Source organism: Coregonus clupeaformis, unplaced genomic scaffold (assembly GCF_020615455.1).
Source record: "Coregonus clupeaformis isolate EN_2021a unplaced genomic scaffold, ASM2061545v1 scaf0286, whole genome shotgun sequence".
Classification (NCBI taxonomy): Eukaryota; Metazoa; Chordata; class Actinopteri; order Salmoniformes; family Salmonidae; genus Coregonus; species Coregonus clupeaformis.
Window position 1 is genome coordinate 150,107 of NW_025533741.1, and position 144,179 is coordinate 294,285.

Genomic DNA, 144,179 nt, shown 5'->3' on the forward strand with positions numbered 1-144,179 from the left:
TTATAGTGCGTGAACGAGCATGATTACGCTGGAAACAGAATGCATGGGAGTCAAAGCCCAAATCACACGGGGAGCCTTTTTGATAGTGCGTGAACGAGCATGATTACGCTGGAAACAGAATGCATGGGAGTCAAAGCCCAAATCACACGGGGAGCGTTTTTTATAGTGCGTGAACGAGCATGATTACGCTGGAAACAGAATGCATGGGAGTCAAAGCCCAAATCACACGGGGAGCCTTTTTATAGTGCGTGAACGAGCATGATTACGCTGGAAACAGAATGCATGGGAGTCAAAGCCCAAATCACACGGGGAGCCTTTTTATAGTGCGTGAACGAGCATGATTACGCTGGAAACAGAATGCATGGGAGTCAAAGCCCAAATCACACGGGGAGCCTTTTTTATAGTGCGTGAACGAGCATGATTACGCTGGAAACAGAATGCATGGGAGTCAAAGCCCAAATCACACGGGGAGCGTTTTTATAGTGCGTGAACGAGCATGATTACGCTGGAAACAGAATGCATGGGAGTCAAAGCCCAAATCACACGGGAGCCTTTTTTATAGTGCGTGAACGAGCATGATTACGCTGGAAACAGAATGCATGGGAGTCAAAGCCCAAATCACACGGGGAGCCTTTTTTATAGTGCGTGAACGAGCATGATTACGCTGGAAACAGAATGCATGGGAGTCAATGCCCAAATCACACGGGGAGCGTTTTTATAGTGCGTGAACGAGCATGATTACGCTGGAAACAGAATGCATGGGAGTCAATGCCCAAATCACACGGGGGAGCCTTTTTTATAGTGCGTGAACGAGCATGATTACGCTGGAAACAGAATGCATGGGAGTCAAAGCCCAAATCACACGGGGAGCGTTTTTATAGTGCGTGAACGAGCATGATTACGCTGGAAACAGAATGCATGGGAGTCAAAGCCCAAATCACACGGGGAGCCTTTTTATAGTGCGTGAACGAGCATGATTACGCTGGAAACAGAATGCATGGGAGTCAAAGCCCAAATCACACGGGGAGCGTTTTTTATAGTGCGTGAACGAGCATGATTACGCTGGAAACAGAATGCATGGGAGTCAATGCCCAAATCACACGGGGAGCCTTTTTATAGTGCGTGAACGAGCATGATTACGCTGGAAACAGAATGCATGGGAGTCAAAGCCCAAATCACACGGGGAGCGTTTTTTATAGTGCGTGAACGAGCATGATTACGCTGGAAACAGAATGCATGGGAGTCAAAGCCCAAATCACACGGGGAGCCTTTTTATAGTGCGTGAACGAGCATGATTACGCTGGAAACAGAATGCATGGGAGTCAAAGCCCAAATCACACGGGGAGCGTTTTTTATAGTGCGTGAACGAGCATGATTACGCTGGAAACAGAATGCATGGGAGTCAATGCCCAAATCACACGGGGAGCGTTTTTTATAGTGCGTGAACGAGCATGATTACGCTGGAAACAGAATGCATGGGAGTCAAAGCCCAAATCACACGGGGAGCGTTTTTTATAGTGCGTGAACGAGCATGATTACGCTGGAAACAGAATGCATGGGAGTCAAAGCCCAAATCACACGGGGAGCCTTTTTTATAGTGCGTGAACGAGCATGATTACGCTGGAAACAGAATGCATGGGAGTCAATGCCCAAATCACACGGGGAGCGTTTTTTATAGTGCGTGAACGAGCATGATTACGCTGGAAACAGAATGCATGGGAGTCAAAGCCCAAATCACACGGGGAGCCTTTTTATAGTGCGTGAACGAGCATGATTACGCTGGAAACAGAATGCATGGGAGTCAAAGCCCAAATCACACGGGGAGCGTTTTTATTGTGCGTGAACGAGCATGATTACGCTGGAAACAGAATGCATGGGAGTCAAAGCCCAAATCACACGGGGAGCCTTTTTTTAGTGCGTGAACGAGCATGCTTACGCTGGAAACAGAATGCATGGGAGTCAATGCCCAAATCACACGGGGAGCGTTTTTATAGTGCGTGAACGAGCATGATTACGCTGGAAACAGAATGCATGGGAGTCAATGCCCAAATCACACGGGGAGCGTTTTTATAGTGCGTGAACGAGCATGATTACGCTGGAAACAGAATGCATGGGAGTCAATGCCCAAATCACACGGGGAGCCTTTTTATAGTGCGTGAACGAGCATGATTACTCTGGAAACAGAATGCATGGGAGTCAATGCCCAAATCACACGGGGAGCCTTTTTTATAGTGCGTGAACGAGCATGATTACGCTGGAAACAGAATGCATGGGAGTCAAAGCCCAAATCACACGGGGAGCGTTTTTATAGTGCGTGAACGAGCATGATTACGCTGGAAACAGAATGCATGGGAGTCAAAGCCCAAATCACACGGGGAGCCTTTTTATAGTGCGTGAACGAGCATGCTTACGCTGGAAACAGAATGCATGGGAGTCAATGCCCAAATCACACGGGGAGCCTTTTTATAGTGCGTGAACGAGCATGATTACGCTGGAAACAGAATGCATGGGAGTCAATGCCCAAATCACACAGGGAGCCTTTTTATAGTGCGTGAACGAGCATGATTACGCTGGAAACAGAATGCATGGGAGTCAAAGCCCAAATCACACGGGGAGCCTTTTTATAGTGCGTGAACGAGCATGATTACGCTGGAAACAGAATGCATGGGAGTCAATGAGAGGAAACAGACAGGCTGTGAGCGTCAATGGCATCACGTATATAGAAAACCAAATTAGAATGATATTTTTCTCGCGGCGCAATACTGATGAAATGAGCTGAGAAATTCTGTGAAAATAGACTGTTTGTGCATTGTTACCGAGTCTGGAGTCGGGGCGTGCAGTTAGCATGCTGGAGGCAGCTCTGCAGAGGGCTCACTAGCTAGCTCAGCCACAAAAACCTTAAATTAAGGCCAATTCATTTTTACAATATAGCCAGCTGGCCTATCTATGGGGAAATCACTCAGTTCTGCCTTCAGGACAAGACTGATGACAATAAAGTTAAGTTAAAAAGTGTCTATTTAGTGTAAATAAATTGAACTGCAAGACAACATTATGAATAGACTAGCACCAAAACAATGCAACACTATTCTATTTAGAAACTGGAATAATATATCAGATTGTCAATGACATTTTCTTGACCTTATCACTGCTGTTGCTTACAGACGACTTGATTGTACAGTTCAAACAAAGTGGTTCAAATGAATCAAATCTGGTGTAGCGATTGAGTGGGCTGTTGGTAGAAAGGGAATTCAAGGAATTGTTACGATTTTCCCTACTTTGCTAAGCAAATTTGTATGGTAAAAATGTACATATATTTTGAGCTGTAGGCTTTGGGTTAGGGTTAGGGCTAGGGTTAGGGCTAGGGCTAGGGTTTATCTGACAAATAGGCTATGGTTTATCTGACAAATAGGCTATGGTTTATCTGACAAATAGGCTATGGTTTATCTGACAAATAGGCTATGGTTTACCTGACAAATAGGCTATGGTTTATCTGACAAATAGGCTATGGTTTATCTGACAAATAGGCTATGGTTAGGGTTAGGGTGAGCTGTAGGCTTTGGGCTAGGGTTAGGGCTATGGTTAATAGGCTATGGTTTATTATGGCTAGGGGTTAGGGCTAGGGTTTATTATGGCTAGGGGTTAGGGCTAGGGTTTATTATGGCTAGGGGTTAGGGCTGTGTGGTTTTCAGTTACTCCTGTTTATTTAGATCCTGGACATGTAGCCTGGGCTGGAAAACTTGAATGAGGAATGAGGAAAGGGTTAGGGAAAGAGGAAAGGGTTAGGGTTAGAATGAGGAAACTCCGATTTCAAAACAGAATACAACTCTTTATAATGGCTTTTCCTGATTAAGCTGGCATCCGCTACGCTGTCTATGTGAATCAATGCTTACTGCTGTCGCACGTGGTTGACCGAGTCCCCATATTATTTATGTTTAAGACTCAGCTCTCTGGCTTACCTGCCCTGACTGGGATCAGTTCCCTGCTCCATCGTGACCACGGCCCCTCCTCAACTGCCTCCTCCATGGTGACCACGGCCCCTCCTCAACTGCCTCCTCCATGGTGACCACGGGCCCCTCCTCAACTGCCTCCTCCATCGTGACCACGGGCCCCTCCTCAACTGCCTCCTCCAAGGTGACCACGGCCCCTCCTCAACTGCCTCCTCCATGGTGACCACGGGCCCCTCCTCAACTGCCTCCTCCATCGTGACCACGGGCCCCTCCTCAACTGCCTCCTCCATGGTGACCACGGCCCCTCCTCAACTGCCTCCTCCATGGTGACCACGGGCCCCTCCTCAACTGCCTCCTCCATGGTGACCACGGGCCCCTCCTCAACTGCCTCCTCCATGGTGACCACGGGCCCCTCCTCAACTGCCTCCTCCATGGTGACCACAGGCCCCTCCTCAACTGCCTCCTCCATGGTGACCACAGGCCCCTCCTCAACTGCCTCCTCCATAGTGACCACGGGCCCCTCCTCAACTGCCTCCTCCATGGTGACCACGTTCACCTGGTTGGCTGGCTCACAAGCCGATACTGAAAACCATGCATACTATTAAGTAATACACTTTTGTGGTGGAAACAAATGTCATATTTCATATACCAAAAAATGACAAAAGAACAAATGACATATACAACAGTATTTGCTATGGTTCAAATCATTTGGTTGCAAATGTGACTGAGGACATGTAGAGACTTGTTAGGCTACTAATTTTCAATAACCACGTATGACCACAAAACACCAACATTTTCAGTTTGAGGTTGAGCACGATGGTACTTCCTTTCTTTTTCATAAAAATTATTCACTCATGCGTTACTTATTCATCATTGGTTATAAATTAAGTAAAGTATATTTGTGTTAATCTGCATCCATCCCTTATGGGACTTTATTGGGGTATTCCTTTATAGAGTGGTATTCCTTTATTGGGGTATTCCTTTATTGGGGTATTCCTTTATAGAGGGGTATTCCTTTATTGGGGTATTCCTTTATTGGGGTATTCCTTTATTGGGGTATTCCTTTATAGAGGGGTATTCCTTTATTGGGGTATTCCTTTATTGGGGTATTCCTTTATAGAGGGGTATTCCTTTATTGGGGTATTCCTTTACTGGGGTATTCCTTTATAGAGGGGTATTCCTTTATTGGGGTATTCCTTTATTGGGGTATTCCTTTATAGAGGGGTATTCCTTTATTGGGGTATTCCTTTATTGGGGTATTCCTTTATTGGGGTATTCCTTTATAGAGGGGTATTCCTTTATAGAGTGGTATTCCTTTAATGAGTGGTATTCCTTTATAGAGTGGTATTCCTTTATAGAGGGGTATTCCTTTATAGAGTGGTATTCCTTTATTGGGGTATTCCTTTATAGAGTGGTATTCCTTTATTGGGGTATTCCTTTATAGAGGGGTATTCCTTTATTGGGGTATTCCTTTATTGGGGTATTCCTTTATAGAGGGGTATTCCTTTATTGGGGTATTCCTTTATTGGGGTATTCCTTTATAGAGGGGTATTCCTTTATTGGGGTATTCCTTTATTGGGGTATTCCTTTATTGGGGTATTCCTTTATAGAGGGGTATTCCTTTATTGGGGTATTCCTTTATTGGGGTATTCCTTTATTGGGGTATTCCTTTATTGGGGTATTCCTTTATAGAGGGGTATTCCTTTATAGAGTGGTATTGCTTTATTGGGGTATTCCTTTATAGAGTGGTATTCCTTTATTGGGGTATTCCTTTATTGGGGTATTCCTTTATAGAGGGGTATTCCTTTATTTGGGTATTCCTTTATAGAGTGGTATTCCTTTATTGGGGTATTCCTTTATAGAGTGGTATTCCTTTATTGGGGTATTCCTTTATTGGGGTATTCCTTTATTGGGGTATTCCTTTATAGAGGGGTATTCCTTTATAGAGTGGTATTCCTTTATATAGTGGTATTCCTTTATTGGGGTATTCCTTTATTGGGTTATTCCTTTATAGAGTGGTATTCCTTTATTGGGGTATTCCTTTATTGGGGTATTCCTTTATAGAGGGGTATTCCTTTATTGGGGTATTCCTTTATTGGGGTATTCCTTTATTGGGGTATTCCTTTATAGAGGGGTATTCCTTTATTGGGGTATTCCTTTATTGGGGTATTCCTTTATTGGGGTATTCCTTTATTGGGGTATTCCTTTATAGAGTGGTATTCCTTTAATGAGTGGTATTCCTTTATAGAGTGGTATTCCTTTATAGAGGGGTATTCCTTTATAGAGTGGTATTCCTTTATTGGGGTATTCCTTTATAGAGTGGTATTCCTTTATTGGGGTATTCCTTTATAGAGGGGTATTCCTTTATTGGGGTATTCCTTTATTGGGGTATTCCTTTATAGAGTGGTATTCCTTTATTGGGGTATTCCTTTATTGGGGTATTCCATTATAGAGGGGTATTCCTTTATAGAGGGGTATTCCTTTATAGAGTGGTATTCCTTTATAGAGTGGTATTCCTTTATTGGGGTATTCCTTTATTGGGGTATTCCTTTATTGGGGTATTCCTTTATTGGGGTATTCCTTTATTGGGGTATTCCTTTATAGAGGGGTATTCCTTTATAGAGTGGTATTCCTTTAATGAGTGGTATTCCTTTATAGAGTGGTATTCCTTTATAGAGGGGTATTCCTTTATAGAGTGGTATTCCTTTATTGGGGTATTCCTTTATAGAGTGGTATTCCTTTATTGGGGTATTCCTTTATAGAGGGGTATTCCTTTATTGGGGTATTCCTTTATTGGGGTATTCCTTTATAGAGGGGTATTCCTTTATTGGGGTATTCCTTTATTGGGGTATTCCTTTATAGAGGGGTATTCCTTTATTGGGGTATTCCTTTATTGGGGTATTCCTTTATTGGGGTATTCCTTTATAGAGGGGTATTCCTTTATTGGGGTATTCCTTTATTGGGGTATTCCTTTATTGGGGTATTCCTTTATTGGGGTATTCCTTTATAGAGGGGTATTCCTTTATAGAGTGGTATTGCTTTATTGGGGTATTCCTTTATAGAGTGGTATTCCTTTATTGGGGTATTCCTTTATTGGGGTATTCCTTTATAGAGGGGTATTCCTTTATTTGGGTATTCCTTTATAGAGTGGTATTCCTTTATTGGGGTATTCCTTTATAGAGTGGTATTCCTTTATTGGGGTATTCCTTTATTGGGGTATTCCTTTATAGAGGGGTATTCCTTTATAGAGTGGTATTCCTTTATAGAGTGGTATTCCTTTATTGGGGTATTCCTTTATTGGGGTATTCCTTTATAGAGTGGTATTCCTTTATTGGGGTATTCCTTTATTGGGGTATTCCTTTATAGAGGGGTATTCCTTTATTGGGGTATTCCTTTATTGGGGTATTCCTTTATTGGGATATTCCTTTATAGAGGGGTATTCCTTTATTGGGGTATTCCTTTATTGGGGTATTCCTTTATTGGGGTATTCCTTTATTGGGGTATTCCTTTATAGAGGGGTATTCCTTTATAGAGTGGTATTGCTTTATTGGGGTATTCCTTTATAGAGTGGTATTCCTTTATTGGGGTATTCCTTTATTGGGGTATTCCTTTATAGAGGGGTATTCCTTTATTTGGGTATTCCTTTATAGAGTGGTATTCCTTTATTGGGGTATTCCTTTATAGAGTGGTATTCCTTTATTGGGGTATTCCTTTATTGGGGTATTCCTTTATTGGGGTATTCCTTTATAGAGTGGTATTCCTTTATAGAGTGGTATTCCTTTATAGAGTGGTATTCCTTTATTGGGGTATTCCTTTATTGGGGTATTACTTTATAGAGTGGTATTCCTTTATTGGGGTATTCCTTTATTGGGGTATTCCTTTATAGAGGGGTATTCCTTTATTGGGGTATTCCTTTATTGGGGTATTCCTTTATAGAGTGGTATTCCTTTATAGAGTGGTATTCCTTTATAGAGGGGTATTCCTTTATAGAGTGGTATTCCTTTATTGGGGTATTCCTTTATAGAGTGGTATTCCTTTATAGAGTGGTATTCCTTTATAGAGGGGTATTCCTTTATTGGGGTATTCCTTTATTGGGGTATTCCTTTATTGGGGTATTCCTTTATAGAGGGGTATTCCTTTATTGGGGTATTCCTTTATTGGGGTATTCCTTTATTGGGGTATTTCTTTATAGAGGGGTATTCCTTTATTGGGATATTCCTTTATTGGGGTATTCCTTTATTGGGGTATTGCTTTATTGGGGTATTCCTTTATAGAGTGGTATTCCTTTATTGGGGTATTCCTTTATTGGGGTATTCCTTTATAGAGGGGTATTCCTTTATAGAGTGGTATTCCTTTATAGAGTGGTATTCCTTTATTGGGGTATTCCTTTATTGGGGTATTACTTTATAGAGTGGTATTCCTTTATTGGGGTATTCCTTTATTGGGGTATTCCTTTATAGAGGGGTATTCCTTTATTGGGGTATTCCTTTATTGGGGTATTCCTTTATAGAGTGGTATTCCTTTATAGAGTGGTATTCCTTTATAGAGGGGTATTCCTTTATAGAGTGGTATTCCTTTATTGGGGTATTCCTTTATAGAGTGGTATTCCTTTATAGAGTGGTATTCCTTTATAGAGGGGTATTCCTTTATTGGGGTATTCCTTTATTGGGGTATTCCTTTATTGGGGTATTCCTTTATAGAGGGGTATTCCTTTATTGGGGTATTCCTTTATTGGGGTATTCCTTTATTGGGGTATTTCTTTATAGAGGGGTATTCCTTTATTGGGATATTCCTTTATTGGGGTATTCCTTTATTGGGGTATTGCTTTATTGGGGTATTCCTTTATAGAGTGGTATTCCTTTATTGGGGTATTCCTTTATTGGGGTATTCCTTTATAGAGGGGTATTCCTTTATTGGACTATTCCTTTATAGAGTGGTATTCCTTTATTGGGGTATTCCTTTATAGAGTGGTATTCCTTTATTGGGGTATTCCTTTATTGGGGTATTCCTTTATTGGGGTATTCCTTTATAGAGGGGTATTCCTTTATAGAGTGGTATTCCTTTATAGAGTGGTATTCCTTTATAGAGTGGTATTCCTTTATTGGGGTATTCCTTTATTGGGGTATTCCTTTATAGAGTGGTATTCCTTTATTGGGGTATTCCTTTATTGGGGTATTCCTTTATAGAGGGGTATTCCTTTATAGAGTGGTATTCCTTTATTGGGGTATTCCTTTATTGGGGTATTCCTTTATAGAGTGGTATTCCTTTATAGAGTGGTATTCCTTTATAGAGTGGTATTCCTTTATAGAGGGGTATTCCTTTATAGAGTGGTATTCCTTTATAGAGTGGTATTCCTTTATTGGGGTATTCCTTTATTGGGGTATTACTTTATAGAGTGGTATTCCTTTATTGGGGTATTCCTTTATTGGGGTATTCCTTTATAGAGGGGTATTCCTTTATTGGGGTATTCCTTTATTGGGGTATTCCTTTATAGAGTGGTATTCCTTTATAGAGTGGTATTCCTTTATAGAGGGGTATTCCTTTATAGAGTGGTATTCCTTTATTGGGGTATTCCTTTATAGAGTGGTATTCCTTTATAGAGTGGTATTCCTTTATAGAGGGGTATTCCTTTATTGGGGTATTCCTTTATTGGGGGTATTCCTTTATTGGGGTATTCCTTTATAGAGGGGTATTCCTTTATTGGGGTATTCCTTTATTGGGGTATTCCTTTATTGGGGTATTTCTTTATAGAGGGGTATTCCTTTATTGGGATATTCCTTTATTGGGGTATTCCTTTATTGGGGTATTGCTTTATTGGGGTATTCCTTTATAGAGTGGTATTCCTTTATTGGGGTATTCCTTTATTGGGGTATTCCTTTATAGAGGGGTATTCCTTTATTGGACTATTCCTTTATAGAGTGGTATTCCTTTATTGGGGTATTCCTTTATAGAGTGGTATTCCTTTATTGGGGTATTCCTTTATTGGGGTATTCCTTTATTGGGGTATTCCTTTATAGAGGGGTATTCCTTTATAGAGTGGTATTCCTTTATAGAGTGGTATTCCTTTATAGAGTGGTATTCCTTTATTGGGGTATTCCTTTATTGGGGTATTCCTTTATAGAGTGGTATTCCTTTATTGGGTTATTCCTTTATTGGGGTATTCCTTTATAGAGGGGTATTCCTTTATAGAGTGGTATTCCTTTATTGGGGTATTCCTTTATTGGGGTATTCCTTTATAGAGTGGTATTCCTTTATAGAGTGGTATTCCTTTATAGAGTGGTATTCCTTTATAGAGGGGTATTCCTTTATAGAGTGGTATTCCTTTATTGGGGTATTCCTTTATAGAGTGGTATTCCTTTATAGAGTGGTATTCCTTTATAGAGTGGTATTCCTTTATTGGGGTATTCCTTTATTGGGGTATTCCTTTATAGAGTGGTATTCCTTTATTGGGGTATTCCTTTATTGGGGTATTCCTTTATAGAGTGGTATTCCTTTATTGGGGTATTCCTTTATTGGGGTATTCCTTTATTGGGGTATTCCTTTATAGAGTGGTATTCCTTTATTGGGGTATTCCTTTATAGAGTGGTATTCCTTTATTGGGGTATTCCTTTATTGGGGTATTCCTTTATAGAGTGGTATTCCTTTATAGAGTGGTATTCCTTTATAGAGGGGTATTCCTTTATAGAGTGGTATTCTTTTATTGGGGTATTCCTTTATAGAGTGGTATTCCTTTATAGAGTGGTATTCCTTTATATAGTGGTATTCCTTTATTGGGGTATTCCTTTATTGGGATATTCCTTTATAGAGTGGTATTCCTTTATTGGGGTATTCCTTTATTGGGGTATTCCTTTATAGAGTGGTATTCCTTTATTGGGGTATTCCTTTATTGGGGTATTCCTTTATAGAGTGGTATTCCTTTATTGGGGTATTCCTTTATAGAGTGGTATTCCTTTATTGGGGTATTCCTTTATTGGGGTATTCCTTTATTGGGGTATTCCTTTATTGGGGTATTCCTTTATAGGGGTATTCCTTTATAGAGTGGTATTCCTTTATTGGGGTATTCCTTTATTGGGGTATTCCTTTATTGGGGTATTCCTTTATAGAGTGGTATTCCTTTATTGGGGTATTCCTTTTTTGGGGTATTCCTTTATTGGGGTATTCCTTTATAGAGTCATATGATGCAATATGACACTATGTTGCATATACACTGAGTGTACAAAACATTAAGAAGACCTTCCTAATATTGAGTTGCAACAGCCTCCATTCGTCATGGACTCAACAAGGTGTCAAAAGCGTTTCACATGGATGTTGGCCCATGTTGACTCCAATGCTTATCACTGTTGTGTCAAGTTGGCTGGATGTCCTCTGGGTGGTGGACCATTCTTGATACACACGGGAAACTGTTGAACATGAAAAACCCAGCAGCGTTGCAGTTCTTGATACACTCAAACCGATGCTCCTGGCACCTACTACCATAACCCATTCAAAGGCACTTAAACAATTTGTCTTGCCCATTCACCCTCTGAATGGCACACATACTCAATCCATGTCTCAAGGCTTAATAATCCTTATTTTAAATGTATTTAACTAGGCAAGTCAGTTAAGAACAAATTCTTATTTACATTGACGGCCTACACCGGCCAAAACCCAGACGACGCTGGGCCAATTGTGCGCCGCCCTATGGGACTCCCAATCACGGCCGGTTGTCATACAGCCTGGAATCGAACCAGGGGGTCTGTAGTGACGCCTCAAGCACTGAGATGTAGTGCCTTAGACCACTGCAGCACTCGGGAGTCCGCTGCGCCACTTATTTAACAAGTGAAATACAAACACACACATTACATTCACAAATGTACACCTATAACAAATAACATACACACTATACACACATACACCTATAACACATAACATACACGCTATACACACATACACACATACACCTATAACACATAACATACACGCTATACACATGTACACCTATAACACATAACATACACGCTATACACATGTACACCTATAACACATAACATACACGCTATACACACATACACCTATAACACATAACATACACGCTATACCCATGTACACCTATAACACATAACATACACGCTATACACACATACACCTATAACACATAACATACACGCTATACACATGTACACCTATAACACATAACATACACGCTATACACACATACACCTATAACACATAACATACACGCTATACACACATACACCTATAACACATAACATACACGCTATACCCATGTACACCTATAACACATAACATACACGCTATACACACATACACCTATAACACATAACATACACGCTATACACATGTACACCTATAACACATAACATACACGCTATACACATGTACACCTATAACACATAACATACACGCTATACACACATACACCTATAACACATAACATACACGCTATACACACATACACCTATAACACATAACATACACGCTATACACACATACACCTATAACACATAACATACACGCTATACACATGTACACCTATAACACATAACATACACGCTATACCCATGTACACCTATAACACATAACATACACGCTATACACACATACACCTATAACACATAACATACACGCTATACACACATACACCTATAACACATAACATACACGCTATACCATGTACACCTATAACACATAACATACACGCTATACCCATGTACACCTATAACACATAACATACACGCTATACACACATACACCTATAACACATAACATACACGCTATACACACATACACCTATAACACATAACATACACGCTATACACATATACACCTATAACACATAACATACACGCTATACACACATACACCTATAACACATAACATACACGCTATACACATGTACACCTATAACACATAACATACACGCTATACACACATACACCTATAACACATAACATACACGCTATACCCATGTACACCTATAACACATAACATACACGCTATACACACATACACCTATAACACATAACATACACGCTATACCCATGTACACCTATAACACATAACATACACGCTATACACATGTACACCTATAACACATAACATACACGCTATACACACATACACCTATAATACATAACATACACGCTATACACACATACACCTATAACACATAACATACACGCTATACCCATGTACACCTATAACACATAACATACACGCTATACACATGTACACCTATAACACATAACATACACGCTATACACACATACACCTATAATACATAACATACACGCTATACACACATACACCTATAACACATAACATACACGCTATACCCATGTACACCTATAACACATAACATACACGCTATACACATGTACACCTATAACACATAACATACACGCTATACACACGTACACCTATAACACATAACATACACGCTATACACACATACACCTATAACACATAACATACACGCTATACACACATACACCTATAACACATAACATACACGCTATACACACATACACATATAACACATAACATACACGCTATACACATGTACACCTATAACACATAACATACACGCTATACCCATGTACACCTATAACACATAACATACACGCTATACACACATACACCTATAACACATAACATACACGCTATACACATATACACCTATAACACATAACATACACGCTATACACACATACACCTATAACACATAACATACACGCTATACTCATGTACACCTATAACACATAACATACACGCTATACACACATACACCTATAACACATAACATACACGCTATACACATATACACCTATAACACATAACATACACGCTATACACACATACACCTATAACACATAACATACACGCTATACACATGTACACCTATAACACATAACATACACGCTATACACACGTACACCTATAACACATAACATACACGCTATACACATGTACACCTATAACACATAACATACACGCTATACCCATGTACACCTATAACACATAACATACACGCTATACCCATGTACACCTATAACACATAACATCACGCTATACACATGTACACCTATAACACATAACATACACGCTATACACATGTACACCTATAACACATAACATACACGCTATACACACATACACCTATAACACATAACATACACGCTATACACACATACACCTATAACACATAACATACACGCTATACACACATACACCTATAACACATAACATACACGCTATACACACATACACCTATAACACATAACATACACGCTATACACATGTACACCTATAACACATAACATATACGCTATACACATGTACACCTATAACACATAACATACACGCTATACACACATACACACATACACCTATAACACATAACATACACGCTATACACACATACACCTATAACACATAACATACACGCTATACACATGTACACCTATAACACATAACATACACGCTATACACACATACACACATACACCTATAACACATAACATACACGCTATACACATGTACACCTATAACACATAACATACACACTATACACACATACACCTATAACACATAACATACACGCTATACACACATACACCTATAACACATAACATACACGCTATACACATGTACACCTATAACACATAACATACACACTATACACACATACACCTATAACACATAACATACACGCTATACACACATACACCTATAACACATAACATACACACTATACACACATACACCTATAACACATAACATACACGCTATACACACATACACCTATAACACATAACATACACGCTATACACACATACACCTATAACACATAACATACACGCTATACCCATGTACACCTATAACACATAACATACACGCTATACACACATACACCTATAACACATAACATACACGCTATACACACATACACCTATAACACATAACATACACGCTATACCCATGTACACCTATAACACATAACATACACGCTATACCCATGTACACCTATAACACATAACATACACGCTATACCCATGTACACCTATAACACATAACATACACGCTATACACACATACACACATAACACATAACATACACGCTATACACATGTACACCTATAACACATAACATACACGCTATACCCATGTACACCTATAACACATAACATACACGCTATACCCATGTACACCTATAACACATAACATACACGCTATACACACATACACATATAACACATAACATACACGCTATACACATGTACACCTATAACACATAACATACACGCTATACCCATGTACACCTATAACACATAACATACACGCTATACCCATGTACACCTATAACACATAACATACACGCTATACCCATGTACACCTATAACACACACACACGCCTGGATGGTGTATTGTAGTAGAGTAGTGGCCTGAGGACACTTCATGTATTGTGAAATGTATTCATGGAAAGAGCAGGTGTTCATAATGTTTTGTACACTCAGTGTATATCACTCAAGTATACTTACAGTAGAGTACCTTCTCAGACACCAATCTAAGGGCAGTGTGGTCCACCGTCTCCTCCTCTGACTGGTCCCTAGAGGTGGTGGGGACCTGGGCTTTAAACCCCCCGTCCACCGTCTCCTCCTCTGACTGGTCCCTAGAGGTGGTGGGGACCTGGGCTTTAAACCCCCCGTCCACCGTCTCCTCCTCTGACTGGTCCCTAGAGGTGGTGAGGATCTGGGCTTTATCCCCCCCGTCCACCGTCTCCTCCTCTGACTGGTCCCTAGAGGTGGTGGGGACCTGGGCTTTAAACCCCCCGTCCACCATCTCCTCCTCTGACTGGTCCCTAGAGGTGGTGAGGACCTGGGCTTTAAACCCCCCGTCCACCATCTCCTCCTCTGACTGGTCCCTAGAGGTGGTGAGGATCTGGGCTTTATCCCCCCCGTCCACCGTCTCCTCCTCTGACTGGTCCCTAGAGGTGGTGGGGACCTGGGCTTTATCCCCCCCGTCCACCGTCTCCTCCTCTGACTGGTCCCTAGAGGTGGTGGGGACCTGGGCTTTAAACCCCCCGTCCACCGTCTCCTCCTCTGACTGGTCCCTAGAGGTGGTGGGGACCTGGGCTTTAAACCCCCGTCCACCGTCTCCTCCTCTGACTGGTCCCTAGAGGTGGTGAGGATCTGGGCTTTATCCCCCCCGTCCACCGTCTCCTCCTCTGACTGGTCCCTAGAGGTGGTGGGGACCTGGGCTTTAATCCCCCCCGTCCACCATCTCCTCCTCTGACTGGTCCCTAGAGGTGGTGGGGACCTGGGCTTTAAACCCCCCGTCCACCATCTCCTCCTCTGACTGGTCCCTAGAGGTGGTGGGGACCTGGGCTTTAAACCCCCCGTCCACCGTCTCCTCCTCTGACTGGTCCCTAGAGGTGGTGGGGACCTGGGCTTTAAACCCCCCGTCCACCGTCTCCTCCTCTGACTGGTCCCTAGATGTGTTGAAGCTCCTTCAAGTTGGATGGGTTCCGCTGGTGTACAGCAATCTTTAAGTCTTACCACATATTATCAATTGGATTGAGGTCTGGGCTTTGACTAAGCCATTCCAAGATATTTAAATGTTTCCCCTTAAACCACTCGAGTGTTGCTTTAGCAGTATTCTTAGGGTCATGGTCCTGCTGGAAGGTGAACCTCCGTCCCAGTCTCAAATCTCTGGAAAACTGAAACGGATTTCCCTCAAGAATTTCACTGTATTTAGCGCCATCCATCATTCCTTCAATTCTGACCAGTTTCCCAGTCCCTGCCGATGAAAAACATCCCCACAGCATGATGCTGCCACCACCATGCTTCACTGTGGGGATGGTGTTCTCGGGGTGATGAGAGGTGTTGGGTTTGCGCCAGACATAGCGTTTTCCTTGATGGCCAAAAAGCTCAATTTTAGTCTCATCTGACCAGAGTACCTTCTTCCATATGGGAGTCTCCCACATGGTTTTTGGCTAACACCAAACGTGTTTGCTTATTTTTTTCTTTAAGCAATGGCTTTTTTCTGGCCACTCTTCTGTAAAGCCCAGCTCTGTGGAGTGTACGGCTTAAAGTGGTCCTATGGACAGATACTCCAATCTCCGCTGTGGAGCTTTGCAGCTCCTTCAGGGTTATCTTTGGTCTCTTTGTTGCCTCTGATTAATGCCCTCCTTGCCTGGTCCGTGAGTTTTGGTGGGCGGCCCTCTCTTGGCAGGTTTGTTGTGGTGCCATATTCCTACCATTTTTTAATAATGGATTTAATGGTGCTCCGTGGGATGTTCAAAGTTTCAAAAAAAATAATTATACCCCAACCCTGATCTGTACTTCTCCACAACTTTGTCCCGGACCTGTTTGGAGAGCTCTTTGGTCTTCATGGTGCCACTTGCTTGGTGGTGCCCCTTGCTTAGTGGTGTTGCAGACTCTGGGGCCTTTCAGAACAGGTGTATATATACTGAGATCATGTAACAGATCATGTGACACTTAGATTGCACACAGGTGGACTTTATGTAACTAATTACGTGACTTCTGAAGGTAATTGGTTGCACCAGATCTTATTTAGGGGCTTCATAGCAAAGGGGGTGAATACATTCTGCACGCACCACTTTTCCTTTATTTATTTTGTAGAATTTTTTTTAACAAGTAATTTTTTTCATTTCACTTCACCAATGTGGACTATTTTGTTTATGTCCATTACATGAAATCCAAATAAAAATCCATTTAAATTACAGGTTGTAATGCAACAAAATAGGAAAAACGCCAAGGGGGATGAATACTTTTGCAAGGCACTGTAGAAAGTGTTTGCAGAAGGGAGAAGCCGAGATACAAGAAGTGGAAAATATCATATTATGTGTTGTAAAAGTGAAGAAAATGTGACATGTTGTAATTGCATTGGGAATCATGAAGCCACGTCTTCTGAATGACGTGGCCCAAGTCAGGGCTGTCCAGAGCATTTCATATGCAGAAGCTGTTTAAAGGGTTGATGGTTTGAATGTTGCACCAGAAGAGTCCATGGTGGTGGATAGGCCTTCACTGCAGGCTGCAGGGGTTGTCTTACACCAAGAGGATCCTGACATTTTAAAGGTAAAAAATGGCCTTTATCGTTATGGTGATAAATGACACTGCCAAGGTGGAGAGAAGGTCCAGGAAGATATAAATCATTGTGATTGCGGCGGAGCGGTTCCTGGGGCTGAAAGATTTCTCAGCAAAGGAGTTACATGGAATATTATCACAAGCCGTACGACCCCCTCAGGTCCTAGAGCCTGAGAAGGGAGATATGGAGAACTAAAAGAAGGAAGAAGTGGGAGTTTTGTTTGTTTTGGCAATGTACAATTTTTATTAGGGTGGATTGTTAGAATCACTGTTAAGTATGGAATTATTCTTATTTATTTTTTGGTTTCAAATCGTCCAGTTGGTGGCGCCAATACAACTTTTGGATGTAGTCCGCCATAAAACCCACAGAAGAAGAAGAAGCAGCTTCGGTTAGGGTTTGCGAGCGAGTGACACATGCCGTCTGGGCTAAGTTGGCAAATGTCAGGTAGGCTAACCTTTGTCGTCTTTCAGTGACGAACGAACATGTTCTTCATGTAACGTTAGCTAATTAGGTAGCAGCACATGTGTTTGTTTATGATGACACGTCATACATGGTTGTGTTTGGTCAACATGAGTTAGTAATTCTGATCTGAATGTGTTACTGCCGGACCAGTTCAGCACAACGGGGGTCATTGTGACGTAAACAATGATTTTTGGTACTATAATATTTTTATTTAATTTTTTTTTGTCTTGACGTCTCAGATGGGAATCAACCCTGTCAGTAGTAGACGTGTGTTTCGCTTGTTCCTAGCTAGCTAGGAGCCTTGACACTAGTGCATGAAGAGTGATTAGCACTTTTGTGTGACTGGTGAGGTGACCATTTTATAACTGACCAGTAGATACATATTTCGTTTCTTAAAATTTGCCACCACACTAATCGTCAATCCAAAAAACTCTGGTTGAGATGATGGATGAGAAGTAATTGGATCTTCATTGATCATCAGTCAGGCAGATGGCAGCCATGTTTGGTCTGGTGAAAGTGTTGGGTACTTGGCAGCAGAGGAATCTGTCTGGACTGGGCAGTTGGTTATGAATCTCCTCTTTTCAGATTACACCATTAGACCTTAACCTCGCCAAGACTGATCATGAAGAGAAGTCGACATCCAAGCAGCAGCGAAGACTCTGACAATGGAAGTAAGCACCCTCTTCAACTAGAATAACCCTACCCCATTCATAGACGTGGACTGCTTTAGCCCAATGATGATAGGATCGTCTGACTGGGGGAGTTTGGTTATTAAGAGGCAGAGACCATCTGAACATTACATGCATCTCTTGCATATCAGCGATATATATATTAAAAGGTTAAATTACTATACACCTTTTTATAAGGTAGAATTTTCCCACAAGACCATATCTCCATGTTACGTTGCTTTACAAAGACAGACAGAAGACATAGGTGGCCACCTGTGCTAATTAGCTATCTAGCATGCTCTGAACACCTGTGCTAATTAGCTATCTAGCATGCTCCGAACACCTGTGCTAATTAGCTGTCTAGCATGCTCCGAACACCTGTGCTAATTAGCTGTCTAGCATGCTCCGAACACCTGTGCTAATTAGCTGTCTAGCATGCTCCGAACACCTGTGCTAATTAGCTATCTAGCATGCTCCGAACACCTGTGCTAATTAGCTATCTAGCATGCTCCGAACACCTGTGCTAATTAGCTGTCTAGCATGCTCCGAACACCTGTGCTAATTAGCTATCTAGCATGCTCCGAACACCTGTGCTAATTAGCTATCTAGCATGCTCCGAACACCTGTGCTAATTAGCTGTATAGCATGCTCCGAACACCTGTGCTAATTAGCTATCTAGCATGCTCCGAACACCTGTGCTAATTAGCTGTATAGCATGCTCCGAACACCTGTGTGTAAAAGCATAACTGGGCAGGAAGCGTAGTTTAACTGGAGGCACATGCAGCTTGTGGATCTGTGCATTAACTGCTACAGTAAGTGTATATTTTATTCAGCTGATATGAAGATAGAACACGTTTTTAACCCTACATATGGAGAAGGGTTTTGGAGCGCTAAATTAACCCTAACCCTTACTACTCTGACTAGACTGACTAGATTTCTCTGAAAAATATTGTTGAACCAGTGATTTCTCCAAGATCATGTCGAGAGCTGTCCAGTTAGCTCCAATTCAGACTTGAAAACGAGTCATTCCGTTGGCCTGTTGTTGATTCTCTGCTGTACTTGGTGTTCAGGAAGGCGCAGGAGACTGACCAGAGAGACATGGAGAGCAAGTAGGAGCAAAAAGACAGAGGGTCTCCAGACCAGGCAGAGGGAACTTAGTGCCAGACAGCGTTACTGGACATTTAAAGATGTCTTGGCAGGTCAGGCAGGGAAGATGGAAGAAACTGAACACCATTAGTTGTTCCGTACATTTCACAGGACATAAAGGACTATATATATTCTAGTGGCTTACAGGACCATAGATGGGCCAAGACGCTAGTGGCCTAGAAAGATGTCTGACCAGGTTACAGTCAGATACCCATCAAGTTACAGCAGTTTGATGGAAATGATTTGGTCTAAATGTTGATTTAAGATGAGCTCCAAGGAGAATTGAGATGGCTGAAGTCTGATTTTATAAATTTCTCGGTCTTCTCGAAGGTAACTCCACTTCTTGGTCGCAACATCCTCAACTCAGGAGAGCCAATGGGTTGAAGCCCACAGAGGTATGTCACCCTACTAACCTAACCCCTTTGTCTGCCTATTGCTGTAGGCTTCTGAAGGAAGTGTGTCCCAGATATTTAGTGAATGATCTGTCTTCGTCCCTGTGTTGTGCAGGTATTTAGTGAATGATCGGTCTTCGTCCCTGTGTTGTGCAGGTGTTCAGGACAGACTTCATCACGGCCATGAAGCTCCATGACACATACCATCTGAACCCAGAGGATTACTACGTCCTGGCTGACCCCTGGAGACAGGAGTGGGAGAAGGGAGTCCAGGTCCCTGTCAGCCCTCACACCATCCCCCAGCCTGTAGCCCGGTAGGACATGTAGCATGTAGGACATGTAGCCTAAACACAATCCCTCAGCCTGTAGCCCGGTAGGACATGTAGCCTAAACACCATCCCCCAGCATGTAGCCCGGTAGGACATGTAGCCTAAACACCATCCCCCAGCATGTAGCCCGGTAGGACATGTAGCATGTAGGACATGTAGCCTAAACACAATCCCTCAGCCTGTAGCCCGGTAGGACATGTAGCCTAAACACCATCCCCCAGCATGTAGCCCGGTAGGACATGTAGCCTAAACACCATCCCCCAGCATGTAGCCCGGTAGGACATGTAGCATGTAGGACATGTAGCCTAAACACAATCCCTCAGCCTGTAGCCCGGTAGGACATGTAGCATGTAGCCTAAATACCATCCTCCAGCCCGGTAGGACATGTAGCCTAAACACCGTCCTCCAGCCTGTAGCCTGGTAGGACATGTAGCCTAAACACCATCCTCCAGCCTGTAGCCTGGTAGGACATGTAGCCTAAACACCGTCCTCCAGCATGTAGCCCGGTAGGACATGTAGCATGTAGCCTAAACACCGTCCTCCAGCCTGTAGCCTGGTAGGACATGTAGCCTAAACACCATCCTCCAGCCTGTAGCCTGGTAGGACATGTAGCCTAAACACCATCCTCCAGCCTGTAGCCCGGTAGGACATGTAGCCTAAACACCGTCCCCCAGCACCCGTAGCTACCCCGCTCCAGCCTGTAGCCTGGTGGACATGTAGCCTAAACACCGTCCTCCAGCCTGTAGCCCGGTAGGACATGTAGCCTAAACACCGCTCCTCCAGCCTGTAGCCCGGTAGGACATGTAGCCTAAATACCATCCTCCAGCCCGAAATACCATCCTAGCCCGGTAGGACATGTAGCCTAAACACCGTCCCCCAGCCTGTAGCCCGGTAGGACATGTAGCCTAAACACCGTCCTCCAGCCTGTAGCCCGGTAGGACATGTAGCCTAAACACCGTCCTCCAGCCTGTAGCCTGGTAGGACATGTAGCCTAAACACCGTCCCCAGCCTGTAGCCCGGTAGGACATGTAGCCTAAACACCGTCCTCCAGCCTGTAGCCCGGTAGGACATGTAGCCTAAACACCGTCCTCCAGCCTGTAGCCCGGTAGGACATGTAGCCTAAACACCGTCCTCCAGCCTGTAGCCCGGTAGGACATGTAGCCTAAACACCGTCCTCCAGCCTGTAGCCCGGTAGGACATGTAGCCTAAACACCGTCCTCCAGCCTGTAGCCCGGTAGGACATGTAGCATGTAGGACATGTAGCCTAAACACAATCCCTCAGCCTGTAGCCCGGTAGGACATGTAGCCTAAACACCATCCCCCAGCCTGTAGCCCGGTAGGACATGTAGCATGTAGGACATGTAGCCTAAACACAATCCCTCAGCCTGTAGCCCGGTAGGACATGTAGCCTAAACACAATCCCTCAGCCTGTAGCCCGGTAGGACATGTAGCCTAAACACCATCCCCCAGCCTGTAGCCCGGTAGGACATGTAGCCTAAACACCATCCCCCAGCATGTAGCCCGGTAGGACATGTAGCCTAAACACCATCCCCCAGCATGTAGCCCGGTAGGACATGTAGCATGTAGCCTAAATACCATCCTCCAGCCCGGTAGGACATGTAGCCTAAACACCGTCCCCCAGCCTGTAGCCCGGTAGGACATGTAGCCTAAACACCGTCCTCCAGCCTGTAGCCCGGTAGGACATGTAGCCTAAACACCGTCCTCCAGCCTGTAGCCCGGTAGGACATGTAGCCTAAACACCGTCCTCCAGTCTGTAGCCCGGTAGGACATGTAGCCTAAACACCGTCTTCCAGCCTGTAGCCCGGTAGGACATGTAGCCTAAACACCGTCCTCCAGCCTGTAGCCCGGTAGGACATGTAGCCTAAACACCGTCCCCCAGCCTGTAGCCCGGTAGGACATGTAGCCTAAACACCGTCCTCCAGCCTGTAGCCCGGTAGGACATGTAGCCTAAACACCGTCCTCCAGCCTGTAGCCTGGTAGGACATGTAGCCTAAACACCATCCTCCAGCCTGTAGCCTGGTAGGACATGTAGCCTAAACACCGTCCTCCAGCCTGTAGCCCGGTAGGACATGTAGCCTAAACACCGTCCCCCAGCCTGTAGCCCGGTAGGACATGTAGCCTAAACACCGTCCTCCAGCCTGTAGCCCGGTAGGACATGTAGCCTAAACACCGTCCTCCAGCCTGTAGCCTGGTAGGACATGTAGCCTAAACACCATCCTCCAGCCTGTAGCCTGGTAGGACATGTAGCCTAAACACCGTCCTCCAGCCTGTAGCCCGGTAGGACATGTAGCCTAAACACCGTCCTCCAGCCTGTAGCCTGGTAGGACATGTAGCCTAAACACCGTCCTCCAGCCTGTAGCCTGGTAGGACATGTAGCCTAAACACCGTCCTCCAGCCTGTAGCCTGGTAGGACATGTAGCCTAAACACCATCCCTCACCATGTAGCCTGGTAGGACATGTAGCCTAAACACCGTCCTCCAGCCTGTAGCCTGGTAGGACATGTAGCCTAAACACCGTCCTCCAGCCTGTAGCCTGGTAGGACATGTAGCCTAAACACCGTCCCCCAGCCTGTAGCCTGGTAGGACATGTAGCCTAAACACCGTCCTCCAGCCTGTAGCCTGGTAGGACATGTAGCCTAAACACCGTCCTCCAGCCTGTAGCCTGGTAGGACATGTAGCCTAAACACCATCCCTCAGCCTGTAGCCTGGTAGGACATGTAGCCTAAACACCGTCCTCCAGCCTGTAGCCTGGTAGGACATGTAGCCTAAACACCGTCCTCCAGCCTGTAGCCTGGTAGGACATGTAGCCTAAACACCGTCCTCCAGCCTGTAGCCTGGTAGGACATGTAGCCTAAACACCGTCCTCCAGCCTGTAGCCTGGTAGGACATGTAGCCTAAACACCGTCCTCCAGCCTGTAGCCCGGTAGGACATGTAGCCTAAACACCATCCCCCAGCCTGTAGCCCGGTAGGACATGTAGCATGTAGGACATGTAGCCTAAACACAATCCCTCAGCCTGTAGCCTGGTAGGACATGTAGCCTAAACACCGTCCTCCAGCCTGTAGCCCGGTAGGACATGTAGCCTAAACACCATCCCCCAGCATGTAGCCCGGTAGGACATGTAGCATGTAGCCTAAATACCATCCCTCACCATGTAGCCCAGTAGGACATGCATGTAGCCCGGTAGGACATGCATGTAGCCCGGTAGGACATGCATGTAGCCCGGTAGGACATGCATGTAGCCCGGTAGGACATGCATGTAGCCCGGTAGGACATGCATGTAGCCCGGTAGGACATGCATGTAGCCCGGTAGGACATGCATGTAGCCCGGTAGGACATGCATGTAGCCCGGTAGGACATGCATGTAGCCCGGTAGGACATGCATGTAGCCCGGTAGGACATGCATATAGTCCGGTAGGACATGCATGTAGCCCGGTAGGACATGTAGCCTAAACACTATCCCCCAGCCTGTAGCCTAGCCCATAGGCCTGTAGCCATCCCCCAGCCTGTAGCCTAGCCCATAGGCCTGTAGCCATCCCCCAGCCTGTAGCCTAGCCCATAGGCCTGTAGCCATCCCCCAGCCTGTAGCCTAGCCCATAGGCCTGTAGCCATCCCCCAGCCTGTAGCCTAGCCCATAGGCCTGTAGCCATCCCCCAGCCTGTAGCCTAGCCCATAGGCCTGTAGCCATCCCCCAGCCTGTAGCCTAGCCCATAGGCCTGTAGCCATCCCCCAGCCTGTAGCCTAGCCCATAGGCCTGTAGCCATCCCCCAGCCTGTAGCCTAGCCCATAGGCCTGTAGCCATCCCCCAGCCTGTAGCCTAGCCCATAGGGCCTGTAGCCATCCCCCAGCCTGTAGCCTAGCCCATAGGCCTGTAGCCATCCCCCAGCCTGTAGCCTAGCCCATGGGCCTGTAGCCATCCCCCAGCCTGTAGCCTAGCCCATAGGCCTGTAGCCATCCCCCAGCCTGTAGCCTAGCCCATGGGCCTGTAGCCATCCCCCAGCCTGTAGCCTCCAGCCCATAGGGCCTGTAGCCATCCCCCAGCCTGTAGCCTAGCCCATAGGCCTGTAGCCATCCCCCAGCCTGTAGCCTAGCCCATAGGCCTGTAGCCATCCCCCAGCCTGTAGCCTAGCCCATAGGCCTGTAGCCATCCCCCAGCCTGTAGCCTAGCCCATAGGCCTGTAGCCATCCCCCAGCCTGTAGCCTAGCCCATAGGCCTGTAGCCATCCCCCAGCCTGTAGCCTAGCCCATAGGCCTGTAGCCATCCCCCAGCCTGTAGCCTAGCCCATAGGCCTGTAGCCATCCCCCAGCCTGTAGCCTAGCCCATAGGCCAATATGTTTTAAGGTTTGTATCACAACTAAAGTGGCCATAAAATTCTTTAAATTAAGCACATTAATCCGCTTTACAATGGGTGTAGAGCCTAACTGGCATATATAAGCAGCGCGTGAGTTTCAAGTTTGGGGAAGATAATTTTCACCATAAAAATGCACCTTTATAATAAAAGCATATTACATGCATAATTGCATTTGTGGTCACTTTTGAGAATGGTGTTTTCCACTAATGGAACATTCCCGCTAATAGCCTACTGCCATGTGCACATTGCTGATCTTATAATGTGAAGAAATAGCCTAATAGTTTATCAACATTTTAAGCTAAACGTTCTGATCTGTTGCGTCAGCCACATTGCATATAAACGTTTTTTTTATGCTAGTGGTTGTATTAATTTGCGAAATATCGCATCCCACAACTGTCCCAAACTATGTTTGTAATATTTATTTCTCGCACAGAATAGAATAGGTCGACTTTTGTACTATGGGGGACAGTAGATTGACATAGGCTAGTGGTTTTACTGTTCGTTAGGCCGACTCATCTTGTTGGCTGACTGTGATGATGAGTTTCTCAGGTATCAAAGAATCAAGGATGCAATAATTTACTTAGACATTCTGTGGAGATTTCATACCAAGTATTTATTGAATCACGAGCTCGTGGGTTCATCTAACGGACATGGCTTTGCCCTTCGTCAGTTGAACTAAATAGACAAAGAAGACCCTCTATCTTATATAGCCGTTGGTTCATCACTTTTTACCCCAAGTCACTATCCTAAACATCCCTCATGCTATCCTAAACATCCCTCATGCTATCCTAAACATCCCTCATGCTATCCTAAACATCCCTCATGCTATCCTAAACATCCCTCATGCTATCCTAAACATCCCTCATGCTATCCTAAACATCACTCATGCTATCCTAAACATCCCTCATGCTATCCTAAACATCCCTCATGCTATCCTAAACATCCCTCATGCTATCCTAAACATCCCTCATGCTATCCTAAACATCACTCATGCTATCCTAAACATCCCTCATGCTATCCTAAACATCCCTCATGCTATCCTAAACATCCCTCATGCTATCCTAAACATCCCTCATGCTATCCTAAACATCCCTCATGCTATCCTAAACATCCCTCATGCTATCCTAAACATCCCTCATGCTATCCTAAACATCCCTCATGCTATCCTAAACATCCCTCATGCTATCCTAAACATCACTCATGCTATCCTAAACATCACTAATCTACCTTGACATAATGGAATGTAGTCTTCATGGCCCCAAACCACTCATCTCTTAACTCTTCCTCTGTACTCACAACACTATGACATCATTATACCATAAAAACATATCACTGACAAAAAGTAAATCTGGACAGTTCTTTCAATATCTTCAATATTCACCTCGAAATTGGATAAGGACGCGCGCAGTTGCGTCCCCAATGTGTCTGTCTTCACTTGTAGCCTGTGAGAAAGACCGATCACGTGATGGAGAGCCGTGTGAGTGAGGGATGCTTCTGATTGCGCAGCACACTCAGGGAGAAGGGCACAACGGCCACTGGCTGCAAAAGGCATGGATTATTTTAGGGTGCGTTACGGCCACAAAGGGGACGCCGCCGTGAATTTCGAGGCGTTATCAAGCGCTTGTCAAATTGTGAATGAGAGACTGATGTAGTGTGTACAGCCTGCACAAAAAACTAAGCAGAGCTCATGCCTTTCAAGTGACTTTTTTCAAATCATCATTAGAGTCGCATCATGCAGCCTTACAATGTATTAAAAATCAAAATATATAGCCCAACGTTTGTATCACTAAATAACTCTAAATTAAGCATATAGGAACACCTATTTATTTGTTAACTGCTCAACACAGAATACGTGGTCTGTCGTACGGTAATTTGGTAAAAAGCCTATTTGACATTTGCACAGTACATTGTTTTCACAATTGTACAAGTCTGCTGTTAATGCAGAGGATTTTCCCAAGGTTGCTGTTGATGCATATCCCACTGTAGTTATTGGGGTCAAATTTGTCTCCACTTTTGTGGATTGGGGTGATCAGTCCTTGGTTCCAAATATTGGGGAAGATGCCAGAGCTAAGGATGATGTTAAAGAGTTTAAGTATAGCTAATTGAAATTTGTGGTCTGTATATTTTACCATTTCATTGAGGATACCATCAACACCACAGGCCTTTTGGGGTTGGAGGGTTTGTATTTTGTGCTGTAGTTCATTCAATGTAATTGGAGAATCCAGTGGGTTCTGGTAGTCTTTAATAGTTGATTCTAAGATTTGCATTTGATCATGTATGTTTTTGCTGTTTGTTCTTTGTTATAGGGCCAAAAATATTGGAGAAGTGGTTTACCCATAAATCTCTGTTTTGGATAGATAGCTCTTTGTGTTCTTTCTTTAGTGTTTTCCAATTTTCATTGAGCTGAGTTCTGATGTGCTGTATTGTTTTAGTGATTCACCGTAGTGAAGGCATAGGCTCAGGTTTTCTGGGTCTCTGTTTTTGGTTGGATAAGTTTCTTCATTTCTTTCTTAGGTTTTTGCATTCTTCAAACCATTTGTCATTGTTTTAATTTTGTTAGGTTGTCTGCTTGAAATTTGTACTGTTTAGGATTTCTACTGCCAAGTTTACACCTTCACTATTAGTGACATTTTTTGTCCAGAAAGTTGTCTAAAATGGATTTCATTTGTTGTTGGCTATTTGTTTTTTTGGTAGGGTTCTACACTACTTTCCTTCCGTCAATAGCATTTCTTAATATTATATAGTTCCTTTGGCTTTGATGCCTCATGATTTCAGTACTGCTCTGTTCAAGTAGTGTGATTCTGCTGTGATCTGATAGGGGTGTCATTGGGCTGACTGTGAACGCTCTGAGAGACTCTGGGTTGAGGTCAGTGATAAAGTAGTCTACAGTACCACTGCCAAGGGATGAGCTATAGGTGTACCACCCATAGGAGTCCCCTCGAAGCCTACCATTGACTATGTACAGACCCAGCGTGCTGCAGGAGTTGTGACCTGTTTTTGTTGGTTGTTTTGTCATAGTTGTCTGGGAGGGCATATTTGGGAGGGAATGCTGTCACCTCCAGGTAGGTGTTTGTCCCTCTGTGTGCTGAGAGTGTCAGGTTCTTGTCCAGTTCCGGCATTTAGGTCGCCACAGACTAGTACATGTCCCTGGGTCTGGAAATGGTTGATCTCCCCCTCTAGGACGGAGAAGCTGTCTTCGTTAAAGTATGGGGATTCTATTGGGGGGGGGGATATAGGTAGCACACAGGAGGATTTTTTTTTTTTCTTCCTCTGAGATAATTTCCTGTGGAATTTCTAGCCAAATGTTCCTGTTTTGATTAATTAATTTAATAGAGTGGGTTAGGTCTGCTCTATACCAAATTAGCATACCCCCTGAGTCCCTTCCCTGTTTCACACCTGGTAGTTTGGTGGATGGGACTACCAGCTCTCTGTAACCTAGAGGGCAACCAGTGGGTCCGTCTCCTCTACACCATGTTTCTTGTTTTAGGTTTTATTTATTCGCACCAAAGAAAAGAAGTGAAAGACAAAACGGTACAGATAACAACTGGTATAAACGGTGTGCAGGTGAGGTTGGAAACCCAAAAGGGCTGATATGAAAACCACACCTCAAATAGAAGTACAAAGTTTGTTCAATCAAACAAAGCATATTAATTAGGAATTGTACATGATATACCTAGTATACAAGAAAAACCATGTTGGATTATGTGTGTGTGAGTGTTAGTTCATGGAGGTGATTATTGGGTAGTTTGGTTCATCAGGCTGACCCCCAGTCTTCATGGATGAGATTACTGAGTAGTTTGGTTCATCAGGCTGACCCCCAGTCTTCATGGAGGAGATTACTGAGTAGTTTGGTTCATCAGGCTGACCCCCAGTCTCCATGGAGGAGATTACTGAGTAGTTTGGTTCATCAGGCTGACCCCCAGTCTATATGGAGGAGATTACTGAGTAGTTTGGTTCATCAGGCTGACCCCCAGTCTTCATGGAGGAGATTACTGAGTAGTTTGGTTCATCAGGCTGACCCCCAGTCTTCATGGAGGAGATTACTGAGTAGTTTGGTTCATCAGGCTGACCCCCAGTCTATATGGAGGAGATTACTGAGTAGTTTGGTTCATCAGGCTGACCCCCAGTCTCCATGGAGGAGATTACTGAGTAGTTTGGTTCATCAGGCTGACCCCCAGTCTTCATGGAGGAGATTACTGAGTAGTTTGGTTCATCAGGCTGACCCCCAGTCTTCATCAGGCTGATCCCCCAGTCTTCATGGAGGAGATTACTGAGTAGTTTGGTTCATCAGGCTGACCCCCAGTCTTCATGGAGGAGATTACTGAGTAGTTTGGTTCATCAGGCTGACCCCCAGTCTTCATGGAGGAGATTACTGAGTAGTTTGGTTCATCAGGCTGACCCCCAGTCTTCATGGAGGAGATTACTGAGTAGTTTGGTTCATCAGGCTGACCCCCAGTCTTCATGGATGAGATTACTGAGTAGTTTGGTTCATCAGGCTGACCCCCAGTCTTCATGGAGGAGATTACTGAGTAGTTTGGTTCATCAGGCTGACCCCCAGTCTCCATGGAGGAGATTACTGAGTAGTTTGGTTCATCAGGCTGACCCCCAGTCTCCATGGAGGAGATTACTGAGTAGTTTGGTTCATCAGGCTGACCCCCAGTCTTCATGGAGGAGATTACTGAGTAGTTTGGTTCATCAGGCTGACCCCCAGTCTTCATGGAGGAGATTACTGAGTAGTTTGGTTCATCAGGCTGACCCCAGTCTTCATGGAGGAGATTACTGAGTAGTTTGGTTCATCAGGCTGACCCCCAGTCTTCATGGAGGAGATTACTGAGTAGTTTGGTTCATCAGGCTGACCCCCAGTCTTCATGGAGGAGATTACTGAGTAGTTTGGTTCATCAGGCTGACCCCCAGTCTTCATCAGGCTGATCCCCCAGTCTTCATGGAGGAGATTACTGAGTAGTTTGGTTCATCAGGCTGACCCCCAGTCTTCATGGAGGAGATTACTGAGTAGTTTGGTTCATCAGGCTGACCCCCAGTCTTCATGGAGGAGATTACTGAGTAGTTTGGTTCATCAGGCTGACCCCCAGTCTTCATGGAGGAGATTACTGAGTAGTTTGGTTCATCAGGCTGACCCCCAGTCTTCATGGATGAGATTACTGAGTAGTTTGGTTCATCAGGCTGACCCCCAGTCTTCATGGAGGAGATTACTGAGTAGTTTGGTTCATCAGGCTGACCCCCAGTCTCCATGGAGGAGATTACTGAGTAGTTTGGTTCATCAGGCTGACCCCCCCAGTCTCCATGGAGGAGATTACTGAGTAGTTTGGTTTATCAGGCTGACCCCCAGTCTATATGGAGGAGATTACTGAGTAGTTTGGTTCATCAGGCTGACCCCCAGTCTTCATGGAGGAGATTACTGAGTAGTTTGGTTCATCAGGCTGACCCCCAGTCTTCATGGAGGAGATTACTGAGTAGTTTGGTTCATCAGGCTGACCCCCAGTCTTCATCAGGCTGACCCCCAGTCTTCATCAGGCTGACCCCCAGTCTTCATCAGGCTGACCCCCAGTCTTCATCAGGCTGACCCCCAGTCTTCATCAGGCTGACCCCCAGTCTTCATCAGGCTGACCCCCAGTCTTCATCAGGCTGACCCCCAGTCTTCATCAGGCTGACCCCCAGTCTTTGGTTCATCAGGCTGACCCCCCAGTCTTCATCAGGCTGACCCCCAGTCTTTGGTTCATCAGGCTGACCCCCCAGTCTTCATCAGGCTGACCCCCAGTCTTTGGTTCATCAGGCTGACCCCCCAGCCTTCATCAGGCTGACCCCCAGTCTTTGGTTCATCAGGCTGACCCCCAGTCTTCATCAGGCTGACCCCCAGTCTTTGGTTCATCAGGCTGACCCCCCAGTCTTCATCAGGCTGACCCCCAGTCTTTGGTTCATCAGGCTGACCCCCCAGTCTTCATCAGGCTGACCCCCAGTCTTTGGTTCATCAGGCTGACCCCCCAGTCTTCATGGAGGAGATTACTGAGTAGTTTGGTTCATCAGGCTGACCCCCAGTCTTCATGGAGGAGATTACTGAGTAGTTTGGTTCATCAGGCTGACCCCCCAGTCTCCATGGAGGAGATTACTGAGTAGTTTGGTTCATCAGGCTGACCCCCCAGTCTCCATGGAGGAGATTACTGAGTAGTTTGGTTTATCAGGCTGACCCCCAGTCTATATGGAGGAGATTACTGAGTAGTTTGGTTCATCAGGCTGACCCCCAGTCTTCATGGAGGAGATTACTGAGTAGTTTGGTTCATCAGGCTGACCCCCAGTCTTCATGGAGGAGATTACTGAGTAGTTTGGTTCATCAGGCTGACCCCCAGTCTTCATCAGGCTGACCCCCAGTCTTCATCAGGCTGACCCCCAGTCTTCATCAGGCTGACCCCCAGTCTTCATCAGGCTGACCCCCAGTCTTCATCAGGCTGACCCCAGTCTTCATCAGGCTGACCCCCAGTCTTCATCAGGCTGACCCCCAGTCTTCATCAGGCTGACCCCAGTCTTTGGTTCATCAGGCTGACCCCCCAGTCTTCATCAGGCTGACCCCCAGTCTTTGGTTCATCAGGCTGACCCCCAGTCTTCATCAGGCTGACCCCCAGTCTTTGGTTCATCAGGCTGACCCCCAGTCTTCATCAGGCTGACCCCCAGTCTTTGGTTCATCAGGCTGACCCCCAGTCTTCATCAGGCTGACCCCCAGTCTTTGGTTCATCAGGCTGACCCCCCAGTCTTCATCAGGCTGACCCCCAGTCTTTGGTTAATCAGGCTGACCCCCCAGTCTTCATGGAGGAGATTACTGAGTAGTTTGGTTCATCAGGCTGACCCCCCCAGTCTCCATGGAGGAGATTACTGAGTAGTTTGGTTTATCAGGCTGACCCCCAGTCTATATGGAGGAGATTACTGAGTAGTTTGTTTCATCAGGCTGACCCCCAGTCTTCATGGAGGAGATTACTGAGTAGTTTGGTTCATCAGGCTGACCCCCAGTCTTCATGGAGGAGATTACTGAGTAGTTTGGTTCATCAGGCTGACCCCCAGTCTTCATCAGGCTGACCCCCAGTCTTCATCAGGCTGACCCCCAGTCTTCATCAGGCTGTTCCCCAGTCTTTGGTTCATCAGGCTGACCCCCAGTCTTCATCAGGCTGACCCCCAGTCTTTGGTTCATCAGGCTGACCCCCAGTCTTCATCAGGCTGACCCCCAGTCTTTGGTTCATCAGGCTGACCCCCAGTCTTCATCAGGCTGACCCCCAGTCTTTGGTTCATCAGGCTGACCCCCCAGTCTTCATCAGGCTGACCCCCAGTCTTTGGTTCATCAGGCTGACCCCCCAGTCTTCATCAGGCTGACCCCCAGTCTTTGTTTCATCAGGCTGACCCCCAGTCTCCATGGAGGAGATTACTGAGTAGTTTGGTTTATCAGGCTGACCCCCAGTCTCCATGGAGGAGATTACTGAGTAGTTTGGTTCATCAGGCTGACCCCCAGTCTTCATGGAGGAGATTACTGAGTAGTTTGGTTCATCAGGCTGACCCCCAGTCTTCATGGAGGAGATTACTGAGTAGTTTGGTTCATCAGGCTGACCCCCAGTCTTCATGGAGGAGATTACTGAGTAGTTTGGTTCATCAGGCTGACCCCCCCAGTCTCCATGGAGGAGATTACTGAGTAGTTTGGTTCATCAGGCTGACCCCCAGTCTATATGGAGGAGATTACTGAGTAGTTTGGTTCATCAGGCTGACCCCCAGTCTTCATCAGGCTGACCCCCAGTCTTTGGTTCATCAGGCTGACCCCCCAGTCTTCATCAGGCTGACCCCCAGTCTTTGGTTCATCAGGCTGACCCCCAGTCTTCATCAGGCTGACCCCCAGTCTTTGGTTCATCAGGCTGACCCCCAGTCTTCATCAGGCTGACCCCCAGTCTTTGGTTCATCAGGCTGACCCCCCAGTCTTCATGGAGGAGATTACTGAGTAGTTTGGTTCATCAGGCTGACCCCCCAGTCTCCATGGAGGAGATTACTGAGTAGTTTGGTTTATCAGGCTGACCCCCAGTCTATATGGAGGAGATTACTGAGTAGTTTGGTTCATCAGGCTGACCCCAGTCTTCATGGAGGAGATTACTGAGTAGTTTGGTTCATCAGGCTGACCCCCAGTCTTCATGGAGGAGATTACTGAGTAGTTTGGTTCATCAGGCTGACCCCCAGTCTTCATCAGGCTGACCCCAGTCTTCATCAGGCTGACCCCCCAGTCTTCATCAGGCTGTTCCCCAGTCTTTGGTTCATCAGGCTGACCCCCAGTCTTCATCAGGCTGACCCCCAGTCTTTGGTTCATCAGGCTGACCCCCCAGTCTTCATCAGGCTGACCCCCAGTCTTTGGTTCATCAGGCTGACCTTCCAGTCTTCATCAGGCTGACCCCCAGTCTTTGGTTCATCAGGCTGACCCCCCAGTCTTCATCAGGCTGACCCCCAGTCTTTGGTTCATCAGGCTGACCCCCAGTCTTCATCAGGCTGACCCCCAGTCTTTGGTTCATCAGGCTGACCCCCAGTCTTCATCAGGCTGACCCCCAGTCTTTGGTTCATCAGGCTGACCCCCCAGTCTTCATCAGGCTGACCCCCAGTCTTTGGTTCATCAGGCTGACCCCCCAGTCTTCATCAGGCTGACCCCCAGTCTTTGGTTCATCAGGCTGACCCCCAGTCTCCATGGAGGAGATTACTGAGTAGTTTGGTTTATCAGGCTGACCCCCAGTCTCCATGGAGGAGATTACTGAGTAGTTTGGTTCATCAGGCTGACCCCCAGTCTTCATGGAGGAGATTACTGAGTAGTTTGGTTCATCAGGCTGACCCCCAGTCTTCATGGAGGAGATTACTGAGTAGTTTGGTTCATCAGGCTGACCCCCAGTCTTCATGGAGGAGATTACTGAGTAGTTTGGTTCATCAGGCTGACCCCCCAGTCTCCATGGAGGAGATTACTGAGTAGTTTGGTTCATCAGGCTGACCCCCAGTCTATATGGAGGAGATTACTGAGTAGTTTGGTTCATCAGGCTGACCCCCAGTCTTCATCAGGCTGACCCCCAGTCTTTGGTTCATCAGGCTGACCCCCCCCAGTCTTCATGGAGGAGATTACTGAGTAGTTTGGTTCATCAGGCTGACCCCCAGTCTTCATGGAGGAGATTACTGAGTAGTTTGGTTCATCAGGCTGACCCCCAGTCTTCATCAGGCTGACCCCCAGTCTCCATGGAGGAGATTACTGAGTAGTTTGGTTCATCAGGCTGACCCCCAGTCTTCATGGAGGAGATTACTGAGTAGTTTGGTTCATCAGGCTGACCCCCAGTCTTCATGGAGGAGATTACTGAGTAGTTTGGTTCATCAGGCTGACCCCCAGTCTTCATCAGGCTGACCCCCAGTCTCCATGGAGGAGATTACTGAGTAGTTTGGTTCATCAGGCTGACCCCCAGTCTTCATCAGGCTGACCCCCCAGTCTTCATGGAGGAGATTACTGAGTAGTTTGGTTCATCAGGCTGACCCCCAGTCTTCATGGAGGAGATTACTGAGTAGTTTGGTTCATCAGGCTGACCCCCCAGTCTTCATCAGGCTGACCCCCAGTCTTCATCAGGCTGACCCCCAGTCTTCATCAGGCTGACCCCAGTCTTCATCAGGCTGACCCCCAGTCTTCATCAGGCTGACCCCCAGTCTTCATCAGGCTGACCCCCAGTCTTCATCAGGCTGACCCCCAGTCTTCATCAGGCTGACCCCCAGTCTTCATCAGGCTGACCCCCAGTCTTCATCAGGCTGACCCCCAGTCTTCATCAGGCTGACCCCCAGTCTTCATCAGGCTGACCCCCAGTCTTTGGTTCATCAGGCTGACCCCCCGGTCTTCATCAGGCTGACCCCCAGTCTTTGGTTCATCAGGCTGACCCCCCAGTCTTCATCAGGCTGACCCCCAGTCTTTGGTTCATCAGGCTGACCCCCCAGTCTTCATCAGGCTGACCCCCAGTCTTTGGTTCATCAGGCTGACCCCCCAGTCTTCATCAGGCTGACCCCCAGTCTTTGGTTCATCAGGCTGACCCCCAGTCTTCATCAGGCTGACCCCCAGTCTTTGGTTCATCAGGCTGACCCCCCAGTCTTCATGGAGGAGATTACTGAGTAGTTTGGTTCATCAGGCTGACCCCCCCAGTCTCCATGGAGGAGATTACTGAGTAGTTTGGTTTATCAGGCTGACCCCCAGTCTATATGGAGGAGATTACTGAGTAGTTTGGTTCATCAGGCTGACCCCCAGTCTTCATTTAGGAGATTACTGAGTAGTTTGGTTCATCAGGCTGACCCCCAGTCTTCATGGAGGAGATTACTGAGTAGTTTGGTTCATCAGGCTGACCCCCAGTCTTCATCAGGCTGACCCCCAGTCTTCATCAGGCTGACCCCCAGTCTTCATCAGGCTGTTCCCCCAGTCTTTGGTTCATCAGGCTGACCCCCCAGTCTTCATCAGGCTGACCCCCAGTCTTTGGTTCATCAGGCTGACCCCCCAGTCTTCATCAGGCTGACCCCCAGTCTTTGGTTCATCAGGCTGACCTTCCAGTCTTCATCAGGCTGACCCCCAGTCTTTGGTTCATCAGGCTGACCCCCCAGTCTTCATCAGGCTGACCCCCAGTCTTTGGTTCATCAGGCTGACCCCCCAGTCTTCATCAGGCTGACCCCCAGTCTTTGGTTCATCAGGCTGACCCCCAGTCTTCATCAGGCTGACCCCCAGTCTTTGGTTCATCAGGCTGACCCCCCAGTCTTCATCAGGCTGACCCCAGTCTTTGGTTCATCAGGCTGACCCCCCAGTCTTCATCAGGCTGACCCCCAGTCTTTGGTTCATCAGGCTGACCCCCAGTCTTCATCAGGCTGACCCCCAGTCTTTGGTTCATCAGGCTGACCCCCAGTCTTCATCAGGCTGACCCCCAGTCTTTGGTTCATCAGGCTGACCCCCAGTCTTTGGTTCATCAGGCTGACCCCCCAGTCTTCATCAGGCTGACCCCCAGTCTTTGGTTCATCAGGCTGACCCCCAGTCTTCATCAGGCTGACCCCCAGTCTTTGGTTCATCAGGCTGACCCCCCAGTCTTCATCAGGCTGACCCCCAGTCTTTGGTTCATCAGGCTGACCCCCAGTCTTTGGTTCATCAGGCTGACCCCCAGTCTTTGGTTCATCAGGCTGACCCCCAGTCTTTGGTTCATCAGGCTGACCCCCAGTCTTTGGTTCATCAGGCTGTTCCCCCAGTCTTTGGTTCATCAGGCTGACCCCCAGTCTTTGGTTCATCAGGCTGACCCCCCAGTCTTCATCAGGCTGACCCCCAGTCTTTGGTTCATCAGGCTGACCCCCAGTCTTTGGTTCATCAGGCTGACCCCCCAGTCTTCATCAGGCTGACCCCCAGTCTTTGGTTCATCAGGCTGACCCCCCAGTCTTCATCAGGCTGACCCCCAGTCTTTGGTTCATCAGGCTGACCCCCCAGTCTTCATCAGGCTGACCCCCCAGTCTTCATCAGGCTGTTCCCCCAGTCTTTGGTTCATCAGGCTGACCCCCAGTCTTTGGTTCATCAGGCTGACCCCCCAGTCTTCATCAGGCTGACCCCCCAGTCTTCATCAGGCTGACCCCCCAGTCTTCATCAGGCTGTTCCCCCAGTCTTTGGTTCATCAGGCTGACCCCCAGTCTTTGGTTCATCAGGCTGACCCCCAGTCTTTGGTTCATCAGGCTGACCCCCCAGTCTTCATCAGGCTGACCCCCAGTCTTTGGTTCATCAGGCTGACCCCCCAGTCTTCATCAGGCTGACCCCCCAGTCTTCATCAGGCTGTTCCCCCAGTCTTTGGTTCATCAGGCTGACCCCCAGTCTTTGGTTCATCAGGCTGACCCCCCAGTCTTCGCTTGAAGTTATTGAGGGATGCCTCCCGAGTGGCGCAGTGGTCTAAGGCACTGCATCGCTGTGCCACTAGAGATCCTGGTTCGAATCCAGGCTCCATCTAGCCGGCCGCGACTGGGAGACCCATGGGGCGGCGCACAATTGGCCCAGCGTCGTCTAGGGTAGGGGAGGGAATGGCCGGCAGGGATGTAGCTCAGTTGGTAGAGCAACGGCAGGGTTGTGGGTTCGATTCCCACGGGGGGGTATGAAAAAAATAAAATTAATGTATGCACTCACTAACTGTAAGTCGCTCCGGATAAGAGCGTCTGCTAAATGACTAAAATGTAAATGTATATACAGTTGAAGTCGGAAGTTTACATACACTTAGGTTGGAGTCATTAAAACTTGTTTTTCAACCACTCCACAAATTTATTGTTAACAAACTATAGTTTTGGCAAGTTGGTTAGGACATCTACTTTGTGCATGACACAAGTAATCTTTCCAACAATTGTTTACAGACAGATTATTTCGCTTATAATTCACTGTATCACAATTCCAGTGGGTCAGAAGTTTACATACACTAAGTCGACTGTGCCTTTAAACAGCTTGGAAAATTCCAGAAAATGATGTCATGCCTTTAGAAGCTTCTGATAGGCTAATTGACATCATTTGAGTCAATTGGAGGTGTACCTGTGGATGTATTTCAAGGCCTACCTTCAAACTCAGTACCTCTTTGCTTGACATCATGGGAAAATCAAAAGAAATCAGCCAAGACCTCAGAATAAAATTGTAGACCTTCACATGTCTGGTTCATCCTTGGGAGCAATTTCCAAACGCCTGAAGGTCCCATGTTCATCTGTACAAACAATAGTACGCAAGTATAAACACCATGGGACCACGCAACCGTCATACCGCTCAGGAAGGAGACACGTTCTGTCTCCTAGAGATGAACTTACTTTGGTGCAAATCAATCCCAGAAAAACAGCAAAGGACCTTGTGCGGAGGAAACAGGTACAAAATTATCTATATCCACAGTAAAATGAGTCCTATATCGACATAACCTGAAAGGCCGCTCAGCAAGGAAGAAGCCACTGCTCCAAAACCACCATAAAAAAGCCAGACTACGGTTTCCCATCTCCACAGAGGAACTCTGGAGCTCTGTCAGAGTGACCATTGGGTTGTTGGTCACCTCCCTGACCAAGGCCCTTCTCCCCCGATTGCTCAGTTTGGCGGGCGGCCAGCTCTAGGAAGAGTCTTTGGTGGTTCCAAACTTCTTCCATTTAAGAATGATGGAGGCCACTGTGTTCTTGGGGACCTTCAACGCTGCCGACATTTTTTGGTACCCTTCCCCAGATCTGTGCCTCGACACAATCCTGTCTCTGAGCTCTACGGACAATTCCTTCGACAATTCCTTCGACATCATGGCTTGGTTTTGCTCTGACATGCACTGTCAACTGTGGGACCTTTTCTATAGACAGGTGTGTGTGCCTTTCCAAATCATGCCCAATCAACTGAATTTACCACAGGTGCACCCAAGCTCTGCTCACGGCCCAGGCATATGGGTTAGGGTTAGGGTTAGGGCTCTGCTCACGGCCCAGGCATATGGGTTAGGGTTAGGGTTAGGGCTCTGCTCACGGCCCAGGGTTAGGGTTAGGGTTAGGGCTCTGCTCATGGCCCAGGGTTAGGGTTAGGGTTAGGGTTAGGGGCTCTGCTCACGGCCCAGGGTTAGGGTTAGGGGTTAGGTTAGGGCTCTGCTCACGGCCCAGGCATATGGGTTAGGGTTAGGGTTAGGGCTCTGCTCACGGCCCAGGGTTAGGGTTAGGGTTAGGGCTCTGCTCACGGCCCAGGGTTAGGGTTAGGGTTAGGGTTAGGGCTCTGCTCACGGCCCAGGGTTAGGGTTAGGGTTAGGGCTCTGCTCACGGCCCAGGCATATGGGTTAGGGTTAGGGTTAGGGCTCTGCTCACGGCCCAGGGTTAGGGTTAGGGTTAGGGCTCTGCTCACGGCCCAGGCATATGGGTTAGGGTTAGGGTTAGGGTTAGGGCTCTGCTCACGGCCCAGGGTTAGGGTTAGGGCTCTGCTCACGGCCCAGGCATATGGGTTAGGGTTAGGGTTAGGGCTCTGCTCACGGCCCAGGGTTAGGGTTAGGGTTAGGGTTAGGGCTCTGCTCACGGCCCAGGCATATGTGCGGCTGTCATGTTGAGGTCCTTGCTGCAAGTTCTCTGGATGGGTGAAGAGATGGTTATAAATCTTTAGTCTACATTACTGTATGTCAGAGGTCAGCATTTCAGGTACTTTTTCTTCCATCTGCCTCCTCTCTCTATTCTAGCTGGGTGTCTCTCTCTGTCTCTGTCTCTGTCTCTGTCTCTCTCTCTGTCTCTCTCTCTGTCTCTCTCTCTGTCTCTCTCTGTCTCTCTCTCTGTGTGAGGTACAAATCACATTATTATGGAAGCACCTCCTCAAAGAGTATGAATCAGGCTGTTTGAGAAGGTTTGAATCCTAAGCAACCTGCCTACACATAGTTTGAAGTACAGTAGACCAATATAGCTACTGTAGTAGGTCAAAGCTGTGTGCTGGAAAACCTTGGTAGAGCATGGGTGGAATAGGTATTGTGGCGCTCATGTGGATTTCCTTTAATTTTTCGGCATCAGACCATTGCCTACTTCTCACTTAAAACAGATTGTTTCTAATATCTAATAGGGCTGTGACGATAAATCTGAGTGTTTTGTTTCCTTGTCACAATACCAACGAGTATCGCGATACTGGTGTCCTCCCAGGCCTAATATCTAACTCTCTGCTCCTTAGGGTGGTGGCTGAGAAGGGAACGGAGGTGATGTTCTCCAAGCCCAAGAAGTGGATCCGTTCGTGGTGTTCAGGGGCGCTGGGGTACGTGGACATCCAGACCCTGGCTGAGGGGACGTGTGGATACGACCTCAACGACACTGACGTGGCCTGGCTGGAGCTCATCAACCACCAGTTCTCTCAGATGGGTCAGTAGATTCACCCCCTCAACTACCGCTGTACAGCGCACTGTGTAGTGTTGACTGTGTCATGGTTAAGCACTGTGTCGTGTTGACTGTGTCATGGTTCGGCACTGTGGAGTGTTGACTGTGTCATGGTTAAGCACTGTGTCGTGTTGACTGTGTCATGGTTAAGCACTGTGTCGTGTTGACTGTGTCATGGTTCGGCACTGTGGAGTGTTGACTGTGTCATGGTTCGGCACTGTGTCGTGTTGACTGTGTCATGGTTCGGCACTGTGTCGTGTTGACTGTGTCATGGTTAAGCACTGTGTCGTGTTGACTGTGTCATGGTTCGGCACTGTGTAGTGTTGACTGTGTCATGGTTCGGCACTGTGGAGTGTTGACTGTGTCATGGTTCGGCACTGTGTAGTGTTTACTGTGTCATGGTTCAGCACTGTGTAGTTGTTACGGATACAGGTATCCTGTGTTTTTGTGTGTTTCTCTCCTTCTGCCCTAATCACAGGTGTCCTGTATGTTCCTGATTGGTGGTCGTTGAGGTGTCTGCTGATTGGACCAATCAGTGAACATTCGTGTGAATTGCACCACCTGTTACTCGTTTGTTCAATCACACATCCCATTTTATAAAAACCAGACTTGTGTTTGTTGCAAGAGAGAGAGACTTTTTTCCATATGTGAGTATGGACACGGTGGTGTCCTGTGTGTTGTGTACTCACTAAGTTGTTGGTTACCCTATTGGTAACTTTGTTAGAATATATTTCTTTACCTGAGTGTGGATACTGTTGTATCCTGTGTACTTATTTAATTGCTGATTACCCTGTTTAGTAGCTTTGTGTGTTTTTGGGAAAAGGGGAGTTTAAGCTAGTTGCCCTTGGGCGTACATTACCCGTAGGAAGAAATCTGTCTATAAACACTAGTTAGACCTGAGCGGACCACCCACTGTATTTTTGTATGACTAGCAGTAGCCTAGCGGTTCTTCAGGCAGGCTAGATCAGTTTAGGGGTTTTACACTATTGTTTCATTTCTTGGGTCCTGCTCAGCCCTTTTTCCCCAAACCTTTACCGTGTGTTTAGCAATAAACCATTTATGTTTGACGGTAGTTCATGGTTGTTGTGTCATTTTGGTTCTCACTGTTCCAGGTCACACTTATAATTTGCATAATTTATGTTACGGGTCTCATGTCCATCCACCCTAGACGTTTAGAGCCACGGGGTTCGTAACATAAAGTGGGGGCTCGTCCGGGATATATCCCATGCTACTCGTGCAAATTAGTAAGTGTCTGGTTCAGTGTTGAGCTTGGCAGCTGTACTACCTGTTTTTTTTTGTGTGTGCAGTAGTTGACGGCTCGTGTTGCTAGTAGGATGGCTACTTTTGAGTTAGGGGCATTTTTGGAAAACCCTACGTGGGGTTTTTGAGAATTGTCGTGAGAGTGGATCTACAGGCTTTGGCTGACCACTTTTCTTTACCCATACCGAGGGGTTTAGTGAAAGCAGAAGTTAGGGAAGTAGTGTTAGAAATATTGTTGAGCGGCGAGTGCTTGTGTTACCGCCGCCTGAGTCTGCTGCTCCTGTAGGGGATATGGTTGCTGTTTCTGTAAGCCCATCAGTGTCTGAGGACGAGGCTAAGGCTCCAGCCACATTGCCCCGTTATGACCCACTCTCCCCACTGACTGACAGTGATGCCAGGATGGATGTCCGCTCGACACGGCTCCAAATGGAGGCGGAAGAGCGGGCACACATCAGGCAAGACAAGCTGGAGATGCGTAAAATGGAACTAGAGGCAGAACAGGAGACGCGTAAGATAGGACAGGAGACGCGTAAGCTAGAGGCAGAACAGAGACGCGTAAGCTAGAGGCAGAACAGGAGACGCGTAAGCTAGAGGCAGAACTGGAGACGCGTAGGCTTGATCAAGAACTGGAGACGCGTAAGATGGAACTGGAGATGCGTAAAATGGAACTAGAGGCAGAAACAGCGAGGTTAGTCTCTGCTCATACTATGCCTGCTAGTGAGCCAGCCTCACCAGCGGTGTCGTCTGCTACGTTTGATATTAGTAGACAGATCACCTTGGTACCTGTGTTTAGGGAGTCAGAGGTTGATTCCTATTTCAGTGTGTTTGAGCGTATAGCGGTAGCATTGAAATGGCCCGACGAGGTATGGTGCCTATTACTTCAGTGTAAGCTAACAGGTAAAGCCCAAGAGGTTCTGGCAGCGCTACCTCTTGAAGACAGTTTGAATTATGAAGTGGTCAAAGCTACTGTTCTTCGTGCCTATGAGCTTGTTCCTGAGGCATATCGACAGAGATTTAGGTCTCATAAAAAGTCTCCTACTCAGACTTATGTGGAGTTTGCTAGAGACAAAGGAAATCTGTTTGACAAATGGCACAGTGCTAGTAAGGTAACTGATTTTAACTCTCTACGGGAGTTAATCTTGTTAGAAGAGTTTAAAAATTGCTTACCGGAACGCATTGTGGTTTATCTGAACGAACAGAAAGTATCCTCACTGTCGGAAGCGTCTGTATTGGCAGACGAGTTTGTGTTGACGCATAAGAGCGTGTTTTCGGCTCGTACGGAGAGCCGGGCTGCGGAGTTGCTAACTTTTAATCCTAGTCGACCAGCAGTACATCCAGCACGCCCAAAAGATGTGCGTCACTGTTTCTATTGTCATAAGGTGGGACATATAGTTAATGATTGCTTTCTGCTAAAACGCAAACCGGGGATGCCTCAGCACGCCAGGCCGCCAACGGGTGTTGGGCTGATTCAGTACGGTTGTAAGGGGCCGGAATCAAGACAGAAGCCTCATAGTGAATGTGGTTTGAAAGTCCCTGTCCCAGATCACAGTTATGAACCGTTCATTTTTGAGGGGTTTGTTTCTATATCAGATGATGAAGCGTCTCAGCGTCCAGTTAGAATCCTCAGAGATACTGGTGCGGCGCAGTCGTTCATACTAGCTGATGTGTTGCCCTTGTCTAATAATACATATTGTGGTTCCAGTGTGTTAGTACAAGGAATTGAAATGGGTTTCGTCCCAGTGCCATTGCACTTTGTGAACGTACACTCTGAGTTAGTCAGTGGATTGTTCAGAGTTGGCGTACGTCCTATGTTGCCAGTAAAAGGGGTGACATTTATAATGGGCAACGATATTGCCGGAGGAAAGGTAATACCCATATTGGAGGTATTGGATAAAAGTGACCAGTCTCTCTCCGAGGAGCTGGCACAGGGTTATCCAGATGTGTTCCCCGCTTGTGCTGTCACACGTGCTCAAGCACGACAAGTGGGTGAAGTGGTAGATTTGTCAGACACGATTCTATTCAGAGAGTGTGACCCAGAGGATAGTTCGGGTGCTACCTCTGGTAAACTGGTGCAGTCTGACCAACAGCCCAGAGAAAGGAAGAAGGATGTGGAACTTGTTGCTGAGGCAATACAGTTACCAGTTACTCGTGAGCAGCTGATCGCTAACCAACAGGTTGACATTAGCCTGGCTAAATGTTTTTCTAGTGTTGTCTCAGAGGACGAGCTAAAGAAGAAAAACATGGCATACTTCATTGATGGTAATCTCCTCATGCGTAAATGGACATCCCATGTTGACGCTGGCGGAGATTGGAATGCTGTTTACCAAATAGTGATTCCTACAGCCTTTCGGCAAAATGTTTTATCCCTCGCTCATGATCACCAGTGGTCCGGACATCTGGGAGCTCATGGTTGTTGTGTCATTTTTGGTTCTCACTGTTCCAGGTCACACTTATAATTTGCATAATTTATGTTACGGGTCTCATGTCCATCCACCCTAGACGTTTAGAGCCACGGGGTTCGTAACAGTAGTGTTGACTGTGTCATGGTTCAGCACTGTGTAGTGTTGACTGTGTCATGGTTCAGCACTGTGTAGTGTTGACTGTGTCATGGTTCAGCACTGTGTAGTGTTGACTGTGTCATGGTTCGGCACTGTGTAGTGTTGACTGTGTCATGGTTCGGCACTGTAGTGTTGACTGTGTCATGGTTCGGCACTGTGTAGTGTTGACTGTGTCATGGTTCGGCACTGTGTCGTGTTGACTGTGTCATGGTTCGGCACTGTGTCGTGTTGACTGTGTCATGGTTCGGCACTGTGTCGTGTTGACTGTGTCATGGTTCGGCACTGTGTAGTGTTGACTGTGTCATGGTTCGGCACTGTGTAGTGTTGACTGTGTCATGGTTCAGCACTGTGGAGTGTTGACTGTGTCATGGTTCAGCACTGTGGAGTGTTGACTGTGTCATGGTTCAGCACTGTGGAGTGTTGACTGTGTCATGGTTCAGCACTGTGGAGTGTTGACTGTGTCATGGTTCAGCACTGTGGAGTGTTGACTGTGTCATGGTTCGGCACTGTGTCATGGTTCGGCACTGTGTCATGGTTCGGCACTGTGTCGTGGTTCGGCACTGTGTAGTGTTGACTGTGTCATGGTTCGGCACTGTGTCGTGTTGACTGTGTCATGGTTCGGCACTGTGGAGTGTTGACTGTGTCATGGTTAAGCACTGTGTAGTGTTGACTGTGTCATGGTTAAGCACTGTGTCGTGTTGACTGTGTCATGGTTCAGCACTGTGTCGTGTTGACTGTGTCATGGTTCAGCACTGTGTCGTGTTGACTGTGTCATGGTTCGGCACTGTGTAGTGTTGACTGTGTCATGGTTCAGCACTGTGGAGTGTTGACTGTGTCATGGTTCAGCACTGTGGAGTGTTGACTGTGTCATGGTTCAGCACTGTGGAGTGTTGACTGTGTCATGGTTCAGCACTGTGGAGTGTTGACTGTGTCATGGTTCAGCACTGTGTCATGGTTCGGCACTGTGTCGTGGTTCGGCACTGTGTAGTGTTGACTGTGTCATGGTTCGGCACTGTGTCGTGTTGACTGTGTCATGGTTCGGCACTGTGGAGTGTTGACTGTGTCATGGTTCGGCACTGTGTCGTGTTGACTGTGTCATGGTTCAGCACTGTGTCGTGTTGACTGTGTCATGGTTCAGCACTGTGTCGTGTTGACTGTGTCATGGTTCAGCACTGTGTCGTGTTGACTGTGTCATGGTTCGGCACTGGAGTGTTGACTGTGTCATGGTTCGGCACTGTGGAGTGTTGACTGTGTCATGGTTCGGCACTGTGGAGTGTTGACTGTGTCATGGTTCGGCACTGTGTCGTGTTGACTGTGTCATGGTTAAGCACTGTGTTGTGTTGACTGTGTCATGGTTCAGCACTGTGTAGTGTTGACTGTGTCATGGTTCGGCACTGTGTAGTGTTGACTGTGTCATGGTTCGGCACTGTGTAGTGTTGACTGTGTCATGGTTCAGCACTGTGTCGTGTTGACTGTGTCATGGTTCAGCACTGTGTCGTGTTGACTGTGTCATGGTTCAGCACTGTGTCGTGTTGACTGTGTCATGGTTCAGCACTGTGTCGTGTTGACTGTGTCATGGTTCAGCACTGTGTCGTGTTGACTGTGTCATGGTTCGGCACTGTGTAGTGTTGACTGTGTCATGGTTCGGCACTGTGTCGTGTTGACGGTCTGTTCTCCAGGCATGGTGCTGCTGGACGAGGTGACCATAGAGAGAGGGTTGGGCTCAGACTGTCCTATAATCGATAGATAGTACTATGATACTATAATAGTGCGACATTTTGGCAACAGCATTTGTTCTACTTAACTAGTCAGATGACCTCATCTCTGCGTGCAGTTTTAAGGTCGTTTCTGGAACCATTGCAAACTAGCGTTAGCGCAATGACTGGAAGTCTACAGGAACGACTAGCATGTCACACTATCCCTTTAATGTTATCTGTTCCCCAGGCATAGCTGTGCTGGATGAGACGACTATGGAGAGAGGGTTAAGGGTTAGTCTAGACTGTACTATAATATATATAATAGACCACCATGGAGAGAGGGTTAGGGGTTAGTCTAGACTGTACTATAATATATATAATAGACCACCATGGAGAGAGGGTTAGGGGTTAGTCTAGACTGTACTATAATATATATAATAGACCATCATGGAGAGAGGGTTAGGGGTTAGTCTAGACTGGACTATAATAGACCACCATAGAGAGAGGGTTAGGGGTTAGTCTAGACTGTACTATAATATATATAATAGACCATAATGGAGAGAGGGTTAGGGGTTAGTCTAGACTGGACTATAATATATATAATAGACCATCATGGAGAGAGGGTTAGGGGTTAGTCTAGACTGGACTATAATATATATAATAGACCACCATGGAGAGAGGGTTAGGGGTTAGTCTAGACTGTACTATAATAGACCACCATGGAGAGAGGGTTAGGGGTTAGTCTAGACTGGACTATAATAGACCACCATGGAGAGAGGGTTAGGGGTTAGTCTAGACTGTACTATAATATATATAATAGACCATCATGGAGAGAGGGTTAGGGGTTAGTCTAGACTGTACTATAATATATATAATAGACCACCATGGAGAGAGGGTTAGGGGTTAGTCTAGACTGTACTATAATAGACCACCATGGAGAGAGGGTTAGGGGTTAGTCTAGACTGGACTATAATAGACCACCATGGAGAGAGGGTTAGGGGTTAGTCTAGACTGTACTATAATATATATAATAGACCATCATGGAGAGAGGGTTAGGGGTTAGTCTAGACTGGACTATAATAGACCATCATGGAGAGAGGGTTAGGGGTTAGTCTAGACTGGACTATAATAGACCATCATGGAGAGAGGGTTAGGGGTTAGTCTAGACTGGACTATAATATATATAATAGACCACCATGGAGAGAGGGTTAGGGGTTAGTCTAGACTGTACTATAATAGACCACCATGGAGAGAGGGTTAGGGGGTTAGTCTAGACTGGACTATAATATATATAATAGACCACCATGGAGAGAGGGTTAGGGGTTAGTCTAGACTGTACTATAATATATATAATAGACCATCATGGAGAGAGGGTTAGGGTTTAGTCTAGACTGTACTATAATATATATAATAGACCACCATGGAGAGAGGGTTAGGGGTTAGTCTAGACTGGACTATAATATATAATAGACCACCATGGAGAGAGGGTTAGGGGTTAGTCTAGACTGTACTATGATATATATAATAGACCATCATGGAGAGAGGGTTAGGGGTTAGTCTAGACTGTAGTATAATAGACCATCATGGAGAGAGGGTTAGGGGTTAGTCTAGACTGTACTATAATAGACCACCATGGAGAGAGGGTTAGGGGTTAGTCTAGACTGTACTATAATATATATATAATAGACCATCATGGAGAGAGGGTTAGGGGTTAGTCTAGACTGGACTATAATATATATAATAGACCATCATGGAGAGAGGGTTAGGGGTTAGTCTAGACTGTACTATAATATATATAATAGACCATCATGGAGAGAGGGTTAGGGGTTAGTCTAGACTGGACTATAATAGACCATCATGGAGAGAGGGTTAGGGGTTAGTCTAGACTGGACTATAATAGACCACCATGGAGAGAGGGTTAGGGGTTAGTCTAGACTGGACTATAATATATATAATAGACCATCATGGAGAGAGGGTTAGGGGTTAGTCTAGACTGTACTATAATATATATAATAGACCACCATGGAGAGAGGGTTAGGGGTTAGTCTAGACTGGACTATAATAGACCATCATGGAGAGAGGGTTAGGGGTTAGTCTAGACTGTACTATAATATATATAATAGACCACCATGGAGAGAGGGTTAGGGGTTAGTCTAGACTGGACTATAATAGACCACCATGGAGAGAGGGTTAGGGGTTAGTCTAGACTGGACTATAATATATATAAGACCATCATGGAGAGAGGGTTAGGGGTTAGTCTAGACTGTACTATAATATATATATAATAGACCACCATGGAGAGAGGGTTAGGGGTTAGTCTAGACTGTACTATAATAGACCATCATGGAGAGAGGGTTAGGGGTTAGTCTAGACTGTACTATAATAGACCACCATGGAGAGAGGGTTAGGGGTTAGTCTAGACTGTACTATAATAGACCATCATGGAGAGAGGGTTAGGGGTTAGTCTAGACTGTACTATAATATATATAATAGACCATCATGGAGAGAGGGTTAGGGGTTAGTCTAGACTGTACTATAATATATATATAATAGACCACCATGGAGAGAGGGTTAGGGGTTAGTCTAGACTGGACTATAATATATATAATAGACCATCATGGAGAGAGGGTTAGGGGTTAGTCTAGACTGTACTATAATATATATAATAGACCACCATGGAGAGAGGGTTAGGGGTTAGTCTAGACTGGACTATAATATATATAATAGACCATCATGGAGAGAGGGTTAGGGGTTAGTCTAGACTGTACTATAATATATATAATAGACCACCATGGAGAGAGGGTTAGGGGTTAGTCTAGACTGGACTATAATATATATATATAATAGACCATCATGGAGAGAGGGTTAGGGGTTAGTCTAGACTGTACTATAATATATATAATAGACCACCATGGAGAGAGGGTTAGGGGTTAGTCTAGACTGGACTATAATATATATAATAGACCACCATGGAGAGAGGGTTAGGGGTTAGTCTAGACTGTACTATAATAGACCATCATGGAGAGAGGGTTAGGGGTTAGTCTAGACTGGACTATAATAGACCACCATGGAGAGAGGGTTAGGGGTTAGTCTAGACTGGACTATAATATATATAATAGACCACTATGGAGAGAGGGTTAGGGGTTAGTCTAGACTGTACTATAATATATATAATAGACCATCATGGAGAGAGGGTTAGGGGTTAGTCTAGACTGTACTATAATATATATAATAGACCACCATGGAGAGAGGGTTAGGGGTTAGTCTAGACTTTACTATAATAGACCACCATGGAGAGAGGGTTAGGGGTTAGTCTAGACTGGACTATAATATATATATAATAGACCACCATGGAGAGAGGGTTAGGGGTTAGTCTAAACTGGACTATAATATATATAATAGACCATCATGGAGAGTGGGTTAGGGGTTAGTCTAGACTGTACTATAATATATATAATAGACCACCATGGAGAGAGGGTTAGGGGTTAGTCTAGACTGTACTATAATAGACCATCATGGAGAGAGGGTTAGGGTTAGTCTAGACTGTACTATAATAGACCATCATGGAGAGAGGGTTAGGGGGTTAGTCTAGACTGGACTATAATATATATAATAGACCACCATGGAGAGAGGGTTAGGGGTTAGTCTAGACTGTACTATAATATATATAATAGACCATCATGGAGAGAGGGTTAGGGGTTAGTCTAGACTGTACTATAATAGACCACCATGGAGAGAGGGTTAGGGGTTAGTCTAGACTGGACTATAATATATATAATAGACCACCATGGAGAGAGGGTTAGGGGTTAGTCTAGACTGTACTATATATATATAATAGACCACCATGGAGAGAGGGTTAGGGGTTAGTCTAGACTGGACTATAATAGACCATCATGGAGAGAGGGTTAGGGGTTAGTCTAGACTGTACTATAATATATATAATAGACCACCATGAGAGAGAGGGTTAGGGGTTAGTCTAGACTGTACTATAATATATATAATAGACCACCATGGAGAGAGGGTTAGGGGTTAGTCTAGACTGTACTATAATATATATAATAGACCACCATGGAGAGAGGGTTAGGGGTTAGTCTAGACTGTACTATAATAGACCATCATGGAGAGAGGGTTAGGGGTTAGTCTAGACTGTACTATAATATATATAATAGACCATCATGGAGAGAGGGTTAGGGGTTAGTCTAGACTGTACTATAATAGACCACCATGGAGAGAGGGTTAGGGGTTAGTCTAGACTGGACTATAATAGACCACCATGGAGAGAGGGTTAGGGGTTAGTCTAGACTATACTATAATATATATATAATATACCACCATGGAGAGAGGGTTAGGGGTTAGTCTAGACTGGACTATAATAGACCATCATGGAGAGAGGGTTAGGGGTTAGTCTAGACTGTACTATAATATATATATAATAGACCACCATGGAGAGAGGGTTAGGGGTTAGTCTAGACTGGACTATAATAGACCATCATGGAGAGAGGGTTAGGGGTTAGTCTAGACTGGACTATAATATATATAATAGACCATCATGGAGAGAGGGTTAGGGGTTAGTCTAGACTGTACTATAATATATATAATAGACCACCATGGAGAGAGGGTTAGGGGTTAGTCTAGACTGGACTATAATATATATAATAGACCACCATGGAGAGAGGGTTAGGGGTTAGTCTAGACTGTACTATAATAGACCACCATGGAGAGAGGGTTATGGGTTAGTCTAGACTGTACTATAATATATATAATAGACCACCATGGAGAGAGGGTTAGGGGTTAGTCTAGACTGGACTATAATATATATAATAGACCACCATGGAGAGAGGGTTAGGGGTTAGTCTAGACTGGACTATAATATATATAATAGACCACCATGGAGAGAGGTTAGGGGTTAGTCTAGACTGTACTATAATAGACCACCATGGAGAGAGGGTTAGGGGTTAGTCTAGACTGGACTATAATAGACCACCATGGAGAGAGGGTTAGGGGTTAGTCTAGACTGTACTATAATATATATAATAGACCATCATGGAGAGAGGGTTAGGGGTTAGTCTAGACTGTACTATAATAGACCACCATGGAGAGAGGGTTAGGGGTTAGTCTAGACTGTACTATAATAGACCACCATGGAGAGAGGGTTAGGGGTTAGTCTAGACTGTACTATAATATATATAATAGACCATCATGGAGAGAGGGTTAGGGGTTAGTCTAGACTGGACTATAATAGACCATCATGGAGAGAGGGTTAGGGGTTAGTCTAGACTGGACTATAATAGACCACAATGGAGAGAGGGTTAGGGGTTAGTCTAGACTGTACTATAATATATATAATAGACCACCATGGAGAGAGGGTTAGGGGTTAGTCTAGACTGTACTATAATAGACCATCATGGAGAGAGGGTTAGGGGTTAGTCTAGACTGGACTATAATATATATATAATAGACCACCATGGAGAGAGGGTTAGGGGTTAGTCTAAACTGGACTATAATATATATAATAGACCATCATGGAGAGTGGGTTAGGGGTTAGTCTAGACTGTACTATAATATATATAATAGACCACCATGGAGAGAGGGTTAGGGGTTAGTCTAGACTGTACTATAATAGACCATCATGGAGAGAGGGTTAGGGGTTAGTCTAGACTGTACTATAATAGACCATCATGGAGAGAGGGTTAGGGGTTAGTCTAGACTGGACTATAATATATATAATAGACCACCATGGAGAGAGGGTTAGGGGTTAGTCTAGACTGGACTATAATATATATAATAGACCACCATGGAGAGAGGGTTAGGGGTTAGTCTAGACTGTACTATAATATATATAATAGACCATCATGGAGAGAGGGTTAGGGGTTAGTCTAGACTGTACTATAATAGACCACCATGGAGAGAGGGTTAGGGGTTAGTCTAGACTGGACTATAATATATATAATAGACCACCATGGAGAGAGGGTTAGGGGTTAGTCTAGACTGTACTATAATATATATAAAAGACCACCATGGAGAGAGGGTTAGGGGTTAGTCTAGACTGGACTATAATAGACCATCATGGAGAGAGGGTTAGGGGTTAGTCTAGACTGTACTATAATATATATAATAGACCACCATGGAGAGAGGGTTAGGGGTTAGTCTAGACTGTACTATAATATATATAATAGACCACCATGGAGAGAGGGTTAGGGGTTAGTCTAGACTGTACTATAATATATAATAGACCACCATGGAGAGAGGGTTAGGGGTTAGTCTAGACTGTACTATAATAGACCATCATGGAGAGAGGGTTAGGGGTTAGTCTAGACTGTACTATAATATATATAATAGACCATCATGGAGAGAGGGTTAGGGGTTAGTCTAGACTGTACTATAATAGACCACCATGGAGAGAGGGTTAGGGGTTAGTCTAGACTGGACTATAATAGACCACCATGGAGAGAGGGTTAGGGGTTAGTCTAGACTGTACTATAATATATATAATAGACCACCATGGAGAGAGGGTTAGGGGTTAGTCTAGACTGGACTATAATAGACCATCATGGAGAGAGGGTTAGGGGGTTAGTCTAGACTGTACTATAATATATATATAATAGACCACCATGGAGAGAGGGTTAGAGGGTTAGTCTAGACTGGACTATAATAGACCATCATGGAGAGAGGGTTAGGGGTTAGTCTAGACTGGACTATAATATATATAATAGACCATCATGGAGAGAGGGTTAGGGGGTTAGTCTAGACTGTACTATAATATATATAATAGACCACCATGGAGAGAGGGTTAGGGGTTAGTCTAGACTGGACTATAATATATATAATAGACCACCATGGAGAGAGGGTTAGGGGTTAGTCTAGACTGTACTATAATAGACCACCATGGAGAGAGGGTTATGGGTTAGTCTAGACTGTACTATAATATATATAATAGACCACCATGGAGAGAGGGTTAGGGGTTAGTCTAGACTGGACTATAATATATATAATAGACCACCATGGAGAGAGGGTTAGGGGTTAGTCTAGACTGGACTATAATATATATAATAGACCACCATGGAGAGAGGGTTAGTCTAGACTGTACTATAATAGACCACCATGGAGAGAGGGTTAGGGGTTAGTCTAGACTGGACTATAATAGACCACCATGGAGAGAGGGTTAGGGGTTAGTCTAGACTGTACTATAATATATATAATAGACCATCATGGAGAGAGGGTTAGGGGTTAGTCTAGACTGTACTATAATAGACCATCATGGAGAGAGGGTTAGGGGTTAGTCTAGACTGTACTATAATAGACCACCATGGAGAGAGGGTTAGGGGTTAGTCTAGACTGTACTATAATATATATAATAGACCATCATGGAGAGAGGGTTAGGGGTTAGTCTAGACTGTACTATAATAGACCATCATGGAGAGAGGGTTAGGGGTTAGTCTAGACTGGACTATAATAGACCACCATGGAGAGAGGGTTAGGGGTTAGTCTAGACTGTACTATAATATATATAATAGACCATCATGGAGAGAGGGTTAGGGGTTAGTCTAGACTGTACTATAATATATATAATAGACCATCATGGAGAGAGGGTTAGGGGTTAGTCTAGACTGTACTATAATATATATAATAGACCACCATGGAGAGAGGGTTAGGGGTTAGTCTAGACTGTACTATAATAGACCATCATGGAGAGAGGGTTAGGGGTTAGTCTAGACTGTACTATAATATATATAATAGACCACCATGGAGAGAGGGTTAGGGGTTAGTCTAGACTGTACTATAATATATATAATAGAACACCATGGAGAGAGGGTTAGGGGTTAGTCTAGACTGGACTATAATAGACCACCATGGAGAGAGGGTTAGGGGTTAGTCTAGACTGTACTATAATATATATAATAGACCACCATGGAGAGAGGGTTAGGGGTTAGTCTAGACTGTACTATAATAGACCATCATGGAGAGAGGGTTAGGGGTTAGTCTAGACTGTACTATAATAGACCACCATGGAGAGAGGGTTAGGGGTTAGTCTAGACTGTACTATAATAGACCACCATGGAGAGAGGGTTAGGGGTTAGTCTAGACTGTACTATAATAGACCATCATGGAGAGAGGGTTAGGGGTTAGTCTAGACTGTACTATAATATATATAATAGACCATCATGGAGAGAGGGTTAGGGGTTAGTCTAGACTGTACTATAATATATATAATAGACCACCATGGAGAGAGGGTTAGGGGTTAGTCTAGACTGGACTATAATATATATAATAGACCATCATGGAGAGAGGGTTAGGGGTTAGTCTAGACTGTACTATAATATATATAATAGACCACCATGGAGAGAGGGTTAGGGGTTAGTCTAGACTGGACTATAATATATATAATAGACCATCATGGAGAGAGGGTTAGGGGTTAGTCTAGACTGTACTTAATATATATAATAGACCACCATGGAGAGAGGGTTAGGGTTAGTCTAGACTGGACTATAATATATATAATAGACCACCATGGAGAGAGGGTTAGGGGTTAGTCTAGACTGTACTATAATATATATAATAGACCACCATGGAGAGAGGGTTAGGGGTTAGTCTAGACTGGACTATAATATATATAATAGACCACCATGGAGAGAGGGTTAGGGGTTAGTCTAGACTGGACTATAATAGACCATCATGGAGAGAGGGTTAGGGGTTAGTCTAGACTGGACTATAATAGACCACCATGGAGAGAGGGTTAGGGGTTAGTCTAGACTGTACTATAATATATATAATAGACCATCATGGAGAGAGGGTTAGGGGTGAGTCTAGACTGGACTATAATATATATAATAGACCATCATGGAGAGAGGGTTAGGGGTTAGTCTAGACTGTACTATAATATATATAATAGACCACCATGGAGAGAGGGTTAGGGGTTAGTCTAGACTGTACTATAATAGACCATCATGGAGAGAGGGTTAGGGGTTAGTCTAGACTGTACTATAAATATATAATAGACCACCATGGAGAGAGGGTTAGGGGTTAGTCTAGACTGTACTATAATATATATAATAGAACACCATGGAGAGAGGGTTAGGGGTTAGTCTAGACTGTACTATAATAGACCATCATGGAGAGAGGGTTAGGGGTTAGTCTAGACTGGACTATAATAGACCACCATGGAGAGAGGGTTAGGGGTTAGTCTAGACTGTACTATAATATATATAATAGACCATCATGGAGAGAGGGTTAGGGGTTAGTCTAGACTGTACTATAATAGACCATCATGGAGAGAGGGTTAGGGGGTTAGTCTAGACTGTACTATAATAGACCACCATGGAGAGAGGGTTAGGGGTTAGTCTAGACTGTACTATAATATATATAATAGACCATCATGGAGAGAGGGTTAGGGGTTAGTCTAGACTGGACTATATAATAGACCATCATGGAGAGAGGGTTAGGGGGTTAGTCTAGACTGGACTATAATAGACCACCATGGAGAGAGGGTTAGGGGTTAGTCTAGACTGTACTATAATATATAATAGACCATCATGGAGAGAGGGTTAGGGGTTAGTCTAGACTGGACTATAATATATATAATAGACCATCATGGAGAGAGGGTTAGGGGGTTAGTCTAGACTGTACTATAATATATATAATAGACCACCATGGAGAGAGGGTTAGGGGTTAGTCTAGACTGTACTATAATAGACCATCATGGAGAGAGGGTTAGGGGTTAGTCTAGACTGTACTATAATATATATAATAGACCACCATGGAGAGAGGGTTAGGGGTTAGTCTAGACTGTACTATAATATATATAATAGACCACCATGGAGAGAGGGTTAGGGGTTAGTCTAGACTGTACTATAATATATATAATAGACCACCATGGAGAGAGGGTTAGGGGTTAGTCTAGACTGTACTATAATAGACCATCATGGAGAGAGGGTTAGGGGTTAGTCTAGACTGTACTATAATAGACCACCATGGAGAGAGGGTTAGGGGTTAGTCTAGACTGTACTATAATAGACCACCATGGAGAGAGGGTTAGGGGTTAGTCTAGACTGTACTATAATAGACCATCATGGAGAGAGGGTTAGGGGTTAGTCTAGACTGTACTATAATATATATAATAGACCATCATGGAGAGAGGGTTAGGGGTTAGTCTAGACTGTACTATAATATATATAATAGACCACCATGGAGAGAGGGTTAGGGGTTAGTCTAGACTGTACTATAATATATATAATAGACCATCATGGAGAGAGGGTTAGGGGTTAGTCTAGACTGTACTATAATATATATAATAGACCACCATGGAGAGAGGGTTAGGGGTTAGTCTAGACTGTACTATAATATATATAATAGACCACCATGGAGAGAGGGTTAGGGGTTAGTCTAGACTGTACTATAATAGACCACCATGGAGAGAGGGTTAGGGGTTAGTCTAGACTGTACTATAATAGACCACCATGGAGAGAGGGTTAGGGGTTAGTCTAGACTGTACTATAAAAGTATAATAGACCATCATGGAGAGAGGGTTAGGGGTTAGTCTAGACTGTACTATAATATATATAATAGACCATCATGGAGAGAGGGTTAGGGGTTAGTCTAGACTGTACTATAATATATATAATAGACCACCATGGAGAGAGGGTTAGGGGTTAGTCTAGACTGTACTATAATATATATAATAGACCATCATGGAGAGAGGGTTAGGGGTTAGTCTAGACTGTACTATAATATATATAATAGACCACCATGGAGAGAGGGTTAGGGGTTAGTCTAGACTGGACTATATATATAATAGACCACCATGGAGAGAGGGTTAGGGGTTAGTCTAGACTGTACTATAATATATATAATAGACCACCATGGAGAGAGGGTTAGGGGTTAGTCTAGACTGGACTATAATATATATAATAGACCATCATGGAGAGAGGGTTAGGGGTTAGTCTAGACTGTACTATAATATATATAATAGACCACCATGGAGAGAGGGTTAGGGGTTAGTCTAGACTGGACTATAATAGACCATCATGGAGAGAGGGTTAGGGGTTAGTCTAGACTGGACTATAATAGACCACCATGGAGAGAGGGTTAGGGGTTAGTCTAGACTGTACTATAATATATATAATAGACCATCATGGAGAGAGGGTTAGGGGTTAGTCTAGACTGGACTATAATATATATAATAGACCATCATGGAGAGAGGGTTAGGGGTTAGTCTAGACTGGACTATAATATATAAGACCATCATGGAGAGAGGGTTAGGGGTTAGTCTAGACTGTACTATAATATATATAATAGACCACCATGGAGAGAGGGTTAGGGGGTTAGTCTAGACTGTACTATAATAGACCACCATGGAGAGAGGGTTAGGGGGTTAGTCTAGACTGTACTATAATAGACCACCATGGAGAGAGGGTTAGGGGTTAGTCTAGACTGTACTATAATATATATAATAGACCATCATGGAGAGAGGGTTAGGGGTTAGTCTAGACTGTACTATAATATATATAATAGACCATCATGGAGAGATGGTTAGGGGTTAGTCTAGACTGGACTATAATAGACCGTCATGGAGAGAGGGTTAGGGGTTAGTCTAGACTGGACTATAATAGACCACCATGGAGAGAGGGTTAGGGGTTAGTCTAGACTGTACTATAATATATATAATAGACCATCATGGAGAGAGGGTTAGGGGTTAGTCTAGACTGTACTATAATATATATAATAGACCACCATGGAGAGAGGGTTAGGGGTTAGTCTAGACTGGACTATAATAGACCACCATGGAGAGAGGGTTAGGGGTTAGTCTAGACTGTACTATAATATATATAATAGACCATCATGGAGAGAGGGTTAGGGGTTAGTCTAGACTGGACTATAATACATATAATATACCATCATGGAGAGAGGGTTAGGGGTTAGTCTAGACTGGACTATAATATATATAATAGACCATCATGGAGAGAGGGTTAGGGGTTAGTCTAGACTGGACTATAATATATATAATAGACCACCATGGAGAGAGGGTTAGGGGTTAGTCTAGACTGAACTATAATAGACCACCATGGAGAGAGGGTTAGGGGTTAGTCTAGACTGTACTATAATATATATAATAGACCATCATGGAGAGAGGGTTAGGGGTTAGTCTAGACTGGACTATAATAGACCACCATGGAGAGAGGGTTAGGGGTTAGTCTAGACTGTACTATAATATATATAATAGACCACTATGGAGCGAGGGTTAGGGGTTAGTCTAGACTGGACTATAATATATATAATAGACCACCATGGAGAGAGGGTTAGGGGTTAGTCTAGACTGTACTATAATATATATATAATAGACCACCATGGAGAGAGGGTTAGGGGTTAGTCTAGACTGTACTATAATAGACCATCATGGAGAGAGGGTTAGGGGTTAGTCTAGACTGGACTATAATATATATAATAGACCATCATGGAGAGAGGGTTAGGGGTTAGTCTAGACTGTACTATAATAGACCACCATGGAGAGAGGGTTAGGGGTTAGTCTAGACTGGACTATAATATATATAATAGACCACCATGGAGAGAGGGTTAGGGGTTAGTCTAGACTGGACTATAATATATATAATAGACCACCATGGAGAGAGGGTTAGGGGTTAGTCTAGACTGTACTATAATATATATAATAGACCACCATGGAGAGAGGGTTAGGGGTTAGTCTAGACTGGACTATAATATATATAATAGACCACCATGGAGAGAGGGTTAGGGGTTAGTCTAGACTGGACTATAATATATATAATAGACCATCATGGAGAGAGGGTTAGGGGTTAGTCTAGACTGGACTATAATATATATAATAGACCACCATGGAGAGAGGGTTAGGGGTTAGTCTAGACTGGACTATAATATATATAATAGACCATCATGGAGAGAGGGTTAGGGGTTAGTCTAGACTGTACTATAATATATATATAATAGACCACCATGGAGAGAGGGTTAGGGGTTAGTCTAGACTGTACTATAATAGACCACCATGGAGAGAGGGTTAGGGGTTAGTCTAGACTGTACTATAATATATATAATAGACCACCATGGAGAGAGGGTTAGGGGTTAGTCTAGACTGTACTATAATAGACCATCATGGAGAGAGGGTTAGGGGTTAGTCTAGACTGTACTATAATATATATAATAGACCACCATGGAGAGAGGGTTAGGGGTTAGTCTAGACTGTACTATAATAGACCACCATGGAGAGAGGGTTAGGGGTTAGTCTAGACTGTACTATAATAGACCACCATGGAGAGAGGGTTAGGGGTTAGTATAGACTGTACTATAATATATATAATAGACCATCATGGAGAGAGGGTTAGGGGTTAGTCTAGACTGTACTATAATATATATAATAGACCATCATGGAGAGAGGGTTAGGGGTTAGTCTAGACTGTACTATAATATATATAATAGACCACCATGGAGAGAGGGTTAGGGGTTAGTCTAGACTGGACTATAATAGACCACCATGGAGAGAGGGTTAGGGGTTAGTCTAGACTGTACTATAATATATAATAGACCATCATGGAGAGAGGGTTAGGGGTTAGTCTAGACTGTACTATAATATATATAATAGACCACCATGGAGAGAGGGTTAGGGGTTAGTCTAGACTGGACTATAATATATATAATAGACCATCATGGAGAGAGGGTTAGGGGTTAGTCTAGACTGGACTATAATAGACCACCATGGAGAGAGGGTTAGGGGTTAGTCTAGACTGTACTATAATATATATAATAGACCACTATGGAGCGAGGGTTAGGGGTTAGTCTAGACTGTACTATAATATATATAATAGACCACCATGGAGAGAGGGTTAGGGGTTAGTCTAGACTGTACTATAATATATATATAATAGACCACCATGGAGAGAGGGTTAGGGGTTAGTCTAGACTGTACTATAATAGACCACCATGGAGAGAGGGTTAGGGGTTAGTCTAGACTGGACTATAATATATATAATAGACCACCATGGAGAGAGGGTTAGGGGTTAGTCTAGACTGTACTATAATATATATAATAGACCATCATGGAGAGAGGGTTAGGGGTTAGTCTAGACTGGACTATAATATATATAATAGACCATCATGGAGAGAGGGTTAGGGGTTAGTCTAGACTGGACTATAATATATATAATAGACCACCATGGAGAGAGGGTTAGGGGGTTAGTCTAGACTGGACTATAATAGACCACCATGGAGAGAGGGTTAGGGGTTAGTCTAGACTGTACTTATATATAATAGACCATCATGGAGAGAGGGTTAGGGGTTAGTCTAGACTGGACTATAATATATATAATAGACCATCATGGAGAGAGGGTTAGGGGTTAGTCTAGACTGGACTATAATATATATAATAGACCATCATGGAGAGAGGGTTAGGGGTTAGTCTAGACTGGACTATAATATATATAATAGACCACCATGGAGAGAGGGTTAGGGGTTAGTCTAGACTGTACTATAATAGACCACCATGGAGAGAGGGTTAGGGGTTAGTCTAGACTGTACTATAATATATATATAATAGACCATCATGGAGAGGGAGGGGTTAGTCTGACTGGACTATAGACCACTATGGAGAGAGGTATATGACTATATATAATAGACCATTATGGAGAGAGGGTTAGGGGTTAGTCTAGACTGTACTATAATATATATAATAGACCACCATGGAGAGAGGGTTAGGGGGTTAGTCTAGACTGGACTATAATAGACCATCATGGAGAGAGGGTTAGGGGTTAGTCTAGACTGTACTATAATAGACCACCATGGAGAGAGGGTTAGGGGTTAGTCTAGACTGGACTATAATATATATAATAGACCACCATGGAGAGAGGGTTAGGGGTTAGTCTAGACTGGACTATAATATATATAATAGACCACCATGGAGAGAGGGTTAGGGGTTAGTCTAGACTGTACTATAATATATATAATAGACCACCATGGAGAGAGGGTTAGGGGTTAGTCTAGACTGGACTATAATATATATAATAGACCACCATGGAGAGAGGGTTAGGGGTTAGTCTAGACTGTACTATAATATATATAATAGACCATCATGGAGAGAGGGTTAGGGGTTAGTCTAGACTGTACTATAATATATAATAGACCACCATGGAGAGAGGGTTAGGGGTTAGTCTAGACTGGACTATAATATATATAATAGACCATCATGGAGAGAGGGTTAGGGGTTAGTCTAGACTGTACTATAATATATATATAATAGACCACCATGGAGAGAGGGTTAGGGGTTAGTCTAGACTGTACTATAATAGACCACCATGGAGAGAGGGTTAGGGGTTAGTCTAGACTGGACTATAATATATATAATAGACCATCATGGAGAGAGGGTTAGGGGGTTAGTCTAGACTGTACTATAATAGACCACCATGGAGAGAGGGTTAGGGGTTAGTCTAGACTGGACTATAATATATATAATAGACCACCATGGAGAGAGGGTTAGGGGTTAGTCTAGACTGGACTATAATATATATAATAGACCACCATGGAGAGAGGGTTAGGGGTTAGTCTAGACTGTACTATAATATATATAATAGACCACCATGGAGAGAGGGTTAGGGGTTAGTCTAGACTGGACTATAATATATATAATAGACCACCATGGAGAGAGGGTTAGGGGTTAGTCTAGACTGGACTATAATATATAATAGACCACCATGGAGAGAGGGTTAGGGGTTAGTCTAGACTGGACTATAATATATATAATAGACCACCATGGAGAGAGGGTTAGGGTTAGTCTAGACTGGACTATAATATATATAATAGACCATCATGGAGAGAGGGTTAGGGGTTAGTCTAGACTGTACTATAATATATATATAATAGACCACCATGGAGAGAGGGTTAGGGGTTAGTCTAGACTGTACTATAATAGACCACCATGGAGAGAGGGTTAGGGGTTAGTCTAGACTGGACTATAATATATATAATAGACCACCATGGAGAGAGGGTTAGGGGTTAGTCTAGACTGTACTATAATAGACCATCATGGAGAGAGGGTTAGGGGTTAGTCTAGACTGTACTATAATATATATAATAGACCATCATGGAGAGAGGGTTAGGGGTTAGTCTAGACTGTACTATAATAGACCACCATGGAGAGAGGGTTAGGGGTTAGTCTAGACTGTACTATAATAGACCACCATGGAGAGAGGGTTAGGGGTTAGTATAGACTGTACTATAATATATATAATAGACCATCATGGAGAGAGGGTTAGGGGTTAGTCTAGACTGTACTATAATATATATAATAGACCATCATGGAGAGAGGGTTAGGGGTTAGTCTAGACTGTACTATAATAGACCACCATGGAGAGAGGGTTAGGGGTTAGTCTAGACTGTACTATAATAGACCATCATGGAGAGAGGGTTAGGGGTTAGTCTAGACTGTACTATAATATATATAATAGACCATCATGGAGAGAGGGTTAGGGGTTAGTCTAGACTGTACTATAAATATATAATAGACCACCATGGAGAGAGGGTTAGGGGTTAGTCTAGACTGTACTATAATAGACCACCATGGAGAGAGGGTTAGGGGTTAGTCTAGACTGGACTATAATAGACCACCATGGAGAGAGGGTTAGGGGTTAGTGTAGACTGTACTATAATATATATAATAGACCATCATGGAGAGAGGGTTAGGGGTTAGTCTAGACTGTACTATAATATATATAATAGACCACCATGGAGAGAGGGTTAGGGGTTAGTCTAGACTGGACTATAATAGACCACCATGGAGAGAGGGTTAGGGGTTAGTCTAGACTGGACTATAATATATAATAGACCACCATGGAGAGAGGGTTAGGGGGTTAGTCTAGACTGGACTATAATATATATAATAGACCATCATGGAGAGAGGGTTAGGGGTTAGTCTAGACTGTACTATAATATATATAATAGACCATCATGGAGAGAGGGTTAGGGGGTTAGTCTAGACTGTACTATAATATATATAATAGACCACCATGGAGAGAGGGTTAGGGGTTAGTCTAGACTGGACTATAATAGACCACCATGGAGAGAGGGTTAGGGGTTAGTCTAGACTGTACTATAATATATATAATAGACCATCATGGAGAGAGGGTTAGGGGTTAGTCTAGACTGTACTATAATATATATAATAGACCATCATGGAGAGAGGGTTAGGGGTTAGTCTAGACTGGACTATAATATATATAATAGACCATCATGGAGAGAGGGTTAGGGGTTAGTCTAGACTGTACTATAATATATAATAGACCACCATGGAGAGAGGGTTAGGGGTTAGTCTAGACTGTACATATAATAGACCACCATGGAGAGAGGGTTAGGGGTTAGTCTAGACTGTACTATAATATATATAATAGACCATCATGGAGAGAGGGTTAGGGGTTAGTCTAGACTGGACTTATAATAGACCATCATGGAGAGAGGGTTAGGGGGTTAGTCTAGACTGTACTATAATATATATAATAGACCACCATGGAGAGAGGGTTAGGGGTTAGTCTAGACTGTACTATAATATATATAATAGACCACCATGGAGAGAGGGTTAGGGGTTAGTCTAGACTGTACTATAATATATATATAATAGACCACCATGGAGAGAGGGTTAGGGGTTAGTCTAGACTGTACTATAATAGACCACCATGGAGAGAGGGTTAGGGGTTAGTCTAGACTGTACTATAATATATATAATAGACCATCATGGAGAGAGGGTTAGGGGTTAGTCTAGACTGTACTATAATATATATAATAGACCATCATGGAGAGAGGGTTAGGGGTTAGTCTAGACTGTACTTAATAATATAATAGACCACCATGGAGAGAGGGTTAGGGGGTTAGTCTAGACTGAATAGTAATACTATAATAGACCACCATGGAGAGAGGGTTAGGGGTTAGTCTAGACTGTACTATAATATATATAATAGACCATCATGGAGAGAGGGTTAGGGGTTAGTCTAGACTGTACTATAATATATATAATAGACCATCATGGAGAGAGGGTTAGGGGTTAGTCTAGACTGTACTATAATAGACCACCATGGAGAGAGGGTTAGGGTTAGTCTAGACTGTACTATAATAGACCACCATGGAGAGAGGGTTAGGGGTTAGTCTAGACTGTACTATAATATATATAATAGACCATCATGGAGAGAGGGTTAGGGGTTAGTCTAGACTGTACTATAATATATATAATAGACCACCATGGAGAGAGGGTTAGGGGTTAGTCTAGACTGTACTATAATAGACCACCATGGAGAGAGGGTTAGGGGTTAGTCTAGACTGTACTATATAATAGACCACCATGGAGAGAGGGTTAGGGGTTAGTCTAGACTGTACTATAATATATATAATAGACCATCATGGAGAGAGGGTTAGGGGTTAGTCTAGACTGTACTATAATATATATAATAGACCATCATGGAGAGAGGGTTAGGGGTTAGTCTAGACTGGACTATAATAGACCACCATGGAGAGAGGGTTAGGGGTTAGTCTAGACTGGACTATAATATATATAATAGACCACCATGGAGAGAGGGTTAGGGGTTAGTCTAGACTGGACTATAATATATATAATAGACCATCATGGAGAGAGGGTTAGGGGTTAGTCTAGACTGGACTATAATATATATATAATAGACCATCATGGAGAGAGGGTTAGGGGTTAGTCTAGACTGGACTATAATATATATAATAGACCACCATGGAGAGAGGGTTAGGGGTTAGTCTAGACTGGACTATAATATATATAATAGACCATCATGGAGAGAGGGTTAGGGGTTAGTCTAGACTGGACTATAATATATATAATAGACCATCATGGAGAGAGGGTTAGGGGTTAGTCTAGACTGGACTATAATAGACCACCATGGAGAGAGGGTTAGGGGTTAGTCTAGACTGGACTATAATAGACCATCATGGAGAGAGGGTTAGGGGTTAGTCTAGACTGGACTATAATATATATAATAGACCACCATGGAGAGAGGGTTAGGGGTTAGTCTAGACTGTACTATAATAGACCACCATGGAGAGAGGGTTAGGGGTTAGTCTAGACTGGACTATAATATATATAATAGACCACCATGGAGAGAGGGTTAGGGGTTAGTCTAGACTGTACTATAATAGACCATCATGGAGAGAGGGTTAGGGGTTAGTCTAGACTGTACTATAATATATATAATAGACCATCATGGAGAGAGGGTTAGGGGTTAGTCTAGACTGTACTATAATAGACCACCATGGAGAGAGGGTTAGGGGTTAGTCTAGACTGTACAATATATAATAGACCACCATGGAGAGAGGGTTAGGGGTTAGTCTAGACTGTACTATAATATATATAATAGACCATCATGGAGAGAGGGTTAGGGGTTAGTCTAGACTGTACTATAATATATATAATAGACCATCATGGAGAGAGGGTTAGGGGTTAGTCTAGACTGTACATATAATAGACCACCATGGAGAGAGGGTTAGGGGTTAGTCTAGACTGTACTATAATAGACCATCATGGAGAGAGGGTTAGGGGTTAGTCTAGACTGTACTATAATATATATAATAGACCATCATGGAGAGAGGGTTAGGGGTTAGTCTAGACTGTACTATAATATATATAATAGACCACCATGGAGAGAGGGTTAGGGGTTAGTCTAGACTGTACTATAATAGACCACCATGGAGAGAGGGTTAGGGGTTAGTCTAGACTGGACTATAATAGACCACCATGGAGAGAGGGTTAGGGGTTAGTCTAGACTGTACTATAATATATATAATAGACCATCATGGAGAGAGGGTTAGGGGTTAGTCTAGACTGTACTATAATATATATAATAGACCACCATGGAGAGAGGGTTAGGGGTTAGTCTAGACTGTACTATAATAGACCACCATGGAGAGAGGGTTAGGGGTTAGTCTAGACTGGACTATAATATATATAATAGACCACCATGGAGAGAGGGTTAGGGGTTAGTCTAGACTGTACTATAATATATATAATAGACCATCATGGAGAGAGGGTTAGGGGTTAGTCTAGACTGTACTATAATATATATAATAGACCATCATGGAGAGAGGGTTAGGGGTTAGTCTAGACTGTACTATAATAGACCACCATGGAGAGAGGGTTAGGGGTTAGTCTAGACTGGACTATAATATATATAATAGACCACCATGGAGAGAGGGTTAGGGGTTAGTCTAGACTGGACTATAATATATATAATAGACCATCATGGAGAGAGGGTTAGGGGTTAGTCTAGACTGGACTATAATATATATAATAGACCATCATGGAGAGAGGGTTAGGGGTTAGTCTAGACTGTACTATAATATATATAATAGACCACCATGGAGAGAGGGTTAGGGGTTAGTCTAGACTGTACTATAATAGACCACCATGGAGAGAGGGTTAGGGGTTAGTCTAGACTGGACTATAATATATATAATAGACCACCATGGAGAGAGGGTTAGGGGTTAGTCTAGACTGGACTATAATATATATAATAGACCACCATGGAGAGAGGGTTAGGGGTTAGTCTAGACTGTACTATAATATATATAATAGACCACCATGGAGAGAGGGTTAGGGGTTAGTCTAGACTGTACTATAATAGACCACCATGGAGAGAGGGTTAGGGGTTAGTCTAGACTGGACTATAATAGACCATCATGGAGAGAGGGTTAGGGGTTAGTCTAGACTGGACTATAATATATATAATAGACCATCATGGAGAGAGGGTTAGGGGTTAGTCTAGACTGGACTATAATAGACCATCATGGAGAGAGGGTTAGGGGTTAGTCTAGACTGTACTAAATATATAATAGACCACCATGGAGAGAGGGTTAGGGGTTAGTCTAGACTGGACTATAATATATATAATAGACCATCATGGAGAGAGGGTTAGGGGTTAGTCTAGACTGTACTATAATATATATAATAGACCATCATGGAGAGAGGGTTAGGGGTTAGTCTAGACTGTACTATAATAGACCACCATGGAGAGAGGGTTAGGGGTTAGTCTAGACTGTACTATAATAGACCACCATGGAGAGAGGGTTAGGGGTTAGTCTAGACTGTACTATTATATAATAGACCATCATGGAGAGAGGGTTAGGGGTTAGTCTAGACTGGACTATAATATATATAATAGACCACCATGGAGAGAGGGTTAGGGGTTAGTCTAGACTGTACTATAATATATATAATAGACCATCATGGAGAGAGGGTTAGGGGTTAGTCTAGACTGTACATATATAATAGACCACCATGGAGAGAGGGTTAGGGGTTAGTCTAGACTGTACTATAATAGACCATCATGGAGAGAGGGTTAGGGGTTAGTCTAGACTGGACTATAATATATATAATAGACCACCATGGAGAGAGGGTTAGGGGTTAGTCTAGACTGTACAATATAATAGACCATCATGGAGAGAGGGTTAGGGGTTAGTCTAGACTGTACTATAATATATATAATAGACCACCATGGAGAGAGGGTTAGGGGTTAGTCTAGACTGTACTTATAATAGACCATCATGGAGAGAGGGTTAGGGGTTAGTCTAGACTGTACTATAATATATATAATAGACCATCATGGAGAGAGGGTTAGGGGTTAGTCTAGACTGGACTATAATATATATAATAGACCATCATGGAGAGAGGGTTAGGGGTTAGTCTAGACTGTACTATAATAATAGACCACCATGGAGAGAGGGTTAGGGGTTAGTCTAGACTGTACTATAATATATATAATAGACCACCATGGAGAGAGGGTTAGGGGGTTAGTCTAGACTGTACTTATAATAGACCATCATGGAGAGAGGGTTAGGGGTTAGTCTAGACTGTACTTTATATATAATAGACCATCATGGAGAGAGGGTTAGGGGTTAGTCTAGACTGTACTATAATATATATAATAGACCATCATGGAGAGAGGGTTAGGGGTTAGTCTAGACTGTACTATAATAGACCATCATGGAGAGAGGGTTAGGGGTTAGTCTAGACTGTACTATAATAGACCATCATGGAGAGAGGGTTAGGGGTTAGTCTAGACTGTACTTATAATAGACCATCATGGAGAGAGGGTTAGGGGTTAGTCTAGACTGTACTTATATAATAGACCATCATGGAGAGAGGGTTAGGGGTTAGTCTAGACTGGACTATAATATATATAATAGACCACCATGGAGAGAGGGTTAGGGGTTAGTCTAGACTGTACTATAATAGACCATCATGGAGAGAGGGTTAGGGGTTAGTCTAGACTGTACTATAATATATATAATAGACCATCATGGAGAGAGAGGGTTAGGGGTTAGTCTAGACTGGACTATAATATATATAATAGACCACCATGGAGAGAGGGTTAGGGGTTAGTCTAGACTGTACTATAATATATATAATAGACCATCATGGAGAGAGGGTTAGGGGTTAGTCTAGACTGGACTATAATAGACCATCATGGAGAGAGGGTTAGGGGTTAGTCTAGACTGGACTATAATAGACCATCATGGAGAGAGGGTTAGGGGTTAGTCTAGACTGTACTATAATATATATAATAGACCATCATGGAGAGAGGGTTAGGGGTTAGTCTAGACTGTACTATAATAGACCATCATGGAGAGAGGGTTAGGGGTTAGTCTAGACTGTACTATAATATATATAATAGACCACCATGGAGAGAGGGTTAGGGGTTAGTCTAGACTGTACTATAATAGACCATCATGGAGAGAGGGTTAGGGGTTAGTCTAGACTGTACTATATAATAGACCACCATGGAGAGAGGGTTAGGGGTTAGTCTAGACTGTACTAATATAATAGACCACCATGGAGAGAGGGTTAGGGTTAGTCTAGACTGGACTATAATAGACCACCATGGAGAGAGGGTTAGGGGTTAGTCTAGACTGGACTATATATATATAATAGACCATCATGGAGAGAGGGTTAGGGGTTAGTCTAGACTGGACTATAATATATATAATAGACCATCATGGAGAGAGGGTTAGGGGTTAGTCTAGACTGTACTTTATATATAATAGACCATCATGGAGAGAGGGTTAGGGGTTAGTCTAGACTGTACTATAATATATATAATAGACCACCATGGAGAGAGGGTTAGGGGTTAGTCTAGACTGTACTATAATAGACCATCATGGAGAGAGGGTTAGGGGTTAGTCTAGACTGGACTATATAATAGACCATCATGGAGAGAGGGTTAGGGGGTTAGTCTAGACTGGACTATAATAGACCATCATGGAGAGAGGGTTAGGGGTTAGTCTAGACTGGACTATAAAATATAATAGACCATCATGGAGAGAGGGTTAGGGGTTAGTCTAGACTGGACTATAATATATATAATAGACCACCATGGAGAGAGGGTTAGGGGTTAGTCTAGACTGGACTATAATAGACCACCATGGAGAGAGGGTTAGGGGTTAGTCTAGACTGGACTTATAATAGACCACCATGGAGAGAGGGTTAGGGGTTAGTCTAGACTGGACTATAATAATATAATAGACCATCATGGAGAGAGGGTTAGGGGGTTAGTCTAGACTGGACTTAATATATAATAGACCATCATGGAGAGAGGGTTAGGGGTTAGTCTAGACTGGACTATATAATAGACCATCATGGAGAGAGGGTTAGGGTTAGTCTAGACTGGACTATAATATGACCATCATGGAGAGAGGGTTAGGGGTTAGTCTAGACTGGACTATAATAGACCATCATGGAGAGAGGGTTAGGGTTAGTCTAGACTGTACTATAATAGACCATCATGGAGAGAGGGTTAGGGGTTAGTCTAGACTGGACTTATAATAGACCATCATGGAGAGAGGGTTAGGGGTTAGTCTAGACTGGACTATATAATAGACCATCATGGAGAGAGGGTTAGGGGTTAGTCTAGACTGTACTATAAATATAATAGACCATCATGGAGAGAGGGTTAGGGGTTAGTCTAGACTGTACTTATAATAGACCATCATGGAGAGAGGGTTAGGGGGTTAGTCTAGACTGTACTATACATATATAATAGACCATCATGGAGAGAGGGTTAGGGGTTAGTCTAGACTGTACAATATATAATAGACCACCATGGAGAGAGGGTTAGGGGTTAGTCTAGACTGGACTAATTATAATAGACCACCATGGAGAGAGGGTTAGGGGTTAGTCTAGACTGTACTATAATAGACCACCATGGAGAGAGGGTTAGGGGTTAGTCTAGACTGTACTATAATATATATAATAGACCATCATGGAGAGAGGGTTAGGGGTTAGTCTAGACTGTACTTATAATAGACCATCATGGAGAGAGGGTTAGGGGTTAGTCTAGACTGGACTATAATAGAAATAACCACCATGGAGAGAGGGTTAGGGGTTAGTCTAGACTGGACTATAATATATATAATAGACCACCATGGAGAGAGGGTTAGGGGTTAGTCTAGACTGTACTATAATATATATAATAGACCATCATGGAGAGAGGGTTAGGGGGTTAGTCTAGACTGTACATATAATAGACCACCATGGAGAGAGGGTTAGGGGTTAGTCTAGACTGTACTATAATATATATAATAGACCACCATGGAGAGAGGGTTAGGGGTTAGTCTAGACTGGACTATAATAGACCACCATGGAGAGAGGGTTAGGGGTTAGTCTAGACTGTACTATAATATATATAATAGACCATCATGGAGAGAGGGTTAGGGGTTAGTCTAGACTGTACTATAATATATATAATAGACCATCATGGAGAGAGGGTTAGGGGTTAGTCTAGACTGTACTATAATAGACCACCATGGAGAGAGGGTTAGGGGTTAGTCTAGACTGGTACAATATAATAACAAGGGGTTAGGGAGAGATATAATAGACCATCATGGAGAGAGGGTTAGGGGTTAGTCTAGACTGTACTATAATATATATAATAGACCACCATGGAGAGAGGGTTAGGGGTTAGTCTAGACTGTACTATAATCATAATAGACCACCATGGAGAGAGGGTTAGGGGGTTAGTCTAGACTGGACTATAATAGACCATCATGGAGAGAGGGTTAGGGGTTAGTCTAGACTGGACTATAATAGACCATCATGGAGAGAGGGTTAGGGGTTAGTCTAGACTGGACTATAATAGACCATCATGGAGAGAGGGTTAGGGGTTAGTCTAGACTGGACTTTATATATAATAGACCATCATGGAGAGAGGGTTAGGGGTTAGTCTAGACTGGACTATATATATATAATAGACCATCATGGAGAGAGGGTTAGGGGTTAGTCTAGACTGTACTATAATATATATAATAGACCACCATGGAGAGAGGGTTAGGGGTTAGTCTAGACTGGACTATAATATATATAATAGACCACCATGGAGAGAGGGTTAGGGGTTAGTCTAGACTGGACTATAATAGACCATCATGGAGAGAGGGTTAGGGGTTAGTCTAGACTGGACTATAATAGACCACCATGGAGAGAGGGTTAGGGGTTAGTCTAGACTGGACTATAATAGACCACCATGGAGAGAGGGTTAGGGGTTAGTCTAGACTGGACTATAATAAAAGACCATCATGGAGAGAGGGTTAGGGGTTAGTCTAGACTGGACTATAATAGACCATCATGGAGAGAGGGTTAGGGGTTAGTCTAGACTGGACTATAATAGACCATCATGGAGAGAGGGTTAGGGGTTAGTCTAGACTGGACTATAATAGACCATCATGGAGAGAGGGTTAGGGGTTAGTCTAGACTGTACTATAATATATGTAATAGACCACCATGGAGAGAGGGTTAGGGGTTAGTCTAGACTGGACTATAATAGACCATCATGGAGAGAGGGTTAGGGGTTAGTCTAGACTGGACTATAATAGACCATCATGGAGAGAGGGTTAGGGGTTAGTCTAGACTGGACTATAATAGACCATCATGGAGAGAGGGTTAGGGGTTAGTCTAGACTGGACTATAATATATATAATAGACCATCATGGAGAGAGGGTTAGGGGTTAGTCTAGACTGGACTATAATATATATAATAGACCATCATGGAGAGAGGGTTAGGGGTTAGTCTAGACTGGACTATAATATATATAATAGACCACCATGGAGAGAGGGTTAGGGGTTAGTCTAGACTGGACAATATAATAGACCACCATGGAGAGAGGGTTAGGGGTTAGTCTAGACTGTACTATAATAGACCACCATGGAGAGAGGGTTAGGGGGTTAGTCTAGACTGGACTATAATATATATAATAGACCATCATGGAGAGAGGGTTAGGGGTTAGTCTAGACTGTACTATAATATATATAATAGACCACCATGGAGAGAGGGTTAGGGGTTAGTCTAGACTGTACTATAATATATATAATAGACCATCATGGAGAGAGGGTTAGGGGTTAGTCTAGACTGGACATATATAATAGACCATCATGGAGAGAGGGTTAGGGGTTAGTCTAGACTGTACTATATAATAGACCATCATGGAGAGAGGGTTAGGGGTTAGTCTAGACTGTACTAATATATAATAGACCATCATGGAGAGAGGGTTAGGGGTTAGTCTAGACTGGACTATAATAGACCATCATGGGAGAGAGGGTTAGGGGGTTAGTCTAGACTGTACTATAATATATATATAATAGACCACCATGGAGAGAGGGTTAGGGGTTAGTCTAGACTGTACTATAATATATATAATAGACCACCATGGAGAGAGGGTTAGGGGTTAGTCTAGACTGGACTATAATAGACCATCATGGAGAGAGGGTTAGGGGTTAGTCTAGACTGGACTATAATAGACCACCATGGAGAGAGGGTTAGGGGTTAGTCTAGACTGTACTATAATACTGTTTACTGTTCTCCAGGCATGGCTGTGCTGGACGAGACCACCATGGAGAGAGCGATGGAGGAGTTTGGGCGGTGTTGCTATGACAGAAGGAGCCATGCCATAACAACTGAGGGGGGGCTTGGCATGGAGTACGACGAGGACGTTGTGTGTGACGTCTGTCGGTCACCTGACAGCGAGGACAACAATGAGATGGTGTTCTGTGACAAGTGCAACGTCTGTGTTCACCAGGTATGGCTTTTGTTTTATTTCGACAGTTTTAAATATTGCTCATAATGATGCTCTTTAATGGCCAAACTGTCTGGGCATGTTCTGTGTTTTCCAGGTGTGTTATGGGATTCTGAAGGTACCAAAGGGTAGCTGGCTGTGTCAGACCTGTGCTCTCTGCATCTCGCCCAAATGCCAAGTCTGCCCCAAGAAGGGCGGGGCCATGAAGCCCACCCGCAGCGGAACCAAGTGGGTCCATGTCAGCTGTGCCCTGTCGATCCCCGAGGTGATGACCCCTGAACCCCATCCCTTAACCCTTACCCCTTACCCTTACCCCTGCTTATTGGAAGTTAGCTTCCACACAGAAGTAAATTAACAAAAGTGTTGAACTTCTGTTGTCATTTATGTAAACAAAAAACATAATTGGCCTGGGTCTGTATTGTGAAACTGCAGATTTCTGAAAGATAATGTGACCCCTGGTCTGTATTGTGTATGTCTGCGTAGGTGAGCATTGGGAACCCAGAGAAGATGGAGCCGATCACCAACATGTCCCACATCCCCAGTAACAGATGGGCTCTGACCTGCTGTCTCTGTAAAGACCCGACTGGAGCCTGTATACAGGTACAGACCCTAACCCTAACCCGACTGGAGCCTGTATACAGGTACAGACCCTAACCCTAACCCGACTGGAGCCTGTATACAGGTACAGACCCTAACCCTAACCCTAACCCTAACCAGACTGGAGCCTGTATACAGGTACAGACCCTAACCCTAACCCGACTGGAGCCTGTATACAGGTACAGACCCTAACCCTAACCCTAACCCGACTGGAGCCTGTATACAGGTACAGACCCTAACCCTAACCCGACTGGAGCCTGTATACAGGTACAGACCCTAACCCTAACCCGACTGGAGCCTGTATACAGGTACAGACTCTAACCCTAACCCTAACCCTAACCAGACTGGAGCCTGTATACAGGTACAGACCCTAACCCTAACCCTAACCCTAACCAGACTGGAGCCTGTATACAGGTACAGACCCTAACCCTAACCCGACTGGAGCCTGTATACAGGTACAGACCCTAACCCTAACCCTAACCCTAACCCGACTGGAGCCTGTATACAGGTACAGACCCTAACCCTAACCCGACTGGAGCCTGTATACAGGTACAGACCCTAACCCTAACCCTAACCGGAGCCTGTATACAGGTACAGACCCTAACCCTAACCCTAACCCGACTGGAGCCTGTATACAGGTACAGACCCTAACCCTAACCCGACCGGAGCCTGTATACAGGTACAGACCCTAACCCTAACCCTAACCCTAACCCGACTGGAGCCTGTATACAGGTACAGACCCTAACCCTAACCCGACTTTAGCCTGTATACAGGTACAGACCCTAACCCTAACCCTAACCGGAGCCTGTATACAGGTACAGACCCTAACCCTAACCCTAACCCGACTGGAGCCTGTATACAGGTACAGACCCTAACCCTAACCCGACCGGAGCCTGTATACAGGTACAGACCCTAACCCTAACCCGACTGGAGCCTGTATACAGGTACAGACCCTAACCCTAACCCGACCGGAGCCTGTATACAGGTACAGACCCTAACCCTAACCCGACCGGAGCCTGTATACAGGTACAGACCCTAACCCTAACCCGACCGGAGCCTGTATACAGGTACAGACCCTAACCCTAACTCCGACTGGAGCCTGTATACAGGTACAGACCCTAACCCTAACCCGACCGGAGCCTGTATACAGGTACAGACCCTAACCCTAACCCGACTGGAGCCTGTATACAGGTACAGACCCTAACCCTAACCGGAGCCTGTATACAGGTACAGACCCTAACCCGACCGGAGCCTGTATACAGGTACAGACCCTAACCCTAACCCGACTGGAGCCTGTATACAGGTACAGACCCTAACCCGACCGGAGCCTGTATACAGGTACAGACCCTAACCCGACCGGAGCCTGTATACAGGTACAGACCCTAACCCTAACCCGACTGGAGCCTGTATACAGGTACAGACCCTAACCCTAACCCGACCGGAGCCTGTATACAGGTACAGACCCTAACCCTAACCTGACCGGAGCCTGTATACAGGTACAGACCCTAACCCTAACCCAACTGGAGCCTGTATACAGGTACAGACCCTAACCCTAACCCGACTAGAGCCTGTATACAGGTACAGACCCTAACCCTAACCCGACCGGAGCCTGTATACAGGTACAGACCCTAACCCTAACCCGACCGGAGCCTGTATACAGGTACAGACCCTAACCCTAACCCGACTAGAGCCTGTATACAGGTACAGACCCTAACCCGACCGGAGCCTGTATACAGGTACAGACCCTAACCCTAACCCGACCGGAGCCTGCATACAGGTACAGACCCTAACCCTAACCCGACTGGAGCCTGTATACAGGTACAGACCCTAACCCTAACCCGACTGGAGCCTGTATACAGGTACAGACCCTAACCCTAACCCGACCGGAGCCTGTATACAGGTACAGACCCTAACCCTAACCCGACCGGAGCCTGCATACAGGTACAGACCCTAACCCTAACCCTAACCCGACTGGAGCCTGCATACAGGTACAGACCCTAACCCTAACCCGACCGGAGCCTGCATACAGGTACAGACCCTAACCCTAACCCGACCGGAGCCTGCATACAGGTACAGACCCTAACCCTAACCCGACTGGAGCCTGTATACAGGTACAGACCCTAACCCTAACCCAACCGGAGCCTGCATACAGGTACAGACCCTAACCCTAACCCTAACCCGACTGGAGCCTGTATACAGGTACAGACCCTAACCCTAACCCGACCGGAGCCTGTATACAGGTACAGACCCTAACCCTAACCCGACTGGAGCCTGTATACAGGTACAGACCCTAACCCTAACCCTAACCCAACTGGAGCCTGTATACAGGTACAGACCCTATCCCTAACTCGACTGGAGCCTGTATACAGGTACAGACCCTAACCCTAACCCAACTGGAGCCTGTATACAGGTACAGACCCTAACCCTAACCCGACCGGAGCCTGTATACAGGTACAGACCCTAACCCCTAACCCGACCGGAGCCTGTATACAGGTACAGACCCTAACCCTAACCCGACTGGAGCCTGTATACAGGTACAGACCCTAACCCTAACCCGACTGGAGCCTGTATACAGGTACAGACCCTAACCCTAACCCTAACCCGACTGGAGCCTGTATACAGGTACAGACCCTAACCCTAACCCTAACCCGACTAGAGCCTGTATACAGGTACAGACCCTAACCCTAACCCGACCGGAGCCTGTATACAGGTACAGACCCTAACCCTAACCCTAACCCGACCGGAGCCTGTATACAGGTACAGACCCTAACCCTAACCCAACTGGAGCCTGTATACAGGTACAGACCCTAACCCTAACCCTAACCCGACCGGAGCCTGTATACAGGTACAGACCCTAACCCTAACCCTAACCCGACTGGAGCCTGTATACAGGTACAGACCCTAACCCTAACCCAACTGGAGCCTGTATACAGGTACAGACCCTAACCCTAACCCGACCGGAGCCTGTATACAGGTACAGACCCTAACCCTAACCCAACTGGAGCCTGTATACAGGTACAGACCCTAACCCTAACCCGACTGGAGCCTGTATACAGGTACTAACCCTAACCCGACTGGAGCCTGTATACAGGTACAGACCCTAACCCTAACCCGACTGGAGCCTGTATACAGGTACAGACCCTAACCCTAACCCGACTGGAGCCTGTATACAGGTACAGACCCTAAGCCTAACCCGACCGGAGCCTGTATACAGGTACAGACCCTAACCCTAACCCGACTGGAGCCTGTATACAGGTACAGACCCTAACCCTAACCCGACTGGAGCCTGTATACAGGTACAGACCCTAACCCTAACCCGACTGGAGCCTGTATACAGGTACAGACCCTAACCCTAACCCTAACCCGACTGGAGCCTGTATACAGGTACAGACCCTAACCCTAACCCGACTGGAGCCTGTATACAGGTACAGACCCTAACCCTAACCCGACTGGAGCCTGTATACAGGTACAGACCCTAACCCTAACCCGACTGGAGCCTGTATACAGGTACAGACCCTAACCCTAACCCTAACCCGACTGGAGCCTGTATACAGGTACAGACCCTAACCCTAACCCGACCGGAGCCTGTATACAGGTACAGACCCTAACCCTAACCCAACTGGAGCCTGTATACAGGTACAGACCCTAACCCTAACCCTAACCCGACCGGAGCCTGTATACAGGTACAGACCCTAAACCTAACCCGACTGGAGCCTGTATACAGGTACAGACCCTAACCCTAACCCGACCGGAGCCTGTATACAGGTACAGACCCTAACCCTAACCCGACTGGAGCCTGCATACAGGTACAGACCCTAACCCTAACCCTAACCCGACCGGAGCCTGTATACAGGTACAGACCCTAACCCTAACCCGACTGGAGCCTGCATACAGGTACAGACCCTAACCCTAACCCTAACCCGACTGGAGCCTGTATACAGGTACAGACCCTAACCCTAACCCTAACCCGACCGGAGCCTGTATACAGGTACAGACCCTAACCCTAACCCTAACCCGACTGGAGCCTGTATACAGGTACAGACCCTAACCCTAACCCGACCGGAGCCTGTATACAGGTACAGACCCTAACCCTAACCCTAACCCGACCGGAGCCTGTATACAGGTACAGACCCTAACCCTAACCCTAACCCGACTGGAGCCTGTATACAGGTACAGACCCTAACCCTAACCCGACCGGAGCCTGTATACAGGTACAGACCCTAACCCTAACCCTAACCCGACTGGAGCCTGTATACAGGTACAGACCCTAACCCTAACCCTAACCCGACTGGAGCCTGTATACAGGTACAGACCCTAACCCTAACCCGACCGGAGCCTGTATACAGGTACAGACCCTAACCCTAACCCGACTGGAGCCTGTATACAGGTACAGACCCTAACCCTAACCCGACCGGAGCCTGTATACAGGTACAGACCCTAACCCTAACCCAACTGGAGCCTGTATACAGGTACAGACCCTAACCCTAACCCTAACCCGACTGGAGCCTGTATACAGGTACAGACCCTAACCCTAACCCGACTGGAGCCTGTATACAGGTACAAACCCTAACCCTAACCCGACCGGAGCCTGTATACAGGTACAGACCCTAACCCTAACCCTAACCCGACTGGAGCCTGTATACAGGTACAGACCCTAACCCTAACCCGACTGGAGCCTGTATACAGGTACAGACCCTAACCCTAACCCGACTGGAGCCTGTATACAGGTACAGACCCTAACCCTAACCCGACTGGAGCCTGCATACAGGTACAGACCCTAACCCTAACCCGACTGGAGCCTGTATACAGGTACAGACCCTAACCCTAACCCTAACCCGACTGGAGCCTGTATACAGGTACAGACCCTAACCCTAACCCTAACCCGACCGGAGCCTGTATACAGGTACAGACCCTAACCCTAACCCTAACCCGACTGGAGCCTGTATACAGGTACAGACCCTAACCCTAACCCGACCGGAGCCTGTATACAGGTACAGACCCTAACCCTAACCCTAACCCGACTGGAGCCTGTATACAGGTACAGACCCTAACCCTAACCCGACCGGAGCCTGTATACAGGTACAGACCCTAACCCTAACCCGACTGGAGCCTGTATACAGGTACAGACCCTAACCCTAACCCTAACTCAACTGGAGCCTGTATACAGGTACAGACCCCAACCCTAACCGGACTGGAGCCTGTATACAGGTACAGACCCTAACCCTAACCCTAATCCGACTAGAGCCTGTATACAGGTACAGACCCTAACCCTAACCCGACCGGAGCCTGTATACAGGTACAGACCCTAACCCTAACCCAACTGGAGCCTGTATACAGGTACAGACCCTAACCCTAACCCAACTGGAGCCTGTATACAGGTACAGACCCTAACCCTAACCCGACTGGAGCCTGTATACAGGTACAGACCCTAACCCTAACCCGACTGGAGCCTGTATACAGGTACAGACCCTAACCCTAACCCTAACCCGACTGGAGCCTGTATACAGGTACAGACCCTAACCCTAACCCGACTGGAGCCTGTATACAGGTACAGACCCTAACCCTAACCCGACCGGAGCCTGTATACAGGTACAGACCCTAACCCTAACCCGACTGGAGCCTGTATACAGGTACAGACCCTAACCCTAACCCGACTGGAGCCTGTATACAGGTACAGACCCTAACCCTAACCCTAACCCGACCGGAGCCTGTATACAGGTACAGACCCTAACCCTAACCCTAACCCGACCGGAGCCTGTATACAGGTACAGACCCTAACCCTAACCCGACTGGAGCCTGTATACAGGTACAGACCCTAACCCTAACCCGACCGGAGCCTGTATACAGGTACAGACCCTAACCCTAACCCGACCGGAGCCTGTATACAGGTACAGACCCTAACCCTAACCCTATCCCGACTGGATTCTGTATACAGGTACAGACCCTAACCCTAACCCGACCGGAGCCTGTATACAGGTACAGACCCTAACCCTAACCCGACTGGAGCCTGTATACAGGTACAGACCCTAACCCTAACCCGACTGGAGCCTGTATACAGGTACAGACCCTAACCCTAACCCGACTGGAGCCTGCATACAGGTACAGACCCTAACCCTAACCCGACTGGAGCCTGTATACAGGTACAGACCCTAACCCTAACCCTAACCCCGACTGGAGCCTGTATACAGGTACAGACCCTAACCCTAACCCTAACCCGACCGGAGCCTGTATACAGGTACAGACCCTAACCCTAACCCTAACCCGACTGGAGCCTGTATACAGGTACAGACCCTAACCCTAACCCGACCGGAGCCTGTATACAGGTACAGACCCTAACCCTAACCCGACTGGAGCCTGTATACAGGTACAGACCCTAACCCTAACCCGACCGGAGCCTGTATACAGGTACAGACCCTAACCCTAACCCGACTGGAGCCTGTATACAGGTACAGACCCTAACCCTAACCCTAACCCAACTGGAGCCTGTATACAGGTACAGACCCCAACCCTAACCGGACTGGAGCCTGTATACAGGTACAGACCCTAACCCTAACCCTAATCCGACTAGAGCCTGTATACAGGTACAGACCCTAACCCTAACCCGACCGGAGCCTGTATACAGGTACAGACCCTAACCCTTACCCAACTGGAGCCTGTATACAGGTACAGACCCTAACCCTAACCCAACTGGAGCCTGTATACAGGTACAGACCCTAACCCTAACCCGACTGGAGCCTGTATACAGGTACAGACCCTAACCCTAACCCGACTGGAGCCTGTATACAGGTACAGACCCTAACCCTAACCCTAACCCGACTGGAGCCTGTATACAGGTACAGACCCTAACCCTAACCCGACTGGAGCCTGTATACAGGTACAGACCCTAACCCTAACCCGACCGGAGCCTGTAAACAGGTACAGACCCTAACCCTAACCCGACTGGAGCCTGTATACAGGTACAGACCCTAACCCTAACCCTAACCCGACCGGAGCCTGTATACAGGTACAGACCCTAACCCTAACCCTAACCCGACCGGAGCCTGTATACAGGTACAGACCCTAACCCTAACCCGACTGGAGCCTGTATACAGGTACAGACCCTAACCCTAACCCGACCGGAGCCTGTATACAGGTACAGACCCTAACCCTAACCCTATCCCGACTGGAGCCTGTATACAGGTACAGACCCTAACCCTAACCCGACCGGAGCCTGTATACAGGTACAGACCCTAACCCTAACCCTAACCCGACTGGAGCCTGTATACAGGTACAGACCCTAACCCTAACCCGACCGGAGCCTGTATACAGGTACAGACCCTAACCCTAACCCTAACCCAACTGGAGCCTGTATACAGGTACAGACCCTAACCCTAACCCTAACCCGACTGGAGCCTGTATACAGGTACAGACCCTAACCCTAACCCAACTGGAGCCTGTATACAGGTACAGACCCTAACCCTAACCCGACTGGAGCCTGTATACAGGTACAGACCCTAACCCTAACCCGACTGGAGCCTGTATACAGGTACAGACCCTAACCCTAACCCTAACCCGACTGGAGCCTGTATACAGGTACAGACCCTAACCCTAACCCGACTGGAGCCTGTATACAGTTACAGACCCTAACCCTAACCCGACCGGAGCCTGTATACAGGTACAGACCCTAACCCTAACCCGACCGGAGCCTGTATACAGGTACAGACCCTAACCCTAACCCGACTGGAGCCTGTATACAGGTACAGACCCTAACCCTAACCCGACCGGAGCCTGTATACAGGTACAGACCCTAACCCCTAACCCGACCGGAGCCTGTATACAGGTACAGACCCTAACCCTAACCCTATCCCGACTGGAGCCTGTATACAGGTACAGACCCTAACCCTAACCCGACCGGAGCCTGTATACAGGTACAGACCCTAACCCTAACCCGACTGGAGCCTGTATACAGGTACAGACCCTAACCCTAACCCGACTGGAGCCTGTATACAGGTACAGACCCTAACCCTAACCCGACTGGAGCCTGCATACAGGTACAGACCCTAACCCTAACCCGACTGGAGCCTGTATACAGGTACAGACCCTAACCCTAACCCTAACCCGACTGGAGCCTGTATACAGGTACAGACCCTAACCCTAACCCTAACCCGACCGGAGCCTGTATACAGGTACAGACCCTAACCCTAACCCTAACTCGACTGGAGCCTGTATACAGGTACAGACCCTAACCCTAACCCGACCGGAGCCTGTATACAGGTACAGACCCTAACCCTAACCCTAACCCGACTGGAGCCTGTATACAGGTACAGACCCTAACCCTAACCCGACCGGAGCCTGTATACAGGTACAGACCCTAACCCTAACCCGACTGGAGCCTGTATACAGGTACAGACCCTAACCCTAACCCTAACCCAACTGGAGCCTGTATACAGGTACAGACCCCAACCCTAACCGGACTGGAGCCTGTATACAGGTACAGACCCTAACCCTAACCCTAATCCGACTAGAGCCTGTATACAGGTACAGACCCTAACCCTAACCCGACCGGAGCCTGTATACAGGTACAGACCCTAACCCTAACCCAACTGGAGCCTGTATACAGGTACAGACCCTAACCCTAACCCAACTGGAGCCTGTATACAGGTACAGACCCTAACCCTAACCCGACTGGAGCCTGTATACAGGTACAGACCCTAACCCTAACCCGACTGGAGCCTGTATACAGGTACAGACCCTAACCCTAACCCTAACCCGACTGGAGCCTGTATACAGGTACAGACCCTAACCCTAACCCGACTGGAGCCTGTATACAGGTACAGACCCTAACCCTAACCCGACCGGAGCCTGTATACAGGTACAGACCCTAACCCTAACCCGACTGGAGCCTGTATACAGGTACAGACCCTAACCCTAACCCCGACTGGAGCCTGTATACAGGTACAGACCCTAACCCTAACCCTAACCCGACCGGAGCCTGTATACAGGTACAGACCCTAACCCTAACCCTAACCCGACCGGAGCCTGTATACAGGTACAGACCCTAACCCTAACCCGACTGGAGCCTGTATACAGGTACAGACCCTAACCCTAACCCGACCGGAGCCTGTATACAGGTACAGACCCTAACCCTAACCCGACCGGAGCCTGTATACAGGTACAGACCCTAACCCTAACCCTATCCCGACTGGAGCCTGTATACAGGTACAGACCCTAACCCTAACCCGACCGGAGCCTGTATACAGGTACAGACCCTAACCCTAACCCTAACCCAACTGGAGCCTGTATACAGGTACAGACCCTAACCCTAACCCTAACCCGACTGGAGCCTGTATACAGGTACAGACCCTAACCCTAACCCGACCGGAGCCTGTATACAGGTACAGACCCTAACCCTAACCCTAACCCAACTGGAGCCTGTATACAGGTACAGACCCTAACCCTAACCCTAACCCGACTGGAGCCTGTATACAGGTACAGACCCTAACCCTAACCCGACTGGAGCCTGTATACAGGTACAAACCCTAACCCTAACCCGACCGGAGCCTGTATACAGGTACAGACCCTAACCCTAACCAGACTGGAGCCTGTATACAGGTACAGACCCTAACCCTAACCCTAACCCGACTGGAGCCTGTATACAGGTACAGACCCTAACCCTAACCCGACTGGAGCCTGTATACAGGTACAGACCCTAACCCTAACCCTAACCCGACTGGAGCCTGTATACAGGTACAGACCCTAACCCTAACCCGACCGGAGCCTGTATACAGGTACAGACCCTAACCCTAACCCGACTGGAGCCTGTATACAGGTACAGACCCTAACCCTAACCCTAACCCAACTGGAGCCTGTATACAGGTACAGACCCCAACCCTAACCGGACTGGAGCCTGTATACAGGTACAGACCCTAACCCTAACCCTAATCCGACTAGAGCCTGTATACAGGTACAGACCCTAACCCTAACCCGACCGGAGCCTGTATACAGGTACAGACCCTAACCCTAACCCAACTGGAGCCTGTATACAGGTACAGACCCTAACCCTAACCCAACTGGAGCCTGTATACAGGTACAGACCCTAACCCTAACCCGACTGGAGCCTGTATACAGGTACAGACCCTAACCCTAACCCGACTGGAGCCTGTATACAGGTACAGACCCTAACCCTAACCCTAACCCGACTGGAGCCTGTATACAGGTACAGACCCTAACCCTAACCCGACTGGAGCCTGTATACAGGTACAGACCCTAACCCTAACCCGACCGGAGCCTGTATACAGGTACAGACCCTAACCCTAACCCGACTGGAGCCTGTATACAGGTACAGACCCTAACCCTAACCCGACTGGAGCCTGTATACAGGTACAGACCCTAACCCTAACCCTAACCCGACCGGAGCCTGTATACAGGTACAGACCCTAACCCTAACCCTAACCCGACCGGAGCCTGTATACAGGTACAGACCCTAACCCTAACCCGACTGGAGCCTGTATACAGGTACAGACCCTAACCCTAACCCGACCGGAGCCTGTATACAGGTACAGACCCTAACCCTAACCCGACCGGAGCCTGTATACAGGTACAGACCCTAACCCTAACCCTATCCCGACTGGAGCCTGTATACAGGTACAGACCCTAACCCTAACCCGACCGGAGCCTGTATACAGGTACAGACCCTAACCCTAACCCTAACCCAACTGGAGCCTGTATACAGGTACAGACCCTAACCCTAACCCTAACCCGACTGGAGCCTGTATACAGGTACAGACCCTAACCCTAACCCGACCGGAGCCTGTATACAGGTACAGACCCTAACCCTAACCCTAACCCAACTGGAGCCTGTATACAGGTACAGACCCTAACCCTAACCCTAACCCGACTGGAGCCTGTATACAGGTACAGACCCTAACCCTAACCCGACTGGAGCCTGTATACAGGTACAGACCCTAACCCTAACCCGACCGGAGCCTGTATACAGGTACAGACCCTAACCCTAACCCGACTGGAGCCTGTATACAGGTACAGACCCTAACCCTAACCCTAACCCGACTGGAGCCTGTATACAGGTACAGACCCTAACCCTAACCCGACTGGAGCCTGTATACAGGTACAGACCCTAACCCTAACCAGACTGGAGCCTGTATACAGGTACAGACCCTAACCCGACCGGAGCCTGTATACAGGTACAGACCCTAACCCTAACCCGACTGGAGCCTGCATACAGGTACAGACCCTAACCCTAACCCGACTGGAGCCTGTATACAGGTACAGACCCTAACCCTAACCCGACTGGAGCCTGTATACAGGTACAGACCCTAACCCTAACCCGACTGGAGCCTGTATACAGGTACAGACCCTAACCCTAACCCGACTGGAGCCTGCATACAGGTACAGACCCTAACCCTAACCCTAACCCGACTGGAGCCTGTATACAGGTACAGACCCTAACCCTAACCCTAACCCGACCGGAGCCTGTATACAGGTACAGACCCTAACCCTAACCCTAACCCGACTGGAGCCTGTATACAGGTACAGACCCTAACCCTAACCCTAACCCGACTGGAGCCTGTATACAGGTACAGACCCTAACCCTAACCCGACCGGAGCCTGTATACAGGTACAGACCCTAACCCTAACCCTAACCCGACTGGAGCCTGTATACAGGTACAGACCCTAACCCTAACCCTAACCCGACTGGAGCCTGTATACAGGTACAGACCCTAACCCTAACCCTAACCTGACCGGAGCCTGTATACAGGTACAGACCCTAACCCTAACCCTAACCTGACTGGAGCCTGTATACAGGTACAGACCCTAACCCTAACCCGACTGGAGCCTGTATACAGGTACAGACCCTAACCCTAACCCGACTGGAGCCTGTATACAGGTACAGACCCTAACCCTAACCCAACTGGAGCCTGTATACAGGTACAGACCCTAACCCTAACCCGACTGGAGCCTGTATACAGGTACAGACCCTAACCCTAACCCGACTGGAGCCTGTATACAGGTACAGACCCTAACCCTAACCCTAACCCGACTGGAGCCTGTATATAGGTACAGACCCTAACCCTAACCCGACTGGAGCCTGTATACAGGTACAAACCCTAACCCTAACCCGACCGGAGCCTGTATACAGGTACAGACCCTAACCCTAACCCGACTGGAGCATGTATACAGGTACAGACCCTAACCCTAACCCGACTGGAGCCTGTATACAGGTACAGACCCTAACCCTAACCCGACTGGAGCCTGTATACAGGTACAGACCCTAACCCTAACCCTAACCCGACTGGAGCCTGTATACAGGTACAGACCCTAACCCTAACCCGACTGGAGCCTGTATACAGGTACAGACCCTAACCCTAACCCTAACCCGACTGGAGCCTGTATACAGGTACAGACCCTAACCCTAACCCGACTGGAGCCTGTATACAGGTATCCTATGGAGCTACTGCATGGAGAAGGCTTTAATAACTCTGTGTGGATTTTTGTTACATTAGCAGTCCTTTCTCTATCAGTTTTCTATCTGTTCAGTAACTTTGTTAGTTACTTGCGCAATCTGCGCAATTTAGGACCTTGAGCCACGCTGGTCATGGGTGCACCTCAACCACGCTGGTCATGGGTACACCTCAACCACGCTCAAGGTCCTAAACGATATAATAACCGCGATCGATAAAAGACAGTACTGTGCAGCCGTCTTCATCGACCTGGCCAAGGCTTTTGACTGTGTCAATCACCGCATTCTTATTGGCAGACTAAATAGCCTTGGTTTCTCAAATGACTGCCTCGCCTGGTTCACAAACTACTTCTCAGAGTTCAATGTGTCAAATCGGAGGGCCTGTTGTCTGGACCTATGGCAGTCTCTATGGGGGTGCCACAGGGTTCAATTCTTGGGCCGACTCCATTCTCTGTGTATATCAATGATGTCGTTCTTGCTGCTGGTTATTCTCAGATCCACCTCTACGCAGACGACACCATTTTGCATACATCTGGCCTTTCATTGGACACTGTGTTAACAAACCTTCAAACGAGCTTCAATGCCATACAACACTCCTTCCGTGGCCTCCAACTGCTCTTAAACGCTAGTAAAAATAAATGCATGCTCTTCAACCGAACGCTGCTTGCACCCGCCCACCCGACTAGAATCACTACTCTCGACGGGTCTGACCTAGAGTATGTGGACAACTACAAATACCTAGGTGTCTGGTTAGACTGTAAACTCTCCTTCCAGACTCACATTAAGCATCTCCAATCCAAAGTTAAATCTAGAATCGGCTTCCTATTTCGCAACAAAGCCTCCTTCACTCATGCTGCCAAACATGCCCTCGTAAAACTGACTATCCTACCGATCCTTGACTTGGGCGATGTCATTTACAAAATAGCCTCCAACACTCTACTCAGCAAATTGGATGTAGTCTATCACAGTGCCATCCGTTTTGTCTCCAAAGCCCCATACACTACCCACCACTGTGACCTGTACGCTCTTGTTGGCTGGTCCTCACTACATATTCGTCGCCAAACCCACTGGCTCCAGGCCATCTATAAATCACTGCTAGGCAAATCCCCGCCTTATCTTAGCTCATTGGTGACCATAGCAGCACCCACCCGTAGTCTGCGCTCCAGCAGGTATATCTCACTGGTCATCCCCAAAGCCAACACCTCCTTTGGCCGCCATTCCTTCCAGTTCTCTGCTGCCAATGACTGGAACGAACTGCAAAAATCTCTGAAGCTGGAGACATTTATCTCCCTCACTAACTTTAAGCATCAGTTGTCAGAGCAGCTTACCGATCACTGCACCTGTACACAGCCCATCTGAAATTAGCCCACCCAACTACCTCATCCCTATATTGTTATTTATTTTGCTCATCTGTACCCCAGTATCTCTATTTGCACATCATCTCTTGCACATCTATCATTCCAGTGTTAATACTAAATTGTAATTATTTTGCACTATGGCCTATTTATTGCCTTACCTCCATAACTTGCTACATTTGCACACACTGTATATATATTTTCTGATGTATTTTTGACTTTATGTTTTGTTTACCCCATATGTAACTCTGTGTTGTTGTTTTTATCACACTGCTTTGCTTTATCTTGGCCAGGTCGCAGTTGTAAATGAGAACTTGTTCTCAACTGGCTTAACTGGTTAAATAAAGGTGAAATAAAAAAATATATAAAAAATATCTCCTGTCTCTGTTCCCTCAGTGTTCAATTAAAAGCTGTCGGACAGCGTTCCATGTGAGCTGTGCCTTACAGAGCAGTCTGGAGAGGAACACCACCATCAAAGAGCAGGTCAAGTTCAAGTCCTTCTGCCCCAAACACTCTGGTCTGGTGGGAGGAGAGGGGAGGAAGGGAGGGAGAGTCAGAGGAGATGAAGTCCCAAACCCAGTGGAGGCCCTGAGCAGCGGCCAGGAGGAGGTGAACCTCCGTCACATCAAACTACAGCAGCTGGAGGAGGCGTTCTACCAGTTAGTTGACGTAAAGGAGGTGTCCCAGGCCCTGCAGCTGAACCAGGAGACAGTCCACTTCATATATCGGTACTGGAAGCTGAAATGCCGAGCCAATCACAGCCAGCCGTTGCTGACCCCCCAGAAGGAGGAGGAGAGTCTGGCGAGGAGAGATGACGTCCTCCTGGGGGGTCAGGGTGCCGCGCCTACACAGGCCACGCCTCCCAGGCCAGCCACACCCAGGCAGCGGTCGCTGGCGATTGGCTGATTGTCTCCAGCTGCAGAGGGGAGGAGTCTAACGGCATCAGGAGCCACCAGAGAGGGGGATGACTCTGACCCCTAACCCGCCCCGATACCAGCAGGTATCTCTCTAACCTTTGAAATAAATCCATAGTGCAGCTGCTGCCTGTGTGCCTGACTAATGTACTGACTGGGAGAAACATCACAGCAATATGAGAGAGGTGTGATATGACCTAGACAGACAAGTATAGAAAAATGGTTCTACTAGACAGAACTACCGTACTCCTCAGAACCAGGCAGACAGAACTACCGTACTCCTCAGAACCAGGCAGACAGAACTACTGTACTCCTCAGAACTAGACAGAACTACTGTACTCCTCAGAACCAGGCAGACAGACTACCGTACTCCTCAGAACCAGGCAGACAGACTACCGTACTCCTCAGAACAAGGCAGACAGACTACCGTACTCCTCAGAACCAGGCAGACAGACTACCGTACTCCTCAGAACCAGGCAGACAGACTACCGTACTCCTCAGAACCAGGCAGACAGACTACCGTACTCCTCAGAACCAGGCAGACAGACTACCGTACTCCTCAGAACCAGGCAGACAGACTACCGTACTCCTCAGAACCAGGCAGACAGACTACCGTACTCCTCAGAACCAGGCAGACAGACTACCGTACTCCTCAGAACCAGGCAGACAGAACTACCGTACTCCTCAGAACCAGGCAGACAGACTACCGTACTCCTCAGAACCAGGCAGACAGACTACCGTACTCCTCAGAACCAGACAGACAGAACTACTGTACTCCTCAGAACCAGACAGACAGACCCACCATACGGACCCTGACTCTAACCCACCATACGGACCCTGACTCTAACCCACCATACGGACCCTGACTCTAACCCACCATACGGACCCTGACTCTAACCCACCATACTGACCCTGACTCTAACCCACCATACTGACCCTGACTCTAACCCACCATACTGACCCTGACTCTAACCCACCATACGGACCCTGACTCTAACCCACCATACTGACCCTGACTCTAACCCACCATACTGACCCTGACTCTAACCCACCATACGGACCCTGACTCTAACCCACCATACGGACCCTGACTCTAACCCACCATACGGACCCTGACTCTAACCCACCATACGGACCCTGACTCTAACCCACCATACGGACCCTGACTCTAACCCACCATACTGACTCTAACCCACCATACGGACCCTGACTCTAACCCACCATACTGTCCCTGACTCTAACCCACCATACTGTCCCTGACTCTAACCCACCATACTGACCCTGACTCTAACCCACCATACTGACCCTGACTCTAACCCACCATACGGACCCTGACTCTAACCCACCATACGGACCCTGACTCTAACCCACCATACAGACCCTGACTCTAACCCACCATACTGACCCTGACTCTAACCCACCATACTGACCCTGACTCTAACCCACCATACAGACCCTGACTCTAACCCACCATACTGACCCTGACTCTAACCCACCATACTGACTCTAACCCACCATACGGACCCTGACTCTAACCCACCATACGGACCCTGACTCTAACCCACCATACGGACCCTGACTCTAACCCACCATACTGACTCTAACCCACCATACTGACCCTGACTCTAACCCACCATACTGACCCTGACTCTAACCCACCATACGGACCCTGACTCTAACCCACCATACGGACCCTGACTCTAACCCACCATACGGACCCTGACTCTAACCCACCATACGGACCCTGACTCTAACCCACCATACGGACCCTGACTCTAACCCACCATACGGACCCTGACTCTAACCCACCATACGGACCCTGACTCTAACCCACCATACTGACCCTGACTCTAACCCACCATACTGACCCTGACTCTAACCCACCATACTGACCCTGACTCTAACCCACCATACTGACCCTGACTCTAACCCACCATACTGACCCTGACTCTAACCCACCATACTGACCCTGACTCTAACCCACCATACTGACCCTGACTCTAACCCACCATACTGACCCCTGACTCTAACCCACCATACGGACCCTGACTCTAACCCACCATACGGACCCTGACTCTAACCCACCATACTGACCCTGACTCTAACCCACCATACTGTCCCTGACTCTAACCCACCATACTGACCCTGACTCTAACCCACCATACTGACCCTGACTCTAACCCACCATACGGACCCTGACTCTAACCCACCATACTGACTCTAACCCACCATACTGACCATGACTCTAACCCATCATACGGACCCTGACTCTAACCCACCATACTGACCATGACTCTAACCCATCATACGGACCCTGACTCTAACCCACCATACTGACCCTGACTCTAACCCACCATACGGACCCTGACTCTAACCCACCATACGGACCCTGACTCTAACCCACCATACTGACCCTGACTCTAACCCACCATACGGACCCTGACTCTAACCCACCATACTGACCCTGACTCTAACCCACCACACTGACCCTGACTCTAACCCACCACACGGACCCTGACTCTAACCCACCATACGGACCCTGACTCTAACCCACCATACGGACCCTGACTCTAACCCACCATACGGACCCTGACTCTAACCCACCATACGGACCCTGACTCTAACCCACCATACGGACCCTGACTCTAACCCACCATACGGACCCTGACTCTAACCCACCATACGGACCCTGACTCTAACCCACCATACGGACCCTGACTCTAACCCACCATACGGACCCTGACTCTAACCCACCATACGGACCCTGACTCTAACCCACCATACGGACCCTGACTCTAACCCACCATACGGACCCTGACTCTAACCCACCATACGGACCCTGACTCTAACCCACCATACGGACCCTGACTCTAACCCACCATACGGACCCTGACTCTAACCCACCATACGGACCCTGACTCTAACCCACCATACGGACCCTGACTCTAACCCACCATACGGACCCTGACTCTAACCCACCATACGGACCCTGACTCTAACCCACCATACGGACCCTGACTCTAACCCACCATACGGACCCTGACTAACCCACCATACGGACCCTGACTCTAACCCACCATACGGACCCTGACTCTAACCCACCATACGGACCCTGACTCTAACCCACCATACGGACCCTGACTCTAACCCACCATACTGTCCCTGACTCTAACCCACCATACTGACCCTGACTCTAACCCACCATACTGACCCTGACTCTAACCCACCATACGGACCCTGACCCTAACCCACCATACGGACCCTGACTCTAACCCACCATACGGACCCTGACTCTAACCCACCATACTGACCCTGACTCTAACCCACCATACGGACCCTGACTCTAACCCACCATACGGACCCTGACTCTAACCCACCATACTGACCCTGACTCTAACCCACCATACTGACCCTGACTCTAACCCACCATACTGTCCCTGACTCTAACCCACCATACTGTCCCTGACTCTAACCCACCATACTGACCCTGACTCTAACCCACCATACTGACCCTGACTCTAACCCACCATACTGACTCTAACCCACCATACTGACCCTGACTCTAACCCACCATACTGACTCTAACCCACCATACGGACCCTGACTCTAACCCACCATACTGACCCTGACTCTAACCCACCATACTGACCCTGACTCTAACCCACCATACTGACCCTGACTCTAACCCACCATACCTACCCTGACTCTAACCCACCATACTGACCCTGACTCTAACCCACCATACGGACCCTGACTCTAACCCACCATACTGACTCTAACCCACCATACGGACCCTGACTCTAACCCACCATACTGACCCTGACTCTAACCCACCATACTGACCCTGACTCTAACCCACCATACTGACCCTGACTCTAACCCACCATACGGACCCTGACTCTAACCCACCATACTGACCCTGACTCTAACCCACCATACTGACCCTGACTCTAACCCACCACACTGACCCTGACTCTAACCCACCACACGGACCCTGACTCTAACCCACCATACGGACCCTGACTCTAACCCACCATACGGACCCTGACTCTAACCCACCATACGGACCCTGACTCTAACCCACCATACGGACCCTGACTCTAACCCACCATACGGACCCTGACTCTAACCCACCATACGGACCCTGACTCTAACCCACCATACGGACCCTGACTCTAACCCACCATACGGACCCTGACTCTAACCCACCATACGGACCCTGACTCTAACCCACCATACTGTCCCTGACTCTAACCCACCATACGGACCCTGACTCTAACCCACCATACGGACCCTGACTCTAACCCACCATACGGACCCTGACTCTAACCCACCATACTGACCCTGACTCTAACCCACCACACGGACCCTGACTCTAACCCACCACACGGAGCCTGACTCTAACCCACCATACTGACCCTGACTCTAACCCACCACACTGACCCTGACTCTAACCCACCACACGGACCCTGACTCTAACCCACCATACGGACCCTGACTCTAACCCACCATACGGACCCTGACTCTAACCCACCATACGGACCCTGACTCTAACCCACCATACTGTCCCTGACTCTAACCCACCATACGGACCCTGACTCTAACCCACCATACTGACCCTGACTCTAACCCACCATACTGACTCTAACCCACCATACGGACCCTGACTCTAACCCACCATACGGACCCTGACTCTAACCCACCATACTGACCCTGACTCTAACCCACCATACGGACCCTGACTCTAACCCACCATACTGACCCTGACTCTAACCCACCATACGGACCCTGACTCTAACCCACCATACGGACCCTGACTCTAACCCACCATACGGACCCTGACTCTAACCCACCATACTGACCCTGACTCTAACCCACCATACGGACCCTGACTCTAACCCACCATAACGGACCCTGACTCTAACCCACCATACTGACCCTGACTCTAACCCACCATACGGACCCTGACTCTAACCCACCATACGGACCCTGACTCTAACCCACCATACGGACCCTGACTCTAACCCACCATACTGTCCCTGACTCTAACCCACCATACGGACCCTGACTCTAACCCACCATACGGACCCTGACTCTAACCCACCATACTGACCCTGACTCTAACCCACCATACGGACCCTGACTCTAACCCACCATACGGACCCTGACTCTAACCCACCATACTGACCCTGACTCTAACCCACCATACTGACTCTAACCCACCATACGGACCCTGACTCTAACCCACCATACTGTCCCTGACTCTAACCCACCATACGGACCCTGACTCTAACCCACCATACGGACCCTGACTCTAACCCACCATACTGTCCCTGACTCTAACCCACCATACGGACCCTGACTCTAACCCACCATACGGACCCTGACTCTAACCCACCATACGGACCCGGACTCTAACCCACCATACTGACCCTGACTCTAACCCACCATACTGACCCTGACTCTAACCCACCATACGGACCCTGACTCTAACCCACCATACGGACCCTGACTCTAACCCACCATACGGACCCTGACTCTAACCCACCATACGGACCCTGACTCTAACCCACCAGTAGGCAGGATAGGGTGGAGAGACTCAGTGGAACAGAGGACAGCCAATCAAGCCCTGTTACCACTGGCACTTAAAATTAAGGCCTAATTCAAGCTGGCTTAAATGGAATTCACAAATTGGTTTAGAATTCAGGATGGTGACACGGTTACTATGCAACCACCAAGCTGATCATACGGTTACTATTCAACCACCAAGCTGATCACCCTGGATACTGACGTTTAGCTAGCTGATCACGCTGGATACTGACGTTTAGCTAGCTCATCACGCTGGATACTGACGTTTAGCTAGCTGATCACGCTGGATACTGACGTTTAGCTAGCTGATCACGCTGGATACTGACGTTTAGCTAGCTCATCTGGTCTTGTTACTGTCAACTAGCTTATGGACAAGCAGTACTGCATTAGTCAGACATGACACCGTAGCAGGATCCTACATTCATTTTATGCACTACACAACCTTTTATAAGCTTAGACATCCCTCAAATGCTAGCTCCCTAACATTAGCTAGCAGGAATTTTAGCTGGCCAGGTCATATTGAAAGCTAGCTAGCAAGCTACATCATATCAAACCCGTTGTTTGGTTGGTTAGCTAGCTAATGGCCAATGCCATGGCAAGCAAGGTAGGAATTAAGCTAGCTAGCCTGTTATCCTAGCAACGACGCTAACCGTTTAGGAAGCTAAATCTACTGAACAAAAATAAACGCAACATGCAACAATTTCAAAGATTTTACTGAGTTACAGTTCATATAAGGAAATCAGTCAATTTAAATAAATTCATTAGGCCCTAATCTATGGATTTCACATGACTGGGCAGGGGTGCAGCCAATGGTGAGCTTGGGAGGGTATAGACCCAGCCACTGGGGAGCCATGCCCGGCCCGGCCACTGGGGAGCCATGCCCGGCCCGGCCACTGGGGAGCCATGCCCGGCCCGGCCACTGGGGAGCCATGCCCGGCCCGGCCACTGGGGAGCCATGCCCGGCCCGGCCACTGGGGAGCCATGCCCGGCCCGGCCACTGGGGAGCCAGGCCCGGCCCGGCCACTGGGGAGCCAGGCCCGGCCCGGCCACTGGGGAGCCAGGCCCGGCCCGGCCACTGGGGAGCCAGGCCCGGCCCGGCCACTGGGGAGCCAGGCCCGGCCCGGCCACTGGGGAGCCAGGCCCGGCCCGGCCACTGGGGAGCCTGGCCCGGCCCGGCCACTGGGGAGCCAGGCCCGGCCCGGCCACTGGGGAGCCAGGCCAGGTCCAGCTACTGGGGAGCCAGGTCCAACAGAGTTCTTCCCCACAAACGGGCTTTTACTACAGACGGAAATACAACTAGGCAAACCAATTAGAAGACAATGCTCTGATCACGCTGATCACGCTGATTATTGAGCACAGGGGAGGGTAGTTGTCAAGGCGTCAGTGTAATGCGGTAGGCGAAGTCAGGCGCAGGACACAGAGCTAATCAAAAAGCGTACTTTACTCGAAGGTAAAAGAATGAACAGCAAACCTCCACGCAGGGAGGGAATAAACCCGCACACTAACGACAACCAAGACTAAACAAACACAGTGTGAGACAGAGGGTTAAATAGGGAAGACATAACTACATGATGGGAAACAGGTGAGACCAATAAAGACAGAACAAGTAGAACATCGATACATGGATCGGTAGCAGCTAGTACTCCGGTGACGACGAACGCCGAAGCCTGCCCGAGCAAGGAGGAGGGGCAGCTTCGGCTGAATCCGTGACAGTACCCCCCCCTTGACGTGCGCTGACCCCGGCCTCGTGGACGGCCAGGAGGACGCGGAGCAGGGCGGGTCGGATGACTCTGATGGAAATCCCTCAACATGGAGGGATCGAGGATGTCCCACCTAGGGACCCAGTTGGTATCACATACATTATCAAGCATTTCACATGTTATCCAGATACTGACTGTTAGCACTTGGTGGTCTATAGCAGCTTCCCACCAGAATGGGCTTTAGGTGAGGCAGATGAACCTGTAGCCATATTACTTCAACAGTATTTAACATGAGATCCTCTCTAAGCTTTACAGGAATGTGGTTCTGAATATAAACGGCCACACCCCCGCCTTTGGCATTTCTGTATTTTCTGTAAATGTTATAACCTTGTATTGCTACCACTGTATCATCAAAGGTGTTATCTATGTGAGTTTCAGAATATGAATATCATCTGTTACTAGCAAGTTATTTTCATGAACCTTGTTTCTTAAGCTACATATATTAACACTTTTCTGGGATGCTTGATTATTTTTCTTGCTTTACTGCGTAGCTTAGCAGAGGTAGGCATGCTCCTGTTATTTCTGTTAGTGCAGGGTGAGCTGCACCCAGTGGACTTCCTACTAGGGCACACCACCTCAGTGCTAAGACTTCCTGCTAGGGCACACCACCTCAGTGCTAAGACTTCCTACTAGGGCACACAGCCTCAGTGCTAAGACTTCCTACTAGGGCACACCACCTCAGTGCTAACAGTATAACTCTGGTTATTTCTGTTAGTGCAGGGTGAGCTGCACCCAGTGGACTTCCTACTAGGGCACACAGCCTCAGTGCTAAGACTTCCTGCTAGGGCACACCACCTCAGTGCTAAGACTTCCTACTAGGGCACACCACCTCAGTACTAAGACTTCCTGCTAGGGCACACCACCTCAGTGCTAAGACTTCCTGCTAGGGCACACCACCTCAGTGCTAAGACTTCCTGCTAGGGCACACCACCTCAGTGCTAAGACTTCCTGCTAGGGCACACCACCTCAGTGCTAAGACTTCCTGCTAGGGCACACCACCTCAGTGCTAAGACTTCCTACTAGGGCACACCACCTCAGTGCTAAGACTTCCTGCTAGGGCACACCACCTCAGTGCTAAGACTTCCTACTAGGGCACACCACCTCAGTGCTAAGACTTCCTGCTAGGGCACACCACCTCAGTGCTAACAGTATTACTGTGGTTCATAGGCACATGATTACTGCATATTATAGCTGTAGGATCAGCAGAGGCATTCTGGGCAGTTAGAGGGACATAAATGAGGTTACTTACATTGTGTCTTCCAACGCCCCTGGGATAATGTACATTTGCTGAAGCATTATGACACAATGGTAGGGATTAAATGAGCTGGACTTGGGTCATTGATAAGTCATTGTCTCAACGCAGCCTTCTAATGCTGTGAAAGGATCCAGGAACCCAAATTATTTGGGTGGATATTGAGCACAGGGGAGCGTAGTGTTTTTTACCTGGTTAGAATTGGCTCTTTCATAGTGACAATATAGTCTACCAGTCTATCTATCCTGCCCTCTATCCACCATTCATAGTGACAATAGTGGTAGGTGGATCATTTGTCCAGATATGCAATAGGTTAATTTGCAATCATACCACACACATAAAACCATTCAAAAGCTGCACGAGCTTCAATATGAATCGACAAGAACAAATAGGAATAGCTGATAGCCAGCGGATAGGCCAGGTGATAGGCCAGCGGATAGGCCAGCGGATAGGCCAGCTGATAGGCCAGGTGATAGGCCAGCTGATAGGCCAGCTGATAGGCAGCGGATAGGCCAGCGGAAAGGCCAGCTGAGAGGCCAGCGGATAGGCCAGGTGAATCATGAAAGAACAGTGAGACACGCAGCTCAAAAAGCTCCCCTATTGATCTTGTTTAGGGACAATAAAACTATCCTACCTAGACTAGCCTACAACACCACAATGATCCTCCCTAGACTAGCCTACAACACCACAATGATCCTCCCTAGACTAGCCTACAACACCACAATGATCCTCCCTAGACTAGCCTACAACACCACAATACAATGATCCTCCCTAGACCAGCCTACAACACCACAATGATCCTCCCTAGACTAGCCTAGCCTACAACACCACAATGATCCTCCCTAGACTAGCCTACAACACCACAATGATCCTCCCTAGACCAGCCTACAACACTACAATGATCCTCCCTAGACCAGCCTACAACACCACAATGATCCTCCCTAGACTAGCCTACAACACCACAATGATCCTCCCTAGACTAGCCTACAACACCACAATTATCCTCCCTAGACTAGCCTACAACACCACAATGATCCTCCCTAGACTAGCCTACAACACCACAATGATCCTCCCTAGACCAGCCTACAACACCACAATGATCCTCCCTAGACTAGCCTACAACACCACAATACAATGATCCTCCCTAGACTAGCCTACAACACCACAATGATCCTACCTAGACTAGCCTACAACACCACAATGATCCTCCCTAGACTAGCCTACAACACCACAATACAATGATCCTCCCTAGACCAGCCTACAACACCACAATGATCCTCCCTAGACTAGCCTACAACACCACAATGATCCTCCCTAGACTAGCCTACAACACCACAATACAATGATCCTCCCTAGACCAGCCTACAACACCACAATGATCCTCCCTAGACTAGCCTACAACACCACAATGATCCTCCCTAGACTAGCCTACAACACCACAATGATCCTCCCTAGACTAGCCTACAACACCACAATGATCCTACCTAGACTAGCCTACAACACCACAACGATCCTCCCTAGACTAGCCTACAACACCACAACGATCCTCCCTAGACTAGCCTACAACACCACAATGATCCTCCCTAGACCAGCCTACAACACCACAATAATCCTCCCTAGACTAGCCTACAACACCACAATGATCCTCCCTAGACTAGCCTACAACACCACAATGATCCTCCCTAGACTAGCCTACAACACCACAATGATCCTCCCTAGACTAGCCTACAACACCACAATGATCCTACCTAGACCAGCCTACAACACCACAATGATCCTCCCTAGACTAGCCTACAACACCACAATACAATGATCCTCCCTAGACCAGCCTACAACACCACAATGATCCTCCCTAGCCTAGCCTACAACACCACAATGATCCTCCCTAGACTAGCCTACAACACCACAATGATCCTCCCTAGACTAGCCGACAACACCACAATGATCCTCCCTAGACTAGACTAGCCTACAACACCACAATAATCCTCCCTAGACTAGCCTACAACACCACAATGATCCTCCCTAGACTAGCCTACAACACCACAATGATCCTCCCTAGACTAGCCTACAACACCACAATGATCCTCCCTAGACTAGCCTACAACACCACAATACAATGATCCTCCCTAGACCAGCCTACAACACCACAATGATCCTCCCTAGACTAGCCTACAACACCACAATGATCCTCCCTAGACTAGCCTACAACACCACAATGATCCTGCCTAGCCTAGCCTACAACACCACAATGATCCTCCCTAGACTAGCCTAGCCTACAACACCACAATGATCCTCCCTAGACTAGCCTACAACACCACAATGATCCTCCCTAGACTACATTTTACATTTACATTTTAGTCATTTAGCAGACGCTCTTATCCAGAGCGACTTACAGGAGCAATTAGGGTTAAGTGCCTTGCTCAAGGGCACATTAACGTCATTTAGCAGACGCTCTTAGCCAGAGCGACTCACAAATTGGTGCGTTCACCCTATAGCCAGTGGGATAACCACTTTACAATTTGGGGGGGGGGTAGAAGGATTCCTTTATCCTATCCCAGGTATTCCTTAAAGAGGTGGGGTTTCAAATGTCTCCGGAAGGTGGTGAGTGACTCCGCTGTCCTGGCGTCGTGAGGGAGCTTGTTCCACCATTGGGGTGCCAGGGCAGCGAACAGTTTTGACTGGGCTGAGCGGGAACTATGCTTCCGCAGAGGAAGGGAGCCAGCAGGCCGGAGGTGGATGAGCGCAATGCCCTCGTTTGGGTGTAGGGACTGATCAGAGCCTGAAGGTACAGAGGTGCCGTTCCCCTCACTGCTCCATAGGCAAGCACCATGGTCTTGTAGCGGATGCGAGCTTCAACTGGAAGCCAGTGGAGTGTGCGGAGGAGGGGGGTGACGTGAGAGAACTTGGGAAGGTTGAACACCAGACGGGCTGCGGCATTCTGGATGAGTTGTAGGGGTTTAATGGCACAGGCAGGGAGGCCAGCCAACAGCGAGTTGCAGTAGTCCAGACGGGGAGATGACAAGTGCCTGGATTAGGACCTGTGCCGCTTCCTGTGTAAGGCAGGGTCGTACTCTCCGAATGTTGTAGAGCATGAACCTGCAGGAGCGGGTCACCGCCTTGATGTTGGCGGAGAACGACAGGGTGTTGTCCAGGGTCACGCCTAGGCTCTTCGCACTCTGGGAGGAGGACACAGCGGAGTTGTCAACCGTGATGGCGAGATCATGGAACGGGCAGTCCTTCCCCGGGAGGAAGAGCAGCTCCGTCTTGCCAGGGTTCAGCTTGAGGTGGTGATCCGTCATCCATACTGATATGTCTGCCAGACATGCAGAGATGCGATTCGCCACCTGGTTATCAGAAGGGGGAAAGGAGAAGATTAGTTGTGTATCGTCAGCGTAGCAATGATAGGAGAGACCATGTGAGGATATGACAGAGCCAAGTGACTTGGTGTATAGGGAGAAAAGGGGAGGGCCTAGAACTGAGCCTTGGGGGACACCAGTGGTGAGAGCACGTGGTGCGGAGACAGCTTCTCGCCACGCCACTTGGTAGGAGCGACCGGTCAGGTAGGGACGCAATCCAGGAGTGAGCCGCGCCGGAGATGCCCAGCTCGGAGAGGGTGGAGAGGAGGATCTGATGGTTCACAGTGTCAAAGGCAGCAGACAGGTCTAGAAGGACAAGAGCAGAGGAGAGAGAGTTAGCTTTAGCAGTGCGGAGAGTCTCCGTGACACAGAGAAGAGCAGTCTCAGTTGAATGACCAGTCCTGAAACCTGATTGGTTTGGATCAAGAAGGTCATTCTGAGAGAGATAGCAAGAGAGTTGGCTAAAGACGGCACGCTCAATAGTTTTGGAAAGAAAAGAAAGAAGGGATACTGGTCTGTAGTTGTTGACATCAGTGGGGTCGAGTGTTGGTTTTTTGAGAAGGGGAGCAACTCTCGCTCTCTTGAAGACGGAAGGGACATGGCCAGCGGTCAAGGATGAGTTGATCAGCGAGGTGAGGTAGGGGAGAAGGTCACCGGAGATGGTCTGGAGAAGGGAGGAGGGGATGGGGTCAAGCGGGCAGGTTGTTGGGCGGCCTGCAGTCACAAGTCGCAGGATTTTATCTGGAGAGAGAGGGGAGAAAGAAGTCAAAGCATAGGGTAGGGCAGTGTGAGCAGGACCAGCAGTGTCATTAGACTTAACAAACGAGGATCGGATGTCGTCAACCTTCTTTTTCAAAGTGGTTGACGAAGTCATCCACAGAGAGAGAGGAGGGGGGATTCAGGAGGGAGGAAAATGTGTCAAAGAGCTTCCTAGGGTTAGAGGCAGATGCTTGGAATTTAGAGTGGTAGAAGGTGGCCTTAGCAGCAGAAACAGATGAAGAAAATGTAGAGAGGAGGGAGGAAAAGATGCCAGGTCGGCAGGGAGTTTAGTTTTCTTCCATTTCCGCTCCGCTGCCCGGAGCTCTGTTCTGTGAGCTCGCAGTGAGTCATCAAGCCACGGAGCTGGAGGGGGAGGACCGAGCCGGCCGGGAGGATAGGGGACACAGAGAGTCAAAGGATGCAGAAAGGGAGGAGAGGAGGGTTGAGGAGGCAGAATCAGGAGATTGGAGGGAGAAGGATTGAGCAGAGGGGAAGAGATGATAGGATGGAAGAGGAGAGAGTAGTGGGAGAGAGAGAGCGAAGGTTGCGGCGGCGCATTACCATCTGTGTAGGGGCAGAGTGAGTAGTGTGGGAGGAGAGCGAGAGAGAAAAGGAAACAAAGTAGTGGTCGGAGACATGGAGGGGAGTTGCAGTGAGATTAGTAGAGGAGCAGCATCTAGTGAAGATGAGGTCAAGCGTATTGCCTGCCTTGTGAGTAGGGGGGACGGTGAGAGGGTGAGGTCAAAAGAGGAGAGGAGTGGAAAGAAGGAGGCAGAGAGAAATGAGTCAAATGTGGACATAGGGAGGTTGAAATCCCCCAAAACTGTGAGGGGTGAGCCATCCTCAGGAAAGGAACTTATCAAGGCGTCAAGCTCATTGATGAACTCTCCAAGGGAACCTGGAGGGCGATAGATGACAAGGATATTAAGCTTAAATGGGCTAGTGACTGTGACAGCATGGAATTCAAATGAGGAGATAGACAGATGGGTTAGGGGAAAAACTGAGAATGTCCACTTGGGAGAGATGAGGATTCCTGTACCACCACCCCTCTGACCAGATGCTCTCGGGGTATGCGAGAACACATGGTCAGACGAGGAGAGAGCAGTAGGAGTAGCAGTGTTTTCAGTGGTGATCCATGTTTCCGTCAGCGCCAGGAAGTCGAGGGACTGGAGGTTGGCATAGGCTGGGATGAAGTCAGCTTTGTTGGCAGCAGAACGGCAGTTCCAGAGGCTGCCTGCGACCTGGAACTCCAGGTGAGGTAGCCTACAACACCACAATGATCCTCCCTAGACTAGCCTACAACACCACAATGATCCTCCCTAGACTAGCTGACAACACCACAATGATCCTCCCTAGACTAGACTAGCCTACAACACCACAATAATCCTCCCTAGACTAGCCTACAACACCACAATGATCCTCCCTAGACTAGCCTACAACACCACAATGATCCTCCCTAGACTAGCCTACAACACCACAATGATCCTCCCTAGACTAGCCTACAACACCACAATGATCCTCCCTAGACTAGCCTACAACACCACAATGATCCTCCCTAGACTAGCCTACAACACCACAATGATCCTACCTAGACCAGCCTACAACACCACAATGATCCTCCCTAGACTAGCCTACAACACCACAATACAATGATCCTCCCTAGACTAGCCTAGCCTACAACACCACAATGATCCTACCTAGACCAGCCTACAACACCACAATGATCCTCCCTAGACTAGCCTACAACACCACAATACAATGATCCTCCCTAGACCAGCCTACAACACCACAATGATCCTCCCTAGACTAGCCTACAACACCACAATGATACTCCCTAGACTAGCCTACAACACCACAATGATCCTCCCTAGACTAGCCTAGCCTACAACACCACAATGATCCTCCCTAGACTAGCCTACAACACCACAATGATCCTCCCTAGACTAGCCTACAACACCACAATGATCCTCCCTAGACTATTTTTTTTTTATTTTTTTATTTTTTATTTTTATTTCACCTTTATTTAACCAGGTAAACCAGTTGAGAACAAGTTCTCATTTACAACTGCGACCTGGCCAAGATAAAGCATAGCAGTGCGATAAAAACAACAACACAGAGTTACATATGGGGTAAAACAAAACAAAAATCAAAAAAAATACAACAGAAATACAATTAATATACAGTGTGCAAATTTAGCAAGTTATGGAGGTAAGGCAATAAAATAGGCTATAGTGCAAAATAATTACAATTTAGTATTAACACTGGAATGATGTGCAAGAGATGATGTGCAAATAGAGATACTGGGGTACAGATGAGCAAAATAAATAACAATATAGGGATGAGGTAGTTGGGCGGGCTAATTTCAGATGGGCTGTGTACAGGTGCAGTGATCGGTAAGGTGCTCTGACAACTGATGCCTAAAGTTAGTGAGGAGATAAGCGTCTCCAGCTTCAGAGATTTTTGCAGTTTGTTCCAGTCATTGGCAGCAGAGAACTGGAAGGAATTGCGGCCAAAGGAGGTGTTGGCTTTGGGGATGACCAGTGAGATATACCCGCTGGAGCGCAGACTACGGGTGGGTGTTGCTATGGTGACCAATGAGCTAAGATAAGGCGGGGATTTGCCTAGCCTACAACACCACAATGATCCTCCCTAGACTAGCCTACAACACCACAATGATCCTCCCTAGACTAGCCTACAACACCACAATGATCCTCCCTAGACTAGCCTACAACACCACAATGATCCTCCCTAGACTAGCCTACAACACCACAATGATCCTCCCTAGACTAGCCTACAACACACAATGATTCTAGACTAGCCTACAACACCACAATGATCCTCCCTAGACTAGCCTACAACACCACAATGATCCTCCCTAGACTAGCCTAGCCTACAACACCACAATGATCCTCCCTAGACTAGCCTAGCCTACAACACCACAATGATCCTACCTAGACTAGCCTACAACACCACAATGCAATGAATAATTGCATTATTGTTTAAGTGAGTACAAAATTCTACTCCAGGCTGCAGTGAAAATATAATTTGAATAAGGTCACGAAACCCCTGTGATTTGATTTGAATCATCAAGCTCCTATAACAATGTACCCTCAGTTATTCAGGAAAGCTTCTGCCTCTCTCTGCCTCTCTCCAATCCAAGTGGCTATTCCTCAAGCACCTAGAATCTAACACTTCAATATAGACCAAATATTTATCATTTAACTTTTCAAATGTATTACCTTTAAATTCTGATGTACCGAATAAATCCAAATTAAATGGTCATCATTTTAAACCCTACTGATGGTTTTGTCACTAATGTTGTGTAGGTAACCCTAACCCTAACCCCTAACCCTAACCCTAACCCTATGTTGTGTAGGTAACCCTAACCCTAACCCTATGTTGTGTAGGTAACCCTAACCCTAACCCTATGTTGTGTAGGTAACCCTAACCCCTAACCCTAACCCCTAACCCCTAACCCCTAACCCAGTGTGCCCACTCTGGTGTTGGCATGTGCTCTCTAGCCAACAGCTGGCAGATACACTGCAGGTATAGCCTACTACATGAGATTATTATGGACAAAAGTGTGATATTTGTCTTTGTCAAATGGCAGCCAAGCGTCGATCATCACCGTGCACTCTCACCACCCTGTGAAGTTCATCATAACTTATTTCATCTGTAGCCTAAAACTGCATGCTTTCCCATGATGTCGTGAACATCCTTATTCAACATGTAGGTTACTGCATAAAAAGGTTGAAACCTGGTTAATGTCAAGCCATTGAGGAAACGAATCAATTAAAGAGAAATTGGAGAAAGTCAAAGTTGCAGGTCCATTATGATATTCTGAGAGAGCAACTTGGCATATATAACAAGGCATTTAGAAACGCCAGATGGCTCATTTTTCTAACTTGATCACTATTAAATCAGAATAATTCGAGTGTGCACTTCTCAACCATTGATGGCCTGATAAATCCTACCTCCACAAACTTATGAGAACTTTCCTCCACATCTAAATATGATGAGTTTGCTGCATTTTTCAGAGATAAGAACCAACAGACATCAGTCAAGCAAGACCTGATGAGAAGTTTGATATGTGCCCTAGCCTACCACGCAAAGGCACTATGGATTTTTTTTCCCTGGTTGACACAGACATGCTCAGGAAACTGATATCACAACTTAAGCCTTCTACCTGCCTTCTCGATCCTGTCCCAACCACCTTCTTCAAAACAGTTTTTAATTGCATATCTGAAGAAGTGCAAGCTATTGCTAATCACTCCCTGTTCACAGGCACTTTCCCCACTGCACTAAAAACTGCTATAATGAAACTCCTTCTGAAGAAAAGCAATCTAGATTCTTCAGCTCTCAGCCATTTTCAGCCAACCTTCCATTCTTAAACAAAATTCTGGAGAAATTGGTGTTCAAACAGCTAAATTATTTTTTTAAAGTGCAAACTGTATTTTTGAACAATTCCAATCTGGTTTTTGTGCCCACCACAGCACAGAGACAGCCTTAGTTAAAGACAGCCCTAGTTAAAGACAGCCCTAGTTAAAGACAGCCCTAGTTAAAGACAGCCCTAGTTAAAGACAGCCCTAGCTAAAGACAGCCCTAGTTAAAGACAGCCCTAGTTAAAGACAGCCCTAGTTAAAGACAGCCCTAGTTAAAGACAGCCCTAGTTAAAAACAGCCCTAGTTAAAAACAGCCCTAGTTAAAGACAGCCCTAGTTAAAGACAGCCCTAGCTAAAGACAGCCCTAGCTAAAGACAGCCCTAGTTAAAGACAGCCCTAGTTAAAGACAGCCCTAGCTAAAGACAGCCTTAGCTAAAGTGGTAAATGATCTTAGAGCCAAACAGCTCTCTGTCCTTGTACTCTTAGATTTAAGTGCTGCATTAGACACTGTTGACCATGATGTCCTTCTGGACAGACTGGAGAGGTGGTTGTCCTCTGTTGACCATGATGTCCTTCTGGACAGACTGGAGAGGTGGTTGGCCTCTGTTGACCATGATGTCCTTCTGGACAGACTGGAGAGGTGGGTTGGCCTCTGTTGACCATGATGTCCTTCTGGACAGACTGGAGAGGTGGTTGGCCTCTGTTGTCCATGATGTCCTTCTGGACAGACTGGAGAGGTGGGTTGGCCTCTGTTGACCATGATGTCCTTCTGGACAGACTGGAGAGGTGGCTGACCTCTGTTGACCATGATGTCCTTCTGGACAGACTGGAGAGGTGGTTGACCTCTGTTGACCATGATGTCCTTCTGGACAGACTGGAGAGGTGGCTGACCTCTGTTGACCATGATGTCCTTCTGGACAGACTGGAGAGGTGGTTGACCTCTGTTGACCATGATGTCCTTCTGGACAGACTGGAGAGGTGGTTGTCCTCTGTTGACCATGATGTCCTTCTGGACAGACTGGAGAGGTGGATTGACCTCTGTTGACCATGATGTCCTTCTGGACAGACTGGAGAGGTGGGATGGCCTCTGTTGACCACGATGTCCTTCTGGACAGACTGGAGAGGTGGTTGTCCTCTGTTGACCATGATGTCCTTCTGGACAGACTGGAGAGGTGGGATGGCCTCTGTTGACCATGATGTCCTTCTGGACAGACTGGAGAGGTGGGATGGCCTCTGTTGACCATGATGTCCTTCTGGACAGACTGGAGAGGTGGGATGGCCTCTGTTGACCATGATGTCCTTCTGGACAGACTGGAGAGGTGGGTTGACCTCTGTTGACCATGATGTCCTTCTGGACAGACTGGAGAGGTGGGATGGCCTCTGTTGACCATGATGTCCTTCTGGACAGACTGGAGAGGTGGTTGGCCTCTGTTGACCATGATGTCCTTCTGGACAGACTGGAGAGGTGGATTGACCTCTGTTGACCATGATGTCCTTCTGGACAGACTGGAGAGGTGGTTGGCCTCTGTTGACCACGATGTCCTTCTGGACAGACTGGAGAGGTGGTTGACCTCTCCGGTCCAATTCTAAATTGGTTTAGGACCTATTTAACTGGTTGAAAGTTTTGTCACCCTTGGTGAACATAACTCAGAGAGAATACATATCACATGTGGTGTTCCACAAGGTTAGATTTTTAGTCCGGTACTGTTCAGTTTATACAGTATATGTTACCCCTTGGCAGCATTATCAGAAAGCACAGCGTTGATTTTCACTGCTACGCAGACGATACACAACTTTAATTTATCTGGAGCTAAAATCCTCTGGTGACACAAATGTAGACTGTATTAGTGATTTAAATACTTGGATGGCTCACAACTTCCTCCAGCTAAATCAAGACAAGACCAAGGTACTTATTGTTGGAGCCAAAGCACAGAGAGAAAATCTTGCCACACATTTGAATTCACGGTGTGGTGGCAGAATTTGGGCTGTTGTAACTTCAAAGGATATGTTCTGTGTTGGACTGTGATGTTATGCCTTTCATAGACTCCTGGTATGTCGGCACCCTAACACAAAGAACTGTTGCTTGTATAAAGAACTGCTGTGTAACAATATGATTTTATTACCTCCCACTATATAAGGGACATGGAACCATGAGAACTATTACAGATGTTTCTATTATCATGAAATAGTCTCTGCCTTAATTTTTGGATCTAATTTTCCACAACAGGCAATAAAGATAAAAGTCCAGGTAAAAACCCAGGTGTTATTTTAGATTCTGAACTACATTTTGAATCACGCATCACGAATGTGACCAAAATAGCTTTTTACCACCTGAGGAACATTGCCAAGGAGCGGCCGTTTCTCTCTCAGGCTGATACAGAGAGACTCATCCATGCTTTTATTACAAGCAGGCTTGACTACTGTAATGCTCTCCTGTCTGGTCTACCCAAGAAAGCCATTGGTCAACTGCAAAACATACAGAATGCTGCAGCACGGGTACTGACCAAGTCCAGACGGAGAGCACACATTACACCGGTTATAAGGTCTCTGCACTGGCTGCCTGTGAGTTTTACAATTAATTGTAAGATTATTCTATTGGTTTTTAAATCAATCCATGATTGTTCGCCCCAATACATGTCAGACATGCTTTTAAGTTATGTACCCAGTAGGTCCCTCAGGTCCTCTGGCACTGGCCTTTTAACTATCCCAAACCCAGGACCAAGAGGCATGGAGAGGCAGCCTTTAGTTACTATGCCCCCAGCCTCTGGAATAGCCTGCCAGAGAACCTGAGGGGGGCCGATACTGTGGACATGTTTAAAAGAGATCTTAAAACACATCTTTTTAGCGTTGCTTTTCCTCAGGAGGCTTTTTAGTCGTTCAGTTTATCATTCTTTTGTTTTTTTATCTTATGTTTGTGAAGCACATTGCGTTGCATTCCATGTCTGAAATATATATGGATAAATAATGCTTGATTTGATTTTGAGGATGCTGGAATTATATTTTGGATGAACGTGTGCAGGTAGCCTACAGGAGACTTTTGAAGTAGCCTAATCAGATTACAACTGGTTGTGTCAAGTTATTTTTATACAATGTATTTACGCAGAGACTTTTATCTGCAGCAAGTCAATTTGATGGGAACTGAAGGGAAAGTGAGGCAGGGTTTCCCTGAGCTGGAAAACACAAAACAAATACGATTCTAGCAGGCCAAATTGTCCAGGAGAGACTGTCTATCATAGCCTACACCCTGAATTTGCTTCAGCACCATTCTCTCCCACCTTGCACGCCTGCTGCTGAGGAGAGAGAGCAAGAGAGGAGCCTTGGCCTAGGCCACTGTTGATTGTGAAGATGGAGACCTTTTTCATTTAAACAAAAGAGTGAAAAGCCTACAAGGGGAATTTAATACATTCTAATATTGTAGTGGAAGATGAGAAGAAAGTTGGCATGGCAACGCAGGCTACTGTGCAACTCCTTATTCAGGTCGGATGCAATTTTGGAACGTACGTTTATTTAAAATCATTTGTTGTATCATTATTATTGTATATCATTATTATTGTAGGCCTATTTCTTAAATTAAAACCAGTTTTTTAAATATGCAAAACCTGTTTAATTCTGTTAAGACATTGTCATTGGCTAAATTGAATTCGATCTGTCTTTTTAATTGTGTGCTCCATATTTAGTTTAATATATTTAGGTTATAAGTAGGTCTGTTAAATAAATAACAGCCTATTTCTGCAATATAGCCTGTTCAAAACTTTTGTCAAGGTTTAAACCAGTTTGCAATAGTTTTATTTCATTCTGTTGAGCCATTTTCTTTAGCCAAATTAAGTTCAAACTGTAATGCTGTGTTTGCCGCAATATAATAGCCTGCTCATATACAATGCATTTGGAAAGTATTCAGACCCATTCACTTTTTCCACATTTTGTTACGTTACAGCCTTATTCTAAAATGGATTCAAATTGTTTTTTCCCCCTCATCAATCTACACCCAAATGCCCCATAATGACAAAGCAAAAACAGGTTTTTAGAAATCTTTGCAAATTTATATTGAAAAAAGTATAAGTATTCAGACCCTTTACTCAGTACTTTGTTGAAGCACCTTTGGCAACAATTACAGTGTCGAGTCTTCTTGGGTATGACGCTACAAGTTTGGCACACCTTTTATTTGGGGATTTTCTCCCATTCTTCTCTGCAGATCCTCTCAAGCTCTGTCAGATTGGATAGGGAGCGTCGCTGCACAGCAATTTTTAGGTCTCTCCAGAGATGTTCAATCGGGTTCAAGTCCGGGCTCTGGCTGGGCCACTCAAGGACATTCAGAGACTTGTCCCGAAGCCACTCTTGCGTTGTCTTGGTTGTGTGCTTAGGGTCGTTGTCCTGTTGGAAGGTGAACCGTCGCCCCAGTCTGAGCAGGTTTTCATCAAGGATCTCGCTGTACTTTGCTCCAATCATCTTTCCCTCGATCCTGACTAGTCTCCCAGTCTATGCCACTGAAAAACGTCCCCACAGCATGATGCTGCTACCACCATGCTTCACCGTAGGGATGGTGCCAGGTTTCCTTCAGACGTGACGCTTGGCATTCAGTCCAAAGCGTTCAATCTTGGTTTCATCAGACAAGAGAATCTTGTTTCTCATGGTCTGAGAGTCTTTAGGTGCCTTTTGGCAAACTCCAAGCGGGCTGTCATGTGCCTTTTACTGAGGAGTGGCTTCCGTCTGGCCACTCTACCATAAAGGCCTGATTGGTAGAGTGCTGCAGCAATGGTTGTCCTTCTGGAAGGTTCTCCCATCTCCACAGAGGAACTCTGGAGCTCTGTCAGAGTGACCATCGGGTTCTTGGTCACCTTCTGACCAAGGCCCTTCTCCCCCGATTGCTCAGTTTGGCCGGGCGGCCAGCTCTAGGAAGAGTCTTGGTGGTTCCAAACTTCTTCCATTTAAGAATGATGGAGGCCACTGTGTTCTTGGGGACCTTCAACGCTGCAGACATTTTTTGGTACCCTTCCTCAGATCTGTGCCTCGACACAATCCTGTCTCGGAGCTCCTTTGACCTCATGGCTTGGTTTTTGCTCTGACATGCACTGTCAACTGTGGGACCTTATATAGACAGGTGTGTGCCTTTCCAAATCATGTCCAATCAATTGAATTCACCACAGGTGGACTCCAATCAAGTTGTAGAAACATCTCAAGGATGATCAATGGAAACAGGATGCACCTGAGCTTAATTTCGAGTCTCATAGAAAAGTGTCTGAATACTTATGTACATTTTGCAAAATATCCTAAAAACCTGTTTTTGCTTTGTCATTATGGGGTGTTGTGTGTAGATTGATGATACAGTGAGGGAAAAAAGTATTTGATCCCCTGCTGATTTTGTACGTTTGCCCACTGACAAAGAAATGATCAGTCTATAATTTTAATGGTAGGTTTATTTGAACAGTGAGAGACAGAATAATAACAAAAAAATCCAGAAATACGCATGTCAAAAATGTTATAAATTGATTTGCATTTTAATGAGGGAAATAATTATTTGACCCCCTCTCAATCAGAAAGATTTCTGGCTCCCAGGTGTCTTTTATACAGGTAACGAGCTGAGATTAGGAGCACACTCTTAAAGGCAGTGCTCCTAATCTCAGTTTGTTACCTGTATAAAAGACACCTGTCCACAGAAGCAATCAATCAATCAGATTCCAAACTCTCCACCATGGCCAAGACCAAAGAGCTCTCCAGTGTTGTGGTCAGAGGAGACCAAAATCGAGGTCTTTGGCATCAACTCAACTCGCCGTGTTTGGAGGAAGAGGAATGCTGCCTATGACCCCAAGAACACCATCCCCACCGTCAAACATGGAGGTGGAAACATTATGCTTTGGGGGTGTTTTTCTGCTAAGGGGACAGGACAACTTCACTGCATCAGAGGGACGATGGATGGGGCCATGTACCGTCAAATCTTGGGTGAGAACCTCCTTCCCTCAGCCAGGGCATTGAAAATGGGTCGTGATGGGTATTCCAGCATGACAATGACCCAAAACACACGGCAAAGGCAACAAAGGAGTGGCTCAAGAAGAAGCACATTAAGGTCCTGGAGTGGCCTAGCCAGTCTCCAGACCTTAATACCATAGACAATCTGTGGAGGGAGCTGAAGGTTCGAGTTGCCAAACGTCAGCCTCGAAACCTTAATGACTTGGAGAAGATCTGCAAAGATGAATGGGACAAAATCCCTCCTGAGATGTGTACAAACCTGGTGGCCAACTACAAGAAACGTCTGACCTCTGTGATTGCCAACAAGGGTTTTGCCACCAAGTAGTAAGTCATGTTTTTGCAGAGGGGTCAAATACTTATTTCCCTCATTAAAATGCAAATCAATTTATAACATTTTTGACATGCGTTTTTCTGGATTATTTTGTTGTTATTCTGTCTCTCACTGTTCAAATACACCTACCATTAAAATTATAGACTGATCATGTCTTTGTCAGTGTGCAAACGTACAAAATCAGCAGGGGATCAAATACTTTTTTCCCTCGCTATATATATATATATATTTTTTTTTTAACACATTTTAGAATAAGGCTGTAACATAACAAAATGTAGAAAAAGTCAAAGGGTCTGAATACTTCCCGAATGCACTGTATTCCCTGTAAACAATGGCTTAACTTTTGATATTACCCTACCAAAGTGACTCCTATAATCTACCAATATAATGCTTAACTTTATACAACATATTCAATGTAACAATGTTCCATACGCAAAAAAAGCTTATTTCTCTCAGATTTTGTACACAAATAATAATAGGGTCTATTTTACATTTGTATAATTAGTAGGCTGGCACATGCATACCTTTCCGAATATTTCCCATAATGCTGTGCGACATGCGTATTAGCCTACCTCCTCTCTCTCTATTGTTGCTTCAGTCTTTCCTTCGCTTTCAACAGTTAACCTAAATGAATGTTTAGTTGTCCTGATCTTCATCATTGGCTTGAATAATATACGACTAGGATAACATGCAGCTGCTTTTCTTTTCTTAGGGATCTGAACAAATAACTGCTATAGCATACCGCCATCTTTCCCCAGGCCAGGGCCGTTTCTATTGGCTGCTGTATTTAACATTCAGCAAACAAGAGCTTGCATCCCTTTTCCAATAGTCTATTAGTGAAATGGTCAAAATAAATTATTCCAGCAAGCTATTGTAGTCTAGTTTTTCCTGGGATTCCAAGAGCTAAGGAGCGTTTTTTAAGGAGGCATGGTGCGTATTGGGTTTCCTGGGAGCGTTTTGTAAGGAGGCATGGTGCGTATTGGGTTTCCTGGGAGCGTTTTGTAAGGAGGCATGGTGCGTATTGGGTTTCCTGGGAGCGTTTTGTAAGGAGGCATGGTGCGTATTGGGTTTCCTGGGAGCGTTTTGTAAGGAGGCATGGTGCGTATTGTGCAGAGGCTGTAAGGAGGCATGGTGCGTATTGGGTTTCCTGGGAGCGTTTTGTAAGGAGGCATGGTGCGTATTGGGTTTCCTGGGAGCGTTTTGTAAGGAGGCATGGTGCGTATTGGGCAGAGGCTGTAAGGAGGCATGGTGCGTATTGGGCAGAGGCTATAAGGAGGCATGGTGCGTATTGGGCAGAGGCTGTAAGGAGGCATGGTGCGTATTGGGCAGAGGCTATAAGGAGGCATGGTGCGTATTGGGTTTCCTGGGAGCGTTTTGTAAGGAGGCATGGTGCGTATTGGGCAGAGGCTGTAAGGAGGCATGGTGCGTATTGGGTTTCCTGGGAGCGTTTTGTAAGGAGGCATGGTGCGTATTGTGCAGAGGCTATAAGGAGGCATGGTGCGTATTGGGTTTCCTGGGAGCGTTTTGTAAGGAGGCATGGTGCGTATTGGGTTTCCTGGGAGCGTTTTGTAAGGAGGCATGGTGCGTATTGGGTTTCCTGGGAGCGTTTTGTAAGGAGGCATGGTGCGTATTGGGCAGAGGCTATAAGGAGGCATGGTGCGTATTGGGTTTCCTGGGAGCGTTTTGTAAGGAGGCATGGTGCGTATTGGGCAGAGGCTGTAAGGAGGCATGGTGCGTATTGGGTTTCCTGGGAGCGTTTTGTAAGGAGGCATGGTGCGTATTGGGTTTCCTGGGAGCGTTTTGTAAGGAGGCATGGTGCGTATTGGGCAGAGGCTGTAAGGAGGCATGGTGCGTATTGGGCAGAGGCTATAAGGAGGCATGGTGCGTATTGGGTTTCCTGGGAGCGTTTTTTAAGGAGGCATGGTGCGTATTTTGCAGAGGCTATAAGTTAGAAGCTTATGCATAGCCCATTAGTTATTGCATTGAATTTATTACCTCTCAAGTAACTCTCTCTCCCTCCCTCTTTCAGGTAACTCTCCCTCCCTCTATCAGGTAACTCTCTCTACCTCTTTCAGGTAACTCTCTCTACCTCTATCAGGTAACTCTCTCTCCCTCTCTCAGGTATCTCTCTCTACCTCTCAAGTAACTCTCTCTCTCTACCTCTATCAGGTAACTCTCGCTACCTCTATCAGGTAACTCTCTCTACCTCTATCAGGTAACTCTCTCTCCCTCTATCAGGTAACTCTCTCTCCCTCTATCAGGTAACTCTCTCTACCTCTATCAGGTAACTCTCTCTACCTCTATCAGGTAACTCTCTCTACCTCTATCAGGTAACTCTCTCTCCCTCTATCAGGTAACTCTCTCTACCTCTATCAGGTAACTCTCTCTACCTCTATCAGGTAACTCTCTCTACCTCTATCAGGTAACTCTCTCCCTCTATCAGGTAACTCTCTCTCTACCTCTATCAGGTAACTCTCTCTCCCTCTATCAGGTAACTCTCTCTACCTCTATCAGGTAACTCTCTCTACCTCTATCAGGTAACTCTCTCTACCTCTATCAGGTAACTCTCTCTACCTCTATCAGGTAACTCTCTACCTCTATCAGGTAACTCTCTCTCCCTCTATCAGGTAACTCTCTCTCCCTCTATCAGGTAACTCTCTCTACCTCTATCAGGTAACTCTCTACCTCTATCAGGTAACTCTCTCTCCCTCTATCAGGTAACTCTCTCTACCTCTATCAGGTAACTCTCCCTCCCTCTATCAGGTAACTCTCTACCTCTATCAGGTAACTCTCTCTCCCTCTATCAGGTAACTCTCTCCCTCTATCAGGTAACTCTCTCTACCTCTATCAGGTAACTCTCTCTACCTCTATCAGGTAACTCTCTCTACCTCTTTCAGGTAACTCTCTCTACCTCTATCAGGTAACTCTCTCTACCTCTATCAGGTAACTCTCTACCTCTATCAGGTAACTCTCTCTCCCTCTATCAGGTAACTCTCTCTCCCTCTATCAGGTAACTCTCTACCTCTATCAGGTAACTCTCTCTACCTCTATCAGGTAACTCTCTCTCTCTACCTCTATCAGGTAACTCTCTCTCTCTACCTCTATCAGGTAACTCTCTCTACCTCTATCAGGTAACTCTCTCTACCTCTATCAGGTAACTCTCTCTACCTCTATCAGGTAACTCTCTCTCTCTACCTCTATCAGGTAACTCTCTCTCTCTACCTCTATCAGGTAACTCTCTCTACCTCTATCAGGTAACTCTCTCTCCCTCTATCAGGTAACTCTCTCCCTCTATCAGGTAACTCTCTCTCCCTCTATCAGGTAACTCTCTCTCCCTCTATCAGGTAACTCTCTCTACCTCTATCAGGTAACTCTCTCTCCCTCTATCAGGTAACTCTCTCTCTCTACCTTCAATCAATCAATTTTTTTTCAATCAATTTTATTTTATATAGCCCTTCTTACATCAGCTAATATCTCGAAGTGCTGTACAGAAACCCAGCCTAAAACCCCAAACAGCTAGTAATGCAGGTGTAGAAGCACGGTGGCTAGGAAAAACTCCCTAGAAAGGCGAAAACCTAGGAAGAAACCTAGAGAGGAACCAGGCTATGAGGGGTGGCCAGTCCTCTTCTGGCTGTGCCGGGTGAAGATTATAACAGAACCATGCCAAGATGTTCAAAAATGTTCATAAGTGACAAGCATGGTCAAATAATAATCAGGAATAAATCTCAGTTGGCTTTTCATAGCCGATCATTAAGAGTTGAAAACAGCAGGTCTGGGACAGGTAGGGGTTCCATAACCGCAGGCAGAACAGTTGAAACTGGAATAGCAGCAAGGCCAGGCGGACTGGGGACAGCAAGGAGTCACCACGGCCGGTAGTCCCGACGTATGGTCCTAGGTGCTCAGGTCTCTCAGTTGGCTTTTCATAGCCGATCATTAAGAGTTGAAAACAGCAGGTCTGGGACAGGTAGGGGTTTCGTAACCGCAGGCAGAACAGTTGAAACTGGAATAGCAGCAAGGCCAGGCGGACTGGGGACAGCAAGGTGTCATCATGCCCGGTAGTCCTGGCGTATGGTCCTAGGGTAACTCTCTCTCCCTCTATCAGGTAACTCTCTCTCCCTCTATCAGGTAACTCTCTCTCTCTACCTCTATCAGGTAACTCTCTCTACCTCTATCAGGTAACTCTCTCTCTCTACCTCTATCAGGTAACTCTCTCTACCTCTATCAGGTAACTCTCTCTCCCTCTATCAGGTAACTCTCTCAGGTAACTCTCTCTACCTCTATCAGGTAACTCTCGCTACCTCTATCAGGTAACTCTCTCTACCTCTATCAGGTAACTCTCTCTACCTCTATCAGGTAACTCTCTCTACCTCTATCAGGTAACTCTCTCAGGTAACTCTCTCTCTCTCTACCTCTTTCAGGTAACTCTCTCTACCTCTATCAGGTAACTCTCTCTACCTCTATCAGGTAACTCTCTCTACCTCTTTCAGGTAACTCTCTCTACCTCTTTCAGGTAACTCTCTCTACCTCTTTCAGGTAACTCTCTCTACCTCTATCAGGTAACTCTCTCTCTCGCTACCTCTTTCAGGTACAGTGGGGAGAACAAGTATTTGATACACTGCCGATTTTCCAGGTTTTCCTACTTACAAAGCATGTAGAGGTCTGTACTTTTTATCATAGGTACACTTCAACTGTGAGAGACGGAATCTTTCAGGTAACTCTCTCTCTCTCTACCTCTCAGGTATCTCGCTCTCTCTACCTCTCAGGTATCTCTCTCTCTACCTCTTTCAGGTAACTCTCTCTACCTCCCTCTTTCAGGTAACTCTCTCTACCTCCCTCAGGTAACTCTCTCTACCTCTATCAGGTAACTCTCTACCTCTTTCAGGTAACTCTCTCTACCTCTATCAGGTAACTCTCTACCTCTTTCAGGTAACTCTCTCTACCTCTATCAGGTAACTCTCTCTACCTCTATCAGGTAACTCTCTCAGGTAACTCTCTCTACCTCTCAAGTAACTCTCTCTCTCTACCTCTATCAGGTAACTCTCTCTACCTCTTTCAGGTAACTCTCTCTACCTCTATCAGGTAACTCTCTCTACCTCTATCAGGTAACTCTCTCTACCTCTATCAGGTATCTCTCTCTACCTCTCAAGTAACTCTCTCTCTCTACCTCTATCAGGTAACTCTCTCTACCTCTATCAGGTAACTCTCTCTACCTCTTTCAGGTAACTCTCTCTACCTCTATCAGGTAACACTCTCTACCTCTATCAGGTAACTCTCTCTACCTCTATCAGGTAACTCTCTCTCTCCCTCTATCAGGTAACTCTCTCTCTACCTCTATCAGGTAACTCTCTCTACCTCTATCAGGTAACTCTCTCTACCTCTATCAGGTAACTCTCTCTACCTCTATCAGGTAACTCTCTCTCCCTCTATCAAGTAACTCTCTCTCTCTACCTCTATCAGGTAACTCTCTCTCCCTCTATCAGGTAACTCTCTCTACCTCTTTCAGGTAACTCTCTCTCCCTCTATCAGGTAACTCTCTCTACCTCTATCAAGTAACTCTCTCTCTCTCCCTCTATCAGGTAACTCTCTACCTCTATCAGGTAACTCTCTCTACCTCTATCAGGTAACTCTCTCTACCTCTATCAGGTAACTCTCTCTCCCTCTATCAAGTAACTCTCTCTCTCTACCTCTATCAGGTAACTCTCTCTCCCTCTATCAGGTAACTCTCCTCTCTCTACCTCTATCAGGTAACTCTCTCTCCCTCTATCAGGTAACTCCTCCTCTATCAGGTAACTTCTCTCTCTATCAGGTAACTCTCTCTACCTCTATCAGGTATCTCTCTCTCCCTCTATCAGGTAACTCTCTCTACCTCTATCAGGTAACTCTCTCTACCTCTATCAGGTAACTCTCTCTACCTCTATCAGGTAACTCTCTCTACCTCTATCAGGTAACTCTCTCTCCCTCGGCCTCTATCAGGTAACTCTCTCTACCTCTATCAGGTAACTCTCTCTACCTCTATCAGGTAACTCTCTCTACCTCTATCAGGTAACTCTCTCTACCTCTATCAGGTAACTCTCTCTACCTCTATCAGGTAACTCTCTCTACCTCTATCAGGTAACTCTCTCTCCCTCTATCAGGTAACTCTCTCTACCTCTATCAGGTAACTCTCTCTACCTCTATCAGGTAACTCTCTCTACCTCTATCAGGTAACTCTCTCCCTCTATCAGGTAACTCTCTCTACCTCTATCAGGTAACTCTCTCTACCTCTATCAGGTAACTCTCTCTACCTCTATCAGGTAACTCTCTCTACCTCTATCAGGTAACTCTCTCCCTCTATCAGGTAACTCTCTACCTCTATCAGGTAACTCTCTCTACCTCTATCAGGTAACTCTCTCTCTCTCTATCAGGTAACTCTCTCCCTCTATCAGGTAACTCTCTCCCTCTATCAGGTAACTCTCTCCCTCTATCAGGTAACTCTCTCCCTCTATCAGGTAACTCTCTACCTCTATCAGGTAACTCTCTCTACCTCTATCAGGTAACTCTCTCTCTCTCTATCAGGTAACTCTCTCCCTCTATCAGGTAACTCTCTCTCCCTCTATCAGGTAACTCTCTCTACCTCTATCAGGTAACTCTCTCTCCCTCTATCAGGTAACTCTCTCCCTCTATCAAGTAACTCTCTCTCTCTCCCTCTATCAGGTAACTCTCTACCTCTATCAGGTAACTCTCTCTACCTCTATCAGGTAACTCTCTCTACCTCTATCAGGTAACTCTCTCTACCTCTATCAGGTAACTCTCTCTACCTCTATCAGGTAACTCTCTACCTCTATCAGGTAACTCTCTCTACCTCTATCAGGTAACTCTCTCTACCTCTCAAGTAACTCTCTCTCTCTCCCTCTATCAGGTAACTCTCTCAGGTAACTCTCTCTACCTCTATCAGGTAACTCTCGCTACCTCTATCAGGTAACTCTCTCTACCTCTATCAGGTAACTCTCTCTACCTCTATCAGGTAACTCTCTCTACCTCTATCAGGTAACTCTCTCAGGTAACTCTCTCTCTCTCTACCTCTTTCAGGTAACTCTCTCTACCTCTATCAGGTAACTCTCTCTACCTCTATCAGGTAACTCTCTCTACCTCTTTCAGGTAACTCTCTCTACCTCTTTCAGGTAACTCTCTCTACCTCTTTCAGGTAACTCTCTCTACCTCTATCAGGTAACTCTCTCTCTCGCTACCTCTTTCAGGTACAGTGGGGAGAACAAGTATTTGATACACTGCCGATTTTCCAGGTTTTCCTACTTACAAAGCATGTAGAGGTCTGTAATTTTTATCATAGGTACACTTCAACTGTGAGAGACGGAATCTTTCAGGTAACTCTCTCTCTCTCTACCTCTCAGGTATCTCGCTCTCTCTACCTCTCAGGTATCTCTCTCTCTACCTCTTTCAGGTAACTCTCTCTACCTCCCTCTTTCAGGTAACTCTCTCTACCTCCCTCAGGTAACTCTCTCTACCTCTATCAGGTAACTCTCTACCTCTTTCAGGTAACTCTCTCTACCTCTATCAGGTAACTCTCTACCTCTTTCAGGTAACTCTCTCTACCTCTATCAGGTAACTCTCTCTACCTCTATCAGGTAACTCTCTCAGGTAACTCTCTCTACCTCTCAAGTAACTCTCTCTCTCTACCTCTTTCAGGTAACTCTCTCTACCTCTATCAGGTAACTCTCTCTACCTCTATCAGGTAACTCTCTCTACCTCTATCAGGTATCTCTCTCTCCCTCTATCAGGTAACTCTCTCTACCTCTATCAGGTAACTCTCTACCTCTTTCAGGTAACTCTCTCTACCTCTATCAGGTAACTCTCTCTACCTCTATCAGGTAACTCTCTCAGGTAACTCTCTCTACCTCTCAAGTAACTCTCTCTCTCTACCTCTATCAGGTAACTCTCTCTACCTCTTTCAGGTAACTCTCTCTACCTCTATCAGGTAACTCTCTCTACCTCTATCAGGTAGCTCTCTCTACCTCTATCAGGTATCTCTCTCTACCTCTCAAGTAACTCTCTCTCTCTACCTCTATCAGGTAACTCTCTCTACCTCTTTCAGGTAACTCTCTCTACCTCTATCAGGTAACTCTCTCTACCTCTATCAGGTAACTCTCTCTACCTCTATCAGGTATCTCTCTCTCCCTCTATCAGGTAACTCTCTCTCTACCTCTATCAGGTAACTCTCTCTACCTCTATCAGGTAACTCTCTCTACCTCTATCAGGTAACTCTCTCTACCTCTATCAGGTAACTCTCTCTACCTCTATCAGGTAACTCTCTCTCCCTCTATCAAGTAACTCTCTCTCTCTACCTCTATCAGGTAACTCTCTCTCCCTCTATCAGGTAACTCTCTCTACCTCTTTCAGGTAACTCTCTCTCCCTCTATCAAGTAACTCTCTCTCTCTCCCTCTATCAGGTAACTCTCTACCTCTATCAGGTAACTCTCTCTACCTCTATCAGGTAACTCTCTCTACCTCTATCAGGTAACTCTCTCTCCCTCTATCAAGTAACTCTCTCTCTCTACCTCTATCAGGTAACTCTCTCTCCCTCTATCAGGTAACTCTCTCTACCTCTTTCAGGTAACTCTCTCTCCCTCTATCAGGTAACTCTCTCTCCCTCTATCAGGTAACTCTCTCCCTCTATCAGGTAACTCTCTCTCTCTATCAGGTAACTCTCTCTACCTCTATCAGGTATCTCTCTCTCCCTCTATCAGGTAACTCTCTCTACCTCTATCAGGTAACTCTCTCTACCTCTATCAGGTAACTCTCTCTACCTCTATCAGGTAACTCTCTCTACCTCTATCAGGTATATCTCTCTCCCTCTATCAGGTAACTCTCTCTACCTCTATCAGGTAACTCTCTCTACCTCTATCAGGTAACTCTCTCTCTACCTCTATCAGGTAACTCTCTCTACCTCTATCAGGTAACTCTCTCTACCTCTATCAGGTAACTCTCTCTACCTCTATCAGGTAACTCTCTCTACCTCTATCAGGTAACTCTCTCTACCTCTATCAGGTAACTCTCTCTCCCTCTATCAGGTAACTCTCTCTACCTCTATCAGGTAACTCTCTCTACCTCTATCAGGTAACTCTCTACCTCTATCAGGTAACTCTCTCTACCTCTATCAGGTAACTCTCTCTACCTCTATCAGGTAACTCTCTCTACCTCTATCAGGTAACTCTCTCTACCTCTATCAGGTAACTCTCTCTACCTCTATCAGGTAACTCTCTCTCTCTATCAGGTAACTCTCTCCCTCTATCAGGTAACTCTCTCCCTCTATCAGGTAACTCTCTCCCTCTATCAGGTAACTCTCTCTACCTCTATCAGGTAACTCTCTCTACCTCTATCAGGTAACTCTCTCTCTCTCTATCAGGTAACTCTCTCTCTCTCTATCAGGTAACTCTCTCTACCTCTATCAGGTAACTCTCTACCTCTATCAGGTAACTCTCTACCTCTATCAGGTAACTCTCTCTACCTCTATCAGGTAACTCTCTCTCCCTCTATCAAGTAACTCTCTCTCTCTCCCTCTATCAGGTAACTCTCTCTCTCTCCCTCTATCAGGTAACTCTCTCTCTCTCTATCAGGTAACTCTCTCTACCTCTATCAGGTAACTCTCTCTCCCTCTATCAGGTAACTCTCTCCCTCTATCAAGTAACTCTCTCTCTCTCCCTCTTTCAGGTAACTCTCTCTACCTCTATCAGGTAACTCTCTCTACCTCTATCAGGTAACTCTCTACCTCTATCAAGTAACTCTCTCTCTCTCCCTCTATCAGGTAACTCTCTCTCTCTCTATCAGGTAACTCTCTCTACCTCTATCAGGTAAATCTCTCTCCCTCTATCAGGTAACTCTCTCCCTCTATCAAGTAACTCTCTCTCTCTCCCTCTTTCAGGTAACTCTCTCTACCTCTATCAGGTAACTCTCTCTACCTCTATCAGGTAACTCTCTACCTCTATCAGGTAACTCTCTCTACCTCTATCAGGTAACTCTCTCTACCTCTATCAGGTAACTCTCTCTACCTCTATCAGGTAACTCTCTCTCCCTCTATCAAGTAACTCTCTCTCTCTACCTCTATCAGGTAACTCTCTCTCCCTCTATCAGGTAACTCTCTCTCCCTCTTTCAGGTAACTCTCTCTCCCTCTTTCAGGTAACTCTCTCTCCCTCTATCAGGTAACTCTCTCCCTCTATCAGGTAACTCTCTCTCCCTCTATCAGGTAACTCTCTCCCTCTATCAGGTAACTCTCTCTACCTCTATCAGGTAACTCTCTCTCTCTCTATCAGGTAACTCTCTCCCTCTATCAGGTAACTCTCTCTCCCTCTATCAGGTAACTCTCTCTACCTCTATCAGGTAACTCTCTCCCTCTATCAGGTAACTCTCTCCCTCTATCAAGTAACTCTCTCTCTCTCCCTCTATCAGGTAACTCTCTATCTCTATCAGGTAACTCTCTCTACCTCTATCAGGTAACTCTCTCTCCCTCTATCAAGTAACTCTCTCTCTCTACCTCTATCAAGTAACTCTCTCTCTCTCCCTCTATCAGGTAACTCTCTACCTCTATCAGGTAACTCTCTCTACCTCTATCAGGTAACTCTCTCTACCTCTATCAGGTAACTCTCTCTCCCTCTATCAAGTAACTCTCTCTCTCTACCTCTATCAGGTAACTCTCTCTCCCTCTATCAGGTAACTCTCTCTACCTCTTTCAGGTAACTCTCTCTCCCTCTTTCAGGTAACTCTCTCTCCCTCTATCAGGTAACTCTCTCCCTCTATCAGGTAACTCTCTCTCCCTCTATCAGGTAACTCTCTCTCCCTCTATCAGGTAACTCTCTCCCTCTATCAGGTAACTCTCTCTACCTCTATCAGGTAACTCTCTCCCTCTATCAGGTAACTCTCTCTACCTCTATCAGGTAACTCTCTCTCCCTCTATCAGGTAACTCTCTCTACCTCTATCAGGTAACTCTCTCTACCTCTATCAGGTAACTCTCTCTACCTCTATCAGGTAACTCTCTCTACCTCTATCAGGTAACTCTCTCTACCTCTATCAGGTAACTCTCTCTACCTCTATCAGGTAACTCTCTCTACCTCTATCAGGTATCTCTCTCTCCCTCTATCAGGTAACTCTCTCTACCTCTATCAGGTAACTCTCTCTACCTCTATCAGGTAACTCTCTCTACCTCTATCAGGTAACTCTCTCTACCTCTATCAGGTAACTCCTCTCTCCCTCTATCAGGTAACTCTCTCTACCTCTATCAGGTAACTCTCTCTACCTCTATCAGGTAACTCTCTCTACCTCTATCAGGTAACTCTCTCACCTCTATCAGGTAACTCTCTCTCTCCTCTATCAGGTAACTCTCTCTACCTCTATCAGGTAACTCTCTCCCTCTATCAGGTAACTCTCTACCTCTATCAGGTAACTCTCTCTACCTCTATCAGGTAACTCCTCTACCTCTATAGTAACTCTCCCTCTATCAGGTAACTCTCTCTACCTCTATCAGGTAACTCTCTCTACCTCTATCAGGTAACTCTCTCTACCTCTCAAGTAACTCTCTCTACCTCTATCAGGTAACTCTCTCTACCTCTCAAGTAACTCTCTCTCTCTCCCTCTATCAGGTAACTCTCTCTACCTCTATCAGGTAACTCTTTCTCCCTCTCTCAGGTAACTCTCTCTACCTCTCAAGTAACTTTCTCTACCTCTATCAGGTAACTCTCTCTACCTCTATCAGGTAACTCTCTCTCCCTCTATCAGGTAACTCTCTCTACCTCTATCAGGTAACTCTCTCTACCTCTATCAGGTAACTCTCTCTCCCTCTATCAGGTAACTCTCCCTCTATCAGGTAACTCTCTCTCCCTCTATCAGGTAACTCTCTCTACCTCTATCAGGTAACTCTCTCTACCTCTATCAGGTAACTCTCTCTACCTCTATCAGGTAACTCTCTCTACCTCTATCAGGTAACTCTCTCTACCTCTCAGGTAACTCTCTCTCTCTCCCTCTATCAGGTAACTCTCTCTACCTCTATCAGGTAACTCTCTCTCCCTCTCTCAGGTAACTCTCTCTACCTCTCAAGTAACTCTCTCTACCTCTATCAGGTAACTCTCTCTACCTCTCAAGTAACTCTCTCTCTCTCCCTCTATCAGGTAACTCTCTCTACCTCTATCAGTTAACTCTCTCTCCCTCTCTCAGGTAACTCTCTCTACCTACTCTCTCCTCTATCAGGTAACTCTCTCTACCTCTATCAGGTAACTCTCTCTCCTCTATCAGGTAACTCTCTCTACCTCTATCAGGTAACTCTCTCTACCTCTATCAGGTAACTCTCTCTACCTCTATCAGGTAACTCTCTCTACCTCTATCAGGTAACTCTCTCTACCTCTATCAGGTAACTCTCTCTACCTCTCAAGTAACTCTCTCTCTCTCCCTCTATCAGGTAACTCTCTCTACCTCTATCAGGTAACTCTCTCTCCCTCTCTCAGGTAACTCTCTCTACCTCTCAAGTAACTCTCTCTACCTCTATCAGGTAACTCTCTCTACCTCTATCAGGTAACTCTCTCTCCCTCTATCAGGTAACTCTCTCTACCTCTATCAGGTAACTCTCTCTCCCTCTATCAGGTAACTCTCTCTACCTCTATCAGGTAACTCTCTCTCCCTCTATCAGGTAACTCTCTCTACCTCTATCAGGTAACTCTCTCTACCTCTATCAGGTAACTCTCTCTACCTCTATCAGGTAACTCTCTCTACCTCTATCAGGTAACTCTCCCTCCCTCTATCAGGGTAACTCTCCCTCTATCAGGTAACTCTCTCTACCTCTATCAGGTAACTCTCTACCTCATCAGGTAACTCCTCTACCTCTATCAGGTAACTCTCTCTACCTCTATCAGGTAACTCTCTCCCCTATCAGGTAACTCTCTCTATCAGGTAACTCTCTCCCTCTATCAGGTAACTCTCTACCTCTATCAGGTAACTCTCTCTACCTCTATCAGGTAACTCTCTCTCCTCTATCAGGTAACTCTCTCCCTCTATCAGGTAACTCTCTCTACCTCTATCAGGTAACTCTCTCTACCTCTATCAGGTAACTCTTTCTCCTCTCTCAGGACCTCTCTACCTCTATCAGGTAACTCTCTCTCCCTCTATCAGGTAACTCTCTCTACCTCTATCAGGTAACTCTCTCTACCTCTATCAGGTAACTCTCTCTACCTCTATCAGGTAACTCTCTACCTCTATCAGGTAACTCTCTACCTCTATCAGGTAACTCTCCCTCCCTCTATCAGGTAACTCTCTACCTCTATCAGGTAACCTCCCTCTATCAGGTAACTCTCCTCTCCCTCATGGGTAACTCCCTACCTCTATCAGGTAACTCTCCCTCCCTCTATCAGGTAACTCTCTCTACCTCTATCAGGTAACTCTCTCTACCTCTATCAGGTAACTCTCTCTACCTCTATCAGGTAACTCTCTCTACCTCTATCAGGTAACTCTCTCTACCTCTATCAGGTAACTCTCTCTACCTCTATCAGGTAACTCTCCCTCCCTCTATCAGGTAACTCTCTCTACCTCTATCAGGTAACTCTCTCTACCTCTATCAGGTAACTCTCTCTCCCTCTATCAGGTAACTCTCTCTACCTCTATCAGGTAACTCTCTCTCCCTCTATCAGGTATCTCTCTCTCCCTCTATCAGGTAACTCTCTCTACCTCTATCAGGTAACTCTCTCTACCTCTATCAGGTAACTCTCTCTACCTCTATCAGGTAACTCTCTACCTCTATCAGGTAACTCTCTCTCCCTCTATCAGGTAACTCTCCCTCTATCAGGTAACTCTCTCTACCTCTATCAGGTAACTCTCTCAGGTAACTCTCTCTACCTCTCAAGTAACTCTCTCTCTCTACCTCTATCAGGTAACTCTCTCTACCTCTATCAGGTAACTCTCTCAGGTAACTCTCTCTACCTCTCAAGTAACTCTCTCTCTCTCCCTCTCTCAGGTAACTCTCTCTACCTCTCAAGTAACTCTCTCTCTCTCCCTCTATCAGGTAACTCTCTCTCCCTCTATCAGGTAACTCTCTCTCCCTCTATCAGGTAACTCTCTCTACCTCTATCAGGTAACTCTCTCAGGTAACTCTCTCTACCTCTCAAGTAACTCTCTCTCTCTACCTCTATCAGGTAACTCTCCCTCCCTCTTTCGGGTAACTCTCTCTCTCTCCCTCCCTCTTTCGGGTAACTCTCTCTCTCGCTACCTCTTTCAGTTAACTCTCTCTCTCAGGTAATTCTCGCTACCTCTTTCAGGTAACTCTCTCTCTCAGGTAATTCTCGCTACCTCTTTCAGGTAACTCACTGGATATTGGTGGGAATTGGAACACGATGTCGTACACGTCAATCCAGAGCATCCCAAACATGCTCAATGGGTGACAATGCAGGCCATGGAAGAACGGACATTTTCAGCTTCCTGGAATTGTGTACAGATCCTTGCGACATGGGGCCGTGCATTATCCTGCTGAAACATGAGGTGATGGCGGCGGATGAATGGGCCTCAGGATCTCGTCACGGTATCTCTGTGCATTGAAATTGCCATCGATAAAATGCAATTGTGTTCGTTGGCCGTAGCTTATGCCTGCCCATACCATAACCCCACCATGGGGCACTCTGTCCACAAAGCAAAGTGGTAAAGTAGATATCCACGTTTCTAAACACAGGGTCACTACAGTTATTGTTATTTGGGGTCGTAAAACACTGCGTTCATTCTATGAGGGAGGGAGGGTGTTCCATTTATTTTACAGGACAAGGGAGGGTCATGGGAAAATGTAATTTTTATTTTATTATTGTTCCTGGTGGCTGAAAACCCTAAAATCTGTTGGCCAGCAAGTGGGAGTGTTTTCAGTGGTTTAATTAAATGTATTCAGCACGCGCAAGGTAACCACTCCTGCAAAAGCCCGTTATGCAGCTTCATAAGCAAGTACTGAGAAGTGCGTCTGAAAGGCATACATTTCCTAAGTCGGAACCGGGCCCAATGTGCCAATCGATCTTTATTAGAAGTGTTTACATTAAGGGAAGGATTCAATATGTGTTAAAATGTAAAGGTAATTTCCGTTTGAGCCGACATACGCAGCGTTTCCCGTGAATGCGGTCTCTGTGAACATTGCCTTCACATTGAAAATGGATCTATAACAGATAGGTGATGCAGATTGAATCCAGCCCGCAGACAGGATGGCATGCTGGGTTTGGCGGAAATTATTTCTACACCTAAACATTTGTACTATTGGCCGCTGCTGTATTATCGTTCTGTCATGTCTTAAATAGATCCTGGTGGGGTTTTGAGTTTCTTACATTACCTCAATGTGTTCCTTAGGGGCCTGTTTCCCAGACACAGCTTTAGGGCTGGATTCATTCCATATCCTGGAAGATCCTTGTTACAGCTCGATTGAAATTTAAATGCGATGTTGACGGTCAACACTGCATATGTCTGCTCAATCTGAAATGTACTTTACATTTTAAGGCGGATATTCCACGATATGGATTAAATCCAGCCCTGGAGATACTCCTGTCAAAAGAGGGGGTTAGGTTATGATAAGGTAGAGGGAGGGTTGGGTTATGATAGGGTAGAGGGGGTTGGGTTATGATAAGGTAGAGAGAGGGTTGGGTTATGATAGGGTAGAGGGGGTTGGGTTATGATAAGGTAGAGAGAGGGTTGTTATGATAGGGTAGAGGGGGTTGGGTTATGATAGGGTAGAGGGGGGTTGGGTTATGATAAGGGTAGAGGGGGTTGGGTTATGATAGGGTAGAGGGGGTTGGGTTATGATAGGGTAGAGAGGGGGTTGGGTTATGATAAGGTAGAGAGGGGGGTGGGGTTATGATAGGGTAGAGGGGGTTGGGTTATGATAGGGTAGAGGGGGTTGGGTTATGATAAGGTAGAGAGGGTTGGGTTATGATAGGGTAGAGGGGGTTGGGTTATAAGGTAGAGAGGGTTGGGTTATGATAGGGTAGAGGGGGTTGGGTTATGATAAGGTAGAGAGGGGGTTGGGTTACGATAAGGTAGAGAGGGGGTTGGGTTATGATAGGGTAGAGGGGGTTGGGTTATGATAGGGTAGAGGGGGTTGGGTTATGATAAGGTAGAGAGGGCTGGGTTATGATAGGGTAGAGGGGGTTGGGTTATGATAAGGTAGAGGGGGGGGTTGGGTTATGATAAGGCAGAGAGAGGGTTGGGTTATGATAGGGTAGAGAGGGTTGGGTTATGATAGGGTAGAGGGGGTTGGGTTATGATAAGGTAGAGAGGGGGTTGGGTTATGATAGGGTAGAGCGGAGGTTGGGTTATGATAGGGTAGAGAGAGGGTTGGGTTATGATAGGGTAGAGGGGGGTTGGGTTATGATAGGGTAGAGGGGGGTTGGGTTATGATAGGGTAGAGAGAGGGTTGGGTTATGATAGGGTAGAGAGAGGGTTGGGTTATGATAGGGTAGAGGGGGCTGGGTTATGATAAGGTAGAGAGGGTTGGGTTATGATAGGGTAGAGCGGGGGTTGGGTTATGATAGGGTAGAGAGAGGGTTGGGTTATGATAGGGTAGAGGATGTTGGGTTATGATAGGGTAGAGGGGGTTGGGTTATAAGGTAGAGAGGGTTGGGTTATGATAGGGTAGAGCGGGGGTTGGGTTATGATAGGGTAGAGGGGGTTGGGTTATGATAGGGTAGAGAGGGGGTTGGGTTATGATAAGGTAGAGAGGGGGTTGGGTTATGATAGGGTAGAGGGGGTTGGGTTATGATAGGGTAGAGGGGGTTGGGTTATGATAAGGTAGAGAGGGGGGTTGGGTTATGATAAGGTAGAGAGAGGGTTGGGTTATGATAGGGTAGAGGGGTTGGGTTATAAGGTAGAGAGGGTTGGGTTATGATAGGGTAGAGGGGGTTGGGTTATGATAAGGTAGAGAGGGGGTTGGGTTACGATAAGGTAGAGAGGGGGGTTGGGTTATGATAGGGTAGAGGGGGTTGGGTTATGATAGGGTAGAGGGGGTTGGGTTATGATAAGGTAGAGAGGGTTGGGTTATGATAGGGTAGAGGGGGTTGGGTTATGATAAGGTAGAGGGGGGGGTTGGGTTACGATAAGGTAGAGAGGGGGTTGGGTTATGATAGGGTAGAGAGAGGGTTGGGTTATGATAGGGTAGAGGGGGTTGGGTTATAAGGTAGAGAGGGTTGGGTTATGATAAGGTAGAGAGGGGGGTTGGGTTACGATAAGGTAGAGAGGGGGGTTGGGTTACGATAGGGTAGAGGGGTTGGGTTATGATAGGGTAGAGGGGGTTGGGTTATGATAAGGTAGAGAGGGTTGGGTTATGATAGGGTAGAGGGGGTTGGGTTATGATAAGGTAGAGGGAGGGTTGGGTTATGATAAGGTAGAGAGAGGGTTGGGTTATGATAAGGTAGAGAGAGGGTTGGGTTATGATAAGGTAGAGAGAGGGTTGGGTTATGATAGGGTAGAGGGGGTTGGGTTATGATAAGGTAGAGGGGGCTGGGTTATGATAAGGTAGAGAGAGGGTTGGGTTATGATAGGGTAGAGAGAGGGTTGGGTTAGGATAGGGTAGAGAGAGGGTTGGGTTATGATAGGGTAGAGAGGGTTGGGTTATGATAGGGTAGAGGGGGCTGGGTTATGATAAGGTAGAGAGGGTTGGGTTATGATAGGGTAGAGCGGGGGTTGGGTTATGATAGGGTAGAGCGGGGTTGGGTTATGATAGGGTAGAGAGAGGGTTGGGTTATGATAGGGTAGAGGATGTTGGGTTATGATAGGGTAGAGGGGGTTGGGTTATGATAAGGTAGAGAGGGTTGGGTTATGATAGGGTAGAGGGGGCTGGGTTATGATAAGGTAGAGAGGGTTGGGTTATGATAGGGTAGAGCGGGGGTTGGGTTATGATAGGGTAGAGCGGGGGTTGGGTTATGATAGGGTAGAGAGAGGGTTGGGTTATGATAGGGTAGAGGATGTTGGGTTATGATAGTGTAGAGGGGGTTGGGTTATGATAAGGTAGAGGGTTGGGTTATGATAGGGTAGAGGGGGTTGGGTTATGATAAGGTAGAGCGAGGGTTGGGTTATGATAGGGTAGAGAGAGGGTTGGGTTATGATAGGGTAGAGAGGGTTGGGTTATGATAGGGTAGAGAGAGGTTTGGGTTATGATAGGGTAGAGGGGGTTGGGTTATGATAAGGTAGAGAGGGGGTTGGGTTATGATAGGGTAGAGAGAGGGTTGGGTTATGATAAGGTAGAGAGGGTTGGGTTATGATAGGGTAGAGAGGGTTGGGTTATGATAGGGTAGAGGGGGTTGGGTTATGATAAGGTAGAGAGAGGGTTGGGTTATGATAAGGTAGAGCGAGGGTTGGGTTATGATAAGGTAGAGAGGGTTGGGTTATGATAGGGTAGAGAGAGGGTTGGGTTATGATAGGGTAGAGAGAGGGTTGGGTTATGATAGGGTAGAGGGGGTTGGGTTATGATAGGGTAGAGGGGGTTGGGTTATGATAGGGTCGAGAGAGGGTTGGGTTATGATAGGGTAGAGAGGGTTGGGTTATGATAAGGTAGAGAGAGGGTTGGGTTATGATAGGGTAGAGAGGGTTGGGTTATGATAGGGTAGAGGGGGTTGGGTTATGATAGGGTAGAGGGGGTTGGGTTATGATAAGGTAGAGAGAGGGTTGGGTTATGATAGGGTAGAGGGGGTTGGGTTATGATAAGGTAGAGAGAGGGTTGGGTTATGATAGGGTAGAGAGGGTTGGGTTATGATAGGGTAGAGGGGGTTGGGTTATGATAAGGTAGAGAGGGGGTTGGGTTATGATAAGGTAGAGAGGGTTGGGTTATGATAAGGTAGAGAGAGGGTTGGGTTATGATAAGGTAGAGAGAGGGTTGGGTTATGATAGGGTAGAGGGGGTTGGGTTATGATAGGGTAGAAGGGGTTGGGTTATGATAGGGTAGAGGGGGTTGGGTTATGATAGGGTAGAGGGGGTTGGGTTATGATAAGGTAGAGAGGGTTGGGTTATGATAGGGTAGAGGGGGTTGGGTTATGATAGGGTAGAGGGGGTTGGGTTATAAGGTAGAGAGGGTTGGGTTATGATAGGGTAGAGCGGGGGTTGGGTTATGATAGGGTAGAGGGGGTTGGGTTATGATAGGGTAGAGAGGGGTTGGGTTATGATAAGGTAGAGAGGGGGTTGGGTTATGATAGGGTAGAGGGGGTTGGGTTATGATAGGGTAGAGGGGGTTGGGTTATGATAAGGTAGAGAGGGGGTTGGGTTATGATAAGGTAGAGAGAGGGTTGGGTTATGATAGGGTAGAGGGGGTTGGGTTATAAGGTAGAGAGGGTTGGGTTATGATAGGGTAGAGGGGGTTGGGTTATGATAAGGTAGAGAGGGGGGTTGGGTTACGATAAGGTAGAGAGGGGGTTGGGTTATGATAGGGTAGAGGGGGTTGGGTTATGATAGGGTAGAGGGGGTTGGGTTATGATAAGGTAGAGAGGGTTGGGTTATGATAGGGTAGAGGGGGTTGGGTTATGATAAGGTAGAGGGGGGGTTGGGTTACGATAAGGTAGAGAGGGGGTTGGGTTATGATAGGGTAGAGAGGGTTGGGTTATGATAGGGTAGAGGGGGTTGGGTTATAAGGTAGAGAGGGTTGGGTTATGATAAGGTAGAGAGGGGGTTGGGTTACGATAAGGTAGAGAGGGGGTTGGGTTACGATAGGGTAGAGGGGGTTGGGTTATGATAGGGTAGAGGGGGTTGGGTTATGATAAGGTAGAGAGGGTTGGGTTATGATAGGGTAGAGGGGGTTGGGTTATGATAAGGTAGAGGGAGGGTTGGGTTATGATAAGGTAGAGAGAGGGTTGGGTTATGATAAGGTAGAGAGAGGGTTGGGTTATGATAAGGTAGAGAGAGGGTTGGGTTATGATAGGGTAGAGGGGGGTTGGGTTATGATAAGGTAGAGGGGGCTGGGTTATGATAAGGTAGAGAGAGGGTTGGGTTATGATAGGGTAGAGAGAGGGTTGGGTTAGGATAGGGTAGAGAGAGGGTTGGGTTATGATAGGGTAGAGAGGGTTGGGTTATGATAGGGTAGAGGGGGGCTGGGTTATGATAAGGTAGAGAGGGTTGGGTTATGATAGGGTAGAGCGGGGGTTGGGTTATGATAGGGTAGAGCGGGGTTGGGTTATGATAGGGTAGAGAGAGGGTTGGGTTATGATAGGGTAGAGGATGTTGGGTTATGATAGGGTAGAGGGGGTTGGGTTATGATAAGGTAGAGAGGGTTGGGTTATGATAGGGTAGAGGGGGCTGGGTTATGATAAGGTAGAGAGGGTTGGGTTATGATAGGGTAGAGCGGGGGTTGGGTTATGATAGGGTAGAGCGGGGGTTGGGTTATGATAGGGTAGAGAGAGGGTTGGGTTATGATAGGGTAGAGGATGTTGGGTTATGATAGTGTAGAGGGGGTTGGGTTATGATAAGGTAGAGGGTTGGGTTATGATAGGGTAGAGGGGGTTGGGTTATGATAAGGTAGAGCGAGGGTTGGGTTATGATAGGGTAGAGAGAGGGTTGGGTTATGATAGGGTAGAGAGAGGGTTGGGTTATGATAGGGTAGAGAGAGGTTTGGGTTATGATAGGGTAGAGGGGGTTGGGTTATGATAAGGTAGAGAGGGGGTTGGGTTATGATAGGGTAGAGAGAGGGTTGGGTTATGATAAGGTAGAGAGGGTTGGGTTATGATAGGGTAGAGAGGGTTGGGTTATGATAGGGTAGAGGGGGTTGGGTTATGATAAGGTAGAGAGAGGGTTGGGTTATGATAAGGTAGAGCGAGGGTTGGGTTATGATAAGGTAGAGAGGGTTGGGTTATGATAGGGTAGAGAGAGGGTTGGGTTATGATAGGGTAGAGAGAGGGTTGGGTTATGATAGGGTAGAGGGGGTTGGGTTATGATAGGGTAGAGGGGGTTGGGTTATGATAGGGTCGAGAGAGGGTTGGGTTATGATAGGGTAGAGAGGGTTGGGTTATGATAAGGTAGAGAGAGGGTTGGGTTATGATAGGGTAGAGAGGGTTGGGTTATGATAGGGTAGAGGGGGTTGGGTTATGATAGGGTAGAGGGGGTTGGGTTATGATAAGGTAGAGAGAGGGTTGGGTTATGATAGGGTAGAGGGGGTTGGGTTATGATAAGGTAGAGAGAGGGTTGGGTTATGATAGGGTAGAGGGGGTTGGGTTATGATAGGGTAGAGGGGGTTGGGTTATGATAAGGTAGAGAGGGGTTGGGTTATGATAAGGTAGAGAGGGTTGGGTTATGATAAGGTAGAGAGAGGGTTGGGTTATGATAAGGTAGAGAGAGGGTTGGGTTATGATAGGGTAGAGGGGGTTGGGTTATGATAGGGTAGAAGGGGTTGGGTTATGATAGGGTAGAGGGGGTTGGGTTATGATAGGGTAGAGGGGGTTGGGTTATGATAAGGTAGAGAGGGTTGGGTTATGATAGGGTAGAGGGGGTTGGGTTATGATAAGGTAGAGGGGGTTGGGTTATGATAAGGTAGAGGGGGTTGGGTTATGATAAGGTAGAGAGGGTTGGGTTATGATAGGGTAGAGAGGGGTTGGGTTATGATAAGGTAGAGAGGGGGTTGGGTTATGATAGGGTAGAGAGAGGGTTGGGTTATGATAGGGTAGAGAGGGGGTTGGGTTATGATAAGGTAGAGAGGGGGTTGGGTTATGATAGGGTAGAGAGGGGGTTGGGTTATGATAGGGTAGAGAGGGTTGGGTTATGATAAGGTAGAGAGGGGGTTGGGTTATGATAGGGTAGAGGGGGTTGGGTTATGATAAGGTAGAGAGGGGGTTGGGTTATGATAGGGTAGAGAGGGGGTTGGGTTATGATAGGGTAGAGAGGGTTGGGTTATGATAAGGTAGAGGGGGTTGGGTTATGATAAGGTAGAGAGAGGGTTGGGTTATGATAAGGTAGAGAGAGGGTTGGGTTATGATAGGGTAGAGGGGGTTGGGTTATGATAGGGTAGAGGGGAGGTGTACTGTAGTCTGCTGACCGTAGCTGGGAGGTGTACTGTTGTCTGCTGACCGTAGCTGGGAGGTGTACTGTAGTCTGCTGACCGTAGCTGGGAGGTGTACTGTTGTCTGCTGACCGTAGCTGGGAGGTGTACTGTAGTCTGCTGACCGTAGCTGGGAGGTGCACTGTAGTCTGCTGACCGTAGCTGGGAGGTGTACTGTAGTCTGCTGACCGTAGCTGGGAGGTGTACTGTAGTCTGCTGACCGTAGCTGGGAGGTGTACTGTAGTCTGCTGACCGTAGCTGGGAGGTGTACTGTAGTCTGCTGACCGTAGCTGGGAGGTGTACTGTAGTCTGCTGACCGTAGCTGGGAGGGTGTACTGTAGTCTGCTGACCGTAGCTGGGAGGTGTACTGTAGTCTGCTGACCGTAGCTGGGAGGTGTACTGTAGTCTGCTGACCGTAGCTGGGAGGTGTACTGTAGTCTGCTGACCGTAGCTGGGAGGTGTACTGTAGTCTGCTGACCGTAGCTGGGAGGTGTACTGTAGTCTGCTGACCGTAGCTGGGAGGTGCACTGTAGTCTGCTGACCGTAGCTTGGCGGTGCACTGTAGTCTGCTGACCGTAGCTGGGAGGTGCACTGTAGTCTGCTGACCGTAGCTGGGAGGTGTACTGTAGTCTGCTGACCGTAGCTGGGAGGTGTACTGTAGTCTGCTGACCGTAGCTGGGAGGTGTACTGTAGTCTGCTGACCGTAGCTGGGAGGTGCACTGTAGTCTGCTGACCGTAGCTGGGAGGTGTACTGTAGTCTGCTGACCGTAGCTGGGAGGTGCACTGTAGTCTGCTGACCGTAGCTGGGAGGTGCACTGTAGTCTGCTGACCGTAGCTGGGAGGTGCACTGTAGTCTGCTGACCGTAGCTGGGAGGTGTACTGTAGTCTGCTGACCGTAGCTGGGAGGTGTACTGTAGTCTGCTGACCGTAGCTGGGAGGTGCACTGTAGTCTGCTTACCGTAGCTGGGAGGTGTACTGTAGTCTGCTGACCGTAGCTGGGAGGTGTACTGTAGTCTGCTGACCGTAGCTGGGAGGTGTACTGTAGTCTGCTGACCGTAGCTGGGAGGTGTACTGTAGTCTGCTGACCGTAGCTGGGAGGTGTACTGTAGTCTGCTGACCGTAGCTGGGAGGTGCACTGTAGTCTGCTGACCGTAGCTGGGAGGTGTACTGTAGTCTGCTGACCGTAGCTGGGAGGTGTACTGTAGTCTGCTGACCGTAGCTGGGAGGTGTGTGTTCAGTTCTCTCAGTGCAGACGCGTTACAGACAAACACAACAGGTAGAAGCTGAGTGGAAGGACCTGATTGGTTGTCTGTCTGAATGGAAAGACCTGATTGGTTGTCTGTCTGAATGGAAGGACCTGATTGGTTGGAGCTGTGGATTAGTACAGCAGATCCCTGATGAGGAGAGACAACATACAGGGCTGTCTGTCTGTCTGCCATCTTGGGTCCTGTTCTGCTGCAGGTCAGGCTGTTGAACCTGAAACTCAAGGCCTCTCCTGAAGCCTTTAGGGGGTGTGTCGGGGGCCAGGTCAGCCTAGGCCTCAGTCCGCTCTGGGTTAGGGTTAGGGGTGGTAGGCCTCCAGAGTGGCACAGTGGTCTAAGGCACTGCATCGCAGTGCTAGCTGTGCCACTAGAGATCCTGGTTCGTATCCAGGCTCTGTCGTTGCCGGCCGCGACTTGGAGACCCATGGGGCGGCGCACAATTGGCCCAGCGTCGTCCAGTATAGGGGAGGGAATGGCCGGCAGGGATGTAGCTCAGTTGGTAGAGCATGGCGTTTGCAACGCCAGGGTTGTGGGTTCGATTCCCACGGGGGGCCAGTATGAAAAATAATGTATGCACTCACTAACTGTAAGTCGCTCTGGATAAGAGCGTCTGCTAAATGACTAAAATGTCAAATGTAAATGTCGTGCTCCTGGCAGCAAAGCTGTCCCTTGGGGGGCCAGGGACGCAGCGCCCCCTCCTGGTGGTTCTTGCAGAAGGAGTTGGGGCACAGCTGGCAGAACGCCTCAGATGGCTTCCAAAACACATCACAGTGGTGCCACGGGCAATCCCAGCGCCCTGAAATATAACATAACCATTATAAACAGCTATTATAGAACTAACACATTATAATCTAATCCAGCCGTTCCCATTGGGTCACCTGATATGAAAATGGGGTCGTGGGAGATTTTCCAAAATCCTGGTAAAAAATAAATAAAATACAATGCTCAAAAAAATTAAGGGAACACTAAAATAACACATCCTAGATCTGAATGAATGAAATAATCTTATTAAATAGTTTTTTCTTTACATCGTTGAATGTGCTGACAACAAAATCACACAAAAATTATCAATGGAAATCAAATGTATCAACCCATGGAGGTCTGGATTTGGAGTCACCCTCAAAATTAAAGTGGAAAACCACACTACAGGCTGATCCAACTTTGATGTAATGTCCTTAAAACAAGTCAAAATGAGGTTCAGTAGTGTGTGTGGCCTCCACGTGCCTGTAGGACCTCCCTACAACGCCTGGGCATGCTCCTGATGAGGTAGTGGATGGTCTCCTGAGGGATCTCCTCCCAGACCTGGACTAAAGCATCCGCCAACTCCTGGACAGTCTGTGGAGCAACGTGGCGTTGGTGGATGGAGCGAGACATGATGTCCCAGATGTGCTCAATTGGATTCAGGTCTGGGGAACGGGCAGGCCAGTCCATAGCATCAATGCCTTCCTCTTGCAGGAACTGCTGACACACTCCAGCCACATAAGGTCTAGCATTGTCTTGCATTAGGAGGAACCCAGGGCCAACCGCACCAGCATATGGTCTCACAAGGGGTCTGAGGATCTCATCTCGGTACCTTATGGCAGTCAGGCTACCTCTGGCGAGCAAATGGAGGGCTGTGCGGCCCCCCAAAGAAATGCCACCCCACACCATGACTGACCCACCGCCAAACCGGTCATGCTGGAGGATGTTGCAGGCAGCAGAACGTTCTCCACGGCGTCTCCAGACTCTGTCACGTCTGTCACATGTGCTCAGTGTGAACCTGCTTTCATCTGTGAAGAGCACAGGGCGCCAGTGGCGAATTTGCCAATCTTGGTGTTCTCTGGCAACCTGCACGGTGTTGGGCTGTAAGCACAACCCCCACCTGTGGACGTCGGGCCCTCATACCACCCGCATGGAGTCTGTTTCTGACCGCTTGAGCAGACACATGCACATTTGTGGCCTGCTGGAGGTGATTTTGCAGGGCTCTGGCAGTGCTCCTCCTGCTCCTCCTTGCACAAAGGCGGAGGTAGCGGTCCTGCTGCTGGGTTGTTGCCCTCCTACGGCCTCCTCCACGTCTCCTGATGTACTGGCCTGTCTCCTGGTAGCGCCTCCATGCTCTGGACACTACGCTGACTGACACAGCAAACCTTCTTGCCACAGCTCGCATTGATGTGCCATCCTGGATGAGCTGCACTACCTGAGCCACTTATGTGGGTTGTAGACTCCGTCTCATGCTACCACTAGAGTGAAAGCATCGCCAGCATTCAAAAGTGACCAAAACATCAGCCAGGAAGCATAGGAACTAAGAAGTGGTCTGTGGTCACCACCTGCAAAACCAGTCCTTTATTGGGGGTGTCTTGCTAATTGCCTATAATTTCCACCTGTTGTCTATTCCATTTGCACAACAGCATGTGAAATGTATTGTCAATCAGTGTTGCTTCCTAAGTGGACAGTTTGATTTCACAGAAGTGTGATTGACTTGGAGTTACATTGTGTTGTTTAAGTGTTCCCTTAATTTTTTTTAGCAGTGTACAGTGAGGGAAAAAAGTATTTGATCCCCTGCTGATTTTGTACGTTTGCCCCTTGACAAAGACATGATCAGTCTATAATTTTAATGGTAGGTTTATTTGAACAGTGAGAGACAGAATAACAAACAAAAAAACGCAAAACCCTTTTTGGCAATCACAGAGGTCAGACGTTTCTTGTAGGTTTGCCAGGTTTGCACACATCTCAGGAGGGATTTTGTCCCACTCCTCTTTGAAGATCTTCTCCAAGTCATTAAGGTTTCGAGCCTGACGTTTGGCAACTCAAACCTTCAGCTCCCTCCACAGATTTTATATTGGATTAAGGTCTGGAGACTGGCTAGGCCACTCCAGGACCTTAATGTGCTTCTTCTTGAGCCACTCCTTTGTTGCCTTGGCTGTGTGTTTTGGGTCATTGTCATGCTAAAATACCCATCCACAACCTATTTTCAATGCCCTGGCTGAGGGAAGGAGGTTCTCACCCAAGATTTGACGGTACATGGCCCCGTCCATCGTCCCTTTGATGCGGTGAAGTTGTCCTGTCCCCTTAGCAGTAAACCCCCCCAAAGCATAATGTTTCTACCTCCATGTTTGACGGTGGGGATGGTGTTCTTGGGGTCATCGGCAGCATTCCTCCTCCTCCAAACACGGCGAGTTGAGTTGATGCCAAAGAGCTCGATTTTGGTCTCATCTGACCACAACACTTTCACCCAGTTCTCCTCTGCATCATTCAGACGTTCATTGGCAAACTTCAGAAGCGTATGTATATGTGCTTTCTTGAGCAGGGGGACATTGCGGGCGCTGCAGGATTTCAGTCCTTCACGGCGTAGTGTGTTACCAATTGTTTCCTTGGTGACTATGGTCCCAGCTGCCTTGAGATCATTGACAAGATCCTCCCGTGTAGTTCTGTGCTGATTCCTCACCGTTCTCATGAGGTGAGATCTTGCATGGAGCCCCAGTCTGAGGGAGATTGACAGTTCTTTTTGTGTTTCTTCCATTAGCGAATAATTGCACCAATTGTTGTCACCTTCTCACCAAGCTGCTTGGCAATGGTCTTGTAGCCCATTCCAGCCTTGTGTAGGTCTACAATCTTGTCCCTGACATCCTTGGAGAGCTCTTTGGTCTTGGCCATGGTGGAGAGTTTGGAATCTGTTTGATTGATTGCTTCTGTGGACAGGTGTTTTTTTATACAGGTAACAAACTGAGATTAGGAGCACTCCCTTTAACAGTGTGCTCCTAATCTCAGCTCGTTACCTGTATAAAAGACACCTGGGAGCCAGAAATCTTTCTGATTGAGAGGGGGTCAAATACTTATTTCCCTCATTAAAATGCAAATCAATTTATAACATTTTTGACATGCGTTTTTCTGGATTTTTTTGTTGTTATTCTGTCTCTTACTGTTCAAATAAACCTACCATTAAAATTATAGACTGATAATTTCTTTGTCAGTGGGCAAACATACAAAATCAGCAGGGGATCAAATACTTATTTCCCTCACTGTATATCTAACCCTAACACAATATATGTAACCCTAACACATTATAATAATATACATCTATCTATCCAACACATTGTACAGTGCATTCAGAAAGTATTCAGACCCCTTTACTTTTTCCACATTGTTACATTACAGCCTTATTCTAAAATGGATTAATTTGAGCAAATGTATTAAAAATGTCAAACAGAAATATCACATTTACATAAGTATTCAGACCCTTTACTCAGTACTTTGTTGAAGCACCTTTGGCAGCAAATAAAGCCTCAAGTCTTCTTGGGTATGATGCTACAAGCTTGGCACACCTGTATTTGGGGAGTTTCTCCCATTCTTCTCTGCAGATCCTCTCAAGCTCTGTCAGATTGGATGGGGAGCGTCGCCACAGCTATTTTCAGGTCTCTCCAGAGATGTTAGATCGGGTTCAAGTCCGGGCTCTGGCTGGGCCACTCAAGGACATTCAGAGACTTGTCCCGAAGCCACTCCTGCGTTGTCTTGGTTGTGTGCTTAGGATCGTTGTCCTGTTGGAAGGTGAACCTTCTCCCCAGTCTGAGGTCCTGAGCGCTCTGGAGCAGGTTTTCATAAAGGATCTCTGTACTTTGCTCCGTTCATCTTTCCCTCGATCCTGACTAGTCTCCAAGTCCCTGACGCTGAAAAACATCCCCACAGCATGATGCTGCCACCACCATGCTTCACCATAGGGATGGTATTGGCCAGGTGATGAGCGGTGCCTGGATTCCTCCAGACGTGACGCTTAGCATTCAGGCCAAAGAGTTCAATCTTGGTTTCATCAGACCAGAGAATCTTGTTACTCATTGTTAGAGTCCTTTAGGTGCCTTTTGGAAAACTCCAAGCGGGCTGTCATGTGCCTTTTACTGAGTAGTGGCTTCCGTCTGGCCACTCTACCATAAAGGCCTGATTGGTAGAGTGCTGCAGCGATGGTTGTCCTTCTGGAAGGTTCTCCCATCTCCACAGAGGAACTCTAGAGCTCTGTCAGAGTGACCATCAGGTTCTTCGTCACCTCCCTGACCAAGGTCCTTCTCCCCCGATTGCTCAGTTTGGCCGGGCGGCCAGCTCTAGGAAGAGGCTTGGTGGTTCAAAAATTATTCCATTTAAGAATGATGAAGGCCACTGTGTTCTTGGGGACCTTCAATGCTGCAGAATTTTTTTGGTATCCTTCCCCAGATCTGTGCATCGACACAATCCTGTGTCGGAGCTCTAAGGACAATTCCTTTGACCTCATGGCTTGGTTTTTGCTCTGACATGCACTGTCAACTGTGGGACCTTATCTAGACAGGTGTGTGCCTTTGCAAATCATGCCCAATCAATTGAATTTACCACAGGTGGACTCATTTACATTTTTTACATTTTAGTCATTTAGCAGACGCTCTTATCCAGAGCGACTTACAGGAGCAATTAGGGTTAAGTGCCTTGCTCAAGGGCACATTAACGTCATTTAGCAGACGCTCTTAGCCAGAGCGACTCACAAATTGGTGCGTTCACCCTATAGCCAGTGGGATAACCACTTTACAATTTGGGGGGGTTAGAAGGATTACTTTATCCTATCCCAGGTATTCCTTAAAGAGGTGGGGTTTCAAATGTCTCCGGAAGGTGGTGAGTGACTCCGCTGTCCTGGCGTCGTGAGGGAGCTTGTTCCACCATTGGGGTGCCAGAGCAGCGAACAGTTTTGACTGGGCTGAGCGGGAGCTATGCTTCCGCAGAGGAAGGGGAGCCAGCAGGCCGGAGGTGGATGAACGCAATGCCCTCGTTTGGGTGTAGGGACTGATCAGAGCCTGAAGGTACAGAGGTGCCGTTCCCCTCACTGCTCCATAGGCAAGCACCATGGTCTTGTAGCGGATGCGAGCTTCAACTGGAAGCCAGTGGAGTGTGCGGAGGAGGGGGGTGACGTGAGAGAACTTGGGAAGGTTGAACACCAGACGGGCTGCGGCATTCTGGATGAGTTGTAGGGGTTTAATGGCACAGGCAGGGAGGCCAGCCAACAGCGAGTTGCAGTAGTCCAGACGGGAGATGACAAGTGCCTGGATTAGGACCTGTGCCGCTTCCTGTGTAAGGCAGGGTCGTACTCTCCGAATGTTGTAGAGCATGAACCTGCAGGAGCGGGTCACCGCCTTGATGTTGGCGGAGAACGACAGGGTGTTGTCCAGGGTCACGCCTAGGCTCTTCGCACTCTGGGAGGAGGACACAGCGGAGTTGTCAACCGTGATGGCGAGATCACGGAACGGGCAGTCCCTTCCCCGGGAGGAAGAGCAGCTCCGTCTTGCCAGGGTTCAGCTTGAGGTGGTGATCCGTCATCCATACTGATATGTCTGCCAGACATGCAGAGATGCGATTCGCCACCTGGTTATCAGAAGGGGGAAAGGAGAAGATTAGTTGTGTATCGTCAGCGTAGCAATGATAGGAAAGGCCATGTGAGGATATGACAGAGCCAAGTGACTTGGTGTATAGGGAGAAAAGGAGAGGGCCTAGAACTGAGCCCTGGGGGACACCAGTGGTGAGAGCACGTGGTGCGGAGACAGCTTCTCGCCACGCCACTTGGTAGGAGCGACCGGTCAGGTAGGACGCAATCCAGGAGTGAGCCGCGCCGGAGATGCCCAGCTCGGAGAGGGTGGAGAGGAGGATCTGATGGTTCACAGTATCAAAGGCAGCAGACAGGTCTAGAAGGACAAGAGCAGAGGAGAGAGAGTTAGCTTTAGCAGTGCGGAGAGTCTCCGTGACACAGAGAAGAGCAGTCTCAGTTGAATGACCAGTCCTGAAACCTGATTGGTTTGGATCAAGAAGGTCATTCTGAGAGAGATAGCAAGAGAGTTGGCTAAAGACGGCACGCTCAATAGTTTTGGAAAGAAAAGAAAGAAGGGATACTGGTCTGTAGTTGTTGACATCAGTGGGGTCGAGTGTTGGTTTTTTTGAGAAGGGGAGCAACTCTCGCTCTCTTGAAGACGGAAGGGACATGGCCAGCGGTCAAGGATGAGTTGATCAGCGAGGTGAGGTAGGGGAGAAGGTCACCGGAGATGGTCTGGAGAAGGGAGGAGGGGATGGGGTCAAGCGGGCAGGTTGTTGGGCGGCCTGCAGTCACAAGTCGCAGGATTTTATCTGGAGAGAGAGGGAGAAAGAAGTCAAAGCATAGGGTAGGGCAGTGTGAGCAGGACCAGCAGTGTCATTAGACTTAACAAAGCGAGGATCGGATGTCGTCAACCTTCTTTTCAAAGTGGTTGACGAAGTCATCCACAGAGAGAGAGGAGGGGGGAGGATTCAGGAGGGAGGAAAATGTGGCAAAGAGCTTCCTAGGGTTAGAGGCAGATGCTTGGAATTTAGAGTGGTAGAAGGTGGCCTTAGCAGCAGAAACAGATGAAGAAAATGTAGAGAGGAGGGGAGTGAAAAGATGCCAGGTCGGCAGGGAGTTTAGTTTTCTTCAATTTCCGCTCCGCTGCCCGGAGCTCTGTTCTGTGAGCTCGCAATGAGTCATCAAGCCACGGAGCTGGAGGGGAGGACCGAGCCGGCCGGGAGGATAGGGGACACAGAGAGTCAAAGGATGCAGAAAGGGAGGAGAGGAGGGTTGAGGAGGCAGAATCAGGAGATTGGAGGGAGAAGGATTGAGCAGAGGGAAGAGATGATAGGATGGAAGAGGAGAGAGTAGTGGGAGAGAGAGAGCGAAGGTTGCGGCGGCGCATTACCATCTGTGTAGGGGCAGAGTGAGTAGTGTGGGAGGAGAGCGAAGAGAGAAAAGGAAACAAAGTAGTGGTCGGAGACATGGAGGGGAGTTGCAGTGAGATTAGTAGAGGAGCAGCATCTAGTGAAGATGAGGTCAAGCGTATTGCCTGCCTTGTGAGTAGGGGGGACGGTGAGAGGGTGAGGTCAAAAGAGGAGAGGAGTGGAAAGAAGGAGGCAGAGAGAAATGAGTCAAATGTGGACATAGGGAGGTTGAAATCCCCCAAAACTGTGAGGGGTGAGCCATCCTCAGGGAAGGAACTTATCAAGGCGTCAAGCTCATTGATGAACTCTCCAAGGGAACCTGGAGGGCGATAGATGACAAGGATATTAAGCTTAAATGGGCTAGTGACTGTGACAGCATGGAATTCAAATGAGGAGATAGACAGATGGGTTAGGGGAAAAACTGAGAATGTCCACTTGGGAGAGATGAGGATTCCTGTACCACGACCCCTCTGACCAGATGCTCTCGGGGTATGCGAGAACACATGGTCAGACGAGGAGAGAGCAGTAGGAGTAGCAATGTTTTCAGTGGTGATCCATGTTTCCGTCAGCGCCAGGAAGTCGAGGGACTGGAGGTTGGCATAGGCTGGGATGAAGTCAGCTTTGTTGGCAGCAGAACGGCAGTTCCAGAGGCTGCCCGCGACCTGGAACTCCACGTGGGTGATGCGTGCAGGGACCACCAGGTTAGAGAGGCAGCAGCCGCGCGGTGTGGTGCGTTTGTGTAGCCTGTGCAGAGAGGAGAGAACAGGGATAGGCAGAGGCATAGTTGACAGGCTGTAGCAAATGGCTACAAAAATGCAGAGGAGATCGGAATGAAATGAGCTAAGCATCTGGGAGAGGAGAGAGCAGGGCCTCCCTCACCAAAAACTTCTACCTCAGAAACTAAAATTGTTTCACTGAACCACCCGGAACAAAAACTCTCCCAACTTCCACCTTTAGAAATCAGAATTGTTGTGAACCACAGCGGTTCAATGTTTAAAGGAATAGACTCAACCCACTTTATTCAGCTAGCTAACTATGACACCATAGCTAACTAGCAAGCTAGCATCCAATAACAATAACACACCGTTTAGCACCAACACTTGGTCACAACAAACCACCAATAGTGTGATAACACACTAAACAGATCATTCGTGTCTGTGTCAAGTTCCTTTCATGACGCAGCAATGATTAGACGTTGGCTAGCTAGGACAAGTATATTGTATTTAGCTACTACCGTACAGTTAGCTGGTCGTGTTGGGTAGCTAGCAATGGCCACTGTGTTGACTTTGTTTGAAGAACGGCTAGCTAGCTAGCTTCGTGCTACACCCGGCACACAATGGCTACTGTGTTGACTCTGACTCTGTTCGAAAAACGGCTGGTTAGCTCGCTTCGTGCTACAGCCGGCACGGCCGAAGACACTGCCAAGACACACCAATAGTGTGATAACACACTAAACAGATCATTCGTGTCTGTGTCAAGTTCCTTTCATGACGCAGCAATGATTAAACGTTGGGTGAGGTCAAAAGACTCCAATCAAGTTGTAGAAACATCAAGGACGATCAATGGAAACAGGATGGACCTGAGCTCAATTT

General features: G+C 46.6%; 1 protein-coding gene across 4 annotated transcripts; it reads left to right on the forward strand.

The window, feature by feature from the left end:
• Positions 1-18,410: 18,410 nt before the first annotated feature.
• On the forward strand, positions 18,411-88,332 carry LOC121555331 (protein Jade-1). Of its 4 annotated transcripts, none has more exons than XM_045214614.1 (10): positions 18,411-18,500; positions 19,104-19,189; positions 20,257-20,385; positions 20,663-20,727; positions 20,881-21,038; positions 40,111-40,295; positions 72,695-72,906; positions 73,001-73,168; positions 73,387-73,503; positions 87,709-88,332. In XM_045214614.1, the coding sequence occupies exons 2-10, from the start codon at positions 19,141-19,143 to the stop codon at positions 88,216-88,218; spliced, it is 1,593 nt and encodes a 530-aa protein (XP_045070549.1). In that variant the 5' UTR covers positions 18,411-18,500; positions 19,104-19,140; the 3' UTR covers positions 88,219-88,332. The 4 variants fall into 4 exon arrangements, with proteins under 4 accessions (XP_045070549.1, XP_045070550.1, XP_045070548.1 ...); XM_045214615.1 differs by lacking the exon at positions 18,411-18,500 and adding an exon at positions 18,772-18,863; XM_045214613.1 differs by lacking the exon at positions 18,411-18,500 and having other exon boundaries at positions 18,772-19,189.
• Positions 88,333-144,179: the final 55,847 nt, after the last annotated feature.

Excerpts from the sequence above, each read along its gene's own strand:
- LOC121555331 (XM_045214614.1), top strand. The coding sequence starts at position 19,141 with ATGAAGAGAAGTCGACATCCAAGCAGCAGCGAAGACTCTGACAATGGA. Across the intron at positions 21,039-40,110 it reads ATCCCCCAGCCTGTAGCCCG|GGTGGTGGCTGAGAAGGGAA; the intron begins GTAGGACATGTA and ends TCTGCTCCTTAG. Across the intron at positions 73,169-73,386 it reads GTGCCCTGTCGATCCCCGAG|GTGAGCATTGGGAACCCAGA; the intron begins GTGATGACCCCT and ends ATGTCTGCGTAG.